Source organism: Centrocercus urophasianus, unplaced genomic scaffold (genome assembly GCF_019232065.1).
Source record: "Centrocercus urophasianus isolate 14NV4802_14NV808 unplaced genomic scaffold, USGS_Curo_1.0 seq_54, whole genome shotgun sequence".
In the NCBI taxonomy this organism is placed as follows: Eukaryota; Metazoa; Chordata; class Aves; order Galliformes; family Phasianidae; genus Centrocercus; species Centrocercus urophasianus.
This window is the reverse complement of record NW_024885133.1, coordinates 1188913-1307587: the sequence shown is the minus strand read 5'-3', so window position 1 is coordinate 1307587 and position 118675 is coordinate 1188913. Positions and strand designations below refer to the sequence as shown.

The window sequence follows — 118675 nt, the reverse complement described above, 5'->3', positions numbered from 1 at the left end:
CTAATATCCTTTGTCTTATATGTCACCAGTTTGCTACTTCGCTTTGGGAGTGTTTCTCATAGCATTCCAGTAGCCTTCCCTTTAGCCCTTAGAAGTCATGCTGACATTGAACCACTTAAAATATGATCCTTCCTTTGAAGAAATTATTTTCCTTTCTGAGCCCTAATACTTTTCTCCAAATTCCTCTCAAACTTGCAGATGCTGCAGATTACATGAAAGAAAAAGAATCTCCAGCGTTTAATCCTTCATGAGTTAATAGTTTTTTTCTTGAGAAAAATCAGAGCAGTCACAAGTGGGCAGAGGCTGCTGATACAAGTCCATTATAATTTACGTCTGCGCAAAGTTTACCTGTTGAGTTTAAGGTCTTCTATAGTGCTGTAATAAGAACAAATACAATTTTAAACATGTCTTCAGTACTTCCAAGTGACTGCCTGGATCAGACATCAGAAGACAATGTTCAGAACTTATATCACAGCCTCACAGAGTAGAATAGACACTTCTGTGCAAACATCCCTGAAGTCAATATAGGTTTCTGTTACTAGCTCATACTACTGTACTAAACTATAGATGATGTGGGGTTTTAAGCAGCTGTGCTACGCTCAGAGAGTCTTCAGGAAGATGATGTGAGTGCGACAACTGCAGTAGTGCAGAGCACTGCTTCCTATGCTTTCCTCTGTCTATTATTAAATACTGTTTGGGGCTAGGTGGAAAGACTGTAAATGAGCTCAATTCATTGGCCTTTTCTTCTAAACTCTGCAACTTTCCTATCCCTGGAGAAAGGGAGTTTGTATGTATCTTAAACAGCTGAGCTACCTCTCTTACTAAGGCAAGTTTCAGTCCCCCTTTTGCTTTTCCAGTTGTTCCATCTGTGCCAACTCCATCCCTGGGAGGTGCTGCTGTCCTCTCGTCCTGCCCCTGCACAGGATGTTCTACATTACTGGGTGCTGGGTTCCCTCCTGCTTGCCTGTGATTCTGCCCTGCAGAACCATTTCCGAGGACTCAGCTGTTAGCAGACCTGGGTTGTCAAGGTGGGACAAGATGCTGGTATGTGATGCTTTGTCGCACACAAAAGACTGCAACTTTTTCTTACTGCTTTGAGCAAGTCCAGCTTCTTTTGGGCTGCCTAACAGCAGTGTTTCTTCACAATAAATGTGTTCTGAGATATGTAGCATAGGAGCTGATAAAACTCCAGGTCAGTATCACCAACTGTCACATGCACAGTAAAGTAATTTTGTGATAATTGCTGGCAGCAATAAAAAGGCTGGGATCAACACACTACTGCTTCCTGCTCTGAGGCTGGCAGGGACTTTTGTCATATGGCTGGAGACTGGAAAAGTGGGTGGAGAAGCCATTCGTTTACTTCTTATCTGGAGGAAGAAAGATGATTGGCTTGGTAAGAAAAAAAATATTTTTTTTTTCTTTCTTGGTAAAGGAGAAGATTAGAAGACTGTAGAAACAGCAAAGTTGATTGTGCTGAGACTGTTATCTTCTGGCTGCTGCTGAGACTCAGGGGACAGCCCTGACTTCCAAAACTGAAGGATTCCATCTGTAACATGATGGAAAGCACAACAATAACAGCAGAGCAGCAAGATCCCAGGCTGCAGCAAATGAGGATTCACTCAAATGCAACAGCAGCGGGCACAGAAATAAGGGAAAGAAGCTGCTTACCTTCGGACGGCCTCAGGTATGCAAGGACCCCCAGAGAGATCCACTTCCCTCTACTGCCAACCCTTGATTGAGGTCTAGGAAGGGGTGGATCCTGGCTCCATCCCTTCCAGTCACTCAGGGTCACTGCATGCACCTGAGCTCCCCTGGGTTGGCCTTGCCTTCCCACCAGGTGCTCCATCACTGTTTCAAGCCATGACTTAGCAGTTGCACTACACCATCTTTACCACTTCGTCCTTTGCTGTCTCATTGTACTGTCTAGAGTATTTCTTTTAGTTCTGTTGAAGCAATTCTTGCACACATGTTACTCCCAATCTCCAGTATGGCTTTCCCATTCCTGGCCTTGCTGTTAGTCCATGTGTGGATACTAGGGCTTGCAGGCATTCCCTCTTTGGTGTACTCACTACTTTCTTTTCTGCTTGGCTTTTGTGACCATTTATTTTAGGAAAAGAGCAGATGATGGAAAAACATTGTCGCATGCTACAGACATCTGTGCTTTGGCCAGTTCAGTGGAACTTCTATTTCTTAAGGTTAGTCTGCAGGGATTTTTCTCTGTTTCTCTTCCCTTGCTGTTCATATTAGTTCTTCATCAGTAGTTCTCCTTCAGCTTGAACAAATTGCACCAGTTTAATAAAACTGCTCATTAAACAGGTGCAATTTTCTTCTGGAAGAATGCCCTTATTTCCCTTGTTTTGGTCAGTGTGCTTTATTTGGGTAGTTTTAATGTAAGGTAATCAGGAGCTTTGAATCTGGGAATGCTATTTTAGTTTAAAAACAATTTGAATTAAACTAACAGAACTTGTGTGGTAGCAGGCATCTTCCAACTGAGGGCTGAAAGGAGGGAGATGACAGATCAGCACATTGCTAACGTCTTTTCTCTGGCTTGAGTTTTTTTCAAAGCAAAAGTGAAGACTTTCTTGCAGATCCTTTTGTTGTACTGCAGGAGAAAAATTCTTGTTACTTGTCTCATTTGAGCTTCTTTTCCCTACATCTTATCTAGCTAAGGTGCTCTAATGAGCTTCTAATGCTGTTTTTAAAATAATTTGAACAGTTGTATTGTCAGAAGATGTCTTTCAGACCAAACTGCGGTCGGAGTGAGTTGGAAAGTGCAGGTTTGTAGCAGATGAAGTTTTCTTGGGACATGATTATGCTTTGAGGAGAAACTGCATGCAACCTGGCAACTGTCACTTCCCAGGCAGCTTGCCTTTGTGTCTGTCTCTCTGTGGGACATGTGCAGAGCTATGGGACCAGTAACACCTGTGACCCGTTATGTCCTTTTGCATTAGCTTAATGTTTCCTGGGTTAGAAGGATGGTGTGTCCCTTGATCTTATCACAGATTAACGAAAAAAACCCTGTACCTGAGTTTAACTCTGTGAAGTTTAAATCACTTCTGCTTCAAAGTACCTACTAGAGGAGATACCTGCTGGTGCTCCTTTGGGCATTAGTGCCTATGTTGCCAACAAGAAGTTCATGTGAGAAAAGATTGAACAAGCTTCTTGAGACACTAGCAGAAATGCTCAAAATGTGTTCTTGTGGATACCCGAATTCTATCCCCACGTTCAGGTCATCTCTCTGGATTCTCTTCCTATTGAAAACAGTGCTGGCATCCACACACACACACCAAAAAAAAAACCAAACAAAACAAAAAACCTTTGGCAGAGGGCCAAGACTGAAATGAGTTGAAGATGTTGAGCTGGAATTATTTGGCAGCTTTGACAGTAAAAAAAGATAACAACTTGGTTTATATGCACACCAATAGGAAATTATTGGGAGTTATTTATTCTGCAGTAGAAGAGCAAAACAATTAAATGTTTTGTTTCCAAGAGGAGAAACATGAAGGTCACTCTGCAAATATTGTTTGGAATTATTTAGTAACCACAGCTTAGCCACTTTTCCTGTGATATAAATAAGAATTTGGCTGTGTTTCAGCACAGTTGACTTTGGCTTACCTCTATTTCCTAGTCGTGCCATTTCAGATGCCAGCTGCTAATATCCTCCAGCAAATGAGCTCGTAGCCAAACTGTCTCTGAAAGAGGAGTGATACCCTCCCCTGTGCCCCAGATCATGGTTTAAAAATAAATAAATGGACAGACCCACTGCTCATCTGCTTCATTTAACGGAGCCATCTCCTGAAAACACAGCAAATTTTCTTTGATTAGGATTGAATGGTCAGTAACCCATGATGCAAGCCAAGATGCTGCTGCCATTTAGAATAGCAGAGATTCATTTGCCTGACTAGAAAGATCAAATCTAACTTGATTGTAGGTACAGAAGGGCAGTGGACAATTTTCTACATGGAGAAGCAGTGGGGTGGAGGAAAAAGGCTGTTGTGCCAGTCTGATTTCCTTGTGTCTCCACTTAGAGCTGGGAGGTTTTTTTTCTTTTTGTTATCTTAATAGCTTGGAGCCACAGGAGAATATCTGAGGAAGTGGTGCATCTGATTAATCTGGGATTCTGCTATAATATGGGATTAGCACTGCAGTCCTGCAGCTGTGTGCCCTGCATTGGGTGATCAGTGTGAGCTTTTTGTCAGTGCGTAGTGAGAAATCTGCTCGAGAACAGCTGTTTCTGTGAGATCCCCCTGCTCAGAGATGGTTCTGTTTTACAGAAACGATTCATCGCAAGATTTTTTTTGACTCCTTATGAGTGTAGAAAATTGGCTGCTTATGAACTGCTGTTATTAATCTCATTTCTGTAACATTCTGAAAAATCAGGAACAGGGTCTGTTTTGTCCAAATCAATTTCTCTGCGATTTTCCTTCGTTACGAGAGATATCCTCATTTTTTTTTTTTCTGTCTGTTCATGCCCCAAGTGCCTCACAGTGCAAATGTACCCTCTGGCCCTTCCTGTAAGTACCTCCAGATGACCTAACATGGTCTTCACAGTGCTCTGCAATGAGCAGTGTCACACTGACCTACTGCAGTGGCTAAATTTAAGCTCCTTTCTTTTTTTTTTTTTCTTTTTTTTTTTTTTTTTTTTTTTTTTTTTTTTTTTTTTTTTTTTTTTTTTTTTTTAAATTGCCATATGTGTTCCCAATACTTGTGTGATGCTGGGAAGGGAACCCCAATGCCAGTCTTCCCTTGCACTCGGAGGAGCCTGTCTTGATTTTGTATGCTCTTTTTACGCTTTTAAAAGATCTATTCTCTGAGCACAAAGACCAAACTTCACATCTGCTTATAGCACTGACAGAACCATGGCAATATTTCACTCTCAGCAGGCAGTTGACTGGAAAAAAAAAAACCCATGCCTCTGACACACTGCTTTTATTCTTATGCTGTTTCCATGTGTTCTGTCTGCTGCCTCTGGCCTTGGTCTGAGGAGCATTTTTAACCCTTCTGCTCATTGCCAAAAGCTCAATGAGAAGGAACGTCCCCTTGGGTTCCTTTAGTTGAGACCACAGTATGCCTGGGCTCCTGCAGCCCCAGTGCAGCACAACTGCAGCCTGTCAGCATCCCCTCACCCCCCCCAGTGTGCTTCTATTTACTGCCATAATCAGCGCCTCTGAAAGGCAAGGCTGAACAACTGCTGTTAAATGTAATTGTCGCTGTGACAGGTCCACTGTGGTGAGAAAATTCGTGCCTTTCAGAGCTGATGACTCTGCTAAAGAGCAGTGGTAAAACCAGAGCTGAGTTCCTGGCCGAGATGGCCGTGGCTCTGAGGAGTGAAGGCTGCTCCCTGTATCCCATGTGCATTGAGGAGTGTTCGGCGTTAACCCTTCTCTCCATTGCACAGGTGAGGCCTTGGAGGCCGATGGTTCTGCATCGCACAGAGCAGAGCCAGCAGGCAAGGGAGGTCCTCATTCCCTTTGCTCTGCTCAGAGCTGGGCTGCCCAGTTCCAGGCAGACAGGGAACGGCTGCAGAGATGGTGGGGGCCTGGAGCACCTCCTGATGGGGACAGCCTGAGAGCCCTGGGGCTGTTCACCTGGGGAAGGGAAGGCTGGGAGGGATCTGATCAGCGCTGATCAATATGTGGAGGGCGGGGGTCAGGAGGATGGGGCCGGGCTCTGCCCTGTGGTGCTCAGCGCCAGGACGAGGAGCGCCGCGCACAGACTGGAGCCCGGGGAGTTCCATAGGGACATGAGGAAGAACTTCTGTGCTGTGAGCGTGGCACGGAGAGCTGGGGTCTCCTTCCCTGGAGATGTTCTGGTCCCCCTGGGTGCTCTTCTGTGCAGCTGCTGTAGGGAGCTGCTTCGGGGGGGAGGTGGTTGGACTGAGTCCAGAGGTCCAATCCTGACCCATATGGATTTATGATTCTGTGAACTTCCACAAAGTCCTGATCCTGCCTCAGAGGAACGTCTTTGGCTGTGGCTGGTTTGTTTGCATTGAAGTATTGACTGAGAAACAGTGGGATGTGTCCTCCTCTGTGGACTTTGGCGGAGACTCTTCCCTTGAGCACAGGTATGTGATCCCAAACAACAGTACCAAAGCTAAAGGCAAATTGTCAGTAGTGCTAATGCTGCCAGAGCACTAATTATGGCTGAGAAGACGCTTTCCTTATAAACCTCTCCTTTGAGCTCCTTATTGCTACCTCAGAAGAGTAGTATGGAATTGTCTTGTGTGATCATGGGTATCAGGTTTATGTAGAAGAGAAACCTGGATGACATTCAGTTTGTTTGCTGTTCTCCTCTTCCAGTTTTTGCCTGGATACAGTTGAGCATAAAAATCCCCTCAGCTGAGAAAGTTTTATAGTTGCACCAAGTTCTCTAAAGCCATTTCTCCTAAAATATTCAGCCTTAGTCACCAGTGAGAGCGCACAGCGTAACTCTAAGGTTTGTGCAGCTACAAGTGTGCAAAAAGCCTACAGCACAGCACCTGGCACCTGAAGGCTGCCAGTGCAGGGAGCAGTGAACATGGAATGGGCTCCTTGGATGCATAGAGAGCTCTGTGGCAGCAGGGCTGCATGCTGGGAGATGCTGTATCCTGCTGGAGTTTCCCAGCAGTGGTGGTGGTCCTGCTGCTGCCTTGTGGCTCTTCACTTGTCTGAGTCTCGGTTTCTAAATCTGTATGGTAGTGGTTATCATCCTTCCCTTCTGCCATTCATTTTTTAATGTCAGTTCTCAGTAGGGAAAGTTTCTTCATTTTAACAGCATTGCTTTCAATTTAACAGCTCTCTGCTTTCCTGTAGAAAATTGCAAATAGATTCTCCCAGCTGCTTTCTTCCTACACTGGGTTAATTTCTTTCCATGGGACTTGACTGCAGTGTGTTGAGTGGGGAGAAGGATGCCTGCCATGAGCAGCTTTTGATGCTGGGAGGCACTTTGTTGGGTCTCCAAGCTCCTGGCGATTTCCCTTAGGGCTTCCTCTGATCCAGAGCAAGGAAGAAAATGTAAACCAAGGTGTTGGAATCCAGCACAGTATTTTACCTGGTAGTGTTTTTGTGATTTATTAACTCCAGAGTAAATCAGGGAAGTGTATGGCATTACATTTTTGTGTTACAGCAGCATCCTGCATGCGAGATTGGCTTAGAGGCTCTCTGATATGGGAACAATAAAACACAGCTACGAAAGGCGTGTGCCCTGGGAGTAGTTTGCAGTCTCTGCCAGGGAGATGCTAGGACACAGTGGAAAAGTATGACGGGTGAAAATAATGTGAACATCTGCTTTCCTGTGTGTATGACAAAGCGCATAATTAGGAGCCTCCTGTATATTTTATTTTAGGCGATGCAAAAGACAAAGAAATAATAAAGCATCCATGAAAACTTGAGGCAGTTTGCTGGTGTTAGTGCAGTGGAGTTCTTAGAGAAGGACTTGAAGTTTCAGGATAAATGTGGGGCAGGAAAGAAAGGTATTACATGGCGTTTCTTCTACCCTTTGCAGCTGCCTCCTTGCAGAGATGTGCACTTGGCAATGGGGTGGAATGAGATTAAGAATGGGTAAACTTATTGGAATGCTTGCTTTATTTAACATGATTATTTGCTTCCAAATCATATCTACTGTGTTCTGAATGCACTTGGTGCTTCCAGAGTGATGGTTAAGCTCAGACGAAGACAAAACAAAACAGTGAATTTTTTTGGCATCTTAAATATTCCGTGAGTTGGATGCTGTCTCAGATGTTAGGAGCTGAGTTGTGAAACCAGCTTTGGTCCAGATCCAGCATCTCCCCCAAGGAAACATAGATAGAAAAGCACGTGAGTTACCATCACGGCTGCGTCCTGCTGCCACTGGGATTCTCTGAGAGAGAAATCATTTTAGAAGGGTTAGAAAACCCACAGTAATAGTGAAAGCCATGAACACCCACAGTCCTGCAGGACTCTCCTGAGGCTACAGGGGACGTGGGGAGCTGCTGCCTTCTCCCATAAGAGAGGGAGTGGAGCAGACAAAAGCCGCCAAGATCTGATAATAAAATCTGTTTGGAACAGCTGTCCGCTGACAAGTATAATAAACTGTATTAATGGTGTCATTATTATTCCCTAATTAAAAGCTAATAACTAAGAGTTAATTGCCTTTAAAAGATGAAGCAGTGCTAAGGCAGGGATTTATCTCTGTTTTTCTTTGCTTGCCTGGCTGTGCTGATATTTTCAAGCTAATTAATTGAATGAAATCTTACTGAAAACTAATAATCTCTCAGTGTCGACTCAACCAATTGAATTAAAAGGTGTTTGCTGTGTGCTGGGCTTAAAGAAACACGTGTGTGCTCTTTCCAGCTCCACACTGTGGGTGATGGCAGCCAGCAGTGCTGAGCGCAGCGTGCAGTACTGCTTGATGGGAAATTCTTCCCCAGCCGTGAGGAGGGAAGAGGAGCATTGCAGGGCTGCTCCAGGACTTCGGGTTTTAGAGCCTTTTGCAGCTCCAACAACACCCTGCTGTATGGAACTGCTGAACCATGGCCTGAGCCTCTGATTGACCACCTGAGCCCTGAGTCGGCCTGGGAGCACAGGTGAAGGCAATTCACTGTGCTGCCAGAAGGGTGGAGCCTGGCTGCAGCTCCCCAGACCCATTTAAGAGCTGACTGCCGGGGGGAAGGGTCTCTTCTGGAGATCTGCTCTGCTGGAGTTTCACAAGCTAGCCCAGGATACGGGTAAGCGTCCTATCTTTTCAGCTTTGGTGTAATAACTGCGTAGCCAAGCTCTGGTATCCCTCATAGCTGTAACAGCTGTACGTTCATTGATTGTACGCCCTGCCCTCTCCTCATTCCAAAAGGTGCTGCTTCAGCATCCCCTTCCCGACTCCTGGCAGTTACGTGATGCTAATTGAAAAGAACCAAATGTTCTCTTTGGAAGTTTCCTGCATCAGTGTTAATCTTCTATGTGGAGTAATTTTATTAAAATTCCCCAAAGAGCAAATTGTAAATTCATTAGAGCCTGTTTTGGTCTGCGCTCTCCCTCATTTTGGGTGGGGAAAAGAAAAAAAAAAAAAGAAAAAAAATTAAAAGTCATCTGGTCTTCGTGATAATTAAAAAGAAGATGCTCAAACATAGTTCTTAATTAAACTGTAATGAGATAAGAACTCCATAGACTGCTTTTAGTCTGTTGGAAAGATTCAGAGGTTCCCATTGTAATTATGTGATTTATGATCTTCCACACAGAGCTGTAATTAGGTTTCTTCCCCCCTTTTAAAACTTAGACATTATTTAGATAAAAAATGATGCAGCATTTTGAATCTGCTTTTCCTGGTGGTATTGTAATTCATTTTGAAATCATTTTGGGATTCAACCTAAAAAGAGTCCTAGGTAATTGTCAGGCAGCCAAGAGGCAGATCATAAAACACAGCCCTGGAGATTGTGGGATGCAGTGGGGTGGCAGCAGGAGGTGGGTCAGACACCTGAGGTCAACACAAAAACATTTCCCATTGCATCCTGAGAAGTGTTAGTGTTTGCAGGCAGCACTATGGAGTGACACCAGTCTGCAATGCTGCTGAGACCCATAGTTGGTTTGTTTCTGCCTGGTCTTCTGAGGAAACAAAGCAAGTGCTCAGTGTGCTTCTGCATGAGAGGCTTCACCTGTGCAACAAACATCTAGGGAGATGAATGAGACCTGTAGACCTTTGCTGTTCCCTAAAAGTAATGCAAAACTATCCTTACTAGCTGGAAAAAAAAGATTAAAATGTTAGACCAGGGGGGCTGTAAGAAAGAAAGGAATGGACTCTTCAGCAAGGTCTGTTGGGATAAGGCAAGGGGAAATGATTTCAAACTAAGAGAGGAGATTTAGGATGGATATGAGGACTAAGGGTGATGAAGCATTGGTACAAGTTGTCCAGAGATGTGAGTCTCCTGCCCCGGGTCAGGCTGGGCTGGACCCCGAGGACCTGATGGAGCTGTGTGTGCCCCTGTTCATTGCAGGGAGTTGGACCAGATGGCCTTTATGGGTCTCCTGCAACTGAAACAAGTCTATATTCAGACCCTGCTTTGTATGGCTGCCACCGAGACTTTGCTTGAGTGTCAGTGCAGGGCTTGGGGCTCTGCTTTCTGTGTGGAAACATGGAGAGTGGAACTCTGCTAGAGGTCTTTCTCTGGTACAAGGAATTTCTCATCGATTGCTTAACACCATGAATCACACTCCAGACAGAGGCTTGATAATGTTAGAGGTCTTTTCCAACTGTGATGATTCTCTGATGCAGAAGCACAGGGGTGTTTTGAGAACCTGGCTTTGCTGAGGCACGTTGGTATAATTGTACCATTGTAAATGGAGTTTGAAAACCATAGTCAAGTTTTGTTCAGAAAGCTCCCTTCGTAGATTGGCAGAAATGAATTAGGTTGCTGTAAGGGTCTGAATTAAAAACAAAATCCACAGTTAGACATTTCCGCTGGGTTGCTTTGTCTGTCCCTCATCGTTGTATTATGGGTTTGGCCAAGGAAAATGGAGGATGTGGTTCTAGGCTGGGTCTGGTGCTGCTGTGAGGGAGAAGCAGCTGAATCCAAACCAGGAGTTCACTGACAGCATTCTGAGTCTGACTGAGGAAATCCTCAGAGAACTTCTCACAACTCCCCTCTGCCCACCCCCCACTTCGGAAGTGGCGAACCCTGGAAATGTAGAACCTCAGCACAGAGCCAACGGTGGTTCTGCTGGGGTGTCCTTGGTTTTTCCAGTCAGAAAGAGATGAGAGGAGGGTCTGGCAGAAATGGTCTGAGTCAGTAATGTTCAGCAATTTCCTGAACAACACCTTACATGCAGCTCAGATAGAATGCTATGTGTTTGAAGACATTTTTCTAATCATTTGTGTACATTTTTTTTAGAAGGTTTATTATCCTCAGTAAGCCTGGGATAAAATCCTTGTGTAACCTATTAATCTAGGATTGCCATCTGCAAGTACATGTGTGCTTGTGTGTATGCATCACTGTGTGTGCACACAGATGGATGGAGCGCCCAGCTCTGTTAATCAGGAATCTGTCTCTTTAATGACTGGAAGAGAATCATATGTGTCTGACTTTTAAGAGATAAAGGCGTGATGAGATAGCAACACTGGGGTTTGATCTTTGTACAAATTGCAAAGGGATCCACAGTTACTGCTCTAGTGGAGAGGTGGATGGGCAGATCAGTAGACAGAATAGAAAAATAGGCAGATTAAACATGGACTGGGATGAATACATTAAATGGCTGTAGAAGGAGCACTGTTGTTAAATGGAAATGCTTCACTCTTGTTCAAACTTCAGCTATCTTCCTGGTTTTGAAACAATTAAATTTAATTATCTGCTTTTGCTGCAAACAGTGAATGAAAGTGCAAACATCAGACACAGCTGTGTGTGGGGGGGAGGTTCAAAGCAGGTGCCTTGTTTCAAGTACGTGTGACCAGCCTGGTGCACCTGGGTGTGCAATCAGTCTTTTGAAGAAGGACCTGTTGCTACTGAGCACAGCCCGGTGCCATCCCCTCTGCCCACCCTGGGGAACATTGAGGGCGCCTCCTGCTCTGAGGGATCACAGAGTTGGGAAGGACCCACAAGGGTCTTCGAATCCAACCTCTGCCTCCACACAGCACCACCCAAACCCTATGTCTGAGAGCAACGTCCCTGTGCCTACTGCCTCGGGGAGCATGTTCTATGCTCGGAACCTTCACCTCTCAGTGACGGCCTTTGGAGTCCCCTGAGGTCAGGGTGCCAGGTTTGTGCTGTTGGCATGCTGGTGGCAGCAGGATGGCCACAGGTCCTACAGGTGGTGGATTTGCATAGAGCTGCCTTTTCACTGGAGAGCAATGGACTCTGCAGGCCGAGGGGCTGCTCTGCTTTATGCGAGAGGCTCTGTGCAGCTGTGGAGGCAGGGAGGGGCAGCGCGTGTCTGTTTGGATGCTGGCTGTGTCACTGAAATAAGTGATTGAATTTGTTCTGGTTTCCTTATCAGGAGATTCGGGAACTGTCTCCCCATATCCCTTTCCCAGTGGATGAGCTAGTTGAGATGATAAGACAATTTTCACAGCGCCTGCTTGGGTATTTACTTTTTCCATTTCAATTCTACATCTGCTCAGTTACCGACTTGGAATTTGCAACCATCTTATTTAGGAGAAGGAATTGATTTCTCATTCTGTTACTGCTTCTCTTGGTATAATTAAAGTGTATTGCAAAATGAAGAATTTCTCCTGGCCTGGGAACTGGTTTGCCTCTTGGGTAATTCTGTAAACCAAGAAAGGCTTTTCGTTTTCCTCTGGAATGTAAATTATGGTTACATCTACTTTAAAGTCTTTGTTGTGCTGCAGGAGACCAAGGGGGCTCTTGATTTAGGGTTGTGCAGAGGCAGAGGGGCTTTTGCAAATCAGTCCTGTGGTGATCTGCCAGCCAGGCCCATGCAGATGAAGCCTGATGCGATACATGAGGTGGTATTGCCTGGTGAGGAGCAAATGAGAACTTTGGGGGGTGGGGGTGGGAAAGGATGCCCTTTGCAGCAGTGACAGTGCAGACTTAGAGCCTTGCTGACAGTCCTTTTCTGTAAAAATACAACCTCCGATGATTTATTTCTTCCAGCATGTACCAGCACAACTAATAAACGTGCTGTCAAAGCCACCTGTCAGCTCTTATGTTAAAGTAAAGGAAGAGGGAGACTTTTAAAAAAGGATCTGAGAATCAATAAGAAACAAGGAACTGCCTGGCTGAAAATGGGCATTCGTGTGCTGTCACGTAGGCTTTAATTAAGCCAACTGACTGAATGCCAGGTCTCAGACTGGCACTGCCTGAATGCAGAGAGCCCTGTGAGGACGAGAGGCCCCACTCCATGTGCTCCTCACAGCATGGCTGGGCGCTGTGGAGCTGTGCTGTGGTGTCCTGGAGCCTGTGATGATTTATGCTTAATCACACCATGAGTTTCTCTGCTGCATTTTAAGTTTTGCAAGGACTGATGTAATGGAAATCAGAAGGCAAAGACCTTAATGGAATTCTTTTCTTCTTTCTAGTGAAATAACGCTTGTGTCTTGATCTGCCAGAAGAGGAGCTGCTTAAGGACGGTGGGCTGTCACCCCTGCTGCAGTCAGCTTTACTGGACTGCTGCAGCTTCTGTAAGCCTGACTCTTCTAAGTCTCATTCTGAGATTTTACATTGGATTTGCTTCTCTGTCTGCCCTCCTACTGTATTTATTTTTTTCATTTTGGGGGAGGAAGGAGATTTACTTACGTAGTTCTCAGCTGCTGTTCCAATTCTTTGTCGCTCATTCCCTACGCTCCATGTGGCATTTAGTTCTGTTCAGTGAGGGGTTTGCAACTCAACATGGGGGGTAGTGGCACAGCTCAAAGAAAGGGCAGTAATGAGGGAAACCTCCATCTGTCTCATCCATGTGCTTCCACTGTGACCTTCAGCTTTGAGAAAGTGAGTGTGATTCTTCCCTGAAAAATACCGTCCTGGGCTGGTGGGAGGTGTCCCTGCCCACAGCAGGGGCTGGAAGTGGGCATCCTAAAGGTCCCTTCCCCTCCAAACCGTTCTGATGATACCCAAACTAATGGTACGCATACGCCTGTGTCACTGCAGCTATTTTGCTAAATGCTTACCAAATGAGGTTGTTTCTTTGCAACAGCACGTTTGACTTGTAACAGTGGTCTGTTTTTAGAAAGAACTCAAGGACAGCAGAAGAAGAGCAACCTGGTACCTGTTTGCATATGCCAACAAAGAAGGATTTTGCAGCTGCTGCATTACACAGAGCAACTGCTTCATTCATTGCCTGCTCCTAATAACAAACAGGTGCAGTCAGCATTTCAGACAATCTTCCTTTAATACAAAGTCAATATATCTACATACACTGTGGTATGAAAACCACTTAATGTTTCAGTTTGAAATAACAGTGTGAAAGCAACAGCACTTTGCTCTCATACAAAGAAAAAAAAAAAAAACCTTCCCCCACCCCACCCCAACTCTTCCAGTAAGATTTTGCTGCAACATACTTAGAAATTTGGGCAACTTTTACACAAATAAGAAGTAAAATCTTGAAGAAGCTTCTTGTTGTTTTTTGTTTTTTTTTTCTTCAGTTAAAGGCAGGAAATGGACTGTTGTGGGGTTTTCTGGGTAGCACTGGATGGCAATAATTACCCCTTCTAGGAAAAAAAAGCCACAGGCAAGCAGTGTCCTGGGCAGTGCATCTTTTCCAACATGCTGTCCTCTGTGCACTTCTGCAAGGAAATTCCTTGTACCCCTGTTACACGTATCGTATCTTCACACCAGTGCATGGACAGTTAGGCTCTTACCTCCGTTACACTGCTGATGTTTGAAAGCTGTGTGCTTGCCCACGTGTGCTGCGCCTCTGAAGCTGCTGTATTTTTGTCTTCAGTCCTAAGACACTGCCATTTTTTTTAATCTCCCAGTTCACCCCTGGCCCTGGTAGGAGGGAGCAGCACGGCCACAGCTGAAGGGGAGGAGGTTGGCACTGCCACCAGGTCTGGACCTGCCTGCTGATCTCACACACTTCTGAAGACAGGTGATATGTCTGAGATTTTAAACAAAACAAACAAAATAATCCAGAAAGGACATTTTGTTCTTACATGAGCAAGTTAAACCTTTTAAATGGTAGAAAAGCAATATGTAGAAGTAGCAATTTGCACTGCATTTTTATATATCACAGCCATTACACGTAACATTTCTACAGTGAAAAAATAGACTGTCTTTGAACATAATATGAACAAATAAGCAATTTTTTTCTTTTAAATTCATTGACTGATATTCTTTGTCTTTAAAAAAAAAAAAAAAGGAAAAAATACACTATTTAAAAAAAAGGTAATGTCACTTGTTACAGTTACATCGATACTTTAAAGAAAGCCACTCACAGTTATGCCATTGAATGCATCTTACTTGATCTTTCCCAGTTATTTCTACAGCTAGGGCTGGTTCGTTGCTGTGCCCATGGGCTTGGTGTGAAGTGGTATGGAGGCAGTCCTGAGGCAATCTCTGCGTTGCTCCCGGAGAGCCACTGCATCCGCAGGTGAAGGTTTGGCAGCAAGAAGCAGTTGGCTATATGAGCTAAGTGTCCTAAGGGTGCTTCTCTGGCTCCTTTCAGAGAGATGCTTCTGGCCTTCTGTGGCAGGAACTGGTGGGGAGGCACAGCTGCTTGCAGCAGAAGTGGGGTTGTGTGCATGTGCAAAGAGAATGGGAAAGGGGCTGCCTTTCTGCCTCGGGTGTCCCACCACTGCCTGCTCAGTGCCTCCCTGGAGCTGGATGTGCTGAAAAGGGAAGCGAATGCAGCCCAGCAGAGCTGCCACCTCTGCCTGTATGCCTGTGTCAAGGGGATGGGGCCGTACGATGGCCAGGTCTGGGTTTTCCTCTCTCTCTTTCTCTCTAATTTTAAATATCCTAAAAATAAATTTTGGAATTAGAAGAAATGAGGAATGTTCTAAGTAAGTGTTCAAAGTGTGAGCTATAAAACCTCTCGCGTGGCAGGGGCACACAGTGAATGCTGTTTGCAAGGTGCCTGTAAGCCCAGAATCATCCCACTGTTGATACTGAGGTTATTAAGACTCCAGCTGAAAGAACTCCTGACCCTACATTTGCCTAAGTGTTGAGATATAGTTCCTGAACATTTACAGAACACCTTCAATTCTGCAAGTGACTTCCTTTAAAGACTGCCAACTATATTAGTAAATAAACTGAACTCTAATGATGTAACCGAAGTCGGTTTCCTTCCCTTCTCCAGCGGTAACGTTTTGCAAGGTGTGTTTTAGCTTTTGGATCTCTTTGATGATGTCCATACATCCTCCACAGCGAACACCACTTGAGGTAACAAGAGCAGTTCACCACTTAAAGTAGTCCATCAGCAACCTCCTGAGCTGCCTCTTCACGGTCCAGGCTACAACATGGAGTTCCTGAAGGGGTGTTCCTTTCAATCCTTCCCCCTGCTCCCCAACGCATTGTCTGGATGAAAAGGTACTTCTTCTGATTCAGTTTGTAAGTTCAAGCGCTCCTCCTGGGTCAAAAGAGGCCTTCCAGGACTTAAGTGGTTGACAGAGTCTGCACAACAGATGGCTTTTTATGTTGCATAGTGATCGAAACTTCCCAGATATTCCAAAGCTGCCTGGTAACAGAACTGGTATTCATCCTACAAATGAAAAAGAGCAGCAGTGCTTCAGCTTCAGAGGTTACAAGAATTCAGGATACCCACCCTGCTTAGCAGCTGGCATATACCTGGGCAGCAACCACACACAGATGTGTTTATTCTCAGAGAGGGGTGAACTACAGTGAAGGGAAATCCCTTTATTGCTTGTGCATCTTATACATAGCAGCCCTCCTGTCACCAGCCGTCCTGTCCCTGCAGCCAAAGTGGGCTGTGATTAGGGGCAGGTGAGCGTCCCTTAATTCAGAGGCAGGATGAGATGAGAATCAAAGCTGGCAGACTGGGATGAAATCTTCAGGAAATTTTATAAAATAAAGCCTATTGTTGTTTTTTTTTTTATTCGATTTTTTTTAAACAGTATAAGTAAAGCCAGGAGTACAGCTTGGGCTTGCTTAGTTAGGGCTTTTCAGTTAAATGTTTGCATGTGATTAGAAAGACAAAAAGCCTCCTCCCCTCAGCTGAGGGATTGCTCTGCAAAGGTCCGCTAAGCTGAGACAGAGGAAGGGTTTGCCATTCCACCTTACCTCTGTTTGCACCATAGCAGGTCGTTGTGTTCGCAGCATCTTCACTGTCTGGAAAATATCTACAACACCCTCATAACGCATTCTTTCCAGGACGATACTGAGTGTGATGAACACTCCAGTCCTGCCCACCCCAGCACTGAGAGGAAAAAAACAAAACGATATGTTACAGTCACGGTGCAACACATTGACATGTTCCTGTGTCACTGAATGGCTTGGGTTGGAAGGAACCTTAAACCTTAAAGGGTTTCAAGCCCCTGTTTGGGCAGGATTGCGAATGCTGAGGTTATGATAGGGTATATAAGGGTGGTAAGGCTATGTCTTATGAACACAAACATATTAGAAGTGGAAAGCTCAGTCAGTCCTCCAAGAGGACAGCATCGAAGTGTCTGAGAGAGTGACAGAAATAAAACGAGCATCAGCTTTGGGTAGTTGTAAACAGCATTCAGTATGAAAATTATTATTAATTATATAAATATATTATTAATATATTTATATTAATATATTATTAATTATATAAATCTATATTATTAATATGTAACATTAAGCTTTTTGTATTAAATAATTTTCTTTTGCCCGTGGGGAAGAAATTGTAATTCTTGCTATCAGTAAGCCAGACTAGCATTGTTAGATATGGGCTAATACTGGAAATAAAATACTTAAAATTTTTCTGCAATGAAATACTGATTCCCCTGTCCTGCAGAGCATCAGCATTTCATACCTCTCATCTGGTTAGAAAACCCTTGTGAGCACTGCCCAGCTCTGAAGGGTTGGCAAAAGTGAAATCCTTCACCACCCCAAAAATCTGCCTGCAAAGATGGAGTGGGAAAGGAGGGAGAAATCTGCAGCATTTTAGTTCCTTCTGCTCTTTTGCATCCTCAGATTAATTACATGTTTCTATTCATACATGCCTACCTGCAGTGTACAGAGATGGGGCCATCCTGGCCAAACTGTTCCTTGGTCTTGTGTACCTGTCCAATGAAATCAATAAAACCTTCCCCTGATTTTGGCACTCCTTGTTCTGGCCAGTCAGTGAACTGGAACTGACGAACAGTTCTTGACTGACCGTCCTGGGGAAAAAAACAACAGCAAGTAAAACATGCTGTATTTGTGTTACGAAATACAAAAGGCAACCTTCCCCCCATGTGCCTTACATGTTTTGCTGGTAGTTCATTAGGGGACACAAAAAGTCAAACCAACTTAGTGTTGAAATTAATATATAATGATGAAGCTGCTCATCTTGCACTTGACATTTTTGGAGTTCGCTTGTCAGTGAAGATCTATACTCCTGGCAGGTGTCCTGAAAGCTCCAACCACTGCAAAGACTGCACAGATGGAGTCTTCAGCAAAGGAACATTCAAGGTGAGGTGATGGCCTCTCTATCAATCTTCAGGAAGAGTTGCCATAGTGTCAGAATTACAGCTGACAGGAAGATAAATCTTGTTCTGCCATGACTGACAAAGCATCCTCCTTCTCAACCTTGCAAATAGAATTATCAGGTTCTACAATTCTGACAACCTCAATAGCAGAGGAAGCTGCTTTGAGAGCGAGGGTTACGTTTGCTAAACAAGTCTCAGAAGGCTCTGAAATGTTCCCTCGGAAGAGAAATATGACATTGAATATAAAATTGAGTGAATGTGCCCTTTGAATGTTGTAATGGTAGCTCCTCTTGAAACCAGGAGAGAAGCATACATTTTCTGTAGGACAAAGAATATCCTTCGCAAGCTGTGTTGTTATTAGCTGTTTGAGGAGACAGTATTTTCTGCTTTTGTTTCAAATAAGCTGAAAGCGAAAACACAAACTTGATGTATTTCTGACAGTGACTGACTACTGTGATTAGTGTACAGAGGTCAGAAAACTACATTCAGTTTTTTAAGTACAATTTATCTGTGGTTGGGTGTTGTGTTTCTCATCACAACTTATCTCTCCTCCACTGATGATAAGCCCAGAAACATTTACACCTCAGTCTTGTAGGGGCCAAAGCAAACTGCTTCGCTTTCTGTAAGCCATACAGAATCACGGAATTGCTCGGGTTAGAAAAGACCTTCAAGATCTTCAAGTCCAACCTCAACCTAACCATACTATCCCTAACTCCAGTCTCCGCCTGCGTTTGTTTGAACCACTCCAGCCTACCCCTTTTCTTACTGTTACCCTTGCAAGCGCAGACTGCACATTGTACAGCACTTACCCTGGCATCGGTGACCTTGAATTCTCGTAGGATGTACTGAGGCATGTTGTATTCAGCCATGGGATCTACTACAAAGTACTGGTACCGAGCAGAGCGCTCTGCTGGCCAGTACTGATGGCACTTTTCCTGTCGGGGAAAAGAAATATCTCTGTTAGCCCTAGTGCTGCACACTTCTCTCTCTTACTTTCTCCTTTAGAGAACACTCACCCGCCCCATCTCGCGAAGCTTAGTCAACATCACAACAATGGTGGAGTTGTTCTCCCATAACATCCGCCAGAAGTCTTCAGTGGTCTCTGCCAGGGGCCCTTGAGTAGCAATGTACGCCTTCTGTTGTCTGAAATAGAGCACAAACCTGAGTAATGGATCAAGACTTGAACAAAACTTTCGCAGCACACATACGAAGGCTGAAAAACAGGAAAATAGAAGTGCTAGGGCAAGCTGTAGGCTTATAATAAGTAATAAATGACAGAACAACAGACCACCAGTGATATGACCTTGTCCATCCCTTAGTCCTTCTGCATCCTCAGAACCACACAGAAAAATCAGACTGCTAAGTTCACACCCTGATAGTGATGGAAGGCAGCAAGGTGCTGTTTACCTGTAGCCATCGATAAAGCTGGCATTGATGTAGTCTGACCCCTCCACTCCTCGGATGGGCTGAAGGCAGACCCGCGTTGTCTCATATGGCATGATGTTGACAAGACGATTCTTGAATTTGTTGCATGGGAGATTGGCACTGATGAACCTGGAGGTGTGGGCTTTGGAGTTGGCGAGGCGCTGAAGGCAAAAGCAGAGTCACAACCATTTACTCAATTCCTGACTGCCCCACATTTGCCTGGGCCGCACGGCAGCCTGTTTACCTTGTCCTCCACATTCCATCATCCTGTTCTACCTTGCAAGCCCTCCATTTCTGGAGGATGGAATGCAACACATTTCTCCCAACAAAACATTTAAAAACCCAGTCTAAGGAGGGAGTAAATTCAGTGTAGGTTCCAAATGACAAGACAAGCCTCCTGCAGCAACAGCTAATTCTCTCTGGGAATTGCAGAGGCAGAAGTCAAAGGCGTAATTACTTCTCTAACATGGAACTGAAGTTTCTGTCAACCTTGTAAAAGTTCCCTGTCTGCTGCATGAGTGCCAAGGGGACCAGAGCTCCCATGAGGAGTGTAGAACTTTCCCCAGTCACTGCTGCCCTCATTCAAGCGTCTGCCTTTACCTTAAACTCCAGCTCCATGCCTGTCACGTGCTCTCCAACTTCAATCTGTGCCAGCTTCTGGATGTATGTGTAGAGATTCCTAGCTGGGACTTCTGTGTTGCCGCACGCAACGGCCTCAAGCAAGGCATCGTGTATAAAGCTGTACTGGTCTTCTGTCTGTACCATGTAGTTCCGCTGTGACCGCATGAGGGTAACGTGCCCATAAATGTCCACTGTCTTCTCATGTTTTATCCTCTCTAGCATGGCATCAATCACAATGAAGCAGCCAGTCCGTCCAACCCCCGCACTGAAAGTAAAGGGGAGAAAACTGAGTGATGGAGAATTCTCCCACTGAAGAGAGATTCCGAAAAGAGACCCATGAGTGAGGAGTCTTTCTCTCATACAAACCACAGTAATCATGGGGTAGAAATGGATACAAGGCAGACAGTGAACAGCACACACTCAGTGAATGGGAAGGAACTGAAACCTTGTAAACGCAGCTATTGAAGAACTGAGGCAAAGGAATTCTTAGGAACCAGAACATACCTAAATGTTTTGTCCATCTGTTCTCTGTGGACTCTTGTGTTAAGGAAACCTGCCTAATCAAACTGGCCTTGCTGGTTCTAACACATCCCAATTTACTGTGTTCAGTTAAAAAAAAAACAAACTGTTGTGAGGATTTGGGACAGTGCAGGCTAGTAATGATACTGAAGTTACAGCTCCTCCAAGTCCGTGCAAATACAGTGCTGAACAGGGGCTGTAAAGCTGCACCTTATTACCTTTCCATGCCAACCTGCCCTGCTTCTAATGCCTCTTCATCTGTAACATCTTCATGACGAGCTCTCCTGGCAGACATAACTATGACAGTGCTAGGAAGGGGGCTTGAACAAAGGGCTAGCACAACCTAAGGGCTTAAAAAGCACATTTAAGCACTAAAATCTTTCAGCAGCTGAGAAACAACTGATGTTGTAATGAGTAACATGCGTCACCTCAATTTCTAAATGTTTTTGTGCACTGAGGTAACATCGACCTTGCATGTAATGGCATTTGTGAATCAGCAGGGCTCTGAGGGTCTACGCACTTCCACTGCTAATAAAGGGTTTTCTTTTACTGTTCGGTGCACTCCTTTTTTTCCACAAAGCCCCCTTGATCTCCATTAATTAGACTGCCTAACCTGAACCAAGCAGGTGACAGGAGCTTTGGCAAGAATTTAGCAGCCGATGTCGGAGCTGGTTCCTGCACACTGGGAGCTGACAGCTCTCTATTCATTTTCTGAGAGGTGCACTATAATTGCCATCTGCAAGGTTAGTGATAAGTTGCCCACTTACAAGGACTGTTTAAATAGCGTTCTGTAGGAGAGGCAGGATTAGCTTCCCCAACAGTCTGCACAATTCAGATGCCTTTCCTCAGTGCTGAGTAACCTGCAGGCTTCTCCGCAACCTCCCAAGGAATGCAGGGATTTATCTAAGCTGAGACTGCAAGTGTTCCTCTTTGGCTTGTAAACTGAATTAGGGAATGCTACCTGCCCAGGGGGGCCATCAGTTTGTCATTATCAGAATGGCTGCAGCACTTGAGAAAAAAAAAAAAGAAAAAGAAAAGGTCTTTCAATCACTGTCAGCCATCCCTCTGACAGCTCAGGCACCTCTGCCTCTCAATTGCCAGTTCAGCAACCCAGAGCAGCTTCTGAGGTTGCACTCGAGCTTCTTCATTCCCTGCTGTAACAAGAAACAACCCCTACACACAAAAGCAGATGTCAGTTCAGCACAAGGTGCTCCTGTTGCTGACAAGATCTGAGTGATACAGTGAAAATTCTTCACCGCATGAAAGGCCAAGTATAGTTGTCAGATGCTGGCTGGGAGCCCTCTTTACAGGACAGCTCTTACCTGCTGGGTACTATAAACGTCTCCCAGGCACAAATCAACATCCTGAAATTTCACTTCCCTTTCAGAGAGCCCCAAGCAAGAGTTAAGTGTGGGAAATCAGTACCTGCAGTGCACCACAATTGGACCAGCATCAGGGGGGTTGCAGGTTTTCACTCGTCTCAGGAAGGCCAGGAATGGGGTGGGGTACTCAGGTACACCGTGGTCTGGCCATGCTGTGAACTGGAACTGGCGGACCTCCCGCTTCTCACTGGAGCCGTTCTGCAAAGATAAAGTCCACCAAAAGTCATGAGCAGTAGCAGCACAATGTTGTATCTTGCCCATGCTGGGTAAGGAGGAGAATGTGCCCACCTCTTGGAAAGAAACAGGGGCAGGAGAAAGCTCACCTTATGCAGGGAGAATGTTCGAACGCAGAATGTGGCCAATTCAATGGTATCGAGTAATGTCACTTGAATCATCCCATAGGTGTCTGTACCTCGACCTGGCCAGTACTGGTCACACTTTATCTGGAAGACAGAAAGTACTGCTGAATGCTGGAACAGAGTAGCTCATTCCAAAGGTGAGTAATATTACAATGAAGCTGGCAAGGTCAGACAGGAGGGAAGGCTCAAGAAAAAATCCCCTTCCAGAGTACCACAACAGGGAGACACGTGGCATGAAAAGCTCCTACTGACTAAGCAGAAGCTTCTGACACACCACATCAGTCATGTGGACAATGGACTGGAATGATCCTGAAGATTGGAGTGAACTTACTCGGGCTCATTAAACAAGAGAAGTGAATTTGAAACGTGCCACAAGATTAACTCCAAGGCAGACCTACAAAGTGATGGGACCGAGTTTCCCCTTCTCTTGCAGCTGAAAAGGCTGCAGCTTTCCAGGGTGAAATTCCTTTTATTTTTAAGGAGAGAACCACTGAACTTTCAGTGTGCTGGCAAAGAAGGTAGAGATCCCCCACTAACATCAATGTGGGCTGCAGATCAAGGAGACCTACCCTTCCCCAGCCCAACTGTCCAGCCCCCCAGGATTATGATAACCAGTCATCCCTCTCGTGCATCTTACCCGTGATTTCTCCTCCAGCTTAGTCATCATAACAATAGTAGCTGAACGCTGCTCCCACACCATCCTCCAAAAGTCCCCAAACGTCTCTGGCAGAGGCCCCTGGGTGGCAATGTAGGCATTCTGCTTCCGGTAGCCATCAATATAGTTGGCATTGATGTAATCGCTACCCACAATTCCTGTATTAAATAACCAAAAGCGAGTCAGTGGGTTGTGCAGGACAAGACTGAAAGCACAAGGTGGTCTTCGCAGGTATAATGTCTGAGGGGCTTCCCCTGGAAAAATACCAGAGCCTTCGTAGCTGCTGGGACCTCTTTGCAAGTTCTTCCCATCTGGAGTTGGAGATCTGCATTACTTGAAGACAAAACTTCTAGCAGAAGTTGATAAGGAGACCAAAGATCAAACTTCAAAACTATATTCTTCTTATTGGTGTTACTAACAGCAGCAAAAGCACTGGCTTACAGCTCTTGTTGCACTGGTCTCAAACAAGACAAGAGAAGCCCATGTTCTAGAATGCCCAGAGTCCGGGTAGCGAATGCAGCTGGCTGATGCACTGTGCAGTCCATAGTCTATTTCCAGCTACAGCTGGATAAAGTAACGAATAAAACCAGGCTGGATTCAGCCAGTAAAGGCTTTGAAATTACAGGCTTTGACTTGCTTTAAATTGCTCGCTGTCATTTTTATTTTTTCTATTTGCATGAGTTACAGGCTATTGAGTTACAGCTGCCCGCTTGCGTCCTTGTTTGATGGCTCTGCTATGAGTGGCAGAAGGCAGTGCCAGAGTGAAGAGGGTGATTGGGATGTGGCAGGAGAAAGCTGCTCTGAAGTTAAAATGGACACTGGCACACACTCAGGTTCAGCTATGGAGAGCCTCCAAGACTGGCACGGACAATTTGGACTGTTAGGAAAATTGGCCCATTCCTAATTACAGCTGAGCAGTTGGCCGGGCTGGCAGGTTTCTGCCAACCTAAGATTAACTCAGCATAGAATGCTTAACTCGTGTCCCGAGGGGGAGCTCAGGGTGGGAAGCTGTACCAATATGAAATTGGGTTGCTACTCCTCATCCCTCTGTAGCAATAGGCGCTGCTTCTTCTATTGGCTAGGTATGATCCACTCTGAATTGCCTGCCAGTCCTCAAGGGTACTCAGTAATTTCAGCTGCTGGTGAAAATGGCTTTTGATTAAATTTCTGGAGGGTTCCCCTCCCCCATTACTTCCCAATCTGAAATTTCAGAGGGGAAGACGGCCGTGCAGCAGCAGCAGGAACACGATCAAGGCTGAGCTTTTGGAATTAATCTCCTCTCCAGCCCTCTTGGGTCCACTCTGTAATTTAAAATGGTGGCCATGAGCTTCTGCACTGTTTTGCTGCATGACAGGGTCCAGTTACAGAGAAGTCACTGAATTAAAGCCACTACTTCTCCCTGACCAAGCAGACGGTGACGATCTGCAGCCCTGACAAATCCAGATTTAAAACAAAGGGAAAGCAACAACTAACTCCTCCAACCCCTTTCATCTTCTAGTGCTCAGTATAAGACACAGCCAAGACAAGCCAGAACCTCTCAGGTATTTGGACATTAACACACTGGACACACGCTGCTGTTGGTCCCCACGATGCCTGCAGCCATCCCTGCTCTCTGCTCTCTTGAGGGCAGAGCTCATCCCAGTGTCCTTCAGTTCTATACTCGTGCTCTTCTTTTCAATGACAGGGCAATGTTTTAAAGACTTGGCTTGCCTTGGCTCATGCAATATTAATCTCAGATAAAAAACAAGCTAGCAAAACACAGCCAGCTCCACAATGAGAAATGTTTAACATCTGTAACGGCAGACAAGAACAATCCAGACTGGTTCATTTGATGGCAAATCATGATCTTTTGTAACCTCAGAACCAGCTGAGTCTCCCAGAGATACTCTGGCAGAGGGAGATTATTCTAGGCAATTCCCTTGCCAGGAGGGCTTCTGAATGAACCCCCCCCCATTCACCACAGGGCTGTTTGTACATCTCTGCTCAGATGCTCAGCTCTTGGCAAAGCAGTGGCCACACACAGCACACCCATCTGCACAGCCACACGTGCCCTGAGAAAGATGAATATTATCTCAGCAGCAGTAACCAAAGCAGATCCCCTGCGAAACCCCATCTCCTCTCCACCGAAATCTCCTCTTATCATAGCGTGCATTTGGTCAAGAGCGATATTTAATGTAAATTTTCTAAGTATACCACCACTCACAGAAGATACGGGAAACAACTGATGGCCGACCAGGCTAATACCACATCCTTACTTTCAGTCCTCTGAGGCACTGCAGCAGGAGCTGTGTATCACGTAAGCTCTACATTTCTACAACTCAGCAGCCGCATCTTTGCTGTGCTGCTGACACACACATCTGTGCAATTAGCCCTGTGCCTACTTCTCATTCATCTGCTGTACAGATGCATTCCACATCCACCACCACCCACTGCCCTGCTCTCCATAAAGCACGGTGTGGTCTGTATTCTTCCTGTTAGTCAGAAGCATATCACAAGGATCTCTAAGTAAAGTGAAGGCAGTTTCTTGATAAAGCAGCCTTTGAAATGAGAGACTGCAGCTACAGGGAATATGTCAGTATCAGAACGTAACAAATGTGTGGTGAACACACGCGCCTCCTGCCTGCTGAACTCTGGGGGAGATGCTAAGAGAGCGGAGCCACCAGCCAGGTGGAGCTGCGGAGGAGCAGAGGTCGCTCCCTACCTTCGATGGGCAGCAGGATGACGCGCGAGTGGTCGTAGGCGATCACGTTGGCGTAGCGGTTTTTGGGCTTGTTCACTTCCAGGTTGGAGTGCTCCCAGGTGAACTGCTGGCCGGGGTCAATGGACTGCAGAAATTGGGAAGGAAAACACAGGAGTGAAAGGGGGGAAAGGGAACAAATCATGCTCCGAGTACCTTGCTCCACGTAGGACAGATCATGGCTCTGTAGATCTAGCTGAGGAATGCAGCATTCACCATTTTCTTCCGTCTAGAGCAGAGCCTTGCTGTGGAACAACCCCAGCACAGCGCACTCCATCCCATGACCCTTTGCCCTGAGCACACGGAGCAGCACCAGAGGAAATTCCTACCCTGGCACAATGCAGCAGTGGCAAAAGCATCGGCACAATTTCAGGTTGCAAAACAGATGCCCTGAATCATAGTTGTGTTCACAGAGTGGTGGCTGCGCTGCATTACTTACAGCCCTGAGCTACTGCTGCTGATAAACGGTGGGCAATTGGGAGAGAACAACAGGGACAATCACAGCAGGATGTATTTATGAAATGATGAAGAAGCTAAATCTGTGTGTGGTTAAACTAAACAGCCATTAAGGGGGCATAAATATACCACTGTCTTAATACCTGGGGAGGAAGACATGCAAGCAAGGATGAGGTTTATAACCATGTATGCAAGTAGGATGTGAAACACTGGGGAAAAGGCAGCAGGGAATAGCAGCTGCTCCGTGAGACTGCTACTCCACGAGAGGGCTCAGCGCGTCCCTCAGGGGCTGAAAGCACCAGGAAAGGGGCTGTGAGGGAGCATCGCCCCAGGGAAAAGGGTAGGAGCTGGGCCTACAGGCCTGAACCAACATAATGTTTCCTAGAGGGGATAAAGGAGTAAACAATGAAACGTGCAGGAGAGAAAAATCCTTTGCCTGTCTGAGTGATTTATGCCAGGTTTTAAGGTGGTGGTTTTTTTTTTGTGTTTTTTTTTTTTTTTTTTTTTTAAGGTCCAGCTGTCCCAGATATGGAAATTAGGTTAATTACGTTTACCTCTAAATCCTCAGCCAGAGAATTAAATAAAACAAGGGCTTAATTCCTTCATCATTTTGCAGAGCCCTAGGGGTTTGCTTCAACTGGAGGCTTGGCAGGAGCAGGTTGAACTCTGCTCCCAGCTCTTCATTCCCCCTCTCCCTGCCTGCGCAGGCCCTGCGCACCACCTGCACCATCCTGCTCCCAACCCTTTGAGCACAACGAGCTCGGCCTTCACTGTGCCAACTCCCCAGCTCAGCTCCAGAAGCCACAGCAACAGCATGGTACAAAGCCACTCGAGGACAGCATCCCTTCTCACACTGAGCATTTCCAACTAATGGGTATTTATACTGTTGTAATGTGTCTGTTTGCTTTCTATCCCTCTAATCTCGCCTCACATTCATTTCATTAGTGATGTTTGTTTAGCTCTGGCTCTACCACTAGAGGAGGTTGTGCTGGAACAAAGCCAGGGCACTTGGGATATAGCAGGATGCAAATTAGTCTTTGAAGTCTGGATGGAGCCCGTTAACGAGCTGCTCCCCCTGCGTGGGGTGAAAGACCCCAGCAGAGCTCCTGCACTGCACGGCCCCTCCTGGGTGCAGAGCTGTGACTGTGGGGCTGCTTCGCCCCTACTGCTGTTTGCAAGGCAGACAGGGCAGAAACATCCCAGAGAAACATCGCAGGAACTTTGTTCAGAACATATCCCCTCACTTGCTGCCTGCACACAGAACCAGGCAGTCTAGACTTGTTATTAGCCTAAAAATAGCCAGGCATTTTGTCTCTTAACAACAACAGGAACCAGTCACACGTTCGATCTACAATGAAAGCAGCTTGCACAGCGCTCACCCAGAAGCACTGGACACTCACATGGGGATTAAGCAGTGCTAATGCAGCCACAGCAGTGCCAGGAGATGGAAGCACAGAGCTCGGTCCATGCCCCTGGCAACCACTTGAGCTGCATGTCTGGCAGCCACGGCTCTGCTCAGCTGCAGGAGCCCATTTGAGTATCCAAATATTAGCAAGGAGAAAGAAGAGCGCATTGGCTTCACTGGCCGCTGACAATGTCAGCTGTGGAGCATCCACTGCCTGTCTCCCTAGCTTCTAGAGCCAGGTATCTCATCCCTCTGCTTCATCCTCTGCACATCCAGCAACATGACAAAGCCATTCTCAAGGACAGCACCCCATCCCACCTGTCTAAAACTTTGGGAAGCACAACATGGCAAGATCTTCCCTCCATGCAAAGGAAAGTCTCGTGGATCAGAAGTCTTCTACCATCTGGAACTGAAACTAGGAAGTGCTTAATTTTAAAAATATAAATAGCTTTTTTATTTCAAGTGACCAGATCCTTAAAGTGAAGCTGGGTATGTTTGAATGAAGGCCTCTCTGAATTGTCTGATTTCCTGGCTCTGCAAACCCATGCACAGCACTCACTTTTGCTCATACCTCATACTCTTGGGATAATTTCAGGTTATCATTAGCTTTGAGATGCTCTGTGTGTTCAGCCAGCTCGGAAACAGGGATTGGTGGGTGGCTGAGCATACCTAAAAGACAAGACAGCAGGAAAAGAATCTCATTTAATAGTAACTAAAATTCACAACTGTCACACATTTTATAAGAAAGAAGAAACAAGAAAAGAAAATAAATTACAATGTAAGATCTGCAATGAAAGTAGGGAGGTTAGAAGAGAAGAATTCAGGGCTCGAAATTGTGTCCTTGGAAGTAAAAACAATAAAAAATAAAAATCACGGAAATAATTAAAAAAACAACAGTAAAATGAGTGTTTTCACAATGGCCCCTTTTTCAAATGCGTAAATCAGAGCAAAACAAAAAGTAAAATCTGAAGAGCAGATGTGCGTTAGTGATTCCAATAGTGGACTTAAAATGAGCAAATGCTGCCAGAGGAACCTACGCAGCAAATGGTACAGCACCCGCCATGACTGTAAACAAACTCCAACACAAAAGAAGGGAAGGGGCACAGATCCAGCCAACTGTGACCATGTGGGGCAGGGAAGGGGATGCAGATGGGGGAAGCAAAGGAGGCTTTTCAGGAATTGTCTGTAGCACACCAATGGCTCTGTGGGCTTCTCAGTGAGCTCATGGATGTGGTGGTCTTAACCCTCACTACTGCAAGAACGCAGCCAGCTACGGAAATGCTGAGTGCTGGCTCCTCTTCCTTCTCGTGCACTGCAGAAGACCTTCCAGAGGTCCGTCTGAAGGGTCGGCTGTACAAGCCCCATCAGCAAACTCTGCTGTGAGTTCATTACCTTCTGTGTCAGACAGGCAGAAGATCTTTGTAACCCTCCTTAGTCTGGGGAATGGGAAACAATTCACTGGGGAGACCAACGCTTCACAACCCTAGTTCACCAGCTTCCCTGACAACAGCAGCTGTGCTCATACCGAGACAGAGAACAGAGCTTGTGTCCCTCAAGACCTCCTGGCACTGAGGGCCACACTGCAGCAGGCTGAAGGCAACCAGCCAGGAATGGGGCTGAGCAGCAAAGGCAGAGCTGTGCCTATGGTGCTCCTAGAAGGGCAGCTGGAGCTCTGGAAGGAGCAGGGACCCTTCTCATCTCATCATCTTGAAGAACTATACTACGAATCATGGTGGAAAAGCTCTCCATGCTTTGCTCATCTGCATTGGATCATGTTTTTCCAAAGCCTTCCTGTGCTGCCTGCCGGCTGATCCTGCTACAAATGCAGCCAGTGAGGGCAGCAGCATGCGGAAAGGCCTTGGGCAGTGCCCCTGTGGGAAGGAGTGGAGAAGAGATGGAAGCCAGGGAGAATTTCGAGCCCCGTGGGTGTTGGGTGTGTGACAAAGCAGCGGCAGTGGCAGCAGCATGGTCAGATACTCCAAAATCTCAGCACAGAGATGGCAAAGCAAGCATGACATCCTCAGTTTTACAGTGAGCCCTGGAAGGACGCTGCCTCCCCCAGACCTGGGGGCAGGACACGTCTGCCAGAGTGAGGGTCACAGCCACCACTCCAGCGCTCTTTTCTAAGCTATCTAGATGTCTCTTTTCAGCACAAGGAAGCTTACCCAAAAATGGAAGGGCTGTGTGGGGAGAACAGATCAAAAAACCCACTAGAAAATAACTCCCAAGTCTAGATTGGCTCCATGCTGTTCCACTGGCTAGCAGGCAGAACACACCTCCAGCTCACAGAGGATGGGCTCCCAGCACCTCCTGCCCCTTTCACCCAAAGGATTCCCCCTTTGCTTCCCACTAGAGCTGCCACCTGCTCCACACCAGGTGCAGTCTGGGGCCATTCAGAGGAATCCTAGAATGGCTGGGTTGGAAGGGACCTGGAAGAACATCCAGTTCCAACCCATGCTCATTCTGCCCTGTCCTTCTGCATCTGAATGGAAGGGCTGAAGAGGACAGCAAACACACCCGGAGCTGCAGCATTACAGCAAAGCCGAGCCCAGCTCAGAACAACTCACGGCAACTCAGCTGCTGTCTCAGGTCTCTAGTCCTGCCACCAGCACCCAACTGCTGACAAACCCAGGGGCTGCTTGCTGAGGTGTGGTTAGAAACACAGCAGTGTGGATGAAATTCCAAAAAACGGACACTTAACATTAAAAGGAAAAAAAAAAGAAGAGCAACCAGAAAGCCTGGTAGAAACAAGCAAGCAAGAAAAAAATCCATCAGATGCTCTTTGGCTCTGAAATCACAGAGCTGTAAGCATCATTCCCTCCGAGCACGGGGTCTGCCTGGGAAAGGCCCACTGCACCCATGTGCAGAGAGAAGTCGTGTCCCCTCCGAAGGCACTGCACAAGTTTCCTTAAACAACCTTCATGAGATACGGTCAGTGTGCCCAGTGCCTGAAAATCAGCTCTGTCTCTTTGCCAGGGACCGCTGTGTGTCCACCTCCCACCACTGCAACAGCTCTGGCTGAGAGCATGTGGGAGCTTATCTGGTTTTGCTGCTGTTAAGGACAGGAATCTCCTGGTAGGATTGATTTCTGGGGCTCTTAATAATAAAACAAAACTGGAAACCTTTGCAGTAATAAGCACTTCCCTGGCCAGAACACCAAGCACACTGGAATTCCCACAAAGGCTGAGGTGGAGTTTGATATTCAATGAGCCAGGAGCAGCGCTTTCCAGCAGTACCAGCCGGTCTCAGCTGAAACTCCTTTGCCTGCTTTAATTAACAACTCCCCTTAGTCAAGAAGGATGTGGCTCCAGGTTTCCCAGCTCAGTGACCCCTGGCAATGGGGGCGGCAGAAGGAGCCCTGGTGTGGGCTGAAAGAACACACAAAGCCTTCATGTGTTCCAGTGAAGGGGCTGAGAGGAGGTGGCAGGTGCACTGAGACAGTACTGGCGGGAGGATTCCAAAGCAACCAGAGTGGTGTTTGGATTAAGCCATTCTGAGGACTGTCCCAGCAGGCCACCAGCAGCACCTGCAATTCTTCACATTTGCAAGATAAAACCTCCCATCTATCCATTATTTCCCTGCCCAGCACAAAAAAAAAAAAAAAGCCCCTATCACTCAGCAAAGCCAGGATCTTTGCTTCTAATGGGGATGAAGTCTTTCAGAGCTGCTCTCATCTAACATTTCAATCACTTGAATCTCTCTAATCTTATCACAAAAGACTTGATTCTCTGTGCACCAGCCAACTCACCAGCAACGTCACCCTAACATCTGTTCCATGGGTCAGAGCCCGTCTCTTCCCGCACAGCGACTGAGGCTGGATGGCACTGCATGAACCCACGGGCTGCGGAGGGCCCTGGAGAAGCCTCTGGTCTTTGTGCTGCTGGAACAAGTCGCTGCCAAGGAACAGGCACCTGCCACAGATGGGCAAAGGCCCCTTCCCCATCTACACAGAAAGATGCCCACATGGCTCTTCCCAAAGAGAGGGCATCGTTAGCTGCATCTCATTTCCTCCTTCCCCACGTTATGAAGCAATGAACACAAAACCACAGGCACACACACATACAGGGCTCACATGCTGGTGCACAAAATATCACTTTCTGTCCAGGAATAAGTACGAGGGACACATAGCCAAGCTTCAGAAACGGAACATCATTGACAATGGGGAGAAAAGAGAGCCCTGAAACACACATTCTTATCCTCAGAGAGACACGGAAGGATGGACAGTGTCCCATACTGCTGCTGAGGGCTCTATCCTTTACGCTGCTGCTACTGCCCATGTTGTGCAAAAGGCCTGATATTTGGTACTGTAAAACTGGAAGCGCTGTTCAGACAAACAGATGGCACAGAAAAGGGATGAGATGGGCAGACACTGCAGGAATACAGAGAATTCAGCAAAAATAAAAAGTAACAGGAACGAAACAGAACTGGAAAGGAAAGCGATAGAAGAGGAAAAAATAATTATGGGGAAAAAATGAAACCAACAGGAACGAAAACACACAGGAACTAACTTTCAAAGTCAAACTCAGGGTCACTGAGAGGGCTGCTCAGACCAGAATCTGCAGAAAACAGTAAAAAAATAAAAATAAATAAAATATACACTTTCTGAAAAATTTCATGCTAAAGCAAAAAAACAAAACAAAACAACATAAATCTAAAGAGGAAAAGAAAGTTATTTTTTGTGCTGATAAGGCAAGGACAGGCTCTTTAAGATTTGTGCTGCTCTGTCCTCTGTCTGAGCTGCTTGTGCCCGCACCCATCCCCACATCCCCCCTCTGCTACCCCTCTGGGGACAAGACAGAGACCCCTCAACATGGAAACCTGCTGGAGAAGAGCCCACAGCCACCTACAAACCACAACAGACTTCACTCAGATGGCTTTAATTCCAACAGCCCCTACAGAGCCTTCCACCTGAAAACCGCACCACAATCTGCCCATCATCCCCAGCACACTGAGATCAGAATTTCTGTCTGTTCCCTTTTTGCCCAATGGCTATCAGCGTGGGAGGCAGGTGATCACCTCTCCCAGATCCTTTCAAACATTCCATGGCCTTACAAACAGCAGCAGAGGAAATCAGCCAGCTATCTCGAGCTGGACAGCGTTACAAAGAAAAGTTGGCAGTATCCTTTTAAGGCTAGATAGGAGAAAACCTGGCAGCCTTTTTGAGATCTACGGACTTCTAGCTGAGTCCTAACAGCAGCCTTGCATGTCTCTGCTGCCTTTTACAAGCCTCTCAGATCAAGAATTCAGAGGTAAGCATGACCTAACTAGCAAAAGACCCATCCGTCTGTTGAGCACATTAACTGAAGCTAGGAAGCACCTCTTCCTCAGCTGACTGCAGGGAGAAATATTCAGTAAGGCAAACACAAAAAGCAGCACTCCCACTTGCCTCTTAGCATCCAGGTTAAGCTGGATCTTCTATCTTTGCACTTATCCTAGCATCAGTTTCAACGAGCGCAGCTCTTTCCTGAGTCTCCTATCACCACTTGGAGCACTCACAGGCCAACCTCTCGTCTGCACCCAGCATAAACCACAGAGGCCAGACAAACACAAACTGCTGCTGAGCTGCAGCTGGAGACTCTCATAAGAAGTGGCTTATACAAACTTACTGTTGTTTATGCAAAGGGCAGCTGGGACAGCAGGATTCTGAAGTTTTCCAAGTTTTCCTGCTGCAGATCCCAAATACCTTCAGACTCTCCTGCAAGAGCACCACTGAGTAAGAGCTGATTTAGAGGTCCAGCTGCAGTTGAACTGCTCTTCATTCAGTCCCTGCATGCTGGATTAAACCTGCTTCCATCCTCTAGCTGAGACTCAATCTTTCCTACACTTGGATAGATACCGACATGCTGCTCCTAACTTTTTAATACAAACGCCTCAGTCCAGCACTGTCCTTGCAGCTCCCTGAGGACCCCTGCTTTCTGAATACCTATTGGCTTGTCAGCCTTGCCCTAAGCAAACTCAGACAATGCTAAGGACAGGACTGGGATGGGGAAACAAAAGCTGCAGAAACATTACTAACAAGCACAAAACAGCAAAACAATACAAACAAACTGAAAACAATAGCCAGCCCCCCCCAAAAGCACAATTCCCTTTCCAAATCCTCAAGCACCAGAAGCAGAGGTCCATACCAGTGCACAGGCACTGCTCGGCATCGCCACACGTGTGTGTACCAGGATGTGCCCGTGCTGGCCTGTGTCAGTGGTGGATTGCAGAAGTGCCATGCAGGCAGCTTAGACATGCATGTGCATGGGGATGTGGGTGCACAGAAAGGAGGGTGCACTGGCCTCTCTGATGGGACATAGCGTAGTCACATGCCAGCTTAGCAGCTGTACACTGAGGAGATGTTGCCTCTCCTGCGCGAAGCAACCAGCTGCCTTTCTCTGTCCTCACAACCCGTGGGGCAGGCCCGGCTCCTAATGGAACCCTTTTGGTGTGTACAGAGCAAGGACCAGTTACAGATCTGGCTGAAGCACACAGCCCTGCCATGCTTCATCTCTGCCACCCCAGGGTTTCCCTGCGCAAGGCTGCATAGCAGTGCTGGTGGGCAGGCAAGCTTGGCGTAGCTACACTTGCAGCTGTGTACTTCACCCAGAATGCACCGATTTCTTTAGCTAGGTTGCCATGAAAGCTCTTCTTCCTGCCTCGCGATTGCTAGGTGGAGTCTGCAAGGCTCTCATGGTTTCCCAGAAAAGGTTAATTTCATCAGTTTTGCTTAGCGTAGGCAAGTCTTGAGGCTCCCTGGCTGCATGCTAAGTTAGCACTAGGTCTCAAAGGCAGCACCACTGCAGCATGGCAGGAAGGGGCTGGGGAAAGGGCTCTGCTTCTGCCCTCCCAGTGAGAGAAGTCAGTTTGCAGCTGGTTACCTGGAGTCTGGAAGTTGATGCGCCTCATTTCCACAGGGTCCTTGGGGTGGTGAGGGGTGATTTCAGCATTGTTCAGGAGGCATTTTGTCCGTGGCTCTGAATCTTTCCGTTTGCTTAAAAAAAAATAAATTAAAAAGACAAAGCAGCTTAGCTTAGAGGCCTCTTGGTCTTTTCAGCTCCCCCAGAAATCAGGGTCAGCTACAGCCATGCCCTGAACAAGGATATAAGTTACACAGAATGCATCAGAAAAGGGGTAAGGTTCGGAATATTTTATCATTGTAGCATTTGATTGGTTTTACAACAGCTCAGCAGTTTACATGCAAGTCTGGAAGTTCCCCCTTCATGCAGCAGAAGTACAAGAAGGCAACAAGGAGCAGCTGAGGTACTGTGAACCCATACCACAGCTCCCCTGCACAGACAAACCTCCACTCAACACTGCAGAGCTCTGCAAGTGGAAACGTTCCAATTCTGGCCAAGCCACTCTCAGCCTGAGAGAACCAGAGCCAACAGAATCATTTGGAAAAGTACAGAATCTCCTGACCATGACCTTGGACATAAAGTACTGCTATTTCTCCATTGGCTTGTTTAGGAGTTCTTACTGCCTCGCAGACAGAAAAGTCAAGGCAGTGGTTTTCAACCTTTTTTTGATCTACAGAACCCTAAAAATCTGGGTTCAGAACCAGCACAGACACATCCTCTTCCATCACAGCTGTGCCTGCTGAGATCTGTCTCACCTCCTTGCCAGAAGCTGAAGCCCGCGCTGACGTGCCAGCTGAGCTGCACATGAAAGTGCTTCAAAATCTATTCTGCTTAAAACACGCTAGGTTAGCTGAGGCAGTTTAAAAGTCCTTGCTGACCTGGCTCATTCTCCTTGAAAAGAATTTGGAAGCAAAGCCCAGCGCTGATCTGAAGAGTCGATAACCTCTGGCAAGGGAACAGTGACACGCAGCTGGAAGCAGAACTTCTTGAATGAGCAGAGAACATGTACCCACACCTCAGGGCTTGCAAATATTGTCCTAGCCCCTCTCACGAGATGGCTGTAAAGCTCCTCACCTCTCCTGCCCAGGTTGCACAGATGCCTCCCATAATAAGCCCGCAGCAATAATGGTAATTGCTTAGGCAGAGAGGAGCTTGCTCAGTGCACTGTTAGCTGTCTCTTAACATCATTAATAGCTAGAAGAAGTGGCATGAGCCCTGCCAGCACTTAATGGGGCAGCATTTTGGAATTACACCACTTTGCAGTTTAGGAGTAGTTTATTTTTGCTGCAGTTCTGAAACTGCTGTAAAGTAGTTCATTGGCTAAAGTCATCTGTTACTTCAATGAAAGCTCTCCCAGCCTTGAAAATGGTTTGGAATAGCCTCATTCTGCAGCTGTAAGCAAACTGTTAGAAGTCCCTGGGTGATGGGACAAGAACTGCTTTTACAAGAGGGTGAGAACATCTCAGCTGGTGAGATTCTGTTTCTAGTATGCCAGTGGCTCAGAGAAGCCTATATGGACACTCAGACATAAAGAAAACCCACTGACTACAACACAAATGCATGTTTCCCTGCTCCATTAACCCATGGTTTTATGAGTTGCTTACTGTCACTGCTGCTTTGCTTGAGAAAGGCCATTATATTTAGGACCAATAGGCAGAAGAAAGCTGGCATTTCTTTCCCTTTTCTGCCCCATTTCAAACATGGTCTTTGGTGGGTGTCCTTTAGGAAAGATCTAGCAGTAGAAACAGTACCAACACAGCCCCATCACCAGAGACAGTAAATACTGCCTAACACACAGCCAGCCCACAGAAAAAGAACCTTAGTAAATGGCAAATCTGGTGCTCTTACCTGTCTGGTTTGCTGTCCACGAAAGCAGTGAGTGGAGAAAAGACAAGACAAATGTCCAGATTAGAAAGGAACTGTAGAAGAATTGGGAAACATTCGCTCAGCTCTACCCCTGGTAACACAGGTGGAAGGTGGGACCAGCACTCCCCAGCGCTAATGAACACTAACGAGGCAGTCCCTGCTCCCTGCAGTACTTTTCTGTCTAGCAGCTTCACATAGTCTGGGACATAAAAGATACTCGCATGTGCATAAGCAAATGCACCTCTGCAGATGAAAGGTGGAGCAGGGTTAATTGAGATCTCTCCATAATGGGTAACGTCCCCATGGACACAGCTGTACTGGCTAGAGCTGCCATCCTGCCTCTTTTCTTGATTTATTTTGCTCAGCTTCTGTTTCCTTTCCTGTCCTCCTTTACTGCATGATGTGACCTGTCTGTTCTCAAGAGGCTTCTACTCCTGTCTGTGCACGATGAGCTACTCCAAAATCCAAGGAAAAGAGACTTCCAGAGGCTGTTCACTATTTCAGCATTTTTGCCTTAAGAATCCTCCCTGGCGCTGGTGGGAGGATTTGCTCTCCAACTAACAATTTTAGGACCAAGTAGGAAACTGCCTTTAGACTCCAGTCTCCAGTTATTCCTGGAGACATTCAGAATTGTCACAGATCTGGGCAAGAAGCATAACTTACTTTTTGTAGAGCAGAATGGCAATGACAATGCAGATGATGAACACCACGGCCAGGACGGGCCCAATGACCCAGATCAGCCCTTCCTCTCCGTCAATGATTGGCTGTGGGTCAGGGTTGTCCAGCTGGATAGGGTCGGAGAACGGACTAGCAGCAAAAGTCTGGAAGATATGAAAGATTGTGGAACAGAGTTCAGAGAAGGAACAGGGATTGAAAATGATGGGCAAACGTGCAATGTTATAGAAGAGATAACAGAAATAGAGGGAAGGAATTAAAAGGCCACCTCTGCTTCATCTGCATGGAGCTGTGCTCTAGAGAAAATAAGAGGCATGTTCAAGCCCACCAGAGTCCTAGCTAAGGAGCACTGTCTGCTACAACCTTCCCACCCCAAGAAAGATGTGCTCCCATCTTACACAGAAACTACAAAAACCAAAGTGCATAGAGTTGAACTGGCAGGCCTTGGTCTGAGTGAAAAGTCTGGCATAGGACAAGAACAGGAGATTCGGGCTCTGGGTTTTCAAAAACTCTATCAGCTCTCAGCAAGACTACAATTTTGCTTCATATGAGGCAGCTGGTGTGATTGCAGGCTGTTGTGAGTGAGCGTGCAGTACCTCGTTCTAAAGCAGAAACTACCACAAGCTGCAGTAATCCGATTGAGAAATGCATTCACAAGCGTGTCAGCCTAATCCTTTAATATCGAACACACAACTAAATATTTATTTTGAAAAATCCCTCTGAAAACCCTTAATTTCAAATAGCTCCCTGCTACAATTCCATAGGGGGATTTAAAAACAACAAAGTATTCAACTGCTTCCTATTGTGCATGAGGGAGGAGGGCAGGTAAATATTAAAACAGTTATTTTCGTAAAGCCAAACACAACACCACTGAAATCGGCTGCGGTGATGAAGTGATGAAGAGAGCAGATCTAGTTTTCCATTAAAAAAATGCTCCCCTCTCTGTTTGGTGGGGAGCTTAGCAATAACCAGGACATGTGGCATGCTGGTCTCAAAGCAGGACATCTGGGGTCACTGCTCTAAGGAATACAGGGGCAATCGTTAAAAGAAATTATGTTTTGTAAAGCGGTTTGGCCCAGGGATCCCTGAAGCGAAGTGTACTGCTGATAGTTCAGTACCCTCCACTCTGACCTCATATCTGGAGCCACAAGTGCAGCAAGTCCTGCCTAAGCAGACTGACAAAATGCAGATGCAGCACACAAGATGCTTGTGTCGTCAGCCTGTCTCCAAGGAACAGCACATTTGCTGGGTGCAGACACAAGCACAAACAGCTCCAATAGTCCACAGCTGGACTAGAAGGCTTTGCTAAGAAAAAAACCCTAAAGCTCTAACATCTGGTGGAAGTGAGTTACAGAGAATGCCAGGGGGGGAGCTGGCAGCTCACAAGAGCTGATGCTGTCTCTGGTTGATAATGGGGACAGCATGGCCACAAGCATCTAAAGAGGGCAAGGCAGCACTTACTGCCTCAGGTTCCTGGAGCACTGCCAGGATGAAGATGACGTATCTCTGCCCCGGCTCCAGGGCTCTGTTCTCAAAGTTGTCGTAGTGTTTCATATCGCCCAGGACAAAGTGGTTGGGGAGGGAACGAAAACGGGCAGCAATGTAGGGCTTGGGGAAGTCCAGCTGACGGGAGTGACGCAGGCTTCGGCGTCGGAGCCTGGCAATGTCCTGAACCAGCTGCAGGAAGCAAAGAACACTGTGAGTACTGATGCCTTCAGCACCTTCAGGAAACGGGAAGGGGGGAGCACCAAACCATGGCACTCCAACTCGTCTCATTTTAGCTACTGGGAACACAGGTCACACACCCCAAACCCACTCTTCCAAGGATCTCCAGTCACCGTAACATCCGTTACATTCTCTGCTCTTTCCCTTACGGCTGGCTGCAGTCTCTGCCACACTCACCTCCTCCAGGTCCATCTCTTCAGGGCTGCCCAAGGGGTTCAGGAACTGTCCTCCACGGGACTTCCTCAGAGGCACCACCACAATGTAGTAAGCTCTAAGAGTTGGGAATAATCAGAAGAAATAGGCCTGAATCTCACTCTGGGAGTGGCAGGAGAGTGCACACACTGACAGAGGAAAGCCAGGTCTGCCCACTCCTGGTGGCTCAACCCAGTAAACCTCTTATCTTTAATTTATCAAACTTGTTACTGCTGTTTCTGGATTCAGCGACAGCCCCACATAACATGCCTCCCTTTGCATTAGCCCTGGGAAGTGTCTCCATGAGACAAGACTAAGGCAACGTTTGAACACACAGGGAACACACCCTCTGTTGCAGTCCTTGTGGGTTTGTGCTATGGACTCCCTGCGACATGAACTGAATACACCAAGTCTGCAGTTTACCAGAAACCTACTGGACAGCCACAGAGCTCTTCACATCAGGGAGAATCACCACCACGTTGCCATCAGCATCAGGTTTGTGGGTCACCTCTGGCTTCCTAGATAACATGTTAGCAGCGGTCCAGGCAGCCACATTCTGCTGCAGGCCACCCATGCTGTTGCCGCGGTTCATGAGAACAAAGTTGTAGAATGTATGGGGCTTCAGGTTGGTGATGAGTTTCTTGGTGGTGCGGCCATCCACATCAACATTCAGCCCATTGTACTGGATCTGCGCAGGGAGAAGAGGCAGCAAAGATGTACCATGAGCAAGGCTGATATTGCCTAGACAACCAGACTCCTTTCCTTGGGTTTGCAGAGAACATGGGCCGCTTGACTGTGCCCTGTTCCAACCAGAGCAACCTGTGCAAACACAGGTACAGCAGCCATTGAGTGGGAAGCTGTCTGTCTCAAGGGCTGTAGTGTCCCCAGGCACAAGGCAGACAGAGCACAAGGCCTTAAAACTTCTCTGCGAAGAGAACTTCTTCTCTGAAAATGGGAAGTGTGGTAACATGCCTAGAGACAAAGGTTTTGTAACAGAGGTAAGAGTGCAACCCCACAGGCTGATTATCAGCACACCTGCTTGATCTGGAGATTAACCATTATTTGCTCATATCTGAGAACCAGATCCAGAATTTCTGGCTCTTATGATCTGTTCTTCAAATGAACAGACAAGACTGCAGGAAATTGAGAAGGAACACAGTTCTGACTCTTGCTTTTTACTTGCCTTGTATGGAGTGGGAGAGTTGTAATTCTCAGGAAACTCCCAGCTCAAAAGAACAGACGTCTTCGTCACCATCTTCACCTTGAAGTTTTTGGGTAAAACTGCTGAGAGAAAAGTGAGGAAGAAGGGGACAAAGAAGAAAAGGCAGCAGAGGAAAGGAAGAGCAAGAAACAGAAGGAAGACAATGTCAGACACTGGCAAAAGAGTCTGCCAGTCAGGTTCTGGCTGCTGCAGCAGAAATGGAACGGCTTGCTCCCTCCTTCACACTTTGCTTGAGTTTTGCCAAGGTTCACTACCTAATGTTCCCTGACCTCATGCCTAATCCCGGAGAGGGTGAGGGAGGATGCATGGCCCTGCCCCTCACCCTGTCCGTGCTCAGGGCACACTATGGGACCAGGTGGCTGCTGCAGGAACAAGGTGCTGGCTTTCTGAGCATGCTCAGGTGAGGAAACCCATCCCAGGTAACATTTGAGGTTTTCTGATTTTTGTTTTCTTTCGGCTGCTTGCAAAAGCTGAAGAAAATGCTCTTCCCACCTGTATAGCGACTGGCCCCATACTTCAGGTGCCAGTGAAAGAAGGGTGTCCGGACTTAACTTAGAAAAAAGTGGTAAAAGAGACTTACCTGGCACAAGACAGAGAGGAGCTGAGGGACAGAGCATGAAACCAGAGTGCTCTGCATTTACTCGCGAGCCTGGCTGAGCCTAGCTTTACCTCTCCAGCTCTCTGCCTCCTGGCACCAGCCCCGGTTACAAGGAGAGAGAGGGAGGAGAAACCGGTAAGTCCTACCTTGATCCAGCTGGAATGTTCGATACTGGACGGTCGGGCTGTACGGCCCGGGGCCTTTACTGGTGTGAGCACGGATTTTAACATCATAGGCAGTGTTGGGTTTGAGGCCGTTGAGGGTGTACGAGTTCTCTGGGGAGGGGGGCAGGTCTTTTTCCAGTGGGTTGCCGGGAGAACCGGCTTCCCGGTAGGCCACGGTGTATTTGACGATGGCTCCATTCCTCTCGGCCAGCACGGGGGGGAGCCAGCCAAACTGGACCGACATGGAAGTGATGTTGCTCGCCTCGAGGATTTGGGGGTAACCTTTGGGGATATCTTCAGGGGTGGTGAGTTCCTGCACAGCTTCCTCCCCAAAGCCAGCCCGGCTTTTCACGGCCAGCTTGAAAACGTATGTGGCGCCTTTGTGGATGCTGGGAGCGGTGTACTTATCCTCCAGGGCAGAGAACTCCAAAGTAGCCAGCGGGTCGACATCCTTGCGGCCAAACTGGAGCCGGTAGCCCATCACCTGGCCTTCTGCATCCAATGGAGGCTCCCATTTCACCAGAAGAGTATTCTCCTCTGTCTGGTGCACAGACAGGATGGGCTTGCCTGGGACTGGGAGAGAACAGAAACAGCTTAAGCCATGTGTGGGACAGGGTGGCTGGTGAGGTGATGCAGAGACTCTTGAGCTGCAGCACAGGTTCCTCAAATTGGTGGCAAGTTCTCACCTTGACCTTGTGTACCTCACTACCCCATGCTGCTGCTACCCACCCACTTTACAGGTGAATGGTCTCCACCAGGTTTAGGAGAGGAGATGCGCTGCTGCTGTGATGTTCTTACACGTTTCTGGATTTTTGTTCCTTGTCCTTGGGAAGGAAAGGTGAGCCCTGCTGCCCTCTTATCACTGGACCACTTTACCATAGCTGGGAAGAACAAACTCAGGAGTCCTCTTGTCCTCATCACCCGAGCAGATTGCATCACAGCACAGGGACAAACGAGTGCAGGAATCCCTTAAACTCCTGTTTTCTCTCTCTCTCTCTATTAAGCAACACAACTCATGCAGAAAGAGACTGGAACAGATTGGCTCAGGCTGGGAAGGCCAGAGCAGCTGCGGGTGAAGTAATGAAGGATGGGGAAGGAAGGTCTGGGCAGCCTGAGGTCCTGAGCAGCAGGCACGAGGCCAGCTGAAGAAAGTCTGGCAGGCATCTGATCAAACCAGTTGGGTACAGAGAGGCACACAGAGAGTTGAAATATGAGCCCAAAATCTGTGCAAGGTGCAGGGCAGGAAGAGATGCTGCAATTTCTCTCCTCTGGGTGAAGGGAAAAGACATCTGAGCGTTGGTGTTTTTCAGCTAGCTCCCTCCTCACCCTGTCAGTTAGTTTCTCCACGTTTGGGGACTACTGCAGAAACTCAGCAGTGCCTCTGACTAATGAGCCCTGGCTCAGCCTGACAGCAGAGCAAGCCATCGCCACAGTTAAATGACATGTGTAGGCCCAGAGGTTTCTGAAGCTGGAGAGATCAGAGCATTAATTCCAGCAGCTCACACATCATTTACATTCACTCCACTATTAGAGCTAATTTCCTTCTCTATGCCTTGGTGTTTCTTCTGATTGAGCAGGAAGGAGAGAGAGAATGGAATATAGGAGTGACCCCGGCCCACTCTGGCAGCACGTGTCTGACTGAGAGTTGGCAGGGTGGAAAGCTGCAGTGCAGCTAACAAAGCGAGCAGGAGGGAGCTGGCAGGGAAGGATGCTGCATGTGGCAGGGATGCTGGCAGTCATTCCAGAGAAACCACTCTGTTGAGTGTACAACTGACATGTGAACAGAGGGATGAGGCGCTGCCTCTGAAACCAATGCTTCGTTCACTTTGAACTGCCATCGGGTGCCTGGGAGCAGCGCTGGGAGATCCTCTGTTGGAAATACCAAAGAAACACATTACAGAGAAAACGCTGCCGTTACTTTTATGCTTCTGTTTTTATCACAAATGTTGCTACAACCAGCTGAGCTTGAAAATATTACATTTGAACAACAAATATTGTTTTGGAGAAAGGTGAGAAGAAAGCAGGGGGAAGTGTTTTATTTTGCAATTGGTTTGGACAGTAAAGGAGAAAATAGGATGTAATACTGTATTTAAATTCAGCCCCTAGCCCTGAATGATAAAAAAGATCTCTCTTCTCAGAAGGTATACTGACTCAATGCTGCAAAGAAGATAAGAATGTTACAGAATCACTTGGAAGTTTTTTTTTTAATAGCTATTTCAAGTTGGGGGAAATTGAGTTTTGGGTAATAGCTGCTGTGCTGGAGAAAACATCCCTCTGCAACTGATCATCTGCACTACAAACCCTAATGGGGAGACATGGGAGAGGTTGACAAGAGAGTGACAGGAGAGGAAGGGAGGGAGAAAAAAGGCTCCAGAGAGAAAAATGAAGAAGGCAGAGAGCCCAGGAAGAAAGACAAGAGAGAAGAGAACCAGAGAGTGAGAAGACACACGAGCAAAACTGGAGGGGGAAGAAGACAAGAGAAGGAAAAAGCTTCTGGCAGAACACTGATACTACAGAGCATGAGGACAAGAGTCTGGATGCTGGCATCCAAATGTACCCTACTATTTCCTCCCATGTCCTGGAAACCAACCTTGTTCTCCATCTCTTAGCTATGCAGGAGAGGCAAGAAGGGAGAGAAAGGCTGAATTCTCATTTTGTCTGAAGACGGAAATATAGCATGGGATCAGCTTGGGACCGACAAAAAAACAGCACAGAGGGCAGCTGCTGCTCCAGTTTTGCACATTTCAGGCTCCTGAGCCCCTTCTGTCCTGTGCCCTCTGCTGAGGTCTGTGCTGCCCCCAGAGCCTCAGCAGAAGTCTCTGGGTTAATTATGCTGCACTGACCAAAGGCCTTTGACCACTGCAAAAGCAGAGCTCCTCCAGAAATAAGAGATGATGTCAGTTATGAAGCTGCTGGAAGCAGGGTGAAAATAACTGCCCCACAACTAAGAAGAAAATGAACAGGCAGCCAGGGATGAGACTAGACAACGAAAAGAAATGACAAGGGCAGAAAGCCATTACCTGACAGCCCGAGCAAGGGCAAGATGGGGTGACAGAAGGTAAGCACAGTCCAACAACCAGGTCAGGCATAACAGTCTTACTCCATTACACAAAACCTTCCCCATGCTGCATAGCAGAGCTCTGTCTGGGAGAGCACCAACCACAGGAAGGCAGATGCTGAGAAGACAGGTGGAACGCATGCCTCTGCTTTCTGCCTGCAGCACAACCGTGTGGAGGAACAAGGAGTACTCTGGTGACCTTTGTCACTCCTTTCAGGCCCTACTGTCATAGCTTTACATTGCATCCTCTGCACTGAAGCTGACAGACTTTGCCATGAAGTATAGGGCAAAGGGGGGAATGAATCTGGGTGGTATGTGCAGAGCGAGCCCAGGTTGCAGAACTGTTTGCAAGAAAAGGTCAATACTGTCATTATTTTCCTCCCTACTGATCACTAGTCACGGGCAACGAGGGCAGGTATGTTCAGGCACGATGCTAAAAGAAGAGAAAGCTGGGCAGTATAAGCCTTCATCTCTGCTGCTTTTCAGCTCTTTGCAAGTAAGCACCGTGACAGCAGGCCTCTGGGCCTCCTGTTCCCCACGGTACGTGTGTGTGCCCACCATCAAAGCTGCAGGGTCTCTCCAGTGTCACCACACAGGTCAGTTCAGGCAAAGATCCTCTTAATTCTGGTGCACTGAAATTTACAGTGCACAAGATTACAAGCAAAGAATTTGTCCACTGTTGTATTTCTGGATGTGGGAACTTCCTGCAGCACTGAAGAGAAAATTCTTTCATTTATTGAGGACTACCTCTGAGGAATGAAGGATTTTCTTACTAGAAATAATTTTTTCTCCAGGGGCAGCATGACATTTGTTGTGAGGACAGTGAGATGAAAGAAATTTCCTTGCTCCGGGACACTGTGAAACTGGGGCACTGCAATGGATCAAAAAAAAGTCTTACCTGCACCCTTAGTGGTGACCACTTTTGGTTTGCTGCGAGCACCATCTCCCTTCATGGTGTAGGCGGCTACGGTAATGGAATATGCAGTCTCAGGCTGGAGCCCAGCAATGACCATCTCCTGTTTGCAGGATTCCAAAGGAAAATGGTGTAAATATTTATGGACATACACACAGGTAGATCTCTCCTGCTTGTGGGAATCTCGGGTCTTTTCTAACATGCAGAAACATTCCCTGAATCTGAAACCACCAGGCACTCAGGGTTAACCTAGGCAGATGTAGGAACTGCAGGAGGATGAGGGCCACGTTCCTCTGGTGAGCAGCATGCACATCCCAGCTGCAAACAGCCCCTCTGTAAACACAGCATGTTTCTGCAGGCCCTGATTCAATCTGTTCCCTTCCAGATCTACCTCTCCCACAACCAGTATCTCAACACAAACTGCTTCAGCCATCAAAACACTGCTGTGCTCTTCAAAGCATTCCTCTTCGCTATGCTGTCTCAGAGGAGGTTTCAGTGGTTTCAAGGAGATTATGTGTTTTTATCCTTCATCCCCTCCCTTCTCTGCTCAGAGATATTCTTATAATGCCTTCATAATATTAAAAGGATTGCTTTAACACAAAGTGCAAGACGACGTTTTTTGCTTGCAGGTTAAGAACTCTACCAAATCCCCAATGCCCTCCTTCCTCCCTCCACTATCAGCCTCACCACACCTGATTCCCAAAAGCTTTTGTTGGAAGATGGGCCTCAAGAACAGCCCTTCCCCATAAAGCACTCAGCTCCTCCAAGGGCTGTGCTGTAACAGAACATCCATGCTAAACCAAACAGGATGGGGGCACTGCAGCAGGGTTTTCTCCATGGCTCTGAGAAGAAGGGAGATGTGAATTCTGTGCATGTTTTGTGACCTTCTTCTCCCTCACCCCTACTGTACCTCAGTGCTTTAAAAATGAAATTATAGGGCAGCACTTGGAAAATTTCTGGTGCTGAAAATATCTGTGTTGCCCTCACAGCTGAGCACGAGGTGGAAAAGCAGCACTTCAAAATAGCAGGACTTCAATCAAGTTTGGAAGCCGTTAGCTAGGGAGACAGGTCTGCCTTCTGGGAGTCAAAAAACCCGTCCTGTCTTCACACACATCACTGAGTTCTATTAACATTTTAGGCAAGCAACACAGCCTCTCCATGTGTAATGAGCGCCTTGCTTTTGTAGGGTGCCCAGCAATCTCTGGGAGATACACATATATTCACTGTAGCAGTGTATTATCCTGGGACCCCACTCCTGCAAGGAAATGCTTTTTCCTGCTGCTTTGTAGCAGTTAAGATCACTGAAAACCATTTAGCACTTTAGCAGAAGCAGCAAATGCCAAACAGCCCATATGACTTTATGGTCTACTTGAAAGGCAAAAGAGCCAACAGCAATTCAGGGCTTTGTGTAAACAAGTATTCTATGAATTTTGGCCTTTCCAGGGCACAAAGCATTTGCTGATAACTTGGAAGTTATAGGGCTTTGAATATCCAATGCTTTTCAATCTAACTTTGTTTTTCAGACACAAGGCTGGGTGGTGGCACAGCAGCTCATCTTTAGTGTATGTTCAAGGTCCTCCCAGCCTGTGTCCCACCTGCTTCCCTGTGGAGGAGCAGCAGACTTGTCTTTCCTTCAGAGCTGAAGGGAAAACCCTGCAGTACCACCGCGTGCTGACAAACTACACAATCACACAGGGTTGCAGAGCAGAGCAAACGGGGCGGGCACAATGCACGGGAACACCAACAACAGGCTTTAAAACAGGCACACTGGCACTGCAAAAACAAAGAAAAAAACCAAACAAACAAAAAAAAGAAAAACACCACAACAGGAAGTGGGAGAAGGGGAGGGACAGAACCAGGACAGGAGGATCGTTTTGTTTTTACTTACATATTCGGCAGTGTCATCTGTTTCCCACTGAGCAGAGAACAAGAGAGGTTTTGCGTATGAGAATACAAGAGGGGAAAGAAGGGAAAGACAGAGACACAGCATGAGGAAGAAATCCCTGAGCAAGCAGCCACACAAGGTCAGAAGTTACCAGGCCAGCATGAAGAAAGAAGTAGAGTGGGAGAAATTAGTAGATTCCACCGTGGCCTTTGTCTATCTTAAGAGACTTTGCAGACACAGGAGGATGGACGATATTTAGTTCAATGCTGGGAGAGCAGCTCATGCTCTTCCACAATAGCTGTTTTCTGGGACCGCAAATGAATTGCAGGAAGATAACATCTACCTTTGTCACAGAGACGTTTCTTCAGTAATACCCTGCTTGGAATGAGACAAGGTGGCACCCATCCCCTCAGAGCTTCCACAAGAGAAAAAGAGGTTGGAGCAGGATGTGAGCCTTTACCTGGGCATCAGCCAGCATGATATCCTTGATCTGGGGCAGCCCCCGGGCCTCTCCATTCTCCATGCGCACATAGTGGACCTGGTAGCCGCGAATCTGGCCATGCTGGCGGTTCTGGACTGGAGAGCGCCAGAACACCTGGATTGCAGTGGAGTTCAGGACCTCCACCTCCACTTTCCGAGGCGGCGCGCTGGGCACTGCGAGGAAGGGACGGAAGGAACAAGAGTCACTCGAGGATTTCTGCCTGGAGCCCGTAACTTCCATTACAGCGTGCTCCATCTACAGCCCTGAAAGAAGGGGGAGATCTAACATCAACCTGGCTACTCCACTGCCTGCATTTGGCCTTTAGTCAGTGAGATGGGGAAGCACTCTGAGGGAATCTAATCTGCGCCATCTCAGCCCAGCTATTCCTCCTTTTTCCTCAGTTTGCTCAGCCATATAGCTCCAGGTCAAATTCTGAGGGCAAAGCTAATAATCCAAGGAGCCAGAAAAGCTCTGGCCATGTGACAAGGGATGTTAGGGTGAAGAGGCTGTGGAGGGAGACTTGCCCTTGGAGTTCCCAGTCCTCCCGGGCAGGGCAGGCAGGTCAGTGGTGACAGAAGCTGCGTTGTCTCGGGTCAGGAAACAAAAGATGTCATAGATGGAACATAGGGTCAATTTTTGGAAAAGATAAAACTAAAAAAAGAGCAGTGTCTAAGAGCTTGATATGCAAAAAGCCCACAATTTCTAAGTAACACATCCATCCATTTGGATGTGGGCAGATGGTAAAGGAAACAGGACCAACACTGGGGACAAACTTTACTTGATCTTTTCCAGTCCTTTTTCTTTGGGATGGAGAAAGAAAACCTGAGGAGTTTAGATCTGACTATTGCGATTTACTGGGTATTATTACTGATGGGTTTACCTCACTGTCAGAGTTTTCTGCTCTCCCTCCACGCACACATTCACATTTTTCCCGGTTTTATTTCACTGTATAAATAACAGGGAAGCTCTAATCTTGTCACCATTTGTGTTTGTGTCAGAAGTCTCCACAGTGGACCACTGAACTGGAATGTAAACTGCCCACCATTAACAGTTTTCTGCAAATTTAATGAAGAGACCCTTCCAGAAAGCCTGAGGAGCAGGTAACAAGGAATGCGTGGGGAAGTCTCAGTATTTAAAGTCTCCTCCTTTTCTCTGGCGTCAGTTTCTTACTGCTCGCTTGGAGCACACGGCACGGACGGTGGGGGCCCACAGCCCCGCTTCCCAGAGGGGCAAAGGGGGACAGCCCCCCCAAAGGGGGACAGCACTCCGCTCCTCCAGCCCTCAGGGGGGGGGAGCAGCGCGGGGCCCACGCAGGCCCTGCTCTCGCATCAGCCACGAGAAGGGATTCGACGCGTGGGAAAGCCGGGACAGAACCAGAGAAGCGCAATTACCGTCTTCATCTGTCCGGACGATAACCGGCGAGCTCTCCGGGCCCGGCCCCACCTCCGTATGAGCCACGACAGTGATGCGATACTCTGTCCACTTCTCCAGGGACTCCAGCAGGATCTGACTGGTGGTTGGGGGGATATCATTCACCTCCTTAAGCTCCGTGTCCTCAGAGTCCAGCGCTCGATAGTAGACGCTGTAGCCGGCCAGGACGCCATTTTGGCTTTCGGCCGGAGGCGGCCGCCAACTTACCAGAATGGCGGTGGATCTGGTGCTGACGCACTTTATGTCTTGAGGGGGGGCAGACGGTTCTACGAGGGGGGAAAATTCAGGAGGGAAAGGGAAGAAGGGGGAAAAAAACAAAAGATGGGAAAGATAAAAAAGAAAAAAAAAAGAAAATGACAACAAAAAAATCTAAAATAAAACGTACAAAAATTTGGTTCAGGAAGACAAAATTAAAAAAGAAGAGAGCTTTTTCTTGTTGTCTTTTTTTTTTTTTTTTTTAATTAAAAAAGAAAAAAAAAAAGCCAACAGAAGTGAAATGGGGCATCAAAACTGAAATGCAATAAAGCAAAGCACTGAAACAGAAGCGGGCCGGCCACGAGGGTCCTGCTGCTTCGGGTCTGCCACCAAGCCTGCAAGGCCTTGCCCTACACAAGAGCCTTCCTTCCAGCTCCTGCCTTACAGCGGTCTGGCAAATCCTGCCCTGGCTGCCAATCGAAGCCCTTGTTGCCAATTTGTGGTCTCTGAGACCTCAAACTTCCTTGCAGGGATCTGTGAAAAGTAACTAAGAAAAGCAAATCTTTGGCCAGAAGGTGTATGTTTAAGAGACTGTTCATCCAGATGTAAGTTATTAGTTGTGCACAGACTGAAGAAGGAGAAAAGACAGAGTGTGACGGTCAGGTGCCAAGCAAAGAGCCTGCAGTGTTGGGTGAGGGCAAGTGCTCAGACAGGAGAGCTTAGAAAAAAGTCCTGCAAAGGAGTCTGTCCGGGTATTTAGGTACCAGCGGGATTTTCAGAAGCAGCAGCATGCCTGGCTCTCATTTCACTCACTGTCCAAATTACTGCAGGACATTTGGGGAGGTCCCAGGAGAACAGCTTTGGAGGGCAGCGTCCCTCACTGCAGCGTTTGCTGAGCTGCCCTACCTGACGGCAGCAAGAGCTGCTCAGCACGCTGCAGGACGCTGCAAGCCCAGGCTGCCACAGCCATGTCCTTAGAGACCAGACTGCAAGCAGGACGGGTTTTTTGGGGCTGCCATGGGACTGGAGCCTACTGGACAGAGAAAGTCTGGTATTTCTGTACCCCAGTGCTAACCTGGTCACTCTGGGCTATCTCAGACCAGACTTCCTTCAATCACTAATTGCAATCAATCAGCCCTGGTAAGCAGAATGATCAGTTATGACGGTAAGTCTGCAACTCTCACCTCACTCAGACAATCTGCAACAAATAGGTTTTAATACTCTGCAGATCCTGCTGGAAATGAGGGCATCCTTATGAGCCCCAGAGCATCACACGAGAGCACCAGGGGAGTACACAAACGCTGTGTTCTTTCTCATTTCTCTTTTTCAATCAACAGAAAGCTCTTTCACTGAGAAAGTATTTTTTTTTTTTCAAACATCTCAATGCTGTCCCTGAGTCACCAGCAGATGTTTAGGCACAGCTTGCTTTAAGGACTCGGCTAAACCAGGTCCCACTTTTCTCACTCTGTGCTGTGAAATCTGCATGCTTTTGCCTCCACTAAACAGAAATAAGAGCTTTGTAAAATGGTAGAGATAGTTCCTTCCACTGCAGCACTGAGCACCTTGGCCGGTAGGACGTTTTGAGTGCTCTTCTCCTACTTTCATGCTTTATTACTATTCTTTGGCAGCATTTAAGTGGAGTGAATGAAGCCCTTGCCTTTAGAAATCACAGCAGATTTTGGGTGGCAGTCCCTGGTAATGGCTAGCCACGCAAAGCAACACAGAACATGTGAAATAAACAAAACTCAAAGTAACAAACTTGAAAATAAAACATAAATCAAGCCAATAATTTAAAACATACAAACAAACAAAAAAAACATCAGAAAGGAAATAATAATAATAAAATAATACAAAAGTGACTCTTTCCAGAACATTCCCAGTCTGTTTACCTACCTTCCATGCTTCAACTGCTAACTTATAAGACTTTCTTACGAGAGAACGAGTGAAACTGAGCTACGAGGTCAGACCAAGCTCCTGGTGGGTTTCTGCACATGACTGGCTTTTAGATGCCGCCCGGCCCCACTGCTGGCTGCCTGGCTGAGTTACACTCCCCCTGCCAGCAGAATCCCAGCGATCTGGGTCTCCAATCTGTTCTCTTTTGGTAAGCTACCTGTACAGGAGGCAGAGAGCAGGGTGGCAGATTCCCACTGATGGTTCTCCTTCCCCATTTAGCTCTCTCTGATCTGATGGATGCAGCACCAACGTCTCCAGAATGGAGTTGTACTTCTCCTTCCCACACCCCAGAAACAACTGCGGTCCTTTTAAAGGTATGGAGTAGAAAGACTCAATCATCTTCCAGTGCTGTTTGCTCCTTTTTCATTCCTCATTGGGGGGTGGTGCTTTAAAAGCCACCTTTCCTACTTAGCAGTTGAGACAAAGCCACCACAGCTGAGAAACCCACTGCAGAGAGGGTCTGACCTGACCTACCCTTTCCATCCTGAAACTCATTATGAAAGTCCCAGTAAGCAGAGCTGGAGCTCCAGCTGGTACTTGGGTTCACTGTTTGCACTGCAGCAGCTGCGCATGGCCACGCTCGCTCACTCACCCTCTATGCTCCAGCATGGGGATCTACTGGGAGGCCCAGAAGGGAGAGGCCTCCTTTTGGGGTCGTTTGCTCTTTTTCAGGTGAAGAAGGCAGAGTGGTGGGTGGGGGAGAAGGCCCAGATCCCACCTGGACCTCCTCCCCATCACTCTCATTGACTACAGCACCTGGATGAAAACAGCCACCAAGTGCTGGCTGCCCATACTGGAGACGCATCAGGGGAGTTCATGGCACTGAGTTTCCTTCACAATCCAGACCAACCTGTGTGACCCTGGACACATGCATGCATGCGTGGGGACAGAATTAGTAAAGTGGGAGCAGTGCGCAGGAGGGACAGTATTGCAGCTCAGACTGGAGGCTGCGAGTCCCCCTCTGCAACAAACCCCTTCACTGGAAGGGAGCTGCAGCCCAGGCAGGTATCAGCTCTGTCTGTTGGCTCGTTTTTACCACACAGACAGCTCTTCGGGAACCCTTCCCTGCCCTCCCCAGGGCTCCAGGACGAGGGGCAGTGTGTGCAGATCCACACATGTGTGTGAGCCTGCGGCAACAGGGTGGACTGTATTTGTGAATCCGCTTGAGACCAGCCAGTACTCACCTGCACTGCATCTTTTACATGCTTTAAAGTTGACTGTCCAAGCCACAAGAATGACCCTTACTGACCTTATACAATACAATGTTTTTTAACCCTTTAGGTACCACAGACTTTGTATGCTTTTCTTTTTTCACTTCACATACTGGGAGGAAGGGGAAAGGGAAGGAGAGCAGAGCTAATGGGTAGGGGAAACATCCTTTCTTAGGAAGGAACGGAGGGTAAGAAATCCTCCTTGTTCCTCTACACCTACACATGCAGCGTCACAGCACCCACCCTGCCACCCATCTGATGACACGTGCTTTGCACACTGAAATTTATGAGTATGAGCCCTGAACAGTCATGGCTAGGTAGAAAGGGCAAAACTGCTTCCTCCAATCATGAAATTCTGTCTTTTTTTTTTTTTTTACAATCTATGTCTCTGGTACTTGAAGAGTTAAAACCCAGCTACTTCAAGAAGAAAAATATACTTTACCTTTAGTTTAATGGATTTTACTTTGGTTATGATGCTCAGGAGGAGCCACCCTGACAGGGAGGTGGAGGGTGTTGTGCAGAAAGGTGTGCAATGCAGGGAGGGCTGCGGCATGCAGGCACGTGCTTGCCAGCTGAGCTAGGAGGGGAAGAGCACGGAAAGCACTGGCAGGCTGCAGGAGAATGAGGGAGGCTTTGCTGCTGCAGAGACAAGATGCCATCGTGGTGTGAAACCTCCCAGCAAGAGACAGGCAGACAGAGAGCAGGGAGCTGGTTTCACTGGGCTGAGAGAGCATGCAGGCAGGCAGGCAGATAGCAGAAGAGAGAAGAGAGAGAAGAGCCATTGAGCAGGCCAAGGAGGAGCTGAACAGAAAAGGAGCTGCAGAGGGAAGACACAAAAGCCTGTCTTGAGCCAGACGGTCTGTGAGCCGAAGGATGTCGCCTGGACCAGGGAGAATTGACTTGTTCCTCCAACAGCCAGCCAGGAAAAAATGTTTCATCGTGTTACAGGACACTGACAGCTCCCAGCTGATGTTCTTAAGAGCGTTAAACTAATGAGACTATCCCTCTGAAAGCTGAGCTACAGAGAAATAAACCAGGCCTCACTCTGGGTAGGTGCCAGGTTAGAAAAAGACCCAAAGCCTTCCTCTTTCCCGGACTCCCTTCCCTTCACCCTTTAGGGAAAAATATTCAGTGTCACTAAGCCCTGCTGACATTGGCACTCCCAGCCCTCCTTCCAGCAGAAAGCACAAATCCAAGACTCTCTTTTCTTCCCATCCCCATGGATCTCAAAGAGGGAAACCCCTTGCAAAACAGAAGCAGAGTGTGGGTAAGGTTGACAATTATTTTCCAGGTTCTTTCAGTTCATTTTCCCCCACCCCATAGCAATGGCCCATTTGGCAGTACCATTCTGAGAACAGAACCACTGAATCTGCAGCCAAGTCAGGAAAGGATTTTCTTTGGATATGTGCAGAGAATACAAAAAAAAAAAAAAAAAAAAAAAAAAAAAAAAAAAAAAAAGAAAAAGAAAGAAAAAAGGGAAAAAAGGGGAAGAACATCTGAAGGAAACAAGAAAACAAAATATGTTTGAATGGACTGAGAGAACCCCGTAAGGAATTCTGTCTATGCAGAAAGAGACTCCTCTTTCATCCCACTCCTGGGGGGAGAGAAGGAGAAGGAGAGAGATGGGAAAAAGAAAGAGAGAGACAGCGGGGAGTGACAACTGCAATGGGGAGACAGAGCAGGCGCCCACCAGCAGCCCACTGCTCCCCTTGTTAAGGGTTGAGGGATGGGAGCAGACACTCTCTCCTCACACTGGTGACCAGAGTAATTTCTGAGTTAGTTCTGCTCCCGGCTACTCCAAACTGCAGCGGAGTGATTTAGTAGAAATGAGAGGAGACAGAAAACACAAAGAACAGCTGCCACAGCCACTCATGCAGTGAAAAAACACCTCATTTAAAAGCAAAGATCTGTGAAAAGCCCAGGTTGAAATATTGCCATCCAGGGTTATTGTCCCCAGGGCAACAGCGAAGGGAGACAATCCATTAAACTAAAACCAGCACATTTTGGTTGCATACGCTCTATCCTGATGTCATTAATATCCCCCACAGCCTCCGCACGACTCCTTTCTCCCCTCTGCTGGAGCTCAGCGAGGCTCATTCCCTGCTCCTTAGGACAGCAGGTCTTCCTCCCAGCATCTGCAAGGCCGCTGACAGAGAACAGCATGAAGACTGCTTGCCCAAAAGTTGGTAAAAAAAATTGGACTTTTGATTCATCACCTTCCTTCCTCCTCTTCCTCCTGAGTCCCCCACCGTCTCCCTGCTCCATTGCTTGTGCCCGCCTTCCTGACAGAGGCTGCTGGGTCGTGTCAGGTGGGCAGCCAAGCTGCTGCCCGATGGTGGGCTGCTGTCCTCCCTGAGCATGCTCAGCACCAGGGCCAGCTGAGCCCATCCACAAGATCAAACTGCCCTCCACCCATCGCATGGACGCTGCTAACTCACTTCACACTGCCTGCCACGCAGAGCGTGCCCCAGCCCCGTGTGCCGAGCACATCTCAGCCCTCTGTGTCTACAGACAGAAAGTACTGGGTCCCGAAGATGCCCACCGCCCGCCATGGGAACCCCGGGTGGGTGGAAAGCTGCTGCACTGCGAACATCCTCCCCACAGCTCCATACCCCACCATCTCTGGCTCCCTGACTGTCTTCCCCTCAGAGAAGGGTGCGAAAAGGAGAGACACCTACTAGACTGCAAGGTGCGCTCTCTGACCTCCGGGGTGAAGGCCCCCAGGCCCAGAGCCGAGCGGGCAGCCAGTCGGAAGACATACTCAGTGTTGGGCTTCAGGCCTTCCACGGTGAAGGAGGTCGTTGGCTCGAAGTTCCTCGGCACCTGAGATGGGCGAGGGGGGAAGAAAAAAATAAAAACAAACAAAAAAGAGCAGAGGCGAGCCCTGCCCAGACACCTGCCCTGCTCCCCTTTCTCAGCCACCTCGAGGAACGGAGGGCCAGGATGCTCCTCAGGGCCCCAACCCGTAGTGCTGCTCCTCCGCACTCACCTCTCTGCCGTGGTCTCCTTCCTTAAAGAGGAGCTCATACTTCACTATGATCTCCTGTCGAGGTGGGCTCCATGACAACATGATGCTTGTCTCTGTCTTGGCTTCTGCTCGGAAGTTCATCGGCTGCCCAGGAACTGGCACAGAGAAGGGCAGCCATGGAGTGGGAAGGGGCAGAGGAGGCGAAATGAGAGACAGGAGGAAGAACGTTAACTTGGCAAACTGGAAGAATTCTTCAAAGCCTGCGTATGAAGAGCATGTCAACAGTAAAATGCCACCTCCATTCAGCTCTGAGAAGGCGGTTTCTTTAACGAATTCAGCTTCACTATTCCCTGGGCAGCAAGAGTTTTCACATGTATTAAAGACATTTATAAAGTGGAAACTTTAAGACATCTCACTCGGGAGAATGGATCAGCAAAAATGGATTCTCTCCTGCATAACTGCTTGCCCTTCCCAGTTAAGCAACAGCCTTTCCGAGCAAAGACAGAACAAAAATCACTGCCAGCCCCTTGGGCTACAGTTGCTGGACCAAACCTCCTCCTAGAAAGTTACTCCTGTTTTAACCAAACTGAATTAGTAAATAAAAAGATGCTCTGGTGACACAGCAGTCACAGCTGGATAATGCTATAAACCAACACCTCGCCCTCCTGCAGCCCAGTGCCTCCAAGGTCAGTTATGCAGATACTCACCTCCCTGCTGCGTCTTAACCTGGATGGGGTCAGAAAGAGGCCCATCTCCCACAGAGGTGAAGGCCAGGACCCGAACCGTGTAGGTTTCATCCTCAAGGAGGCTGCCCACCGTGGTGAGGAGGCTGTCATCCACATTGTGCTTCTGCCAGTTGCTGACAGGTTGGTCAGGCTCCATAGTGTAATACACACGATAGCCACGGATCTGCCCATTGGGCTCCACTGGTTCCTCCCACTGGATAATCATAGTGGTGCTGCTCAGCATTCGTCCCTGCACATTACGGGGGGCACTGGCAGGAGCTTGTTCCCCAGTGCGAGTGACCACTGACTCACTGGGAGGCCCCTGCCCAATGCTGTTGACTGCAGAGACCCAGATCTCATACTCAGAGTTGGGGCTGAGCCCCCCAATGCTGTAGCGCGTGGTGGTGATGTCCTCTTTGATCTGATATGGTCCATCCTGGCTTTTAGACTTGTATTCAATGACATAGTAGGACACGGGGTCTGGATTTCCAGAGTCCCAGGTGATGGTAATGCTCGTCGCTGTCGTCTCTGTCACCACTGGTGTCCCAGGAGCCTTGGGCAGCGCTGAGAATCAGGAAGAACAGACATTAAAAAAACCCCACAAAAAAGTATGCTGAAATGGTGCCTAATTGGGCTGGTTAGGGCTTAGGAGCCAGAGGCACAGCACCAATCACAGTGCGTCAGTTCAGCAAAGTGCTGCTGAAATATTATGAACCTAGTTATACACTCTATTATTCTTCTTAAGCTGCTCCATCAGAAGAGAAGTGCTCAGCTAAACATCTGGAATCATTAGTGCAGACTTCAGCTGAACATCCTTCAGCTCACGGGGCAGTAAGGAAAAGTAGTTTTGCATGAGCTCCTTCAGAGCACATAATCAGATCCTCTGAAGCAGCACTAGCTGCCCAGCTCTGGCACTGCTGAATTTCTCCACGTCTAGCATGCTGGTAGCGGGACAGCGAGGACTGCAATATCCAGAACTAGAAAGCTACCAGTATGTGCAGTACTTAATTGCCATCCACAAATGTCTTAATTAGTGAATGTCTGTCTACCTCGTCTCTCAAATAAAGATTAACATGCTGGAGACTGTATGCTAAATACGGGAAACCTTTACCAGCAAGCTTGATGTGTTTTCCTCACTGCACGCTTTAGACCCCTTCCGATCATATCTTCTCTAAACTTGAGGTTCTAAAGCTTTAATTTCTCAGTTCGTCTTCTGACTGGCAAATATTGCAGATGCTTACACACAGGAATGTAAGGGGAACAAAAGGGGTACCAAAATAAAACAACAAAGGGCACAATGTACCAGCATGGCACGATTCCATAGAGGACAGCTAGAAGCAGAAGCAAGGCCTTTTAAATTAACAGCATAAGAGGGAAGAGAAGGAAAATACTCAGGAGAATAAGGAGCACTTTAGTCCAGCCACAAGCATCCTTTAACCAACACGTGAGCTCATAGCACGAGCATCACAGCAAGACTCACTGGTCCCTACTCACTTCTACGGTGAGCCCTTCCTTAGCCAGATGCACTGACACAATCAGGACGGTTTCTTGTTAGCCTTCCCATTCTCCAAGTTACTTCCTCTCCCCCTCCTCTCCAATTCCTCTCCCACCCCACCACCCCCAGATCCCTGTCAGGCAATGCCATCACTCAGAGCAAACACCAGCTCATACAAGAGCTCTACACTCACCCAACCACGGGGGCATCCCGCTTGGGTTTAAATACTCCCCTGCTGAGGACAGAATAGATTGAAGATTGCACCTGTGCTCCTCCTGGGAATTGCTAGCTGGAAGCTGGGGTTATGTAACCTCTTGCTGAGGCAACAACAACCACTAAGATGCTGGATCTAGGCTCGAGGGCATACATGTCAGAGAGCCTCAGGGCCTCGGCTGCATCTCTAACCTTGGAAAGGGATGGCATGCAGGCTTCAAGCCACCCACGGCTCCTTGCAATCTGCCCTGCCAGCCCCATACCCAAGAAAGGAACAAGCAAGCAGGGTTTTAAACCAATTGTCTTCGTAACAGACAGCCCAGTGGTCCGAAAGCAAGGAAAGATTTCAAGCCAGCAGCGTCCCATTCACTGGGAATTGGTGCGTGGGATCCCCAAAGATGCATGCACAGATCCCAGCACGTGGCACTCGTGATGCGCAAGTTTATCTTCCTGCTCATGCTCACGTACACATGTACATACAGGCCTGTACCAAAAAGGACTCACATACATGCAGTCAGGCACCTGCATGCCCATACAGCCACTTTGCTCTGACTCACATGCACACACATTCATGCACAACCACCTTTTTTTCATGCACGATCACGTCCCACATCCATTACAAGCAGATCAGTCACGGGCTCACCTCGTGCAGGCACACAAAGACGCGAGCAGGCACAGCTCCTCTCACATCCCAACGCAGTGCCACGGTGACACAGGCGCCCATGCTCTGGCGAAGGCTCACAGGCACAACACGGATCTACTGGTGCTCACATGCACGAACACGACGCATGCCCACGCTGGCTGTGCACGCATGCCCAGACACCCCCGAACGACCACGCAGCCAGCAGTGCCTCGCACACGGACACACGGACGCAGCAGCTCACTCATTGTGTTCGCGCTCCTGCAGACATGCACAGTCGGGGGACCCACGCACTCGCTCACGCAGGCGTGCTCACACTCCCTTACATTTCACCGTGATCTGAGCAACGGCTTCTATGACTCCCAGACTGGACATGGCCACACACGTGTAGTTGGCGGAATCCTTGACATCCGTGAGCTCCAGGACGTTGCGGCCCACGGGCATGTCGTCTTCGGGCGTCAGGTCCTCCGCTCCTTGCATCCACTTGACGTAGGGCATGGGCGAGCCCACCGCCACGCAGGTGATGTTGACGTTGCCCCCGGGCATGATTTCGTGGCTGACGGGGAGGATGGAGAAGCGAGGGGCCACGCGCCGAACTGCGGACGAGACGCACAGAGGTAACAAAAAAACAAAACGAAACGAAACGAAAACCAAAACAAAGGAAAAAAAAAAAAAAAGAAGAAGAAAGAAAGAAAAAAAGAAGAAAAGGGAGAAAAAGAAAAAAGAGCAAAAGATAATTTAAATATAGACGGTGTTTGTCACTATTCATTTTCTTCCTTCATTTAAAAAAAACAGAAATCAAATAAACTAGAAATCAAAAACCAAAAACCAATAAAATTAAACTTCAAATAAATGTTTACTTCACAAACAATATATAGAATATAGACATAAAAGCGGTATTTCATAGCAACAGGGTTCCATTGATCGAGATTAGACCCATCACAGCACAGATAAATACACAAAAATTTATTAGCAATTTCTCATCTTTACAGGCACAGAGCCGGCGTGGCGAGACGCGGAAATCTCCTCCGCTGGGGACCCCAGCTCCCCGCTCCCCCCGCCGCGGGGTCGGCTCGGCCCCATTGCGGGAGCTCCCCCGCCACCACGGCCCCAGGATGTCCCCAGCCCAGGGGTGGTGGCGGGGAGGGCGGGCGCGGAGGTGGGAACTTCTCAAGATTTCGCCTGGTTCGAAAGGCCAAGTCTTGCAGAGAGCCATGGGATGTAACCGAGACGTGGCACAGCCCCAAATGGGTAAAACGTTTGGCTGGTGGTTGAGTGTGAGAGCCGTCCCCCTGGGGAGAGAACGAGCGTGGAAAAGATGAGAAACTCTAATGAAATTTTTGTGGTTTTCGGGTATAGAAACCCTAACAAAGCCTCTTTAAGATCTGACACGGTTCCATTGATAGATGCAGCTCTCAGAGTCACAAACATCATGCAAAATAGGTAAAAAAGAGACAGAGAAAAAAAGAGAGAAAGAGATAGAAAGAGGAAAATGCAGAGAAATCGAATTTATGGGCGCTAGCAAATGCCCACATGGATACAGGATAGGAAGAGAGCAATAGAGGAAGAAGAAGACAAGGAGGAGAACAGGAGGGGAGGGAGAGAAGAGAGAAAGAGGGAGGGGAGGGGGAAACCCACTTTAATGCTGCATACTTTTCTAGCTGATGTGACCCAATGTGGTGGCTCACATTGTCACATCTCAGCCCTGGCGGAATAATAAATAGAATAGAATTAATAAGAAAAACAAGGTAATGAAAATTTAACGTTGAGAAAACAGTGACATGTTCTGTGCATCTCCTTAGCAGAGAAGTGGATGCAGCTTCCAGACCTGACACGGTAAGAACATGGACGCAGGGGACGGTATGGTTTCCTTGGCTCCATTTTCTGAACTAAGGGCAGCCGAGGCAGTGCTGCTCCTTCGGGGGAAGCAGGAGAAAGGACAAAGTGGTGATGGAGGTGGTCAGAGGGGCCCTGGCAGGGAGCCGAGCACAGAGTCCCCATCCCACAAGCAGAGGGAGAAGGGCCCAGACCCCGAGAAGCGGCAGCAGCCCAGGGAGAAAAGGAGCAGCAATGCTTCCAGCTCAGGAGAGAGCCATGCAATGAACAGCCCTCGGGAAAGGGCAGAGAGGGGCAGGAGGAGTGCTGGGGCCTGCAAAATACTGCTATGAAGTTCTGCTCCTCTGAGCAACCTTTCTAAAGTCAGAAACAGCTGCATCCATGCAATAGCAATGCAGAGGACTCAAAGCTAAGCCTGCAATCTCTCTTCCCGAGTTCCAGTGCGTTCAGATGCCCCTGGCTTTTCCAGTATCTACTTCTCAGCCTACTCCCCCCGGCTGCCACTCAGCACTGGAACCCTTTCAGGCAGGAAGGGTGCTGCCAGGTGGGACAGCGGCTGTTTTCCATTTAGTGCAGTTTTGTTAAATGAAAGCCAAATATGGCTCCACGTCCTCCCACAAAAAGACAAGGAGATGTCTTCATAGGAAGGTGTGCTCTCTCCATCATGCTACTGGATTCTTTTCTGCAGTTACTGCTACCCAAGCACCAGAGAGGGGAGGAAGAGAAGACTTCCAGCTTTCAGGCATTAGGAACTTGGATATGTCAGAGGGGAATTCCTGCATGCACGCATTTGCAAAGGGGATGGACAGCATGCCTTCACCTGCAGTGCGGCTGGGGAAGGGATGCGAATGCAGAGAGAGGGACTGAAAACTCACCTGGCACTACCACTAGCAGAAGTCTTTCTGCTTACAGAAAGCTGTAAGGAGAGCACCATGGCGCTGCACAAGCGCAGGCACCAGGACAGGCTCGCAAAAGCAGGCAACGTGCTTCTTGCTCCCCCCTGTCATACCTACGTGGAAGATTTGTAGCCTTTGACCTGAGGGTACATCCCTGCCACCTGCTCCATCCTTCCTTCCACTGTCTGTTACGGGAGGTATCACATTTCAGAAAATGGAGCCATGTGAAGACCACACCGGTCACAGTCTGAGACAAGATGGAGAGAACTCAAAGAGAAACAAGTGGGGTCAACATGCAGACAGATCTAGGTGGGGATGGCTCTTCTGAGGAAGGGCTGACATGTAACCTTCTGGAGAGGGGAGGCGGGTGGGGAGAGGTGAGGAGAAATGGGGAGACATCCGCCGGACAAGATCCAGCCAGCAAACAGCATCAACAGCAACAAACAACGGCAGGTGGGATGCAAACACCGAGTTGTCATGGAAACAGAACAAGACAATTAATTCAAACCGAGGCTAATCACAAAGAAATAAAACCAAACTAAAAGAGGAAAGGGGGAAAAAAAAGCAAAACAAAACAAAACAAAAACCAGAATTTAATAACTGAAAATCATCATTTGATGTATGGCAGAGTGTTGAGAATCGGAGTCTGAAAGGGGGCACGCTGCTGTCTGTGTGTTTTTGGCAGGGAAAGGAAGAGCCACTCACAGAACACAAGCTCAGGAGCCCAGCCATGAGCCCACCTCCTCTGCACGTCCATGTGGGAAGTGATTCTCACCACCCTCGCAGCACCCAGGGCTTCAGGTCAGCTCTGTGGGCTTTGGGACAGCCTCACTGCTCGGCTGCTTTAACAGCATTTGTCACACTTAACTAATGGGAAGCAGCCAGGACATCTGGTGCCAGCTGAAGACACCGCACGTTCTGTGAAAAGGCAGAATTTGGATTAGGGTTATTGGCAGACGAATGCAAGAGCAAAAGAGGCAGTAGCATTCCCTGGTTCCAAAAAATGTACACACTCCTGCGTGTGCACAACTGTACAAACATCCACACATCAGCCTGGGATGTGAAAACAACTCCAGCGCTAGCTGAGGCTGGAGATCTCAGCGAGTCCCTAGGTGCATCCCTGCCAGGGCTCAGGGCTGTGACAACAGCATTTACTCTAACAGGAAATACTTGTAGGGCTTGTCTCTGGACACCAGGAACCATGTTTACTGTTTGATTTAATTGCCATACCACTCTGATGTGACTGCTGACATGAGACTTCTCAAGCTGAGAATCTCTGGGTCAGCGTTTGGGTCAGAGCTTAGGAGGAGAGTGGTGATGGGAAGAAAGCTTGAAGAGCAGTGAGAGACTCAATCGAGAGCAATTTCAGCTCTGGCTCCAGCTGGGTTTCATGCATAGCAGCTGAAAAAGTGATTTATTTTCCATCTAAAAATGCAGAAAAATGAATCTTTCTGCTTTGTCATCCAACAAACTCGAAGGACTGGAAAGCTAAGAGGAAGAGCTGCCCTCTCTGGAATGGAGAAGTAGTGATGGGGCACTCAAGGCTCCACTTTATAGACCACTTCTCTCACACTCCACCAATTTATCACACATCTCATCGCCCTTCCTTTCTAGGGCTGGGCTCCCTCGGTATGTCTCAGACAGGAACATCCCATTTCCGGAGCAGGGCAGCCCTTTGCTCTTCCAGAACTTCAGCCTGTTTTTCTACTAGTACTCATTCACTGCCTTACAGGGGCACAAAGCAGACTTCTAACCTGGAGACAACAGCATTTCTGAAGGCAGTCTCTGCTACTGTGCAGATAAAAATATCCCAAGTGCCAGTGCAAGGATGGCAGAAGTCACCACCACCACGCGCTTTTCGTCTCTCCCATCAGATGCTGAGGGTGCAGCCAGACCAAGGCCTACAACTCCTGCTGCTCCCAAGAAGCCCCTCAGCCCTGAGTCTCAGGGATGTTTGGTTTCCATGACAGCTTTGTCAAACCTATTTTACAAAGCCAACATGCAGACACCCGTGCATGCTCCATGTGCATGTGCAGCATCTCCTGATAGACACACACAAGCAGGCACTGACAAACAGACATTTTCAACAGCCAAAAAACTCTCAGGTGCTTTTTTTAAACAAGGATACAGCTCACTGCTGATAGAACCAGACATCACAACTGGAGCTGGACACTTGTGATGCAATTCAAACAGTGCAGGGAAGCGATTTATGAGGCACTGAAAGATTTCTTAACTCCAATTTGTCTTGAGTTTGTTTTACGCTGCTGGGTATTTCACACAGGCAAACGCGCCCCCCAAGTCCTGGTTAGTTTTCAGTAGAAACTGAACAGATCCACTGCTTTTCACAGCCTTTAAAGCCAATTGGTTTTGTTGCTGCTCATCGATACAGAGAGGTTAACTCGGGTTGTGTTCTGTGAGTGGCATTTTTGGTGCATTACTCTTTCCCACAAAAAGGTACCAATCAACATCACTTAGGTTCCCCCCCACCATTCCATTAAAAATTGCTGGGGTCCCCAGGTGGGAGATGTTTTGGAAAGGACAGGTTTACAGACCTGGTTGGAAGAGACACTGGGAGATCCAGGGCTGACTTTTGCAACACCAGAAACCATCCTTACAATGCGTTCCCAGGACGCTGCTAGTGAGAGAAACCTGAGGGACACCCACTGGTTCCACTTGTTAAGCCCTTTCCAGATCAGCTCAAGGAGAAAAATGTTGGAGGAGGAGTGAGGTGGGGAAAGGAGAACATCTACACCAGATCCCACCGCTTCAAACCCCGATTCACGTTAAAAAGCAACCAAAAGATAAACACACTTTATATCTTAAAGGAGAAATTAATTGAAAAAAGGAAAGAACAGAAAGTGAAGTGAGTGGTTGAAAGCACCAAACAAAACCAAATGGTATTAAACATTTTGACACTCAGCAAGCTGCTGCTCCAAATGAGGTGAGAAGGCGGACATTATTGGCCATTTTGGTGAGACAGGAGTCATTCCGTCTTGCTCCAAAATGAGGAGGGGCAGGGGAAAGGGTGCCAAAATAATGTGCAGCCTCTACATTATTAGTGAAGCTTAGATTACACCTGTCCTCCCCTCCCAAAAGGTGGTGCATCCCTGCCCCAGGCTGCGCGGCAGCCGCCCTTCCTCTCCCGTTCCAATTCCAAAATCACCGCACGGTGAGACGCTGCGGGGGTTTGGGTTTCTGACCTCCGTCCCTCCAGAGGAAGAGATACTTCCCCGTGCGCCCACCTCCGTCCTGATTTCCTTCATGGTAAATAAAAATAAATAAGTAAATAGGTAGATAAATAAAGAATGAGACCAAGGCTTGGAATTGGTCTGGAGGAAATCCATTACCTTCCCAATCGTTGTTACTTTTCCACTTAAAAACACACATGATTTCAGTGACAGGCTGGCTGGGTATCTCTCGTCTTTTGCAATTCTTTTTTTTTTTTTTTTTTTTTTTTTCTGGTGGTTTTTACAGGATTGAATATGAAACAATCAGAACCCAATTGTTTTTCAAGCAGATCCGTAAAACTAAACAGAGGCTTTGCTATGTTATTTTTGTTAATTTGACAAGGTGTAATCTAATTTTTTCCCCTAAAACAAAGAGAACAGCGATGCAAAAGGTGTAAGAGACACAGGCAGGCAGAGATTTCGAGATCAGTACAGCACAGTGTTCCTGCAAAGTGCCCTCTATAGAGATATACATAGATATACATATATATACATATATATATAGTTTTGATTTGCTTTTTTGGGTGGTGGCTTTTTGTATCTGTTTCCTGATACCCTTGAGAAATCCTTCTGCAGAAACACAGCAGATTTGTCAGTTTGGTTTGGAACTACAGTTTCAGAGCTGAGGAACCCCAAAAAGAGGCAGGGCGCTCCCCCACCCGTGGAAGTGCCAACGAGGCCCAAATCGTCACCACAACCCCTCTCTGAACTCCAGAGCCTGGAAACCAGCACTGCAGGGGCAGCTGTTCGCATGGTGGTTCTGCCTCCCTCTTTCCCGTTAAGGAACTAACTAATGCAAAGCTAGGAAGGGATTCCCATCCCTGTGTTTTAAGACATCAACGACTGTATTGACCTTGTGGACGTCTGTGAAATCCACAGTGCAACTGAAATTATTTCCTTCTGATCTCTAAAAGATACTGAGAGTTAAACAGCTTGGCAGCTGTTCCACTTGTTTATGGAGGGATGGACTGAGGAACCAGCAGCTCTGTTCTAATGGTCAAATTATATGAGCTGAACTTAACCCAGGAGAGGACTAAGGGCTACTTTACTCCTTACATTTGTCACATTTTAATAAATTTTGAAGCCGTATTTCCTGAGGTCCTATGCATGCTATTTCTGCATTTTCCATGGCTTTTGTGTTAACTGAATTGAACTAGTTTTGCTCTGATGTGTTTACCCCTGGCCTGGTTTCACCTTCAGCCTCCAAATGAGTTGAGGTTTTCCAGAGGGCCTTGAAAAATACTGGAAATGTTCTCAGCAGGAACCTGGCTGCAAAACTGCTTCTGGGTGCACGAGCCCCATGCTCGACTCCAGCAGCAGCAGAGGCACAGCCCAAGCATTGTGCTGCTTCAAATGCCTGTTGAGCCATTTAAAAACCTCTGTGCAGCGACCAGAATCTCGAACAGAGAGGAAAAGGGCTCATCCTTCCAGCACCACAACTGCTGCCTTTTGTAACTCCCGACGGGTCGCTGCTGTGTGAAACAGGGCAACGTTTTGAGTTCTGGTAAATTCAACCACGGCCATTTGCCCGGAACCAGCAGCAGCTCTGCAGAGGTTGCTGAAGCGCAGCCCACAGCGCGGTGCTGTGTTCCTTCCTCCTTCCATCTGTAGTAAGGGAGAGCATGCAGGGACAGTCCTCACACGCTGAGCCAAGCAGCTGGCTATTGAAATCAAAACAGCACAGGCGTAAGAGCTTAAAGCTCTCAGTTAGACAGGAGCTACAAACTGCTCCATTTCAAGGGAGCAAAACAGCTGAGGCCATAGACCTTTGACAAGCACTACGGGACCTCTGTGGGGCATGGCCTGGGAGATTCACTGATGCCTGCAGAAAGGCACTGCTGGGTTTCAAGCCTGGTTCCACCCATCAGAGAGCAGTGAGCGTCTCAGCTCTTCTGGACAAGACTCGAAGCCTGTTAAAGTGCCAAAAAGGCTTCCTTGTGCCCCAGCTGAAAGAAGGCCACTGAGCTCTGCCAGCCCTATGGCTGTGCAGGGAGAGAGGGAGAGGCAGCAGGCTCCAAACCCTACCAGCAAGAAAGACACTCATTACACAGGACTTCCCAATGGGCCGAGCTGCAGGCACAACTCCTCTCCCCCACTTCTGATCTGCTTCTGCAGCTCTCCACGAAGATGCTTCTGCATTTTGAGCTTGGAAATTCCCTGCTAGCAGACTTATTTTGGACTGTGGCGCGATCTGATCCGCAATGATACACAGTGAAACCACAGGCCAATACGTTCAAGACCATGCCCCTAAATCCCATCACACCAGGTAACTGCCTGGAGTGGGTTTCGAGTCTCTGTTTCCTTGCCCAGTGCCATTCAAGCCTACAGTGACTGCATTCAATTTAGCTTTAGTTTACTGTTCTTGATGCTATTATTGTTTCTATTCACTCTTAAGGAAGAATTTATCTTAAGACCTTCTCAGACCACAAGTGATTCTAGCAGCAGCAATGCAGTTAGGGCACGTTAGAGATATTTCATAAAAGATAAAATAAACAAATACAAAAATAAATGGTGTATAAATCCCTTTTTCATTGCATCTAAATCCTAAAACTCAAACTCCTATTCATGAAGGAAAATCCTGTGATTAGTGGTGACTAACACCTTTTAGTCCCAGGCAGGAGGGAGGTGGGATGGGAACACCTTATTTCAAACTCTATTCCTTCTCTCTTGCTCTTTTTAAATAGAGCATGCCTTTTTTTCTTTTTCTTTAAATAGAATGCTGGGGCTGGGAGATGTCTTTTGGTTGTTGTTGGCATTAGGCAAAGTTAGAAGAGCCACAGCTGGCTGCTCTAAAAGACATGATCAACAGTGCAGCATTTTGGAGAGGTACCGTGGTACCTATGGGGGAAGGGGAGAGACTTGAAGGGGGGGGGAATACCAGTACTGAGGGTCCGAGCACTGAAATCTCAGTATTTTAAGAAAAAGAGAGAGAAAGACAGAAAGAAAGAGAGAGACAGAGAAAGAGAGAGACAGATACTGTGTCAATACTGCACTGGATTTCTCAAAAATCACACAGCTTTAATACCTGTACACTAGGAAAGCCACTCCTTTGGTAGATTATTGAGTAGTGAGGACTGATGGGTGGAGGGAAATGCATAAACAGGGACAGAAGGGCATTCAATTCTGCACAGGGCAAAAGCACCAAGCACCAGAGGTACAACTAACACACTGCAAAAACCCACCTGTTTACTATCCCATGTGGCTGCCCGCTCAGGATGCACACATGGGAGGCAACAGAAGCTTAATGGGGATAAACAGGGAGATGAGAAGAGGGAAAAGAGGCATTTTCAGCTCGAATGTAACTTGTCAGATTTCTTATTGCTGTTTACAATGTGGAATGCAGCTGCCAGATGTGCCCCTGCAGCATCTTTCGCGTCTACTGCTGCTGCATTTCTCTTTCCACACTCCTCTCCAAAGGAGGGCTCTGCCTTGTCTGGCAGCAGCACTTCGGAGCTCGCTGCGCCGGCTGCTTTTCGAGGTGCCCCAATGCCAGGGGACGAGGAGGGCCAGCGGGGAGGCAGAGCCGTGAGATGCGGGCTGTGAGGGGCAGACGCCTGCGTGCGGTGGGGCACGGAGGGAGCTCCGTCCTCCCGCGGCAGAGCAGCTCCTGCGTGCGGTGCCTTGGCTCTGCACAGCGCGGCTGGGCCGTCCTGCGTCCTCTGCGTGCAGGAACTGGGGGGCAGCCGCCCCCAGCCGAGGCACGCGGCCCGGCCCTGCCCTCGCTCTGCCCTCCGACCATCTTTTCCACTTCCCAGGTCCCTCCCTCCCCTCACGACAAAGGCTCGTCCCCAACAGCAGTGCTTCCACGGACAGGCGTTAGAGCTGTGTGACCCCTTCCTGCTGAGGACTGGGGGTTCGGTTACCACTGGGGGGGCAGGAACACTGGCTTCTCACAATGCGTTTGGAATCAACTACAGCACAGCATAACCAACCAGAACTGAAACGGGAAACCAAGAGAAAGCAAAAAACCCAACGGAACGAACCACTTAGAAAGTAATTGTAAATCCACTTCAAATCAATCAGAATTGTAGAAAAGGAAAAAAAAAAAAAAAAAGACAAACCAAACAAAAAAAACTATACATACTTATATACAGAAAAAAATGATTGGTAATTAATTTAAAAAGTGCATGCAAAGAAGATTGTTACATTCTCCTATCATGCATCAGGCCCAATGTCCAAACGGCAAGGTAACCATGACGACAGAAAGTGCAAGAACTCAGCAACATTACCAAAGGATGCATAGAGGCCCACAATGCAACTCAACTCATCTCCGCAAGACCCGGGAACAGCGGGTCTCGCTCATCTTAAAGATTTCTTGCTTTTTCTCTTTTTTTTTAATTATTTTTTTTAATTTTCATTTTTTTATTTTCTCTTAAGAATGTAAAAATGTGGGTAAAGAAAGTAAAAAAGAAAAAAACCACACCAACCTTCTCGTAGCTCTGAGGGATGTTAAGGGGGTTTGATGCGGAACACAATGACATGAGGAGAAGAGAAAAATAGGGGAAACACAGAGAGAGTAAAAAAAGGCCTTCTCAAGGCTGTCAGCTGCAAATTGATTGTTGTTTTTTTTCTTTTTTTTTTTTTTTCTCTTAATCAAAACAAAAGGAAAGGAAAAAAAATGAAGATAGTAACGACCCTCCTTCCTCGCCTTCCTGCCTTCCCCCTCCCATCCAGCCAGGCCACAGCAGGCGAGCTCTGCAGGGCCGGCCCGCCAGCCGTCCTGGCCCAGAACCGTCCGGGCCGAGGGGCGCCGACCTGCGGAGCCGCCGGGGGGCGGCGGGGGCCGCGGCGGGTCCCTGCAGAGCACTCGGCCCCGGCACAGCCCTGCTGCCCGCGCTCCCCCCGCCCCAACCCGGCTCTGAGTGAGGAAAAGGAAATCGTTAGAAGGAGAAAAGGAAACCCAAAGCGAAACATTTCCTCGTAGTGTTCACTTACAACTCCTATCCCGGGTGCTCTACAGACAAGCGAGCTACGGGACAAACAAGGCATTGGGAACGCGGGAGTGTTGGAGCCTCTCTTAGAACAAAAATCGGGAAGAAAAAGGCGCGTGAACGTTCCCTCCCACCAACGCATAATCCACTGCGGAAACCTGTTACCTTTCCACGATAATAACAGACAAGAAACAAGAATTAAACAGCATGAGAAGCGCCCGCTGAGCCGCCTGCACCCCGCAGGGAAGGCCTGGCTGCGGCCACGTCTGCGGGAGGGCTCCGAGTGGCCAGAAAGGTGGAGATTTGGGAAGAAACAAATAGCAGAAAATCACCACCTTTTTTGCTTTTTTTTTTGTTACTGTTTGTTTTAGAGAAAGAGCCCCAGCTGTCTGCCCTGGATGAGCATCAGATCCAGCCTGCCCCAGAGTAGGATCAGGAACTGCCCTGAATGAGTATCGGTCCGGATTTGCATCCCAAAAAGCAGCATTTCGGGGCCTGACTGACAGGGCAAATTTCAAAATGCAATTTTCCAGCTGGCCACAAAAGGCTATTTAAAAATGTAGCTTGGAAACGTTAAATTATTAAAAGCCTTCTCTCCATGCGCATGTGATTTAGTGAGCGTGAGACACGAGCGAGAGCGAGACAGAGAGGGAGAAAGGCGCGCCGGAGCACAGCTCTGTGCGGGGCTGCAGAGGGAACGGGGGTGGGGTGGGCGGCGCTTCCTCTGCCATGGGATGGAAATGGGAACAGTTTGCTGGGATGGAATTTTGCTTTTTTTTCCTCCCGATGGTATTTTTCATTTTTTTTTTTTTTTTAAAGTGAGAAGGACCGGTCCTGCTCTCTCATTATCAAAAGTTTTGCTCTGGAAAGATATTAAACCAAAGCCACACACAAATGTTACAGATGAGAGAGACGAAAATAGAACAAAGAAAGCAGAAAGGCAACAGCCCCTGGGTGGGAGTAGATCGAGGGGGCACTCAGCAGGAGCCGGTCCCATCATCTGTTCCGTGTGACACGGGCAAAGGGATTTGTCACTGATGGCAGAGATGTCTGCTGGCCACTCCAAGCTCTGCAGCTCTGCCTGCGGCAGCGCTCACACCCAAGGCATCAGTGACAAAGTGCTGCTGGCAAAGGGAAAACCGGCTGGAACACAAGCAGGGAGTTGGGGATGTCCCCTCCTGCTGCAACCTGGGAAGGTCCTGGGTGAAAGGGTCTGGCAGGGGAGGGCTGAGGAGGCCCTCCCCTCCTCTCACACCCCTACCAGCAAAACTGAGACCTTCCCGCTTCCAGCCAGCAGGGATTCTTAGTTAGGAAAGGGGATTATGGCCTCTGCAGCCAAAGCTAGATGCTCCTCTCTGGGCTGATGCTGGCAGATTCTTGGACTGGTCTGGATTGCACTCAGCTTCACAAGGGTGACACAGCCTTGTACCGCTGCTCTGCAGCTCTCGGGTGCCGGCCGGAGCCCCAGCAGCAGGGAGGAACTCAGGGTACACCAGGACAGCCCTGCGAGCTCAGGAGTGCACTGCAGGGATCCGAGCAGAAGCACCAGAGCTTTCCCCGTGCTCAGCACAGGAGCAAATGAGAGCGCTGGGGACAAAGGACGGCCACGGGGAGGGCGGTATCTGCCAGCGCTGCGGGCCGACACGCTCCCTACCTCTCACGTAAAGGTTTGCAGGTGAGGAGTAGCGCACTCCCGCGCTGTTGCTGGCGACGCATTCGTACTTCCCCTGGTCCGTCTCCTCGCTGCTTTCGATCTGCAGGCCACCTGGCAGGAGAGAGAGAGACCGCAGCACAGACAGTCATCACCACTTTGTTTTCAGAGGAAGCAGGAGCATCAGTGTTGCTTTCTCCTCCCCTCAGGCAAACGCGCGCCGGAACGCTGCTAGGGGTCTTGGGATGGGAAAGGAAGAGCCCTGCCAGGATCAGCTCCTGCCTGTGCTCTGAGCTACAGCTGGACGTGGCCAGCAGGAAGGGAAGCCTCACACCCGCCTCTGGATGAAGTGTCACTCTGTACTGAACCAATTAGCAGAAATACCGACTGTTGTGACTTCTGCAATGCAGACATTCTGCACCAGAACTCATGAAATCAGCTTCAGTAATCCGTATTACTGCGATCGCCAGAAATCTGTCTGAAGACAGTCAGCTTCCCCCTGCTCCATCTGAAGCAGCGACCGCAGGGATGGCGGGATTGTCACCCAACGTCCAGCATCCCTGGAGCACTCTTACCAGTGTTCTGTGCCTCAGTTTGTGACTGAGGAATCTCACAGGAGATAAAGCGTGAAAATCACATTACTGCTAATGAATATTTTCAAATTGCGTGTTAGGCCTATGCTGACTGGACCAAAAGGATTACATTATTTTCTTAAACCTGTAAATTATTGGAGCTGACAAGAACATACCGGGAGCCCAAACTAAATACCCCCGTAAGCAGACATGCATGTATATGCAGCATGTAACTACATGGAAGAAAACTGCCTCATTTACCTCAAAGGGCTTCACTCCTGCAAAACTTCAGTTAGAATACATACAACATAAATAATTCACCGGGCTATCAAATGTTTTATGTATTAGGAGTACATGATTATACTACAGAAATGGGCAGAGCTCACATGAGCCGAGACTCCTAACTCCCATCCCTGGAAAAAGCAATAATAGTAAAAACAATTCCAGATCTAATATTAATGATAGCATCTTCAGTCGGGTGCAGATGCAGCCCCTTCAGAGCGATGTGTCTGCATGGGGAGGACATGGAGCTTGTGCTGTGTGTGCAGGGTGCAGCAGGATGCTGTGCGGGAAGCCGTGAGGCTGCAAGTGCTTCTGACAGCAACGGGGTGTGAAAGTGCAGCTCCCACCCAGACCCACTACGTCTGGTAGATCCCAAAGGCAGGACAGAGAGAATGAAAAAAAAAACCACAACAGCGCTAAATCGAACTGAAGTCATTTCAAAAGAACCTGAGGGTATTTCAGTGTGAGAGGAGTGAGAAACCAAATGCTGAAGCTTCACACTGAAACATCAGCTGAGCATTTTTCACACTGAACTGAGGCTCGAGTATCATCTGCCTTCTGAAACTTCCACAGAGGCGGAGAGCTGCTCGGGGAGCCTTCCCAGAAACTTCTGTTTGTCTGGACAAATCTGTGATAACTTCAGCTGGTTCCAGGCAAACCTGGCACTCAAGAGTGCTGCTCATCAGAGCGTGCGATGGGGCGAACGCAGCGCAGAGCAGAAGCAGCACCAAACTGCAGCACACAGCTGTACTGCAGGGATGAGGACCCAATCCCTCATCCTGACCATCCCAGCTTTGCTGGTGAATGCAGTGTGGAAGTTACCCTGCAGTCAGCTGCCAGGAGCCAATGGAGATGACGTGTGAAAAAATAATTATCTCACACACAGCACCTGATGCTGCTTTTTACCAACAGAGATTTACAGTCTTTTAAACTTGTCAGTGCTAAAGCAAGGTTCCAAAGGTGTGTGCACACTCTTCCTGCTGACTTTCATCGACAGCCGGAGCTCTTTTGGGCCTCCATTAATGACACAGTGCAGAAGCTACTTACCATGGGTATCTCTTCCAGAAAAACCTAAGGGTGAGAGAGTGGAGAGGAGAGGGGAAGACGGCCCTGAAGACAAGGAGATGGGAGCCTGAGCAAAGGACTGGAAAACTTCCACTACAATCAGTGGCTCAGGATCACTTTGCAACAGTTAAGAGAGACTCTAACTATTTACCAAGCTTTGATAACATTTACTGCCCAAGACAATCTTCTGTCCTTTGCAGTCCTGGAGAGATCAGCTCTTAAAACTCTGCCATAAATCTGAGGCAGTACAGCCTGAGACGTTATTAGAATAACAGTACCGGTATTACCGAGTGCACCCAGCAAACAGAAACAGACATCATAACCATATATAAAATAAAGACAGGTATAAAAAAGAAATAAATATCCAGAGGTGAAGCAGGACAAGAGAACGTAACACAACAACAAGAATCTGGATTGAGTACAGGTCAATGAAACAGGAACTGAGTGGAGAGAAGTGTTTGGAGAGTGGGTGAGTGAGTGGTGGGGGTGTCTTACCTCGGATCGGTGTACCTTCTGCAAAGAAAACAAAGAAAAGAAGTGAAAAGACTGCAAAAGCCCCAACACCTGGATTGCCTGTGGGAAAAGGACCTGAGTCAAGGAAGACAGTTCCCAGTAGGAAACTTCCTGTGCTATCTCAAATTAGAGGGACAGACTGAAGAGGGTTCGGGTACTCAAGGTGGGATGCCCTTTTTAAAGCAGTCCAATTCAGCTGGCTGTTTACAGAGCCTCCGTGGCACTTATCTTGGAAGCTCTTTGAGACTGGCTCCATTTTGCTGGTAAGAATGGATAGAAAGTCTTCAAGCTCTCAGCTAACATTACTGTTTGTTATTTGCAGAATGTGTGATGAACCTGCACATCTTCATCACCCTGGGGGAAAGGAGACAGCGTTATGTTGGTGTCAGCCAAGTCACAGAAAGGACATTCAGGTACCCTGCATCACATTTAGAGTTGCAGGTCTGATCCCAGCTCTGCCAGCGAATTCCCAGTTCCAAACTTAAGCTTTTGGCACGGATGTGTGAGGAATTCAATGCGTGTCCTTAACAGGACCTTCAGTTATCCTTCAGTGGCTCAGCACAGAGATTGAAGCCAGATGCTCCGCATTAAATAAAGTTGTGCTATTGCTTAAGTGCAGGGGGTGCTCATGCCACCGTTCTACAATCATCCCAAACCCCAGTGCAGGAGAGGGTATTTTTGGAGAGAAGAGCCCTGCTCTGCTTGTTGTGGTTTTTATTCAAACCCCCTCCAGTTGTCTCCAGTGCCTGACATGAGCGTTCTGTCTGGGCAGGTCTCACAGATGAGAGGAGGTGACTTCATCATGGCTGTGAACCACACCACAGCCCAGGTGGCAGCAAAATCACTGTGCCCCCGTTTGACCTCTGGAGCTCGAAACCATCTTCCTTTGAAAACACGGCAGGTCCTTTTGCTCACAGCGGCATTCAAACTCGTTACACAGCTTATTAAAAAAGGGAGGTTGATTGCTTTGCTTTTTTACCCCAATCCTGAGAACAGAGCAGATTCCGCAATTCCAAATATTGCCTCTTACTTGGGAAAAGCACAAGAGTTTCTCCGTAACGGTAACAACTGCTGTCACTCTGCAGCCAGGGCTCGTACTGAGCACTACTGGACAAATAGCAGCCTGCACACTCTCCTCTCCCCCGGCGAGAATTACGTTCCCCTCTCTAAAGATGGGGAAACCGAGGTTGAGGTGAAGCAATGCGCCCGCGGTGGCAGGGAGCGCTGCGGCAGAGGAGCCCAGGCCTCCCGCGTGTCGGCTGCCTGAGCCACAGCCTCCCTTCAGCGCTCAGCCCTGCTCACCCTTCTTGTGCTGCGGCTCAGTCCTCCGTTTTCAGGATAGAAGGTAAAAATATACAGATACTGATTACAGTTTGTCTTTATTTTTCAAAGGAGATGAGGGGAGAGAGGTTTTATAGTGTTAGGATATTAGATTCTAGGTGTACTCAGCTTCTAGTTAAGAGGTTAGGTTATTTGCTAGAGAAAAGTTAGCGTCTAGTTAGGGTTAGGAACTAGCTAAGGTTAATAAAGCAGGCCGGTTAGCTATCAAAGGGACAAAGGTTGGAGAGACAGCGCTTGAAAGAGGTGGGGGAGCAAGAATTTGGGCAGATCTCCACACAGGAGACGGCAGGAAGGTCTGGAAAAGCGAGAGACAAAGCAGCAAAGGGTTATAGATCAACTCAGTGGAAATAAAAACAGCCTCCAATCCTTCTGTCTCAAAACTGGAGTGAAAATCTGCCATCTGTGGCACAAATCTGGAACGAGGCTAATGGGAAGCGGATTGAGAGGGGAGGAGACCCCAGCAGCACCCACTGCTGTAATGTTTTGTTGGCCTTGCCAGGCTTTGCAACTTCCTGCAAAGGCACACCACAACGGGCAGGAGAAACGTGATGGAAGTTTGAGCTGTGTCACATCGGAGAGACAGTGGCAGAACCGCCCCGTGTTACCGTAGGCTGGTTATTCCCTGTTCCACCTAAACATCAGAGCTGTCCCTGGAAACAGGCTGCTGGCAGCTCTTGGGGAGCCAAGCAATGCTGCTTCGATGCTTCCAATTCTGACTCTGGTATTTGGGACACAGAGGTGAGGAGCAAAACACGGTTATGTATTAAGATGGCCCACAGCTGGGACAGAGATGACAGAATTTGAACCAAAACGAGATCAGATAACTCTCAAGGGAAGAACGGTAGTTCGAATGGTGGCAGGGACACAGATGGTAGATTTTCACTACTGGAGTTTCACATCTAACCAGCTTCATTTTCAATTTAGGGGAGCGGGATGAGGCTAGAAGGGGATCGGGGTAGAATAATAGCACCAGCTTTGGAGGAAAACAAAAGGAGGAAGAGTTCCCATGGATGCAGACCTCCCAGGTGGAAAGTAGGTTATGCAAAATATTCATTTTGCCTTCTGCATCCCCCTAGGAACAGAAAATCTGTTCGTTCAGGAAAAACATTGAGGCTGCACAAGCCCAGACGGCCAGCATAGCATTCAGCAGCAGAGGCAAAAGGCACCCGGCCCTGGGACCAAGATGGTGCCAGGCAGAACTCCATGCGCAGGCGTCTCCCTGGGCAGAGAAGAGGGGATCTGCTCTTCCACCATCCCTTTCTCTAACTCTTCCCACACAGCAAGCTGCCCACGATTCTCTAAGTCTTCAACACAGGGAGAGGAGGAAAGTCACCATTGCCATGGTAATGACAGAAAACACATCCCCACCTTCTGTCAGACCACGTGTGAGAACACGTGTGTGCTGCGCTCCTCTCCCGAGGGCTGGAGAGAGCTTTCTATTCCAAACAAGCAAGCAATCATCAAAGGTCTCCTGCAATTTTAAAATGCCGGATCCTGGGTGACAGCTGCAATTGCTACATCTCTGATCACAAAAGGGGACGTGGCACAGGAGCTCTGCAGGGCTTCTCAGGGGACAGAGCTGACGTGGACGGGGTGCTTTTCCAACCGCCGGTGACGAACAGCCTCAATTTGGAAATGCTGCATCCTCACCTCTCCCTTCCAAAAAATCCAATAACTCTGTTAGATGTGAAACTCCAGGACCTCCTGCAGGTGTGAACACAATTATCACAGGTCCAGGGTACAAGCTACTGTGTATTTGGGGAATTCCAGGACAACTGTTGCTAAGTTACAAAAAAGTCTATCCAATGTTAGGAGGTTCATATTTAGCTGTTATCTCTTCATATAGATTTATTAATTAGGATTATTATTATTCTTTTTGTAGCCTGCAATACCCCTGCAGAAATTATTAAGAGGGCAGAAGATCCCTACTGAAAGAGTTAGTAGAAGAAATGCATGGCATGCCTCTCAGAAAGCTGTTACAAAGGAATTAGTTTAAAGGTGAGGGCTACAGATCTCCACATTAGCAGGTTTGGGGATTTCATTTAGCTTTGGTTTTTCGGTTTGTTTTTTGTTTTTTGTTTTTTTAATTGAACAAACTTACCAAAGGTCTCTGAATGTAAAAAATAGTGAAAAAAAGACAAAAAAGAAAAAAATTAAGTTTGTTAGAGCCACTTATTTAGAAAGCAGAAGACAACACACAAGACACAAAAGGTTTTAGGGTTCCTCTGATGAAAGAAGCCAACTGCTGAGCGCCTCCCGCTGTCCCCCATAGGTGGCACGGCTGAGCAGAGGACATCGCCTGCTGCTCCTGTGCGCAGGCAGAAACGTCCATTCGTCGTCCACCACCGAGGCCACTTACACTCACAGGCAGCCTGGGTTGCTAAGGTTGAGATCTTGGTGTAAGACTGAGGGAAACAGGCGGCCAGACAGAGCTTTCTCCCATTTTCCTCTGGCCGACAATTCAGCCTTTCACTCTATCTAAACGATCAAACATGAAGACTCCCACTTGCTCGGAAGGAATGTCTGGAGACGGAGGGAGGGCTGGAGGAAAGCTGCGTGGCTAACAGCATCACTACCTGTTCCTCACTTACACTGAACTCTTAACACAAACGGCACCACGGGACGATGTGAGCTGAACGGCTGCAGCCTCGGAGGACCATCTGCATTGACAGTGAAGTACCTGGCTGTTTTAATATAAACAAGAACTAAATCTGGACACGGCTGCCCAATTTTGCAGAGCTCTGTGAGTGACATTTCATCTCTACCTTTTAATGAGCTAATTTGCATGTTTGCCACTAAATCCTGTACCAATACAAATTCAGGCCTTAACGCCCTCCCCAGTTCTTAACACCCTCTGTAATAAAGCACCATGGATGCCACCCTCTGCAAGGCAGAACCTTCGTGGCTGTCCTGTCCCGTCTTGTCCTGCTGCATGTCCCTGTGCCCATCTCCATCAGGGAGCACTGCACAGCCAAGTCTTCAGAGACAGCACAGCCGCTGGCTTGTGTGCTAAGTCTGTTAGAGACAGAGCTCCCACTCCTCCTCCCTGCGCTCCCTCTCACAGAGGGTTTGTCCAACACCCGTTAGTTGGCTGTAATCGTAATTTCCCAGAGGTTGGATTACAGTGACACTGCTGGCCTGTGCGTGGAAGACACTGAAGCTCATTAGCAGTGTCCTGAAGCATCCAGTGCCCTAACGTGTGCTAGTGCTACACTCTGGGCAGCAAAGATTGTTTTCTGCAAAGGTAAATGTATTAAATTAAGTCCTGACAGCAGCACTCGCATCATCAGCGCTCTGACAGGCAAGACCATGCACATCGCACACTGGTTACAAATGCACACTTGAAATCTCCTTTGCCTTGGTCTGGATGACCCTGATGTTAACGTTCTCCACTTTCACAGGCCTTTGCAATGCAGAACATGTGAGTTTTGGAAAGCCCTACAAGTAGATGAAATAGGACAATAAAGCAGAACCTCGACTTTCAGTCCTCCCGTGTGAACAGCCACCTGCACTCCTTCCACAGAAGCAACAGGTTTCTGCCCCAGAGGACAGCAGGGATGCTTCACCAGCTTACTAATTCAAAGAAGCTGTAAATGAGATTAATTTTTCAGCAGGCATCTTCAGATTTACCAGAAAGGTCAAGGGTTCCCTCAGAGGCAAACCAATTCACTGAAAAAAAAAATGCAGCATTCAGGTGGCTTTAAGGAAAGCATCAGATCAAACCCAGTTCAGGAGTATAAAGGCATTCTAGCAAGATGATAAATGTATTAAAAATAATCTGCCTGTGCATTACTCACACTTCAGCTCATGGTCACAGAGCATGATATAATTCTAGTTTACCTCTCATTATTTATGCTGAGTGATTTTTTTTATTTGCATTTGACTCAGCTGTTACAATAAAACAGAGAGGTCAATCTCATCTGGGTTTGTGGGATTCACCAATCCATTCTAATTCTAACAAAGCAGCTTAAATATCTGCTTGTTAGTTTGCTTCACTGAATAAGGAAGCACTGATGCAGGTGTACAAAAGCTACACCGAACTGGAACTACACCGAGCCAAACCGGTGGCTGTGGAATAATGAATTTTTGTGTTTGATTCCTGCTAGGTCCAACAACAAAGAATGTTTTGTCCAGGTGGGGTGAGAGCAGTCGGTCCAAGCAGCACCTGAAGAGGACCACTTCTGTGGGTAGTTTTTGTCAAGAAGTAAAACTTGCACCGCTTGTTTCATAATCGCAGTTATCAGCAAGAAAGCAGGGAGGGTTTTGCGTGGATCTTCTTTTAAGCTAAGGAATTACTTTATCAGAAGCATTCATTAATAAATCCACCTGTGCCCTCCTTGCATGTGTGCACATACACACTCACACTGTGAACCAGGATATTTAACAACTACACAAACAGCTCCTGAAACATGGATATTGGGAGATGTCACGTTGACACACAAAAACAACAAACGTAAACAAAAGAAGCAGATGGACAAGCAGATGGGGAAAGACAGAGAACTGACAAGAGCCACGGAGCTGGGGTACATCTGTTCGCAGAGATCCACTCCACTGCACTGCCACTGAGCACTGCTCACTGCTCACAACTGCTCTCCAGCAATGACTGCAGGGATGTGATGCCCGCAAGAGCTGCTCTTCATACCAGCTCTGACAAGCTCCATTTACACCCACAGGATCCTGCTTCCACAGCTGCAGACCTTACACCAGGTGTGCATGGCCTAGCGTGCTGTCTTGTCCCAGTGATTCTTTCCCCAGCTCTTGCTCTGAGGAGGAAACCCACAGCCCCTATCCAATTTCCCAAACTGCAGTAACATCATTACTGAGGCAAGCAGACTGGTTACAGCATCTCCTGCAGGAGAACCAGCTTCCCTTTCTGCTTTCCTTTGTAACAGGGAAGGGAAGGAAAATGGGGTGCAGGGGAAAGCGCCCCAATCATTTCCTGGATAAGAATGTGAATCCCAAAAGCGAAGGAAAGCAAATGACCCAACGCACACCTGCAAGGCTGCGTTTATAGGCCCCCTCCTCTGTTTCAGAAACCTCTGGGCATTCCTTTAACAACTGTATCTATATCTTGATTCTCTGACCTCACACAGAGACCTCACCTGATCTCAGCTGCTTTATTCTCCCGTTGCTCGTGCTTGGGTCGACAGGCAGGAAATCTTTAAACCAGGTGATCTCTGGGTCTGGGTTCCCACTGGCTGCACAGAGCATTGTGGCCGTTCGTGTCCGCTCCACCACTTTCAGCTGGGGCCCCATGTCAATGTTTGGGAAGCCGGGAGGCAACTGGTCCTCTGGTGGGAGAGAAAAAGCACAGCGGTTACACACACAGCTGGGACCAGGGCAGCTGGAGGGGCTGTTCAATAGAACACACCAAAAAACGCAGTCAGGTAGAACTGCTGCCCAGTTCTCTGAGCAGTGAGATTCAAGGAAAGGCTACTGCAAATCATCCATGGACGGCCTGCGAAAACATGTCAAGCAGTGAAGTCTACCCTCATGCACGTTATGTGCGACCATCCTAATGCCCCACAAGAAAAGTTTTACAGTTAAATACAAAATCTGAGTCTAAAAAGCTTTGGGGCATCTCAAAGTCTCTCCAGATCTTGCAGTAAATCCCTCTCCCAGGAAAGCAACTCGCACATACTTGCTCCTACAGCAGAAGCTCTGCATACATATGGCACAGATCCCTGTCTGCAGAGTACAGCACAGACAGCCACATCTGAAAGGAGTAATTCTTCCTTCCCCCCTAAGCCCCGCAATGCAAAACAAACTGCGCAAGAGCAATAATGAAAGCGACTACATGAAAAGGAATGTCAAAAACGCAGTGAAAACGAGGAGGGAAAGGAGAGGAAAATATCATCCAGCTGTAGTTACCAGAGGGGACACACAGAGCAACAGTGAGCCAAGTGCTGTCAGACAAGGTGTGATGTTCAGCTCTATCGGAGTGCTGCTGCCATGCAAGGGGGATGCAGCACCAGGACCGCGCAGCCGGGCTCAGCAGAGCTCCCTGCTGCCTCTCAGCCCTGCCTTCACCTTCACTAATGAGGGGGAGGAGGGCAATCCTAACCAGCGTTGGGTAATTTGTGATAACTAATATAAAACGTTAGTGCTTCCCCCATAATCTTTGTCACATCTTCGCATGTTTAAAAATGGGCACTGTTTCCTTCTCTGATCATTACTGGAGCGTTATACGCCATCCAGTGTGACTCAGTGCAGAGTGAAATATCTTCTCATAAATCAAAGGAACCTGACCACAAACAAAAACACGTACCACCTCATGACTGCAAAAGTAATACAGGTTTCAAAGCATGGACTGACTTTCAGCTGTATAAAGGAGCAGCTATTTCAGTGCATCTGAAATGCCTCAAAACCACGTACTACCTTCAAAACAGAGACGCAAACGCCCTTAACCAGGGACTGATCCAAACCTTTGAGGTCTCACTTCACCGGGCTGTTCTCAGGCTTTGCAACACCCTCCAAACAGCATTTGGTTTTGCAGATCACGTGTGCTGCAAAGGCCCAGCCCCCCCCAGGCGGGAGCTGAGGGCTGGAGAGCTCAGGGAATTGCTTTGCCTTCGCACAGCTTTCAGCCAGGCTTTTAACGTCTTCTCTTCCCTTCTCCCATTTAACCAGGCGGTGGTGTGTTGTTAAGGAGCTGCAGAGCTGCTGCCGCATTGGCTGCAGATGACATCATTATTGATTACTGCTTTTATCCTGCTCCCTGGCGATGCTACTCCACCTGGCTCAGACCCACGCCCGTTAATTTCATGAACCAATTAATACGTGTGCATGTGTGCTGGGGGAGGCCTGGTACAACTACTACTGCCGAGTGTTTCTAATTAAACAAAATGTTAATCTTGCAGCACATTGTGCAGAATTCCTCTGAGTTTAATTAAAACAACTGCGACTAGAGGCGTGATCAGATTTGAGGATCAGATCGACAGAGGAAGCACCACCGAACATCACACACTGCACTGATCCAAGAGCTCAGATTTCCTTCCTGCCAGGAAAGTGAAACTGGCTTCATCCCCTAACAATTGGATTCCCTTTAATAATGCAATTACAGTCTCAACTCAATCCCCACAAGACATGCACACGCACGCCCTGCCACCTCCTCCTCAATCCCCAAACACCAGCCCAGACCTGTTACCAAGTAAATAAACAAGGGATGGTTTGGATTGTGAATTCTCTTTCTAAAAGCAGCCCAGACAACTGCAAGAACAAAAGAGGGAAGATGCAAGCTTGGAGGGCACACCTGGCCTGCTGCTGAATCCCAGGCTAGCTCATGCAGGTGAGTGTTGTCACGCGCTGCACTTGCCGTTCTAACAGAGCTCATCCTGCTCTTAGACTGAGAAGTGTAAAGGTTTCTCTAGAGAAAAAGCTGGTGAGTTATCTCAAGGCCACTGAACAAAGTAGGGTGAGAAGCAGCAGGTGAGGAAAAACTGAGGGAGGCAGGGAGAGGAGAGCACTTCAGCATTCATTTGTATGAAATCCTACTGGAGGCTGTGCTGTGCCGGGAGCCGCGCATGCACTGATGCACACATGGTCCTACAGACAGAGCAAAGGGCACCAACTGCAGCAAAGGAGACACTTGCTGCCTCTCGTCCCTCGAGAAGGTGGCAGCTTTGTGTCTAGATAATCAGTCGTGCTAGAAATGAGGATGATGAAGGAAGATAAAGCGGGTGTTGCTGCTGCTCTTTTTCCCGCAGGGCGCGCAGTTATTTAATAATTTAGAAGAGGAGGAGGGTGTGAGCACGTACAGATGAGCTACGTATTGAATGCAGAAAGCTACAATGAGGGTGTTGTTGAAGAAAAGAGGAATTTCTTGCTTTTCTCTGGAGATACACAGCCCTGCTCATGGATACCGACTGGTCTCTCATCAGCCTGCCATCCTCACTCCAACGGTGAAGAGCCAAGAGCAGCTCAAATGACACTAATCTTAAGCAGAACCAGGATCAGAAACCAGAACTTGTGAAGCTTAGTCCTGTCTTCCTCATCAACTTTATGAGTATGTTACAAGCATCCCCGTCCCCACCACGCATCCCTGCAGGACGCACCTTGTAAAGTGACACCCAGCTCCTCCCATCAGGATATACACTGCTGTGTCTCAGCTAACCACGACCACGCAGCCAAAGACAGATTTGATACATGCCAGGAGTCTCAGCAACGTGCTCTGCTTGTTGATTCCATGCATTCTGATCTGAGAGTTCTGCTACGAAGATAACTAAGTGGGCTCACAGACACTCAGATACGTGAGCTGGCCCCACAACAGTGCAGGTAATACCTGGCCCTCCCTGCCACCAGCGTGCTCCTATGCGCTCCACTGAATTAAAACTGGCCTGACATTTTTCATAAGCTACAGAACTAATCTGCTTTCTACTTGGCCCGATCTTCAGGTCGTTACAGGAACAGCCAAGCAAGACCAGTTTGAAGCACATCTGCCAAGACCTTCTCGAGTGGCCAGGTAACACCTCCGAGGCAGCTCTGCCTCAGCACGCGCTCCCGTGGGGCTCAACGCTTTCTGCTGAGCATCCAGAACTCATTTGTGTTTTGTTGACCTAAAGCCAACGATTACAAAAGCCAACCAAACAGCAGAAGTCTTGCTAGAACACTCTACATGCCCACACCAGATGTCCTCTTTGAGTAGGAAATGTGTGACAGAAATTTCAGGGCAGGACTGCTAGAGAAATGAACGCTTCATAAGAAAACAAGAGGGAATCTCTAAAAAAAAGGCTGAATGTCCGAACCCAGCAGCCTGACCCACACACCGGTAATAACTGCCGCAGACCTCGCGTGTCTAACAGCCAGCCTCCTCGATTTTCCAGAGTGCAGAAATCCTCGGGAAAGGACAGCATCAGCCAGCACACAGTGAGCTGTCAGGGCGCAGCAGACCTTGCTCCATTACATTCAGCTGGACCGAGCGCTGTTTTTTATGGGATCAATGTACAATTCATGTTGCATTTACTAACGACTCACAAAGGGGAGCCCCCATGGAACTCTATCAGCTTCAATAAAGCAAAGAACCAATCTCTGCCTGCCCCTGCTCCAAATGCAGCTCGCTGCCTCCGCACAGCAGAGGCAATGCAGGCAGAAGGCTGCAGCCCGGTCTCCTGCAGGCAGGGTGAGGCAGGGAGAGAACCTCCATGGCACAAGAATTGCTGCCATGGGCTGCTACAGAAGTGGAGGGAAGATAAAACCTGTGTATAGGAAGCAGTAACAGTAATAATAAAAGTTAAATTATGCACATCTTTCCTGGAGTGAGGAGCTTACAGAAACAATACCAACTGAGAGCTGGGGTGCCTGTGTCAACTAGCTTCCCTTCTGCCTAAGTTATTATGAAAAATGACAGCAGCTGGAGTCAACAATAACTGGAAAATGCTTCCCAAGACCACTTTCCTTCCTTTTCTTTGGGCTCTGCAGGAATCAGGTTTGCAGGCACTACTTCCAGCCTGCTGTGGAAAGAACAGCAAGTTCCAGACTATAGAAATGCAGATCCGAGAAACAAAACAGGAAGGACAAATGAGGCAGCAGAGATGGAGTGAAGATGTTCTGTGAGCTGAGTGGTGTCCATCACAAGCTTTGCTTCTCAGAGTTCCCAGAGGTTTCCTCTCCTGCAGCTTCCTGCTATTAAGTGAATGCATATGGACTTCTATCATGGTCTGATCCAAGAACAGTCATGTGGATAACCAAAGAAGGGTTTATTCCCCATTCCTTCAATAGCCACATCTAGGAGGGAAGAATGCTTTTTTCCTTTCTGTTTGTGAGACTGTCTGCTCTGGCACTAAGGAAATCCCATAACTGTTCATACACGTGTATTCCATGAAGTTACACAAATGTATTTCAAGCTGATTACAACAGCACAGCCAACAGGCTGCAGAATGAGTCCAAACCCCATCCTGCAGAGTTTGTAACAGCTGGGGCCCAGGTTTCCATACTCCACAGCATGCCAAGATAACAGCTTCTGCAAATGACAGCTCACATTCATCTCCAAGCTGTGGAGCTGCCCCCATCTTTCTGCCAAGCATTCGTTCTGAAAGTGAGAGAAGAGAGGCAGAAAGGAGGAGGTGGCACTGCAAGGAAAGACAGAGAAAAGACAAACAGGAGAGTGGGTGAACGTAGAAGGAGATTGAGAAAAGAGAGGAATAGATGCCAGCATGCTGACTTTGTCATTGTGGAGATTAGTGGATTTGTGCTTGATCCTTTTAACCTCCCCATCACTTACAAATGAAGACAAAGAGGAGACAAAGATGAGGGATGGAATAACTCCAGCAGTGCAGGGAAGGGGAGGGTGTGCTGCAAAAACTGCCTCCCCAGTGCTCTTCAGCAACCTGCAGGTCATTACTGCTCCCCCGTTTCCTGGACTGGTACCCTACCTGCTTTTGTAGCCAGTTAGCTAAGCTAATGAACAAAGTCCCATTAGGCAAGCGGAACAGCAGTTCCTGTGAAAGCACCACAGCACTGGAGCAAAGCACCATAATGTTCTGGTGGGATCAGCAAAGTGCATAATTAGTCAGGCAGGGAGATGAGCTCCTGTTCTGTCATCTGCCTCTCTAGCTGACATGTGTATGATGCTGATACCGGAAGGAAGAGCTGCAAAAAGACATGTACAAAGCAGTGCTGTCCCTGGGGGCCATCACTGAGCTCAAGGCATCACTTCCCATACATTGCAGCTTTCTTATGAGTGCTGAAAAACGCAGTGAGAACTCGGAAGATTTGCGAGAGCAGGAGTTGGAGGACAACATTGTCTCTCGCCACTGATCACATTACATTCAAGGGGTAGAAATTTTGGTTACGATCACAGGGGCACCTCTCCCAAACCGTCACCACTCCATCTATGAGGAAGTGTGAAGAACAGAGCTTCCAGCTCCCAGCCAGACCGCAGCTAACCACGCTCTGCCATAAAGCACTGTTGCAGCCTCCCCACCACGTACTGCCAGCAGAAGGTTAAATGCCACGCCAGGCAGAGGAGCAACACAAAGATTTCAGTGCACCTACACAAATCTGTCAGGCATGCCTGGACCACAGGCTTGCATCCTCAAAGGAAGCCAGCAGCTTGCCAACGCAGAGCTTGCCAGGTGAGCAGCAGAAGGGATATTCCTGCTACAAAAGGCTTTGCCATGTGCCCTTTATGTCTGATCTTTGTTTATTGCTCTGTGCTAGGATTCTGCACACAAATTTAGCTCCACACTGCCAGGGATGTGCTCACTCTCTGTTCAAACAAAGGGACATCAGATGCTGTTGAAAATACTGAAGTTGCTGAAGAAGAGGCATTATCTGGTGCTACTCATAAACCTGGGGAGGGAATATTTATTGCAGGGAAGATCATGGAGACGTAGGATAATTCATGTTGCAAGGACCCTCAACACACCTTCCTGACAGAACTCGTACGTGGTCTGGTAATAGCAAGCACTCTGCTTTTGCTTCTTACATATCCATTTTATGTAATAAAAATTTAAGTAATAAAAGTAAAAACAGATCTGATAGGTCAAAACAAACCAAAAAAGGACTCTGCGCTATGGCCATGCATTTTGTGGCAGTCTCCCCACCCATGAGAAGCAAGAGAGAGTCTGACGGGTACCTTCTCCCGTGACACTGACACAGGCAGGCAGAAATGTTCTTTACCTCGGAGGACAGTGAGCTTGGCATGGACAGTGACTTCCCCATGAGGGTTTTGAGCAACACACTCATAAATGTTCTCATCCCGGGGAGTCCGGAGCGGCTGGATCCTCAGAACAGCACCTGCACTTTCATCAAATTCAATTGTCTGGGGAACAAAAGGAAAGAAACATATACACATAGTAAGCGTCCTTGGCTTGCAAGCAGAAGGTTAAATTCTGCTTCTCAAGGAGGCACCGACACATTTACAAACACATACACCTGGAAACACACATCAGCTGTCCCTCAGTGCCCAGCATACAGCCAGCACGGCCAGCTTCTCTCTGCTGACCTGAAGGAGCCAGGGAACTGCCACACCAAACCCATCCCTGACTTCTGGCACACCAAAACTGCTGTGTGTATCTCAGATGCTCTCACCAGGTGATGGTGTGTGGGGTGGGTTCAGAACACAACTGTGATGAAGCAGGGGGAAATGCGCCGAGAGAAACAGAAAAAGAAAAAAGAATCTTTGCCTCATTCTTCCATCTGCGTAGGCAGCTAACCCCACAAAGCTCTTCTGAGCACACAGCTGCCTGGCAGGACAGGGTCCCACAGCACATTCTGTAGGATGACCTCCAAGTTCTTGTTACTCTGGTCATTTCTATCCAAATTATTTCCATCTAAGCAGTGCCAGCAACTGTGTTGTTTACTTCAGGCTGTTCCAGAGTTAAAATAATGAGTCATGGATGAATATGGAAGGTGCATTTGTGGAGCCCAAGAAGTACCAGCTTGTAGCTGGAGTTTCTTAGGGCAGGGAGAAAGCAGCTTCATGTTATATCTGAGGAGGGAAAAACTAAACAACCAACCAACAAAGCAAAAGAAAAAACAACAATAACAAAAAACCCCACAAACTCTGTTGCTTCGGAACAATCTCAGTTGTTAACACAGCCAAGAGCTTGTACTTCATTCTTACTGCTGTTAAAACTCCTCCTCTTCCAAATCTCCCTTTATTATCAGGCCTCAGAACGACCACAGAGGAGCACTAGCTGCTTTCTGTCAGTCCCTGTCTACATACACATTGACTGGAAGGACGTCTCTTACCTCAAACCTCTGGGAGTTCACTTTCTTCCCTTTCTTGTTCCAGGTGACTCGTGGCTTCGGGTCTCCAGTTGCTTGGCATACAAAAGACGCCACCCCTCCCGACACACCAATTTGGTCCACAGGTTTTTTAATGAACACAGGGGGACCTTTTGAAACAAATAAAAACAAGAAGAAAATTCGTAATTGGCGCAAGGACAGACAAACTCCAATAAAGAATGTCTGTAATTAACAGCAGCATTATCGCTGCTGTTCTCGTATGATCCCAGATGAAATCCATCCTCTGGGCCTTCTGGGAAGGAGCAGTCCTTCCTTCCATTTTGCATATGAAGAACCTACATCACAAACCAATTAATGGCCTGATCCTACAACGAGATTTCAGTGGGATGAGTTGCAAAGCCTCTCTTACTTCTGAAGAGCGGACTTTTAAGCCATGTTGCACAAGTGAAGCTGATGCGTGAAGTCCATCTAAGGATCATCAGAAGAAGCTGAGCTGAAAACAGCTTCTACAAACACTGACAGCCAAAAGCTCCTCAACGACCCCTCATAACCAGCTGCCCAGAGGTGCAGCAAGGCCTGAGCCCACACACTCCATGCCTGGGGCTGCATTTCAGCCAGCCTGGGCCGAGGGAGGAGCGCCGCTCGTGCTTGCAGCAGCTCTCCCTCTCCCCCACCACACTGAGTCCCACCACATCCAACAGTCTGCAGCAGCACTTCTGCAAGGAGGGGGAAGGATGCTGGGACAGGCCTTCCGACCCAGGAAGGTGTCTGGGACCTTCTGATGGGAAGAATACGAGGCCAGAAGTGTCTGTGCAGAGCCCATATTGCCCCTGTCTGTTGGAGATCCCCTTCCGTACTCTAACCTGTTTCCTGGCACAGCTTTCTCTCATCTAGTTAGTTTAAAATTTATTGAAAAATTTCAATCACGAGGCCGCAGCTGTGTTCAAATAAAATCACTCAGATCATAAAGTTGCCGTCTGTTATTCTTGAGAAAAGCAGACCATGTGACTGTGAAATCTGTGTGTTTATATGTAGATACTCAGGGTCCATAAAACAAGATGTAAATGGCCGACTGAGGAACTTACAAAGAGGGCAAAGAGAGCAGGGCCCTCCAGGGGTTGAAAGACAAAAGGAAGCATTCCCCCTTCCCTGCCCTGGTGTGGCCAGGAGTATATAAATAAAAGCCCCCGAGCGAGCTCATGTGATGCAATCAAGCATTTGTTTCCATGCTGGAGATAAATACAGTTTGCTGGAGCTGTTTATGTCCCATCGAATGTACGCAGTGCTGTGCACAAAGCACTGGATGTATAAATACCCAGATCTATATTTAGAGGTCAGAATATATTTGCAACGCTACTGCTAAAGGTTATCAAGCAAATCCCACCGGAGGCACCGGGCATTTGGGAGTTTGTCTTCCACCCAAGAATGGCAAAACCAAACTCTGCTTCAGGCTCCATCTGCCTGAACCCAACTTCCTCCCTCCATTCTACGTTCAGAATCTGATGAGTTTGCAGAGGTCAGATCTGAAGGCACAGCCAAGGTCATCCAGGGCTTAAGAGCATTTTATTGACATAAGCTCACTTCCTAAAACGAAAGCCCCTAACAATCTTTAATGTTATGTATACACTGATATGGGTGCAAGCAGTACGATAAGAGCACAAATAAGGACAAATAAAGTTCTATTTTCATCCTGAAGAAGGTGGAAGTGCTCCAAATGGAGAATGAAGTGGAGCCATAGCTCAGCATTCCTTGTTAGGAGCTCAGTTGACTCCCGGGGTGCTAAAGGTAAGCTGACCTGCTCTTCTGAGACCGCTGCGATGCTGCGCTGCCTATGATAAGCTCGCTCAGAGAGAGTGAGAAACAAAGGAAAAGAAACCAAACACAAATCCCTACCAAAGCATCCATTCGATTTTGCTACTCACTTGGAAAATCAGTGAAAATCGAAGCTAAGTTATTGTTTTTAAAACTGCCCAAATCTCTGAGCTCCAGACTTTGATTCTCGCCTCTCCCCCTGACAGATCAACCGCAGTGCTCTCCACCTATGCATCTCATCACTGCACCACTTGTCACTGCAGCCCACGCCAACCGCAGAACAGCCCTCTCCTCTCTGGAAAAGAGAAAGCCAGGCTACCACAGGCAAGGTGGTGATGATATAAAGCTGAAACAGATTCCTATGTGCTGCGTAGGACTGCTACAGCTCTGCCATTCCAGGTCCGGCCTGCAGTGAAACATGTAGTTAGAATTCCTGCTTCTGCTCTGCAAGCAGCTCTGACAGCCTCCCAAAGCAGGAACAGGGCGTCCCTGCATCCCTGAGCGCTGCCCAAGGCACCGCCACGCAGACAGCTGATGAGACCACCAGCTCACCCTCATGGCAGATGACCTCCGGTTGGCTTTGCTTTCCAAAGCGCAATCCTGCGGACACAGCGGGTCTCAGAAGGGACATGACACACATCTGGGGACGGAATTTTGTGAATTCTCACGCAGAGTTTGAGGAGAAGCTATGAGATGCTAAAGGTGGGGTCTCTTGTCATCCCTGAGGAGCGCACACAGTGGAATGTGGCACGGCATCAGGCCGCGTGCCTCGCACACCAGGGCAGCTCTCCTCACAGGAGAGGAATCTGCTGCCTCACCTCTCCTTCCTTCATGCCTTCGTTCCACCACCGCAGAACATGTTCTTCAAATGCAGTCGTGTAAAAGGAAAACATCTCCTGCTAATGATACACAGACGCCAAAGCAGTCTGAGGAACTCTACAGCAAGGAGGGGACATCTCACCCTTTAAACCTAAACGTCCCTTGGGAACTGCTGCCATGGTGAATGTCAGGTGGTGGATGAGCAGGGGGACAGTGCAGTCAACATACACCCACCTGAAACACCAAGACGGCAAAGGCAGAGGAAGGGAAGGGGAACCTGGAAGTGCTCTGAGCGCTGGGAAAGAGGCAGAAACACAAAGAGGTTGAACATAACTGAGCCAACTACCGCGGGGGAGAAAAAATGGTGCAGTTTGAACCTGCTGACCCTTCTCCCTGCTGGCCTCCAGGCAGGCCTGGCTGCTCCTCCTGTTGCTGGGCTATGGAGGGACAAGGAGGCTGGGGATGCCTTTAGCCCCAGGGACTACGCCATGGGGTGAGAGCAGCTTTCTCCGCGGTCCTCCAGTACACTCCAATTAGGAGTCACTGCCTGGAGGGCTGAAGGGAGAACTCACAGCAGCGTGGCTGATGGAACAAAGCGCCGGCAGCAGAGAGGGCTGTGTAAAACCAGCACAGCCACCACCAGCCCTGCAGGAATGCCAGCCCTCAGCCACCCCAAAAGCAGGACAGCAGGAGACAGGGCACAGTGGGGAAATATTGACTTCCCTGGGTTTTTCTGTGACAAAATTGATTCTCAAAGCACTTCACGTCAGCTTTCCAGATCAATACTCAAACATCCTCCCAACCATCCTGAGCTCAAATGCCTCTGGCGCTGGCTCAGGGAATCTGGGCTGATGTGAGACAGCAAAACTGACCTCAGTGCTCATCACCCCACTGCCACAGCCCCCCACACTGCTTCTGCGAAAGCACCTCGACATTGGATGGCAAATAAAGACAAACCACTCATTCTTTTGTCTGGCCCCAACACACAGAACAGCAGGAGCCTGGCTGAAAGGGTCCCTCGCGCACAGCAGCAGCAATCCATGGAGAAAAAAGAAAGCCAGTTACAAAACACTTATTTTAGACGGTTTTGCTTCCAATTTCAGTGTCCCTGGTGCAGCACTGGTGGACACCCACACACCAGTCCCAATGACCCAAGGCTGTACCGGAGACTGCCAAGGAAAGAAGGCAAAAGCAAAAGCAAAGCCAGTAAACCATTTTCTTTTCACTAGCTGGCTTACCACAGCCCTCCCCAATACACAAGGCCATGCCATTCTGCCTGCCATTCCCAGTCAATTTGCAGCAACGCGGTGCTGAGCTGCTCGCTGTGAGAGCATGCCTGCACCACCAAAGATCTGGGGTACATTAGGCAGTGTCATCCTTTACCCCAGCTCAATAATACTCAACAGATCAGAAAACATCATTTCTTTGTGCACGTACGTATACAACATTATACACACACACAAACATCCGTACTTCTGCCTTTTACAAGGGTAAAAGATGAGGCCGTTAGGCCCCTTACAGTCAGTGTCATTTAGCCGTTAGCGTCAGCACACCCCGACCTGCTCTCCCAGGCTCCAGATGATTCCCACAGTCAGGATCCAGATCTCCTGCTCTGACGCACATTCGCTGACCTTGGGCTCCCACCCCTCTGGCACCTCCATCTACTACCCGCCGTGCAGTGACAGCCCTCATTCCTCACACCTGCCTGCCTGCGTCCAGACACGGTGAGCAATGTGGAGTGAAGGAGGGTCTCAGCACAGATCTGCTCAGCACTCAGCACCACAGATGGGCCTGCATGCAGCTATAGCCTCTATATACCATAACACAAACAAAATAGCCAGGAAAATTCACTTGCAGCAGAACCCGGAGACCTTCTCCCACGTGCATTTCTTGGTGGGATAAATAAAAAGCAAAAACCAGACAAAAGCTTTGCAATCTCTGAACAACCAGATGACGTCAGCCGACAGGAGGACATCTCACCTTTCTGACTTCAGAGTAGCCAAACCAGCCTCCGGTTCTCAGAAGGAACTCCATGGGGCTTTCTCTGGCACGCAGAGAGTTAAGTTCTCTTCTCCCCCCACCTCTCCTCTGGTTTTGGGGCTGAAACTTTCTGCTGATCTAGTGAAACTCCATCTCCATTCCACAGAACTGCTGACAGGCTCACAATCCGAGCAGGAGGACGAGGAGCTGCCCCACCTGCAGCGCCGGACGGCCCGCTTTCATCTGCCCCTCGAACAACCTCTCGGGCCACACGTGAGGTGGGCACAGCTCTGCACCGAGCGGCTGCTCGCTGCTTCAGGAAATGTTGACACACGTGTGCTGCTGCGGTCTGCCTGCATGCGGCAGATGCATGCCCTGCGCCCCAGGGATCAGCATGGGAGTGCCGAGCAGCTGCGGACAGCCGGGGGGACTGAGGAGCAGAGGAACGGTTTGTCACAATGGAGCAAACGAGGGGAGCAGGAGGGAGAAGCAAAGCCACAGACACGCTTGTGGGGGAAAGGAGAGAAGAGATCAACGGGGAGAATGCAAGAGGAATGGCGCAATATGGAGAAAAGGGAGGTGCTCAAAGCAAGGAAGTGAGGATTAGACAGAGGAGACAAACCACGGAGCAGATGAAAACAGGAGAGAGCAGCCAAATTTCAGACAGATGGAGAGTGGGGAGCAAGAATGCGATGTTTGGAAAGGGTACACATTTCACAGCAACAGCATCAGAGCGCGGGGGAGCTTGTGAGAGGGGCAGGGAAGAGAAAGATGGCTCCAGGATTTGCATCTGTCATCACGAGAAGAGCGAGAGCTGCAAATGGGAGCAGGACAGGAGCAGGCCGTGGCGAGGGTCTCTATGGGGAGACTGAGGGAGACTGAAAGCAGGTCCTGGGGAGGTCCTGCAGAGACTCTGGTCCCCTTGAAACCTGAGGTTTTACTGACAGGTTCTGCTGCTTTTTTCTTTCTTCCCTCAGGGCCATTTCTCAGCGCCTCACAAATAAAATTAAAATTAAGGTTTTCTGACAGAACAAACAAACAGGGAGTGAATTATACTCCATTTCCCCGTCAATAACTTCTCCCCAACCCAGTCGCCTTATCATCATAAAAAGTCCATTAAGCAGTAATTGGGAAGGCAGTAGAATGCGAGGCTGGTCCATGACACAGAAGCATGCTCGCTCCCCAACTGGCCTTTTCTGGGAAGGCAGACAGGATAATTATAGGCTTCAGACAGAGACTTCCTCTTACTGTCAGCAGCTCCTGGCTCCCTTCAGGGAGATGGGACTGGCAAGGTTGGGGAATGGAGGGTAAAAAAAGATAGAGGATGTTTTTTTGGAAGTGAAATACTTCCACCTTGCTACTCCCCTGGTGCTGATCCATCAGAGTCCTTCCCTGACTCAGAAAGTCTGGGCTGCACACAAGGCTTTCCCACTGCCAGAAAAGTGGGAATGTCACTTGAAAAGTTTCCCCTTTCCCTACCCTGAATGCCCACAGAGCAAGGAGGACAGCAGAGAAAGACAGAACCCTGGATGGGATTTAGGAGAAGCAGAAAATAGGTGAAAAAGAGCAAGAACTCATTTCATGCACAACTACATGGGCTGGCCAACACCCAGTGCCCTCCTCTCCACTCCTGCCCATGCTGCCAGCTCCCTCCTCTCCCTGCATCCAGGATGAGGCTGCAGACCCCTCACAGCTCAGACCATGCCACGCTGCTCTTGCCGGAAGCCTTACCATTTTGGGGGATTGGTACATCCATACGGCTCCTATTTGCAATGCATTCAGATACAGACCTTTCAGAAGAGGAGGTACAAGCCTGCAGCAGAGGAGGCAGGATGAGTCGGAGGCTACCAAAATCTATTCCTAGTTCTGACACCCAAGGTGAGAAAAAACACATCATCCTGCTGGCTAGAGGAAGGCAGAATCCTTCCTTCTGGTCTATTTAAAATGCTAGTTTTCAAGAATGGGACTGTGCCTTATCGCCTAGGAACAGCAGCTAGTAACCAAGTCACCCCATTTCAGCAGGACTTCTTCACACCACATCCACGTGCATGGAAAGGATTCTCTACCTGCTTCCTGCCTGCACTCAGCACAGAGCTGCTTCACTCTCCCTCTCTGGGAGGGCCAAAGAAGCAAGTGGGTGGCAGTGCAGATGGATCTTTGTAGCATCTCTATCCAAGGCTCTTACTCACCCACTGGCACTACAACGCAATGCCAAGAAGAAGGAAGCTTCTCTCAATCAGCAAGAGCAGTGCTGTCATAGGGGATGGCAGCCCTGGGATCACTGCTGAGGGACCAGCAAGCACAGGAGCACACACAGCCTCAGCAACGTGGCAGGCCTGGGCCCTGGAGGTATGCAAGTGCTTTCAAATCAACTGTAACAACATCACATCCCATATTTGTCCACAGGTCCTATAACAAGGCATAATAACCCAGAGCAGAACAAGAAACCCAAGAAGCTATCCTGGCAACTTAATGAGGGCCCCTTGTCCATCACCATCACGACAGCAATCCCAGACTGTTTGCAATCAGAAGCTTAAGGTGGAGAGCTCTCCCTTGCCCTGCAATGCTGCTAGGACAGCTTCTCCAGCTGTGTCACCGGCATCAGCATCTCGGAAAGCTCGACTCACCCTCACCTCCAGGAGGCAGCCAGGAAGGCCTTGGCTGTCACACAGCTTCTGCTGCTCCGCTTGAATTACCAGAAGAGCCGGAGACTATGGGGGATACCAGAACATGACAAACCACCTCCCATGGCACATGCCTGAAAGAAGAGAAAGCTAAATACACAAGGATCCCAAGTCCTTGGGGATCGTGCCAGCTTAATTTAGCCCAGCAGAGGTCCTGATCTGCTGAAAAGTGACAGCAAAATCCGCAGCAATGGGGAAAACACACTGCTGCAAGCTGCTGCATCTCACGGCCTTTCAGGGGAAGTGCAGTGCCAGAAGCCCCAAGGATATGAGCAGAGAGGTCAACTCTGATCCCTGGTTTAGTGATATGACAAAGACTTCTGCAAAACATAAACACAAGGAGAGGCCCCTGGCCTTGCACAGCTTGCCCAGGAGGGCTGAAGAATGGTGCCCATCATGATCTGCTGGCTAATACAAGCACCGGGGGATGAAGGCACACCAGATAAATACAACATTGTCTGATAAAACTCTTTTCCTCGTGTAAATAAAAGCTATCTCGCTTCCACTTCCTTTCCATAAGCAGTTTATAGTTCCAACATATTAGCTGTTGTTTTGGTAATATTTTGAAGCATGTATTCCCCAGAAATGTAAGCAGTGTTTCTTTCTTTCAGGCAAGAGAGGAAGTCTCCTCACCTGCAGGAAAAGGACAAAGCGCAATTCCTGGAGCACAGGATTTGGGATGTTTTCAAAAGCTTGTTATCTCATTCCCACCCAGCCTCTGGTAACAGACTTCAGCCCATATTTTCTAAGAAACATAAGGAAATTATGGACACACAAGCTTGAAACACCTTATTCCACATCTTAACAGCACACTGTGAGCTTGAATCGCTCATCAGTATTGAGCCTGGGATGTGAAGGGAGCTCAAGAATGGGAGATTCTGAAAACAAAACCCAATAAAGCCATGACTAATGGCTGAAACATGTAAGAATCACAAACTTTGGCTCCTACCATGAGTTATTACAATTTCTGTTTCAATCACAAAATAACCCTTCAGATTTGTACACATCAACACACGGGAAGAAAAAAGGGAGACTCCAACAACAGCGCTGAGAAACAACAACAGCATAGAGCTGATGGATTCCAGGACAGGTCAGCCAGAAAAACATGAAAGAGAGAGATGGAAACATGGAAAAGCTGCAACAAGGAACCCTTAAAGTCCTCTGTCAATGACAGTGGTTGAGGAAGGGGAGCTTGTTTCCAGCAGGACACCTCTCTGTCCATCTGATTCCTGCCAGGAGATGCAAGGAACGGCACCAGGCAGAAAACGCTCAGGGGAAGGCTGTGATTGGAATTACCCACCGTTAGCAGCTCACCCACAGAAAGAGGAGCATCACAGCCTTCACAACGAAGGAAGGACACAGACAGCTCTCAAACCAAGCAGGCTGCATCCTGCAGACAGGAAAAGCAGCCGGAAGGGTGGCGATGCGAGAGGGATCTCCAACAGCAGGATGGGAAAATCCCACACCGGGCCTTTTAGAAACTCACTGCACAAATCCAAAGCAGGTTAAGGATTCCAAAGGATACCCTGCCTAATTTATGAATAAATCCACAAATTCTGACGGAGGTGAGGGAGGAAGAGGACGCAGTCAAACTAATTTGACTTTATTAATTAAAAAAACCACCAAGTTTCATCACCCCGACACTCTTCAGAGGTCGTATGAGCGTGGAGGGGAGTTATGCTCATTAATTATGCAGAAAATGCAAAACTATCATCCTCTGAATGAGTTTAAAATAAGGAGAAACCCTTTCAGGATGGGGAGAAATTACTCCCCAAGGCAGCTGAAATTTCTCTTGCAACTTCAAAGGCCAATAAATTATTCAAATTGCTCGCGCCACTCCACGCGCTCTCTCTCTCTCTCTCCCCTTCTCAATTTTATGCTCCTGACTCAATTAAGGTTTGGAGGACTTCGGAGAAACTTTGTGGAATGCTGAACCCGTTGCTGCTCCTATTTCTTTCTTTCTTTTTTAAAGCTTTACTTTTCCTCTCGGCCTCAAAAGGAAACAGGCATTATTTTATGCGTTCCAGATGAAACAAGCGTGGCGTTGGTTTAAACCCAGCTTGTAAGAAAGTGCCAATGCTTTGTGCCTGCATTAAGTGTGAAGGGACATGCTGAAAATCCTCTGCACAACGGCACTATGAAAACAAGGAGGTCAGTCCATATTCCTTCATGTCAACTGCTTGAATCACTGAGATGTCACCTTTCAGAGTCTTAGCAGTGGATGTTCCAGCATGTTTTTATAATGCCCTTTCCCAGCACGTCTGGGTTAGCAGAGATCTCCTCCCAGCTGCTCCACTCCGCTGTGCCCTCGGATGGGGCAGGCGGTGGTTCTGCAACCATTCAGCACTGCTGAACCACAAACCAACGCCAGAACTGAGGACACCAGACAAAACCACGGCAACGGAAATTCCTGCTCAAGAATACCCAGATGTGCAAAAAGAGGGAAGGAGGGTCGAGGAGGTGCAGCCACCGACAGGATGCTCCTGACTGCTTCAGCTCCTCCATGTGCAGCAGATGGCATAAAATCTGACTGCTTTCATGAACCTCAACATCCTCCAGAATTCAAGGCAGCTGCACTGCAGGAGCACCGTAGCTGCCTCAGGTGGGCACTGGGACCAACTGCGCTGCAAAAGAACATCTTTGACTGGGGGGGAGTGGCACGAAGTAAATAAAACTGTTCTTTGGAGACTGTCTTGCAGGCCAATTTGAGCCCAGATTCCATCCCACGCACACCAAAGAACGACATTCCTCTCATTGGGTGTCCTTGAAAAGCGCTCTGCTTTGCCTTCTAAGAATAACACTGAGCTTGCCAGGCCACAGAAAGCTGGGAATACTCTCACAGATTCTCTTCAGTGACCCAGAAGACTCGCATCTAGATGGTCTTGAACAGACACGAGCACACAGACCGCTCCAAACAGCCAATGTGACCCAGTGAGACAGCAAAGCTGCCATCCTTCCCGGCAGCACATGTGAGAAGCGCCTGGGTGAAAAGCACACCCAGAGGGCAAGGTCAGAGAGAAACAGGCACTACCTTCCTGGAGAGGTCTGGTGCAGATGAAAAGCCCTGGCTTTTGGCACGCTGGTATGGTGAAGATAGACATTTTCTCCATCACAAACACCTTGCAGATGAGATTTTCACACAACAAACAGATGCTCTTTTCCCCTGCCTGAGGCATCCAATGAAGCTGAGAAGCAAGAACCTCTAGCAGGGAAAGCTCCTTCACCAGGAGACACCCATGGCTGCATCCCAAACAGCCTTGGCTGCTCTGTCCCCAGGTGCACCTCGGCTGAGATTAATGTAATCAGTGTCTGCAGAATGGGGCACAGCTGGGACCCAGGAGGTGACATCCCCCTGCCCCCAAGGAAGCTCTTTCAAAAGATGATTTACTTCCACTCCTGGTCCTGTAGGAACAAAAACTTCCCAATTTAAGTTACCTAAAAAAAAAAAAGAATGAAAATGACATCACTCGATCCAGGCAGGCAAGGTTTAATTTAATCAGGCACTTAAACAAGGTGACACAGAAGCTCAATTCGGTGTCCTTGAGTGGGATGACAACTAGTCCAGAACCCTGAGCAACCGCAGGCTGGATCGCAGCTGGCAGACGGAGAAGGCAGCAAAGGAAAGGACACAAGGAGTCCCCTCAGCTACAAAGGAACACAAGCAGCAAGTGGGGCAGGAGAGGGAAGTGGGGTCACTGCATCCCAGGAGGGCACAGCTCAGAGCCCTCTTCTGCAGGAGCAATGCTCAGAGTCCTGCCTGCACCCCTGAGGTGAAAGGGCCATTCTGCAGCAACTGCCCAGCTCCACAGCGGGGCTGCAGCCTCACGAATGCAAACTCTGCCACAAGTGCTTGCGGGGCAGCTCAGCTGCACCACACTGTGCCACCTTCCATCTCCATGGACAGCACTGCTGCTTCGCCATCAGTCAGGCTTAGGCTGAGATGGAGCAGCTCTCACACAAAGCAGAGGAACATTACCTTCCTGCTGTCGCCATCTCAACGTGTCCATCAAGCCCTAAGACAGAACCTCCTCGATTTTTACAGCCATCTGACATCGACAGCTGCTGTTCTGGACAACAGCAGACAAAGCCATGACTTCCAGAACCCAGGAGATACAACGCAGAGGAAAGGAATCACTCCTGTGAGGAAGGGGAGCTGAACACTGAGCACAGCTCTGCACCTCTGCTTGTTGTTCCCAACACACAGCACAGCCCAAACTGGGCCGTGTGGGCTCCTCTCCATCCCTCTGCACGTGTTCTCTGTCCTCGTGTTCTCTGTCCTCGTGTTCTCTGTCCCCACTACAGCCCCATGTGCAGAGCAGCCCCTGCTGCCATCTGCTGCCAGCTGCACACTGCAGCCCCCACGCACGCGCCCGGCGTGAATTACTGCGCTCTCCAAATTAACGATGGAACAAGGGCAATTAAAAGGGAAGAAAGTCAGGGGAATGCACCATAAAAGAGGCTTTATTCTTTTATTTTGTCAATTGCAATTTAGCTTTAATTATTTATGGTAATACTAGCTTGCTAGTAAGTGTTCTATAACATGATTTATAAAAGGAAGGAAACCTAAGTAATAAGTAACATTTGCTGCTGCATCTGCTATTAAATCTTTGCTGGGGCGGAGAGCACACACACCAGCCCTGTGTATGCAAAGTACCAATTAGCAAAGCACTACTGTAAAACGCAAAGCTTTAATCAATGGGAAAAATCCACTTGAAAACAGCGAGCATGCTGATTTCAGTTATAAAAATTACCACGTTTCTATACAGTAAGTGGCTTTTTATCTGCAATGGAGGAGCACTTACAGGGAGCGCTCGCTCCTGCGGGTGGCACGGGGGTACCTGACTGCCGCCTGGCCGAAGCAGGAGAGCAGCTTGTCCTGCTGCAGCCAGCAAGGCTGGGCTGGCTCTGCCTCCACAGCGCGTGATGCTGCACGGTGCTCCCTGCCCACTGCAGAGATCTGAGGATCAGGCAGGGTGCGTGGCCGGGACACAGACACTCTGGTTCTGCTTGTGAGCCAGGAACTGCACTCCAGCCTGGACCCACAGCCTGACCTCAGCTGTTTGGTTTTCTCTAAGCCCTCCAATGCACAGCCACATCAATCTGTAACAAAATGGTGACATTGCTCCGTCCAGGCAGGGCCCCCAGAGACAGCAACTCCCAGCTCTACAGCTGCCCTTGGCTGTATGGGAGAAACAATGGAAGCTTCTCAAGTAAGAACAGCATGCAAAAAGCAGTGTGGTTTGGTTTTTTAATTTAAATAGCAGTTTCCTTTAAATAGAATGTTCCAGCCATAGAAAGGTTTCAATCACTGACTAAGATCAATTAGCCCAGGAAGCAAGGGAAATATTTTAATGGCCCTTTGATTGCAGAGGCCACAGCTTCTCCGATGCTGCGCTGAACAGCAGGCAAGTTCAAGCCCCCAGCTTTGCAGCAGGGTGCTGAAGGGTACCGTAGGGAGCTATGGGGTGTTGTAGTAGAGTGCTGTGGTGTGCTACAGATGCTACAGTGAGTTATAGGGTGCTGTGGGGTGCTGCAAGCTACTGGGGACTTCCCACTTGCAACAGGAACTTCTACCGCAGTGGGAACACAGCTGGCATCTCCTAGCACTGCCCCAGGGGCTTTGTGACCCCAGCAGCCCCTCATGATGAACTGGAGCAGGAAATGGGGTCAGCATCGTGGCAAGCGCGACCGAATGGATGCTGGCCAAGAGATTAAGCAAGAGGCAGCGTGACAGAGCCCAGGGCCATCTGATGGGAGAGGCCATTGTCAGAACAGTGACAGCTCCTCATGCAGTCTCTGCAGTTGTGACAGACAAAGCTGTTTGCTGTTTATATTCCTCAGCAGGGAGCAGGGCAGACGAACTGGGATGCTGCCGCCCAGCCTGGCACAGAACTCAACAGCCCCTCTAAACATCATTGCTCAGAATCCAACGACACTGCAGAACTACAGAGAGAAGCCTGGCTGCTAGCAGCAGCAGCAGGGCCACACAACTGGTGCTGGACCAGCATCAGCCCCTCCTGAGGGTGCATTTCCACCAAAGATGCCCACAGCAGCCAGACAGCAAACCTCACCCTGCAGAGGATCGGGGCAGAAGATGTTGATTCCTTCCTGGGAAAACCCAGACAGCAAGGGCACACAGCAATGGTTTGGAGAAGCCCTGACTCTGCAGAGTGCCCACTTCCAGCACTGGGAACATAGGGCTTAGAGCACATTTAGGAAGGAAATGCCCAGTTCTCACAAGACAGCACAACAGATGAATCAGGGCTGTGCTCATATCAAGAGGCACTTGCTCACACATGAACTCCATCTGCGCCCACATAGCTGCATTGCTTGCTTAGAAAACAGAGGACAAAGCCATGTGCCCAGGAATGTCACAGCAAACAGAGCGGGACTGGGACCTCACAGCCCTGACACGGAGTGTTCACAAAGAGCCTCAACACCCAGCTGGGATCTGGACAAATGCTGCCACTCTCAGCAGGATCCCCACGGCCCCACAGCGCGCTGCTCCCAGTGCTGAGGGCAGGCAGCTCCAGATAAAGTCCTGTGGACAGATTAGGAACGGCAGCAGCGCCGTCTCAGGTGCAGAATGACGCAAAGCTACACACCAGCAAAGTGGCCCTATATCAAACTTACCTGAGTCTGGCTCACCTCCCAGGCATATAAAACGATCAGCACAAAAGGAAATATTATCTTTTTGCACACGTACATTTCTCTGCAAACGAAATTCCTGACTAAAGTAATGGCAAGCACATCTCTGCTCGCCTACTGCAAGGAGAAGAAAGCACTGCTCACCAAAATTTTCCAGCAACAAAAGGTCGAGGATCCCACTCAATCCCCAGTGACCGTGCCCTCTTCACAAACCCTGATAACCAAGTGATTACGGTAAAAGCTGTCAAGGGCTCTGCTGACCAGAGCAGCCCTCTCACCAGCTTCAAGCAGCTTTGCTGGGGAAGAAAAAAAAGTCATAATTCAATCAGCTTGGAAGAGTCTATTCCCCACTGATCCTGAGCGATCAGCCTTCATGTCGACATTACATTGAGTTGCTGAAGATTTTCTTTTTTTTTTCTTCCCCTTTTCGTTTTATCAAGCAAGAATTGAAAGGCAGCAAAGCTAAAAACTGTGTTAGAAGGGAACTGGTTCACTCGGGAGGAGAAACATAATGCTCTTTCTACAGACGCAATTTTGAATCCAGCCCTGGCTGGTAATGTGACAACGGTCACTGGTGTCTGAAGGATGCCTGGAAGGGAAGAGTCAGGGAGGACCATGGGGTGCACTGGGTGGGGATGGGGTTGGAGGAAGGCTCCAGACAGAGCTGCAGGCCGTTCCCTCCCTTTCTCCCTGGCTGTTGGGCAGTCCCAGCATCTGCCCCATACTCAAAGCAGGTGCCAGGGCCTGGCTGCCCTATGGGGTCTCAGGAACAACAGTGCAAAGCTAAAGATGCTGGAAAATTCGCAGGCATTGTCAAGTCCTAAGCAATTCCACGATGCTGAAATGTAGGGGCGATGTTTGCTGGCTCCAAGCCCTACAATCAGCTCTGCTGCCATCCACCATGGGAGGTGAACTACTGGTGAAGGAAAGGGGTGAGGTCATGGCAGAGCACTTACTTTCAGCTACGCAACCGATCAGCAGCACGGACAGGAGGCTCACGAGGGAGAGCAGCGCAGGCATCCCAGGGCTGGGAAGGATCCTCATCCTCTGTGTCGGCCTTCAGCCCCCCCCACGGCTCCGCTCACAGCACTCACAGCGCCCGCCCAGCGGCGTCAGCACCTGCAGGGGAGGAAGAGGAGAGCGTTGAGGAAGAGGAGCAGGGAGAGGAGCGGGGAGGAGCGCGGGGAGGCTGAGGGACCCGCAAGGAGGCACCATCGCCATCGCTGTGCCGGCACGGCCTGCGCTGGTCTTCCTGCCTCAGAGACAACAGCCAATTTCATAGAATCATTCAGGCTGGAAAAGACCCCTCTGGTCCCCAACCCACCCCCCATGTCCCCTGATCACAGTGCCCCCCGTCCCTCAGTGCCACATCTCCATGGGCAGCTGTGCAGTGCATTACACGCTTTGGGAGAATAAATTCTTCCTAACACTGAAACTGACCCCACAACCTCCCTAGGGAGCGATGAGGTCTCCCCCGAAAAGGTTTTGTGCAGGATGAACGCGTGCTGGGGCTCCGCAGGGCTCCCGGCTCAGCCACTGCCCTGCTCCGTGCCTCACTCCTCTAGCAGAGCAGTGACACAGTCTGGAGCCGGGCGTCCCACTGATGCTGATGGAGCAAAAGGCACAGAAGCAAATGGCCTCTGAAGACACACAGGAGATGCCGTGTTGCCCAATTCTGCTCTGGATGGGATGCAGCCCGGCTGCAGCAGCTCTGGCAGTGGCTCACGCAGAAGGCTCACTGCCGTGGAGGCAGCTCCAGCTTGTCCTGATCCCTTCACAAAGCTGGAATGGCATTAAGGAGGCGGCCCTTAGTGATGCTCCCTGTCCAGTCTGCCAACCCTTCGTGCTTTGCCCCAGAAGGGCTGAAAATACGAGGTGGGAGCCAATGAAAGCTGCAGCCACAGCCTCCTGGTGCTCTGCAGCCACTCTGCAGTCAGTACAGAGCTCAGCAAAGGGCCGCGCTCCCACATCTGTACCAAACCCTTTTGGCTCTCCATTACCCCGATTAAAAGTCAAACCCAGGGTTTGTCCACCTTTTGGAGCAAAGCCAGGTAGGAGAGATTGTACAGTGATGAAATGCCTTGAAAGGACTAAGGGGACAGCAAGGCTGCTGAAGCTTCCTGATGCACATCAGGGCATGAAACCATCAGGACAGGCAGCATGAAGGGGCATTTTAATCTTTTTCGGTCCCATTAACTCTTCAAGGCTGAACTGTAAAGAACTATAAGAGAAGTGAGGATAAACAAGAAGTTTCCATATGTACCCAGCCCTAAAGAGCAGCTTTGCAGAGAGCAGCTTTGGGTTTGCCCTTTGAGGATTACAAAGCTCTGCTGTGCACTCTGTGCTAGTCTGAGCCATCGTGCTTCAGTGCTGCCTTGTGAAAACAGCAGAAACACTCATACTCTACAAAATAGAAAAATCTGGATTAGACCACTGGGAACCTCTTCACATTTTTGTCTCAGAGGTGATCTGAGAAACAAGCAGAGGCTGCAGCCAGAATTAAGAGGGGCTCACAGGGTCCCAGAGTGCAGAATGATGTGCTGGGGTTCCTTTTGTGGCTGTCAGAGGCAAGCACAGACCAGGGACATTACAAATAGGTGTGACAGCCACTGCTAATTAAATTGGGGATGCAGTATCAGTGCCAGCACAACAACCAGAGCAAACTGCTGTCTGCCTGTTGGCTCTCCCTGCTCCCTGCTCAGTCACACAGCTCCCAGCTCCCATCAGTGAGGCTGCAGAGGGCAGCAATGGGAGCGCACGCCTCCTCCCAGCCCTCAGAGTTCTCTCTATTTCAAAAACACCAGGCCAGCCCAGTCAGCACTGCAGAAATTGTGTTCTTTACCAAAGCAAAGCCCAGTGCATCCCTCCCTGCCCACTGCATCCCACACATGCCACCAAACATCTCCCTGACCCCATCCACTCTCTGCATGTGGCATCAGCGACGCTCACAGCTCAGAGCAGACGCAGTGCTGCACTGCCCCAAGCTGAGTGCCCCAAACCACCAGCGATGGAGCTGAACGCCAGCACATCATGCAGACGTCTCCTGAGCCCAGCAGCTCCCCTTCCTGCATTCTGCATGGCTTTTCCTGCCACATAATGGGCTCCGATAGAAAAGGTCTGGTTAAAGGGACATGGCAACAGCTCCAAGATTAGAGAAGGAGATGCCAGAGGGTGACACTTCCGCTCCGGTGCTAATGTGCTTTCCGAGCCCTTGATGGAGACAGAAAGTGCTGGCAGAGATATTAGGACACGTCAACCTCAATCCAGCAACTCATCCTTCAGAGCAGGTACAGCACCGGCTGTCCCCTCAGCATTGGGATTTTCGGGACGGCGGGATGAGTGTCCACCCAGCTGCTCTGCAGGGATTGAGGGGCTGGAACGCTCTTGCTTTCTTTGCAGCACCCCGACAATAGGGAGGATGAAAACAGACTCATTCACTGCACGATTCCCCAACAACGCAGAACACGCAACGTTTGGGTGCCAGCCGCCATGCAACAGGCCTCTGCTGCCCTCCAGGCGGGGCTGAGTTTGAGCAGGAATTACTTTGATGAACGCTCACATCACCACGGTTTCATGAACCATCCTCTCCCCTCCTCAGCCTGTGCTCAGCTCAGCTCACCTGAGGTCTGGAGGTCGGACTGCTGCCCCGGCCACTCAGTGCTCCACACAACGAAGCACAGCAGCATTCTGCTGCCCATTCCTGCCCATGAATTGCAGACTTGCACAGAATTCTCTGGTACAGGATCTCCCACAGCAGGAGCGAGTCACCTAACAGACCTCAATCCCCACTAAAGAATGCAATTAAGTGAAGCCATGGCCCCCAGTGGGGTCAGATTCATGTTGGATACGGTCACATTTCAGGGATAAGATTAATTCTTCTGTAACGAGCTCCTGTAAGACATCCATTCTCGCTCACTGCCTGAGCTCCAGCTTTGAGCATGCTAACGTGTGCACACTGTGAGCGCTGTGCATGGCCTTGAATACTGCCAAAATAACCAAACGGAGACGTGTTTGCAGGAAGCATCCTCCCTTGAGGCTCCTCCAGCCAGTCCAAAGCATCTAAGGGTGCGAAGCACAAAGGGGAAAATGCTCAGAAGCACCTATGGCTCTTAAGAGCTTAAGTTCCATTGAGAGTCAAAGGGACTTAAACTAAGCTGCTAAGATGCTTTTGAAGATTTTCCTCCCAGCAACTCCCATTTCAGGGGTGCTGGACACGAGCGTCCTTAACCCAGTTGGGGGATCCAAGGGGATGGAGGAGGCTTTGCTTCCGGAGCAGTGTTGCCTGGGACAGAGCCTGTGGGAAACACTGCTTCAGCTGTGGGCACGGCTTGCCGTTACGAAGCACTTCCCCACATTACTTCTCCTCAGCCCACATTGAAGCAGCGACTGAAACGTTTGCTGTGCATTTGAAGGCAGTCCAGCAGGGAGGGAGGGCTGTGCCCTCATTGCAGGCTCATAGAATAAAGCGACTTGAAAACACAAGAATGCATTTGGGATTCTTTTGCTTCTGTTTCGCCTGCATGCAAAAAGGAGAAGGGCCATTTTAAATACATTCTCTGCAAAAACTTCCACGCGGATCCAGCAGATGATGAAACATCTTCATCAGCCATTTCAGTGGCTGCTGTGGGAGAATTACTCCCATTAACCACATCAATCGAGCAAACACCTCGCAGGCACAGGGCTGCGCTCAGGTCTCTGCCTTCCAGCAGCACCGCTTCGTTTGTGCTGAGCATTAACACAGGTCAGTGGGTCACTGCATTTCCTCCTAGCAACCTCTTGAAAGAAAGAAGAAAGACAGAGGAACACTGAGCCCAGCCGCTGGCTGTCACCTCCCTCGAAGAGAGGAGAGAAACCCCCACTCCTCTGTTGCTCCCCAGGAGAGCCCAGCCCTGCAGGGACAGGGATGGTGGAGGCTGGAGCAGCTGGGACCAGCCTGGGACACGCTGTGCTCCGGGTGCTGGCAGCAAGGAGCTGCCCCAGGCACCGCGTCCCCACGGCCCCACAGTTCTGGCCAGTGCCAGCCTCGCCTCCTGGGGAAATAGAGCGTGAGGGCTTGGCTCCCTCACAGCGCTTCTGCCACACATCTCCCCTGCAGCCAGCAGCGCTGGCCGGCGCAATCCTATCAAACAGAGAGAGACTGTGGCCCTCGTCGCTCCCCAGCAGCCATGTGGGACGGAGGTGCTGCAGCTCTGCACCTTGCTCAGCCCCGTCAGGGAAGCTGACCCGGGGGCAGATCTCAATAGGGAAATCCTAATGCTCTGCAGCCCCAGCAGCCTGTGAACCATGCTCCTCAGCCCCAAACAGGCTCTGCTCCCAGGGCTCCCTCTGTGTGCTCAGAACAAATCCCCAGCCTGCTTCAAAACAAAGGCCACAGCCTTGGCACATGCAATTAGAGCAGCCAGAGCAGAGCCTTCATGGCTAAGCATGACTGTTTATCATCGTGGAGCTGCTCAGATCTTAAAAACAATATTTACAAGAAAGAAGCAGAGTATTATCTTCCATGGGGAAACAAACACAGATGGAGAAAAAAGAGCTTTGATCAGGACTGTCTCAGTCCTCTGCACTGCTTTTCATCCACAGATCTCCCAGTGCTTTAATATGACAGCATTATCCCTCTTTACGATATGGGAAACCAGAAGAAACTGCACACAAAGACAGCGCTGGGAGCGTGAAGCCACGGTGCCTCTCAGTGCACGCACACACACACACACACACGTGCAGACACACACACACGTGCAGACACACGCACACACATGTGCAGACACACACACACGTGCAGACACACGCACACACGTGCAGACACACGCACACACGTGCAGACACACGCACACACATGTGCAGATCACACACACACACATGTGCACACACACACACACGTGCAGACACACGCACGCGCTCCTCCTTCCTCCTGGCAGCATTTCTGCTCTGTCTGTGCATGCAGATGCCCGGCGCCATCCCAAGCAATGGGCACAGGGTGTTCTGGGGGTCAGCAGTGTGGGTGCCACAGATTTGCTGCTACCTGCCTGCAGGCACAGCGAGAGCAGAGCTGTGGGCATTGCAGGAGGAACAGGAAAACAGACAAGAACTCAACAAAGAGTCCAACAGCAGCCAGTAAGAGCAGGACTGCAACAGCTGCTCTCATGTCTGAGACCAAGTGGGCAAGAGGCACTTTTCCACCCCAGGTCAGGTGGGTTGAGGCTCCACCTCCCCGGGATAGAGATAGAAAAGAGGTGAAAACACAGAAGGAAAGAAAAAACAAAAGCAGATTAATTAGGGACACGGGGTACATTATCAGCACCGGCTGAGGGCGCTGGTGCGGAGCAGGCTGTCGGCAGCACTCACAAGAGCTCGATCTCCTCATCAGAGCCAGCGCCGATCCATCGCCTCCTTTTGTGCTCCCTGCGCTGACGCCGCGACTGGCGCCCGGCCCTGGGGATGCACAGCGAAAGTGTGAGGACCCAGGTGCTGCTCCCTGGGCAGCCAGCCCACCTCTCCAGCATTGCTCCTGCACCACCTCCACACTCCAGCCCTGCACCAGCCTACACAGGGGCTCAACTCCATAAAGAGGATTTGCTTTTGAGCTTGCAAGACAGAGCATGAGCAAATCCCATCCCCTGCTCGAACAGGAAACCTGGATCTCAGATCCACCAGTCAAGGGAGATTAAGGAAGGAGAGAAAGAAAAAAGCCATCCATTGCTTGCTGCCGTGATCTCACCTGAATTTAGGAGCTGAGCCCCGCAGCTTGGCCACAGCCTCAAGGTCAGCAGCGGAGCTTCCACGCCCATGCCTGATTTCCCCCTGATGTAATTCTGCCTATCTGTCTATCGAGGGGAGCCTCTGGCTCTTGTCACATCCCTGCAGAGGGCCTGGCTCCAGTAGGTGCCTGCGGGAGTCCCCTCAATGCTCCGCAGAGCACCGCTAGGCAAGCAGAGCTCCGCTGCAATCCTCATCCCGCACGAGATGCAAAATTAAGAGGCTGCTAAACAAGCAGAAATTGGGAGCAGCAGCAGCAGCATCCTCGGTGTTCTCCAACTCCCACCTACCAGCCCGGTCTCACGCCGCTGGGTTACCTCTATTAAAAGGGATTTTCCTCCCTTTCCGCTCCGAGCAGCGCGGTGCTTTCTGCCCGCAGCCATCCCACCCGCGGCAGCTGCGTGTCATTGGCCAGGACAAAGCATCCCATCCGCAGCCCGTCTGCACCAGGGATGCATCAGAGGCTGCTTAAAACATTTATAAGCATTCGTAGCCTGGTAGCATCCCTCCTGCAGCAAGCAGTGGGAGCAGAGCTCGCGAGAGGATGCTGGGAATCCCACTGCCACAGCCCAGAGCCTCCAGCCGGCAGCACAGAGCCCGCGTTTCCCTCTCAGCCACCGCAGGGTTTTGTGAGATCTCCTGGGGCTCGTTGTTATCAGTCCATTGCCAGAGATAGCACAAAGGGGATCTGGGAGCTGCGCATCCACACGGACAGCTTCGTAACGCCGAGCCCAGGAGAAGTGGGCATGGATTAAACATGCGATACCATTTACACACGGAGGGCCGGCCGGCTGAGCAGGCTTTATAGCAGGCTGGGCACCATTCTGCCCCCAACGGCTTCCAAACACATGGCTCCAAACCCCCCCACCTCCACTTTCTGTGGTCTCAATCCTCCCTGCACGGCTCATCGATGCTCAGCAGATCTCCGCATCCACTGGGCAGCGGGGCAGCACTGCGCTACGAGCACAGGGAGGAACACGCAGGGCAGAGGGGCTGCAAGGAGCACCGCAGCATCTCCTGCTGCTGTGAGCGCTGAAGTGAGGTGACCCCATGGTGCCCGCAGGGTTTGATGTCCCCAGCGATGCGGGCACCAATTAAAGCTTTTAATTATGCAGCTCTCGGACCCTGCTAAGCCCTGTGTGCCTCTCCCTGCGCTCTGCCTGCCAACTCGGCCCGGCCACAGCCTGCTGCTCGGCCTCCCCCACCCCTTCCCACTGCAGCTTCAGCTCGGGCTCTCTCGTTAATCTAATTGTTCTCCTAATGAAGATCTGCAATTCCTCAAACATTAATTACCAACGGCAGCGGCGGCAGCAGCAGCAGCTGTGGAACAAGAGCTCCCTGTTCCTAATAATACACCTCACACTTTTGCCTGCCACAGCTCAATTTAGCCGTGCGTGATTTGGCCGAGGGCAGACAAAGAAGAGCCCGGCAATGGGCTGCATGCTGCCCGCTGAGCACGGGGCTGAGCGCTGCCCCACCGTGCTGCAAATGGGTGAAGGAACCACGGGGAACCCAGCATGGAGCTCTACCCCCCGTGCAGAAGGGGTTCGGGGCTGCAGGAAGCAGCCGGAGCCAACGCTCTGCACAGCCAAAAATACACACAGAGAACAAAACAGAGAGAAAAATACCACTACCACCACGAGAGCTTTCAGTGACAAAAGCAAACAAATAGATTTTGTGAATAAATATTGATTTGACAGGAAGGCAGACAATCGCTCCCAAAGCTCACGCTGGCACTGGGCTCCTTTTGCCCGCAGCCTCCCGTCTGAGCAGCACTGCGTGGGGCTGGGGGGGCTGCACCCCAACCACCCCCTCCAAATCGCTGCACATCGGGGACAGAGAGATGAGCACGGGAGCTCTGAGGCTTCGTGCACCCCGACGGAGCTGCGGATGTCCCCGTGCATTGCTGGGGCAGCTCCAACAGCCATGGAATCATGGAATGGCTTGGGTTGGAGGGGACTCTAAAGGCCATGTGCTCCAACCCCCCTGCAACAAGCGGGGCGAAGCACAGCTCTATCAGGAGCTCAGAGCCCGACCAGGGACGGGGCACCCACCAACCCATGCCACTGCTTCACCACCTCTGAAGTAAAGAACTTCTCCCCTTTTTCCTTATATCCAGCCCAAGGCTGCATTGGCCCCACGCTCCCCAGGCGCTCTGTGCGTTCCCTCCCAGCCCACGCGCACTGGGAGGGCGGCTGACGCCGATCCCAGCTTTCCTGCTCATTTCTTTTTCAATGAGTGAATTAGCAGGCAGCCAGCCGACTTGAACATCCCCTTATCTCTGCACCAAGCTCGCTGCCGAGGATTTGCATAATTTTAATCTTTCCCACCAATGAGCATGAAAAAATTAGTTTTCCACTATTTTATCTTCTATTTGTGTTCAATAAACAGAGCGGCTTTGCTCCATGTATTTATACTGGGAGCTGGGAGGCAGAAGGGGAGAAAGAAATCCCACACGTCCAGCCCTCGGCCGGGCAGAGAGGGTTAAAGCCAGGGCACAGGCTGGGATGGCTCCAGGACTGCATGCAGGCTGGAGACTGAAGCCCGAATTTCCTCCCACACTCGCAGCTGCGCTCCCAGGAGTCCCTTCCCATCTCCCAGCACAATTAACCAGGCTTCTTCCCCTGATCCAGACCTCTCATTTTCCAGAATCTGCCAGACTCCCCACCATGTAGGCTCTGTATCCCAAGGGCACTGGGAATGAGACGGGGCTGGCGGTGCAGACAGTGAGGTCCCACCTGGACGAAGGTCGTCCTGCCCAGAGCCACAGCACCCACAGAAGGCTTTGGTTCCACGCTGCTGCGGGGCTCCCAGCACACGGCCCTCAGAGCATCCCAGCACGCAGCCCTCAGCCCCACTGCTCAATTGCAAAAAAGGCAAAGAGAGGGAAAATGCAGAAAATCACTGCTGTTGAAGCGGAGCTTTGGGTGCTTTTCTGGGATGCATCAAAATCGAACTTGTCTGTATTTAAAATAAAAAGCACTTAGAAGAGAAAACTGCTGCTCCTGCCCTCTCTTCTGTAGAACCAGAGCAGCTCCTACAGCAGTGTGCAGTGACGGACGGCGGCACACAAAGCCCCAGCTGCGACCTGCTGGGTTACCCACCTGAAATCGGGGCTGCTCTGGAGAGAGGCGACGCAGAGGAAATCTGAGGCTCTCGTGCCCCATGTACCCTCCTGAGCAGGGCAGGGGCACGGCCACAACGCCACGTTTTGCTTTTCCCTATGGAGCCACACACAGCTCGGTCTCCAGGGGTGCACAAGGAAACCCAGCGATGCAATTACCTTCCCTCCTGTCCTCTACTTATGCTCTAGGAGCCATATAATTTTCCAGACCAGAAACATAATTAAAGAGACGGAGCTGCCTGCAATGAGGCCCTCTCTCCTGCCACCTCTCTTATCTTCTCTAAAAATACCCGGGAGCAGCAGCCCTGTGCCAAGGCCCGGCCCTGCGGGGATGGAACGCACCCCAAGGTGTCGGCAACCCTGCTCAGTGCAGCTGGGGCTGCTGGTGCAAGGGAAGGTTCATTCAGATCTAACTTTCAATGCAGTTTATCTAAGCAATTTTTAAGGCCTTGGGCAAGCTGACTGGCTGAGAATTAGAGGGACTTTGATGATCACCGCTGTTCCAGCAGAACCGTTGTGAGGCAGGATCCAGCTTATTCCAGAGTAAATCCAGCTTTCCAGGAGATATAAAGACACATAGAGGAGCATCGCAGCCCCAAGCTGCTGCCTTTCCCCCAGATAGAAAAAAAAAAAGGGTGCCAGGGTGCAAAGCTCAGCGCTCAGGGCAAAGGAAACAGGGAGCAGCAAAGGGACTGAAGGCCCACATCCCTGCTGCCTATCAAAGGAAAGGCTTCTTCTCCAGCCCACGAAAGTGAGCAGCATCACAGTGGGAGCCCAGATGTGGGCGCTGCCCTGCCTACAGCTGCTGCCCCCTGGCACTGTGCTGGGAGCAGCGTGGGGAGAAAGGAGATGGAGCAGCAGCTCAGGAGCAGCCGCAGGGGCCGCTACCAGCCCCGACTGGCTGCAGTTCCACCTCCCAGTACAAAGCTCCTGGCACGGCCCTCTCCCAGAACTGGCAGAAGGAAGGTGAAAAACATTTCTTTTTTAAAATATCCTGAAGGCTCAAAACAGCCTTTTAACTCATCAACTAACAAGTTCAAACAGGACAGCACGCACTGCTTTCCATAGCTTCCAGGGACAGACATTCAGAACAATCATCCCAACAGCCTGAAAAACAGAGGTAAAGGTGCTGGCACTGCGCCCCGAACCACAGCCCAGCAGCACAGCCAGGCACTGGGCTCCAGCACAGCGCACCGCAGCGCCCTGGGTGGGATTCCACAGAATCACAGCACGGTTCAGTGAGAAGGGATCCCACAGCCCCCCAACCCCAGCCCTGCCGTGGGCTGCGTGCCCCACAGCCCAGGCTGCCCGGGGCCCCTCTGTGGGCACCTCCAGGGATGGAGAACCCGCAGCTCTGGGCAGCAGTGCCAGCACGAGTGTGAGCATGTCAGAGCACTGCCCGGAGCCACAGCCTGCACAGCACTGCAAGGAGCTGCTGGGGGAACAAGAAGCCAACGGACCCCACAAGTTTTGCCTTCACTTGCTAACTGTATGAAAATTTGTCTGCTTGGATACAGAGTGCCCTGGCTGCACCTGACTATACACAGCCAGGTAGTGAAAGAAGAATGGGAAATTTACGCTTTAAACTCAAAGGGGAGACAGACCAGATGTGAGGTGGAGATTCTTCACTCAGTGGGTGCTGAGATCCCGGCACTGCCCAGAGCTGCGGTGCCCCATCCCTGGAGGTGCCCTTGGAGGGATCCTCGGCAGCCTGAGCTGTAGGACATGCAGCCCACAGCAGGGGTGAGGCTGGGGGGTTGTAAGGTCCCTTCCAACCCAACCATTCCATGATTCTAAGACTTCATCATCACTCAGCCCAAGCACAGTCCCCACGTAACCAGGAAGCCACACGGAGATCAACCGCAGCATCCAGAGAGCCTTCAGCAACAACTTCACCAAACACGGCGCTCCCTCAGCTCAGTGAGACAGCTCTGCACATCTCCCCAGTGCTCTTAATGAACCCAGCAGCTGAAAAGCTTCTGGAAGCTCCCCGTTGCTGCTCGATGTGCAGGAGCAATGCTCACTGCAGAGATGCCCTGATGGTGGGAAGCTCCAGTGCAGGATGGAGGGAAGCTCCTCTTCCTTCCTCTTCCGACTCAAATGATTCTATGATCCAGCTTCAGGACTGCTTCAGATGGCCTTCGACACTCCTGGTCAGGATGGATGGGTCCCCTCGAGGGCTCACACCTCATTTCAGCAGCACAGAGCTGTGTAGGAGTCACCACAGGGGCTTCATTGCAGGTCTAGGTGATGGATGGCCCTATAGGGCTGCCCCAGCGCACGGCGCGGTGCGGGGACACAGCAGGGCTCATCCACAGCAATCCGAAGCGAGGAGGGCTCTGATTTCCGTGTTTGTATTTCTGAGTCTGGCCTCCAACAATACCGACGAAGGAAAAAAGGTGTCTGAAGAAGCAGCCTGAAAACGCGTGCGTTTTTGTAAATCCTCCCACTTCCAAGATTGTATCAACAAACCAAAGAGGGAGGAGGAATGAAAAACATGAATAGGAGTTTCACATCGACAAGGTCCCTTTGAACAGCTTTCAAAGAGCTCCACTACCACTTCTCCTATTTGATTTTGCTGTTTTTTTCAGAACATCAACAGCATGTTGCTCCACGTGCCACGGGGCTCCGCCAGCTCAGCTCCCTCCTGAGCTCTGTAAGGCAGAGCCCTGGGCCAGCGCAGGGCTGGGATCTGAGCCGGGTTCGTTGCAGGGGGCTGCAGGGACATGGGGCTGTGGGCTGCATGAGGATGCCGACACCCACAGCAGCTCCTGGCTGCTCCCCTTAAGGCACAAGTTGTCTGCCACCAAGGAACCCCAGCACAGAAAGGAGCTGAGCCTTCATTTTGGAAGGCTGCTACAAAGCACAAAGAAAATCTCGAGCGTACGCCAAGTTTTGGCAGCCCTTTGCTGGATGCCATTATGTCCTTCAATCCACATTTGCAGGTACTGACCTGCTCCACGCAGTGCTGCTACGTGTGGGTGAAGCAAGAGCCCCAAACCCCTTGCAGACACAGCACTGCTCCTTGCAACGTGCATCACCAAAGCTAGGAAGTTCTTCATTTATCGACCCAAAACTCAAACCAAGAATTGAATACAACCCCTGCAGCACTGAGGAACCCTCCTGCATGAGGGGGACCCGAGCTCGGTGCAGTAACACACATCTTCCTCTCCATGCTCAGAACTAAAGCCAAGCTCCATGGGAGGCAGCTGGGGACCCACACCCCACTGCTGGCAATGGTGCCTGCAGTGCCCAGAGGACAGCCGAGTTTCAGATTACGATGGGGAAGAAGAACGGCTTATACATGCACATAAACTGTAAGTAAAGGGGAAATAAATCCCGTGGAAATGGTGACAGCAGCCCCCAGACAGATCTTTACAAATTGCCTTTTACAAATAAATAACATTATACCGGGGTTTATGGGCTTCCCTGAGACGGGTACGGGCAGAGCTGTAAAACAGCGCAGCAGCAGCGGCTCGGCGCAGGCAGAACATCAAGGACTGCAGGGCAGCAGCACGGGGGGGAGGGCAGCACGGCCCCCCAAGAGGCTGCAGGGCTGCGATGGCTCACATCAATCCCTGCACCAAAGGTGGGGGCAGCCCCATGGGTCGGACCGGCAAAGCGCCCTGCCCGGCCTGCCCAGCGCCACGCGACAGCAAGGAGGGCAGGGGCCACCAACGCCAGGAGCGCCTGATCCACTGGGAATGGTTAAGAGATTTCTGAAGGAGCTGCTATGGGAAAGGTATTAATTTAAACATCCCGTGGCAGAGAACATAATGCCAGGCAGATTTTCCTCCACTCTTTTGTAATAGCTTAATAGTGCTTGAAACAGTTCCATTGTTAATGCACTTTGTGTACTTTTATTAGGGCTTTTTAGACTGCAAAGGGAGGTAAATGCCCCACGCTTCCCTTGCGCCCACCGAAGCACTTCTCAGGAACCATCCCTGCTCCTCCTGATCCCCCCGAGCCGCCCAGCAACACGTCCTGCTGGGACAGCATGGAGACACAGCCGGGTCTCACGCATCTCTCTACGAAACTTCAGTGGCTCCCAAAGGCTGTGCAGCCCAAAGATGCTCCGTCAGCCCCCTGCTCTGCAGTTTGCCCTTGCCCACAGGGCATCCCTGAGGCACTGGAGGAGGAGGAGGCTTGGGCGAAGGCTCTGTGACACACTGCGATCTGATCCTCCTTCTGGGAGGCGTTTCAGCTGCTTGTGTTCACAGTTCAGGGCGGTGGGATCTCCTGTCACAGATCTGCAGAAATGCAGAGCATCGTGAGCACAGCGGCAGCGACGCTGAACTGGGGATGCTGCGCTCATAGGTAAATCCCTGCCTGGGAGGATAGGAGGAGATAAAAGAAGGAACTGGCTTTGCTGTGCATTAATGGGGTAAAGAGAGGGGAAAAAAGGAAAAAAAAAAAAAGCCAAATCTTGTTTGGGTTAAACTGAAAAGCAGCCTCACCCCAAGAAAACATTAAGAAAAATGTAAAACCAACCCAAGTTACTGATGGAGGGGCTGTTATGCCAAGTTAACTGGCAGTAACAGCCAGTTACTGAAGTTTTGCTACATAAATCTTTGACTATTCATTTTCTGAGAGGAGAGATTGATGCACCTCCTTCCCCACCAGCTCACAGCCACACGACATCCCCCCACCTTGCCTCCTGCTTCATCGCCGGGCACACATGGAACGCAGGGCCACGTTTCTAACGATGCCGTCTATTCTCAGGGAAATGTGTTATTTATCAGCTCCCTGAGCTTCCCTCTCATTCACTCTTCGCTCTGGTCCCAGCAGCCCAGGGGTTCTCGATGAGGAAATTTATGGGGCTTTCTCTGCACTCCCCCTCCCCATCTCCCACCGCCTCTCCCTCCTCTCCCGTCAGCATTACAGGCAATCTCATCGCTTTTAATTCAATAACTCGCGGTATAATTACTCCGTAATAACACTATTATCTTAACATTTGCTCAGCAGCTGTGATCCCCTTCCAGCGAGGCGAGGAGGGAGAGGGGGATTCTCCAGGGAGCGCGACAGGAGCAGCCACAGAGCGGGAGCGGGATCCCCACCACCCACCCCAAACGGAGCCCATCTGGAGCAGCGCCACTTCCCTGCCTTCCTCAGCTCTGTCCCGCAGGAGAGCAGGGAATGCTGCGTTGGCAGCTCTGCGGACCACTGGACAGGACCCCCTCCGTTGGGGACACAAACAGAACAGAGGGCAGCAGCGCAAGATCCACTGAAATACGTTCTGATTCAGCGCCGGCTGCAAGAGCCGCCCATCACAACCAGAGTACGAGCCAGACGTGCAGGGCGCATGCATTACCCCAGCTACTGCTCACTGCAAAGGGCGGTGTGAATTTCCAATCCAGGAACCCGTCAGAAAGAGGGCATCCTCGATTCCCAAAGCACACTCAGTGATCGGGGAGGAAACTCCTCCAGCCCCACAGCCCAGCACCAAAACAACTCCTGCGGCACACGAGGCCGGAGCAGCCCATCCCCGAGCCCAGCCCTGTGCCGTTCCCAGCAGCTCCAGCTGTGGGCTTTCCATGCTGTTCAGCCCGCTGCACACGCAGGCAGAAGCTCCCACACCAGCGCATGGCACCGAGTCACCAGCTCCAGGCTGATGCTGCGAGGGCAGCTCGTGCCCACCAGGCACTGCAGCACCACTGAGCCAGGACCCACCACCACCGCCGAGGGGAAACGCCACTTGTGATTGATTCCCCATGGCGTCACACGGAGCTGTAATTCCATCACAGCGACTCAGCAATTATATAAATCACGGGAGGAACGTGAGGAAGGTTGGTCGTTAGGAGAGCAAAATGGAATTTCCTTCTATTGTATCCTTGCACATTGGTGTGGTTTTTAGTACTGCACAGGGAGATCACTCCAGTTCCAAACCTGCTGACATGCCTCCCTCTGCCCCATCTCCACACCCCGCATTGACAGACTGCTCCCACGCCAGTGGGTTTTATGGCACTCTATGGGAAGCCTGCACAGCAAACGCAGAGGGACCGGCAGGCACCAGGACCACGCAGCTGCCATCCCACCCTGAGCACCGCCGTCACCGATAGCGGCGCACAAACCCCAGTGCTGAACAGGTCTCACAGCATTATGTGCACACGTTATTGTAATTACATCTACAATAAAAAAATAAGACAGCTTACGATGCCTCTTTATCCAGCCTCTGTTAACAGCTTTTTACACCTGTTTTGTTGAAATTTAGCAGAAATGACAAACCCACACCCTGTGATGCTCCCAGCGGAGGTGGCTGTGTCACCCAGCAGGCAGTGGCCATGGCTGGGATGTGGCACTGACTGCTGGCTGCTGTAAACCACTGCACACGAAGGAAGTTTGTTAAATGCCCCATAAACTTTAACGCATTACAGAAACACTTTGAACAGGGAATTTTATTTGGCAATCCACAAAACCACTTCTTGACAGGTAAGGAGCAGCCACTGGGCAGCTCCCTCTAGAAATAACAGGCATGCTTTAATTTCTATAGCCCAAAACGGTGGAGTTAGTAAAGGTGGGGTAACGAATTCCTCAAAGCAAGAGCACCCATGTCAAGATCCACACTGGGAGAAGCCGAGACCCAGCAGTGATGGGGGCTTTGGGCTTCAGCCCCCGCTTTGCACCCTGGAGTGACTGAGCCTGGATATCTGCCTTCGCTCCCTGGTTTTGCTGATTTCCCCCCAAAGCAGGAGGGGAAAAATCACCTCCCCAGGGAACTGATATGAGATCCAAGCCACCCACAGCCCACACAGCCCCCCTCTGCCCTCTGTCAGAGCTGCACTCCGGATCTGTGACTCTTTCCAAAGGAATCTTTTGTCCAACGAAACTTGCTGAGAAACCTAAAATCTACCAGCTGGCTTAAGCATCATTGGCTTTGCATAAAACCTAAAGCCACTTTTAGCATGTCACTCATCTTCCCTATTAAGCGTAATGGAAGCTGTGTGCTCTGTGCTGAGGGCTAGATTGGCAAATCCTGATCGGGGACAGAGGATGGGGACGGGGGATGGGGACAGGGGATGGGGACAGGGGATGGGGACAGCCCCATGCACTGCTGCAATTTCCTCCTGTTTTATAGCACACAGTTACTCCAGTGCCGGCACAAGGGAGGAGAAGGGATAGAAATTCATTTTGAATCACAGCTCTACCTGGGGCTAAATCATTCGGATGGCGCGATTTACACATTCCCACCTCTCAGGGCAGTGCATAAAGCACAGCGCGGGCCCATCACTCACTGCAGGATATTGCTCTGGAACGTGCTGTCGAGCAGTTTGATGGCACACAAGCAAGGCTCACCGTGAGGAACCGGCTGCACTCAGCAAGCAGCGCTCGCCCCTGTGTGACAGCCACCTCCAGCAAGAGAAATGGGCTCCTGGAAACGGACTGCAATCCCGTCCCTTCCAGGAAGGCAGCACTGCTGCCATCCTACATGGCAGCCATTCATCTCAGCAGCACCCCAACGCTGCTGCCCAGCTCTGAGCCCCAGGCACGGCTCACAGCGATGGCACCGGTGTCGTGCAGCACCCACAGCACCAAACCCACTGATGGTGGAGAAACCGAACCTTCTGAAACCCAAATTCCAAAGGCAGATCCACAGTTTGCCACTACGGCTACAGGGACACGCGGCAGGATAACGGATCTCCCTAGGCAAACCTTTCCCCTTTCATGCTGAAATAAACTGCCCTTGGGAGGCTCTCAGAATCTGGGATTTTCCCCTCCTGCTCAGGGAGCACAGGGGCAGAGCTTTGCGTCCCCAGCTCCTGCAGGCCATCTGGTGACGGGGGAAGGACAGACAGACGGGGACACACAGCTTCTGCCACGGAGCGCAGGGAGA

At 49.3% G+C, this 118675-nt stretch overlaps 1 protein-coding gene and 1 long non-coding RNA gene across 13 annotated transcripts; one reads left to right on the top strand and one right to left on the bottom strand.

Annotated features, from left to right (window-relative positions):
- The first annotated feature begins 1644 nt into the window (after window positions 1-1644).
- On the top strand, window positions 1645-17080 carry LOC122169441. 6 transcript variants are annotated; one of them, XR_006171569.1, is made up of 4 exons: window positions 1645-1684; window positions 2111-2195; window positions 11937-13080; window positions 14374-17080. It is a non-coding gene; the product is annotated as an uncharacterized LOC122169441 (long non-coding RNA). The 6 variants fall into 6 exon arrangements; XR_006171570.1 differs by lacking the exons at window positions 1645-1684; window positions 2111-2195 and having other exon boundaries at window positions 8619-12022; window positions 12979-13080; XR_006171568.1 differs by lacking the exons at window positions 1645-1684; window positions 2111-2195 and having other exon boundaries at window positions 8619-13080; window positions 14374-14486; window positions 14872-17080.
- PTPRS (protein tyrosine phosphatase receptor type S) lies at window positions 13769-102084 on the bottom strand. 7 transcript variants are annotated; one of them, XM_042835599.1, is made up of 33 exons: window positions 101924-102084; window positions 87028-87173; window positions 85954-86095; window positions 79437-79625; window positions 70565-70675; window positions 58347-58616; window positions 55655-56236; window positions 54969-55102; window positions 54658-54802; window positions 48581-48886; window positions 47169-47362; window positions 44809-44926; window positions 40835-41425; window positions 40052-40149; window positions 39303-39556; window positions 38854-38947; window positions 38413-38628; window positions 36940-37097; window positions 36259-36270; window positions 34432-34544; window positions 32080-32127; window positions 28143-28240; window positions 25675-25798; window positions 22956-23131; window positions 22283-22402; window positions 22003-22157; window positions 20038-20323; window positions 19420-19598; window positions 19029-19155; window positions 18822-18947; window positions 17549-17703; window positions 16637-16772; window positions 13769-16097 (listed from the first exon to the last, which is right to left on the bottom strand). In XM_042835599.1, exons 1-33 carry the CDS (start codon window positions 102009-102011, stop codon window positions 16029-16031), a joined length of 5760 nt encoding a protein of 1919 aa, XP_042691533.1. In that variant the 5' UTR covers window positions 102012-102084; the 3' UTR covers window positions 13769-16028. The 7 variants fall into 7 exon arrangements, with proteins under 7 accessions (XP_042691533.1, XP_042691535.1, XP_042691534.1 ...); XM_042835601.1 differs by lacking the exon at window positions 32080-32127; XM_042835600.1 differs by lacking the exon at window positions 36259-36270.
- Window positions 102085-118675: the final 16591 nt, after the last annotated feature.

Coding starts and splice junctions, on each gene's coding strand:
- PTPRS (XM_042835599.1), bottom strand. CDS start 102,011: ATGAGGATCCTTCCCAGCCCTGGGATGCCTGCGCTGCTCTCCCTCGTG. Junction 56,237..58,346: donor TGCTCAGATCACGGTGAAAT/GTAAGGGAGTGT, acceptor CCTGATTCTCAG/CGCTGCCCAAGGCTCCTGGG. Junction 25,799..28,142: donor AATTATCCCAAGAGTATGAG/GTATGAGCAAAA, acceptor CAATTTCTGCAG/TCCATTGACCCCGGCCAGCA.